Source organism: Carcharhinus amblyrhynchos, chromosome 13 (genome assembly GCF_965287045.1).
Source record: "Carcharhinus amblyrhynchos chromosome 13, sCarAmb.v2.hapA, whole genome shotgun sequence".
Taxonomy (NCBI): domain Eukaryota; kingdom Metazoa; phylum Chordata; class Chondrichthyes; order Carcharhiniformes; family Carcharhinidae; genus Carcharhinus; species Carcharhinus amblyrhynchos.
Window position 1 is genome coordinate 21961514 of NC_137336.1, and position 144179 is coordinate 22105692.

The 144179-nt window shown below is 41.9% G+C and overlaps 2 protein-coding genes, 1 non-coding gene and 1 pseudogene across 4 annotated transcripts; 3 read left to right on the plus strand and 1 right to left on the minus strand.

Annotated features, from left to right (window-relative positions):
- The first annotated feature begins 475 nt into the window (after positions 1 to 475).
- LOC145352051 (U2 spliceosomal RNA) lies at positions 476 to 675 on the plus strand. Its single transcript, XR_013888505.1, has one exon. It is a non-coding gene; the product is annotated as a U2 spliceosomal RNA (small nuclear RNA).
- Positions 676 to 15247: 14572 nt separating this feature from the next.
- Positions 15248 to 76284, plus strand: LOC145351760 (septin-8-A-like). The gene is made up of 10 exons (XM_080201377.1): positions 15248 to 15361; positions 51900 to 52014; positions 53797 to 53992; positions 55798 to 55984; positions 58862 to 59023; positions 59659 to 59755; positions 60288 to 60456; positions 62925 to 63057; positions 63856 to 64046; positions 71213 to 76284. Exons 1-10 carry the CDS (start codon positions 15332 to 15334, stop codon positions 71214 to 71216), a joined length of 1284 nt encoding a protein of 427 aa, XP_080057503.1. The 5' UTR covers positions 15248 to 15331; the 3' UTR covers positions 71217 to 76284.
- Positions 31299 to 31807, plus strand: LOC145351616 (small nuclear ribonucleoprotein Sm D2 pseudogene; annotated as a pseudogene).
- Positions 76285 to 91698: 15414 nt separating the features above from the next.
- Positions 91699 to 125338, minus strand: ccni2 (cyclin I family, member 2). 2 transcript variants are annotated; one of them, XM_080201379.1, is made up of 7 exons: positions 125009 to 125338; positions 115634 to 115790; positions 107935 to 108069; positions 106097 to 106171; positions 101766 to 101906; positions 100530 to 100760; positions 91699 to 96634 (listed from the first exon to the last, which is right to left on the minus strand). In XM_080201379.1, exons 2-7 carry the CDS (start codon positions 115745 to 115747, stop codon positions 96251 to 96253), a joined length of 1080 nt encoding a protein of 359 aa, XP_080057505.1. In that variant the 5' UTR covers positions 115748 to 115790; positions 125009 to 125338; the 3' UTR covers positions 91699 to 96250. The 2 variants fall into 2 exon arrangements, with proteins under 2 accessions (XP_080057505.1, XP_080057504.1); XM_080201378.1 differs by having other exon boundaries at positions 107935 to 108072.
- Between the last annotated feature and the right edge of the window lie 18841 nt (positions 125339 to 144179).

Consider the following 144179-nt stretch of genomic DNA (forward strand, 5'->3'; position numbering starts at 1 on the left):
GGTATCCTTGTGCAGGAATCTCAGAAGGTAAATGGAATTTTGTCCTTCATTGCTAGACAGATGGAGTTTAAAAACAGTGAGATTATGTTGCAGCTGTATGAGGTGCTGCTGAGGCCACATCTGGCGTACTGGGTACAGTTTTGGTCTCTGAGAAAGGATATACTGGCACTGGAAGGGGTGCAGAGGAGATTCACTAGGTTGATTCCAGAGTTGAGAGGGTTGGCATATGAGGAGAGACTGAGTAGACTGGAGCTATACTCACTGGAATTCAGAAGAATGAGAGGAGATCTTATAGAAAGATATAACATTATGAAGGGAATAGAAAAGATAGAAGCAGGGAAGTTGTTTCCACTGGTGGGTAAAACTAGAACAAGAAGGTGTAGCCTCAAAATAGGGGAAGCAGATTTAAGACTGAATTGAGGAGGAACTTCTTCACACAAAGGGTTGTGAATCTGTGGAATTCTTAGGGATCATTTTCGCTTCTCGGCCTTTTGGCTAAGATCAAGTGTAATATCCGACATGCTGCGCTTGGTTGAAGTCATTGGGTTGCAATTCAGCTTCATTTGAAGCAATTTTTTAAAGTGGCATCTCGGCCTTTTGGCTAAGATGCAAATTAGATCAAGCCTCAGAGGAGGAGCTACACCTACTCCAATCAGCTTGGATCATGTAGGTCAAGCCTAAGACAGGAGGTGAGAGCCCTGTCTTGTCAGCTTGGATCAGGAATGTCCCAACTTGTTGGGACTCTGAATTGACTTTAATTTGACTTGATTGGTTTGAAATGAAGTAAACAAAAAAATTCCCTGCCCAGTGAAGCAGTTGAAGCTACCTCATTGAATGTTTTTAAGGCAAGGATAGATAAATTTTTGACCAGTAAAAGAATTAAGGGTTATGGTGAGCGGGCGGGTAAGTGGAGCTGAATTCACGAAAAGATCAGTCATGATCTTATTGATTGACGGAGCAGGCTTGAGGGGCCAGAAGACTTACTCCTGCTCCTAGTTCTTATGCTCACCCTATTGTCAAAATCAAATGTAAAAATGAGGGTCAAGGCTAACTTCATAAAATGCCTTGGAGTTCTTATCTGGTCCTTAACAATAGGAAAATGAGAGTGAGATGTTTAAATTGAAGTGTTGGGGGACTGATAGCCATAATAGTTCACTGAGAACAGTACTGGTGAGTGTGCTCACTTGGGACATTTTTTTGATCTGAACTGTGATTTAATTAAAAATCAATCAGGAGTCACTTGACACAGCTCTCCGTTTTGTGCTAGGATTGGACATTTGAACCCAAAAAGGTTTTAGGACTTGACTACATATGGAAAGATTTGTGTTGAGTATCTATTTTGAAACAACTGACACAGCAGGGGGCAGTAATTCCCTATCAGTACATGATCACTGATCATGCTAGCAATAATTGACCATTTTTTAAAAAATTGATGAAAAATATTGGTTAGATGTTCTTTTATCGATATTAAATTTCAAAGAGGATGAGGGTTTTTCATCCTGCTGTTAAAGAATTGTAAGAAGTCTCACAACACCAGATTAAAGTCCAACTTTAACCATTCGCTAACTTTAACCTGGTGTTGTGAGACGTCTTACTGTGTTTACCCCAGTCCAATGCCGGCATCTTCACGTCAAAGAATTGCCCAGCACAGCATCCCACAGGGAATTCCAGAAGAGTGGAGCGGAGTCAGAGGAAGACAGGACGTATCTCCTTTTTTATAGCACTCGCTGCTGTGTGATAAGTTTGAAGGTCCGGTCTTTGAATGTTAGTGAATGGATGAGTGGGTAGGTGAGTGAGATGGGTGACTTGTTGAGTCAGTGGGTTAATCAGGAGTTTGGGTAGTCAGGAGGTAGTTAGGTCACGTCAGAGAGAGTCAGGATGATCTGTGGATAGTCAGGTTGGGTGAGGGAGGGTAGTCAAGTTGGGTTAGAGGTATAGTCGAATTGCATCTGGGGTGGTTACTGGAGTAGTCAGCTAGTTGGGAGGGTATTCAGATGGTCAGGGGGCTGATTGGGGGTGGGGGAGGGGGAGGGGGTGCATTGTGTCGTCACCCAGGCGTTAGATTAGATTTCAGTCTGTCTAACATTTCCTGTATAACAATTGAGGTAAGCACCTCAGAACTGTCCAAAGTCTAGCACAGAGTTGGTGACTTTCGCAGAGGGTCATGGACAGCAGACAATTAGCCTTGGAAGTTTAAACTTTCTGGACAATTCCCACGTAGATCAGTGTGTCAAGACATCCACAGGGTCCCGGCATGCATCTTCAGACATACATCCACCTCTGGTGATCTGAAACCTGAAAGATTTGACCATTAACTTGTCTTGTCTCTCCTCAGATGTTATGCCTAACCTGCTTAGTGCTTTCTTGAAAACTAAAATAAACTTGTCTTTTATTAAAATCAACATATTCCTCAAGATTTCTTCTAGTACTTGATTGGCTTTGTGCATAATTGGCTGGAAAATTCTCAGTGAAAAGCTCTTGCCCCTTTGCCTGTTGATATCCCTCCACTGTATACATGTTTCATATTTCCAACACCACTCATAACATTTCTCTCCAGCTTTTCTCCAGAGGAGGTCACTGTTCTTTAACACTGCTCATCCATCAATAAAACATTGGTTTTGATATTGCCTCAAGCCCTATTTACCCCTGTGCTCACCGACCAACATTGGCTTCTGGTGCAACAATACCTCAATGTTCAAATTTTCATCCTTGTTTTCAAATCTTTCCATGGTCAAACCCATATCTATCTCTACTATCCTCCTCCAGCCGGTAATCCTGCAAGATATCTGTGTTTCTCCGACCTCTGATGTATCATCAATTTTCATTGCTCCACCATTGCCTGCTCTGACTTCAGTTGCCCAGGTCTTAAACTGTGGGATAGCCTCGTCTCTCTTTCTTTAAGATGCTTCTTAAGTCCATCCTTTTGGCCAAATCCTGATCACCTCTCCAATATCTTCTGAAATGTTTTGGTGTCAAATTTTGTTATGTTTCTATGAAGTGCACTGAGGTGTTTCATGACATTAAAGGCACTATATAGATGCAAATTGTTGTTGTCCATATTTTGCAACTGACAACTGATCTATTTTGCATACTTACCTGTGGCAATATGTACAGCCTGAAATATTGTCTGCAAAAACATATTCTATTTTTTTCTTACTTTGTTCATACATTATTTAGTGCCTGGGTTAATATGCCCAGTGCCTTTTTAGTGCAGTATGTTATTTTAAAAATGTATTCCTTTTTCAGAGTTACAAAGCCAATGGACAGGGCAAGCCCTTAATCCATCTCTTTGCTGACTCACAAAAACCAATTCAAATTGAATCCAATTCACGGTCCCTGCAAAAGATGTAGAAGAGTCCATGCTGACATGAACAGGCATTATGCCTGATCTCATGCTTCATCCTGTGCTTGATCTTTGCCAAAAAATATATGATGACTTTTTAATGTTCTGTCAAGGTAGGGAGATCATATAGAATGTTGTGTTCACATTGTACACCAGTGTCAGCATCAACCACATCCAAGTCTGTTCCACAACAGATTAGGTTAAATTTAAATTTCCTTCTGCCCTGATTTGATATTATGCCCAATGAAAACTCTTACCAAAAAAAAAATTCCACATGGAACGAGTGTGAAAATGGGAGAGAATTGCACTCATTTTTTCAGTGAGTTTTCAGATGTGATCTGATGGCATATCGTGTACAAAGAAAGGCAAAATGCAATTCATGCCAGTAGGGAGAATGGACAGACTCTATTCTCACCAAAAAGCCAACTGCGCACACCATTTATACCATTGCGTACGTGCAGATCTCTCTGTTCTGTATCACAGCTGGGGGTTGTGAGGGTGACCAGCCAGGGAGAGCAGCAATTAGAGGGTGAGGGGGATCCAGGGGATGAGGAGTGACAGATCCCTCTGTTCTGTCCTGTGTGGGTATCATTGCCCTGATACCCACCCCACCCCACCCCCTGGTCGATTGCTGCCCTAGAGTTCACAGCTTCTCCCGTCTCCCCTCCGGCTCTGCACCATCATGGCCCCACCCTTCCACTTAGGCCCTGCCCCCAACATGGCCATATCCCTTGGCACTACCTAGTAGTTGGTGGGCAGTGCCATTTTGCTAGGCTGGCATTTCCCAAGGGGCACTGCCCCCTGTCCCTGATCACCCGGCAGGCCTCAATAGTCTCGGCTCTCACTGGCGAGGCCACCACGTCAGGTCAGGTCTCAGTCTCGGGTTCACTAATAATGTTTAAAATTAGATTTAAATATTTAATTTAATCTCACGCCCTTCCCACCAGCAATCCAGGTCTGGTAAGATGGCAAGAGGTATGAAACCGGACATAAACCCAGTTTATAGCCTCTCCCACCAGCTTACTGGCCTGCTACACTAACCGACCAGTGTGACCAGCCAGTAAGATCACCTTCACAGTATAATACATTTCACTGTACCACTTTAGCCATCCACCTGGCATCCCAGAAAATTGTTTATTGCTGATTGAAATTACATTTTGGAGAGTTTCTCATTTGTATTGGCTCTGCCTTAAGTTGATATCAAGTACTTACCTGTCACATAGATGGAACATAGAAGGAAATACATATTGTTTCAATTTGACGCTAATGCCACATAGTTTTATATAGAATCGGGAGGTTAGCAGACGCAATGTGAGTAGTCCCGCACCTATATCCAAAATTGTCCTGTTCTTCACTAATAATATCATTTAAACAGCAATTAGATGCTACTGGACATAGTTTTTAAAGAAAGAATAGAATAAAATCCAGAAATGAGAAATACATTAATTAATAATCAGTGTGTATTTCAAAAGAGAAAATCTTGTTTAACCAAACTTATTTTGAATTTTTTTTGAGAAAATAACAGAAAGAGTAGACCATAAGTGCAGTAAATGTAACTTATCTGGATTTTCTGAGCAAGTGTTTCCCAGGAATCATAGAATCCCTACAGTGCAGAAGCAGGCCATTTGGCCCATCGAGCCTGCATTGACAACATTCCCAGCCAGGCCCTATCCCCGGTACCTCACATATTTATGCTACTAATCCCCCTGACACTAAGGGGCAATTTAGCATGGCCAATCCACCTAACTTGCACATCTTTGGACTGTGGGAGGAAACCGGAGCACCCAGAGGAAACCCACACAGGGGAGCACGTGCAAACTCCACACAGGCAGTCACCCGAGGACAGAATTGAATCCGAGTCTCTGGCATTATGAGGCAGCAGTGCTAGCCATTGTGGACCATGCCTTTCAAAAGGCCTTTGATATGTTGCCCTGTAATAAACTCATGAATAAGGTCAGAGAATGTGGAGTTAGGGTACAAATGGCAGAATGGACTGCTAGCTGGTTCCAACAGAGAAAGCAGAGGGTAGCAATAAAGAAAATCAAAGGAAATCAAAAGAACAAACAGATTATTCTCAAGCCACAACTGAGTGACATTTCTTCTGATAAAGAGAGAAAATAGGAAGATAATCTCTGGCAGCTGTGTCGTGAAGGAAGTGTCTCATCAATCACATCTGTAAAAGATTAAATCAGAAGGGATCACTGTCCTAAAGATGCTGAAGAAGTTTTATTGTGTGCATTATAACACAATTGCATTTCCAGTGTCTGGGCAGAAGATTTCTTCTTCACATTTTGAGGGGATTGATGAAGGAGATTCACGAAGGCGACATTTATGATGCCAGCAAAGAGAGTGAACAAATAAATACACTGCCTTAAGTTGATATCAAGTACTTACCGGTCACATAGATGGAACATAGAAGGGGAAATATTCCTTGGCCAACCTTACTGAATTTTCTGAGGAGGTAACAGAATGAGTTAGGTGGTGGTAATGCAGTTTATCTGGATTTTAAAAAGACTTTTGATAAATCCCCAGAATAGTCTAATGAATAATGTCAGAGAATGTGGAGTCAGCATAGAAGTGGCAGGATTGATAACTAGCTAGCTTTAAGGCAGAAAGCAGAGAATGGGAGTAAAGGATAAGATTCCATAGGAGGTTTCGAAAGAGAGCTGGATACATTTTTGAAAGTGGTGAATTTAGAGAGCTACAGAGATAAGTCCAGAGAATGGGACTAGCTATGCAGCTGTTTTGGGAGACAGTGCAGACACAATGGGCCAAATGGCCTCCTTCTGAGCTGTATAATTCTATGATTCTAAGTTATTCAGAGTGGCAGAAGGTGGAAAGTTGTGTCCCACAAATATCAGTACCTGGACCATTGCTGTTTATAATCTCCATTAACAATTGGGATGGGGTTTTACAGCCCTTTCTGCTGACATCAAGCCCTGCCGCAGGTTCCTCAGCGGCAGGATCAGCAAGCCACACAAACTGCCATTGAGTTCAGCAGGACCGGAAGATCCTGATGATAACCAATGGTGAGCCACCTCGGCCGTTGGAAAATTCCTGCTTTGGACTGTGGAACCAAAAATACAATTTCTTCATTTGTGGATGACACCAATTTTGGGGCTGGGGCGTAGGAATAGTCAATGCTGAAGACGACTACAACAAATTACAGGAATATATTAATAAATTTGCAGAGTGGGCAAATAACTGGTAATTGAAGTTTAATAGATAAGTGTGAGGTAGTACATTTTGGGAGGAAGAATTGGGAGGTCTCTTATCATTTGAAGGTGGAAGTCTAGGTTGGGTAGAGGTACAAAGAAATCTCAGAGTACAAATATATCATTTGGCAAGGTCAATAAAGAAGTAAACCAAGCACTGGGTTTTATTTCTAGAAAGATCGAATTGAAAAGTAAGGAAGTTATGCTAAACCCTGAATCAAATCTTGGCGAGACCACACTTTGAGTACTGTGTGCAGTTCTGGTCACCATATTATACAAACGATACAGGGGCACTGGAGAGGGTGCTGCATAGATTTATGAGATTGATACCAGAAATGTATGGAATTAAATGTCAGAATAGGATTGACAGGCTGGCTCTCTTCCTCTTCTTTGAAAAAAAAGGCTATTAGAGATTTTCAAACTTATGAAATGTTTCACCAGAACTTCAATAGGGAATTGAGTAGGAACTTCACCCAAAATGTGGGGAAGTGTGCAACCCTCTACAACAGGGAATGGTTGAAGCGAATAGTATAGTTGCATTTAAGGAGAAACTGGACAAGCATATGAAGGAGAAGGGAAGAAAGGGTTATAATGATAGATTTGGATGAGAAAAGACTAGAGGAAGCTTGAGTGAGCATAAACACTGGCATTGAGCGGTTGGACAGAATGGCCCGTTTCTGAATCATATATCCTATATGAAAAGAAGTTCAAGGCTCGTCTCATCTCACTTGGCCAGTGAATAATGCAGACTTGACCACAATTCACATCAGCAATTTATAATTAGTTACAGATGTCAAGCCCTTATCTACCGTATAGCAATATCACAAAATACTATTTGTATATTGTTTATGTCTGTAAAAGTTTTAAAGAAAATATGTAGCTCATTGAAAATAAGAGGTAAAATGTAACTGCACCAATGCCTTGTCTAACTTTCTGAAGTATACTTTACAACAAAAATTGACAGTAGCATTCCTAGACCGGTGAGAGTAATTGAAACGTTCAAAAGGTATTGAAGGTTACGGAGCATGCTAACAGAATTGAACATATCATGGTGGGATACAAAAGAAATCCAGAACCTTACGAAATGATTGAAGATATGAACACATTGTGAAATGATTGTTTTACTAGTTGGAATACATGACATGAAGGATGAGGGTACTTCAAAAGTTCACTAAATTGGTCCCTGGGATGAAAGGTTATTCTATAATCAGAGGCTGAGTAAATTGGGCCTTTATACTCTGGAATTTAGAAGAATAAGAGGTGATGTTGTTGACATGTACAAGATTCTGAGGGGGCTTGATGGAGTAAATGTTGAGAGATTGTTTCCGCTGGTCGAGGAACATAAAACTCAGTTTCAGCATAAGGAGCTGATTAGTTCAGACAGGGATAAGAAGAAATTACTTCACTTAAAGGATAGTGAATCTTTAAAATTCTCTACCTCTGAGGATTGTGGATGCTTCATCACTGTATATATTTAAGAGTGGGATGGACAAATTTTTTGTCTCTTAGGAAATCAAAGGGCAGGGGGAGTGAATGGGAGAATGGAGTTTAAGCCCAAGATTATAGTGAATGGGAGAGCAGCCTTGACCATCAACTCCTGCCCTATTTCTTCTGTTCTAGAGGAGATGATACATTCTAAACATAGGACCAGTATTAAAGATCTCAGTAGATGGGGCAAAGGAATCTTGATACTGTGGAAAGGTGGGGGTGGAAGGAAAGAATAGGTGGAATTTTCCCATTTATTGTCAGGGTGGGGGGAGCATGGAGTGTTTCCTGTTGCAGTGGCATACGGAAAAACATGTTAAATTTTCCAGCCCGCACCTCATTAAATATGTTTTCCACCATATTCTGTGGTAGGGCAGGCCTGATGGTGAATAGTCTCCATCCTATCAAGGTGCCATATTGGAAAGGCACCCAGCATCACTGATGCACTATTGTAGAAAGAAGGTGAACATCCTGAAAATGAAACTAGATCTTGGGAGAAATCTGAGACTGGACAATGGACCTCCTGAGAAAGAAAATGGATTTCCAAAAACATTCCAAGACTGGAGGATGGGTCCCTCCAGGACAATGAATCTTGGAAGGTCCACCTGTAGCTGCTTCACTGCATCCATTGCCATGGTGTTCTAAAGTGCAGAGTTGCTGATGGCCTCCATCTTGGACTCCAGATGCAGCCCAGGCATATTTCAGGTATGTCCCAACATCCGCATGTTATTCCAGAGGACTTCCCCACAAACGTGTTTTCCCACTGGTGCTGTGGAAAATCAAGCATGGTTAGTTGCATCTCTATCTCCAGCCCATCAATGAGATGCAAATGAGTGTCATGCCAGCCTCCAGTGGGGTTCCCGATCTGCCATGGTGGGCACCAGCAGAAGATCCCGCTGTAAATCCGTACCATCATAAAACCAGTTTTTGGACCTCCCACCAAATTTTTCCCCTGCCCACCATTGAAGCTGCTGGTGGGGGCTTGGAGAATTCTGCCCAACGATTTAGCCTCTCAAGTATCAATCATTTTCAAACTTGCAAGTAGTTGTAGTTGTTCCTTAGGAATTAGTTCAGGTCTCAGTTTAATGAGATATTTTGAATGGACTTGCCTCGCATTAAGTTGATCTTTCTCTACACCATACATATGACTGTAACACTACATTCTGCACTCTCTCGTTCCTTCTCTATCAGTGGTATGCTTTGACTGCATAGTGCACAAGAAACAATACTTTTCACTGCATGTTAATACATGTGACAATAATAAATCAAATTAAATCAAAGAAAAAATAATACTGGTGGCCCAGCAGCATTGACACAATTCAGGTTCTTACTTTTTTCATCAATTAGCCATTTTGTATTGCACTATTTTATTTTTGTGATTTGATTTTTAAATCATTGTAAGCCAATATATTTCACTATAAATGGAAAGACCTATTTGTAAAATTCAGTGACATCTTCCTGATGTATTCTCAGATTAGTAATAAATGGATTGGGTTGCAGATTAAAACTCTTGTTACAAATATGGGTGTCAGTACCGCACATGCCTTCTTAGGTACAGTGCTTCCCTTATTGTGTGGGAGTTGACTCATACAATCTGATACCTGCTTTATGATGAGATCACTCAAAGCTTGCAAAACCAGTATTTCATTCATACCCAAAAGTGACCTTTGGACATTTTGCACAGGTACTCAATTACTCTTAAAGTAGACTGAGCAGGCAATTAGTGAGATGACGTTGGCTAGGAATCATTGAGCTTATTTAATTCATGGTGTCAGTTTCATGAATAGCTGTTATGTTTGGGCTTACTTATTCAATCCAGCTGATCAATCTTTGCCAAATAATACAATACAGGGAATTTTGGCTATGTTAGCCAGCTACGTTGGTCATATCAGTTTATCACAGACTGCAGCAAGCACGAGAAGTATCAACAATAATGCCCTCACAAGATCCTCCAAGCCTAGTGACAAGAAAGGTAGTCCAACAGCAGCATCCCCTGAATTAGATATATGAATTAGGAAAGGAGTGGGCCATTTGGCCCCTCAAGTCAGCTCCTCCGCTCAATAAGACCATGGCTAATCTGATTGTGACCTCAATGCCACATTCCACCTAACTTTTTACTCCCTTGTTAGTCAAGAATTTATCTACCTCTGCCTTAAAAATGCTTACTGCTCCTGCCTCCACCATTCCCTGGGGAAAAATTCCAAAGATTCACAACCCGAGGAGAAGAAACATTTCTTCTCATCTCCGTCTTATATGGGAAACCTTTTATTCTTAAACTGTGTCTCCTTGTTTTATTCTCTCTCACAAAGGGAAACATCCTTCTAGCACCCACCCTGTCAAGTCCCCTCAGGAACTTATTTTTCAATAAGATCACCTCTCATTCTCCTAATCACCAATGGATACAGGCCCAGCCTGTCCAATCTTTCTTCATAAGATAACCACCCCCCCCACCCCATCTTCCCCCCCGCCCCCTCATTCCAGATATCAGTTGAGTGAACGTTCTCTGCACTGCTTCTAACAGATTTATATCTTTTCTCAAATAAGGAGACCAAAACTCTGCACAGTGCTCCAGATCTGATCTCACCAATGCTCTGTACAACTGTAACGAAACATCCCTACTTTTGTATCCCATTTCCCTTGCAGTAGAGAAATAAATTCCATTTGCCTTCCTAATCACTTGCTGTACTGCATACTAACTTTTCCTGATTCATGTACTAAGACACCCAGATCCCTCTGTACCTCAAGAGTTCTGTAATTTCTCTCCATTTAAATAATATGCTGCTTCTTTATTATTCCTGCCATAATGAACAAGTTCACATTTTCCCACATTATATCTGCCATTTTTCCTCCACTCACTTAAACTATCCATATCCCTTTGCAGACTCCATGGGTGGGATTTTCCTGCTGAGTTCACCTCAAAACTGGAAAATCGTGCCTGAGGTCATCGGACCTTTGTGTGGTGTATTCCCTGCCCACTACAATTCCTGTGGTGGGTGGCGTAAGAAACATCCCCTGTTGTGTCCTCTTCACAATTTACTTTCTTACCCATCATTGTGTCATCAGCAACTTTAGCAATCATACATTTGATCCCTTCATCAAAGTCATTGACATAAATTGTAAGTAGTTGAGGTCCCAACATTGAACCCCATGGCATTCCACTCATCACATTTTGCCAACCTGAAGATGACCCATTTATGCCTCCCTCTGTTTCCTGTTAGCTAACCAATCCTCTATCTGCACTAATATGTTACCCCCAACAACGTTTGACGTGGCACCTTGTCAAATGCCTTCTGGAAAACTCTCACATTCTTCAGTTGCAATACATCACCTATCCTGCTATCTTTATTATATGATCATTTCTTTATTTTTAATAAATTTATAATTTATATACATTGCTACTTCCAATAACCTTTACTATTGCTAGTAAACCTTACTACAACTAATAAAACCTTACAATTCCTAATAAGTTGCACACATTTTAAAGATAAAGGAGCAGAATATTCACTAACCAGTTGCTTACCTGTTTTTCTGATAGTCACACTTTGATTTCTCTTTGAACTTTGCCCTGGCCTTTTTTTCCAAAAACATACTTCATTCATAAATCGGTGAGAACATTACAATCATTCCAAAATGACCATCACACAAAATGCCTTAATATTCACGCTCTTTAAATACATCAAGTAAGATTCTGAGATGGACAATTGTACAATACAATACAATTGTAGCAAAGTTATTTTAAAAGTTATCTGCAGAGAAAAAGTTGCACATCAAGGTGCTAAAGTACAAGTGAGATATATGTAATATTCATTGTATACATGTAATATTGACTGTATACATGTAATATTCACCGTATACATGCTCCTCTTGGTTCACTGTGGTTGAAAAATCTTAAGACAGTGACCTTCCCCATTGCGCCTCTGCGGTGGCTGCCCCAAACTTTAATGCGTCCCTTAGAACATGGTCCTGGGCTATGGAATGTGCCAGTCTGAAACACTCAATCAGGGCCAATTTCTTGTACTGGAAGACCAACAAGTTTTGGGCACACCAAAGAGCATCTTTCACTGTGTTGACGATCCTCCAGCAATATCTGATGTTTATCTCAGCGTGCATCCCTAGGAACTGGCTGTAGAGCACAGAGTCCCACATCATGGAGCTGCTCGGGATGAACATCAATAAAAACCATCTCATTTCTGAACTTGGCCATGGCACTCTGGAGCCACAGACTGGACTGGATTAGATAGCTCTTCTAGGTGGTGCTACTCAGTCAAATGCTGCCTTGATGTTAAGGGTAGTCACTCTCACTTCATCTCTGGAGTTCAACTCTTTTGTACATGGTTGAACCAAGGCTGTAATGAGGTCAGGAGCTGAGCTGCCCTAGAGAAACCCAAACTGAGAACCAGTGAGCAGGTTATTGCTAAGCAGGTGCTACCTACCCCCATTGTTGATGACACCTTCCATTACTTTATTGAGAATCAGGAATAGATTGTTAGCATGGCAATTGGCATGGTTGGATTGGTCCTCCTTTTTTCAGGACAGTGCTAGGTAGATTTAAGCATTGTAGCTGTACTGGAATAGCTTGGCTATGGGTGTGGTAAGTTCTGGAGCACAGGTTTCAAATATATTGCCAGAATATGGTCAGTGTCCATAGCTTTTCCAGAATTAAGTGCCTTCAGCCATTTTTTGATATCATGTGGAATGAGTCAAATTGGCTGAAAACTGGCAGCTATTATGCTGGGGACCACTGGAGTAAACTAAGATGGATCATCCAATCAGTATTTCTGGTTGAAGATTGTAGCAAGTACTGCAGCCTAATCTTTTGCATTGAGCTGGGCTCCCCCATCATTGCAGATGGGGATATTTGTGGAGCATTCTCTGTGAGTGAATTGTTGAATTTACAGCACCATTCACGGCTGGATGCAACAGGAGTGCAAAGCTTAGATCTGATCCATTGGTTGTGGAATCACTTAGCTCTATCTTGGTGCCTATGCTGTTTGGCACACAAGTAGTCCTGTGTTGTAGCTTCCCCAGATTGACACCTCATTTTTATGCACGCCTGATGCTGCCCCTAGCATATCCCCCTGTACTTTTCACTGAACCCTGGCTTGGTGGTAGCGGGGGAAATGCAGGACCATTAAGTTACAGATTGTGGTTGAGTACAATTCTACTCTTGATGGCCCACAGCACCTCATGGTTGCCCAATCTTTAGTTGCTAGATCTGTTTGAAATCTATCCTATTTAGCCTGGTGGTAGTGCCACATAATACAATGGAGGGTATCCTCAATATAAAGATGAGGCTTTGTCTCCACAAGGATTACGTGGTGGTCATGCCTATCAATACTGTCATGGACAGATGCATCTTTAATATGCAGGTCAGTAAGATTGAGGTCAAGTATCTTTTTCCCTCACCAGCTGCTTTAGACCCAGTCTAGCAGCCATGTCCTTTAGGTGCTGGTGTTACTAAGCCATTCTTGGTGATGCAAAGTCCCCCACCCTTAATACAATCTGTACTCTTGTCACCCTCAGTGCTGCCGCTAAGTGGTGCATAACATGGATGTGTATTGATTGATCAGTTGGGGAAGGGGGTTATGTAGCTATCAGCAGGAGCTTCCCTAATCTATATTTGACCTGATGCTTCCGACTGTATACCATTGTGCCGCCACCTCTGCAGGGTGTGTCCTACCAGTGGGGCCAGATATACACACGGTTTGGTAATAGTGGTGTCTGGGACATTATCTGTAAGATTTGATTCTGTATGTATGATTATATCATACATACATGCTTGACTTGCCTGTGAGACAGCTCTCCCAATTGAACTATGTTCCACCTAGGTGCTTCTTTAACTTGTGTTTAACAATTTGTTTAAAAATCCAACATTAAAAGTAACGCTTTTTCAAATCCCTTCTGAGAGAAAAATGGTCAAAAATCCTGGAATGTGGCACCCCCTGCACTGGAGTGATTTCTTTTTCCACAGCAAATTATTTGCCCTTTCTTACTGAGAATAATACTTGCATGATACTCATAAATGGTGTGTCGTATAAGGAAATGACACACAGAGGGTTAAAGTGAGACTATGTATAGTCCTGCCTACACAGTGATGTAAGAGAACACATGATCGGCACTGAGGGGCCAATCTAATGTTGGACAGAGACCTGTGTACAAGCAAGCATGAAGGCAGTTCCTTGTACTGTATATATTTGCATAGTTCTTGTGGTTAATGAATACATACAGTTAATCTATATAAGATTAAGAAGACATCATTATAGGGCTGGTTAGCACTACTGCCTCACAGCGTCTGGGAACCAGGTCCGCTTCCTGGCTTGGGTCACTGTATGTGCAGAATCAGCATGTTCTCCCCATGTCTGTGTGGGTTTCCTCTGGGTGCTCCGGTTTCCTCCTGAAGTCTGAAAGGCATGATAGTTAGGTGCATTGGTGTGCTAAATTCTCTCTCAATGTACCCAACCTGAGTGTGGGACTCGGGGATTTTCACAGTAACTTCATTGCAGTGTTAATGTAAGCCTATTCGTGGCACTAATAAATAAACTTTCAAACGGTATCCAACATCCTAAAACATGGTGCAGTAATGAACAACGAAGACTCCCGTTGGATTTCCCTCCTCCTCCATTGTTTGATAGATGTAACAAATGTTAGCCATCTGAGTCGAGTTGAAAGCCAGAACTACAAGGTGTGCTGCTGTACTGGCTGCAGTGCCTAATCCTCCAAGACCGTCTCAAACTTGCCTTTGAAATTAAATCCATCGGTATAGAAAATACAGCAGTGAAAACACCTCGATGCTCATTCACGAAAGCCTCAGCAAACATACTGTAGCATTTCTCTGTCAGCGCACTTGTACCGCAAGCCATTAGGTTCACTTCGCATTGCCACTGGCTGCTCCCATAGAGATCTGAGATGGAAACTCCCCCCCCTCGCTAAACTACAAGTTCCAGCGCCTTCTGCGGCGCTGGAAGAGACCATTATATCGGGGTGACCCCTTGTAAAATCAGTCCGTGCGAAAAAGATGAACATCGAGCTCTTGCAATAGTTGGCAACTTAATGTTTGCAGTCTGAAAAGAAATGTTTGGTGCCTGGGATTCACGCACCGGTCTTAAAGGTAGTGTTTAGTCCTTGATTACCTCTTTACTTCACCCTCCCCCCCACTCTTTTGGAGTGTGTGTGCTGGGGAACTTTGGCGGGGGGGAAGAGGGCTGGCCGTGTTGACCAAGCTGAGAAGGCGGTAGCCGGCGGAGACACGCACTGGAAGCTTCGCATTGCTGTTCATTCACTGAAAGCAATGGAGGCGAACGAAACAGAGCAGCGGCCTGTGAGTAAACCGGGGTTTGGAATTAGTGCCCTATTGTACTGGTCTTTGACTGATTTTAATTTCTTGCGGGGGGCGGGGGACTTTTCTGGGTTGCATTTGGAGAGCGGGGGGGAAGGTGGCTGTCCCGATTGCCAGCTTGTTATGAAGCTGTCACTCAGCGGCCGCCCTTTGTTGTGACTGCCGGAGCCCGCCGATACATTGTTACAAACATCAAGTGTGCGGCGGATACAAATTGTTCCATACGCCCGCTCCATTCTTAAAGAAAAAATACATCTCCTCCTCCCCACCCCCTCTACACCAAAATCCGCTGAATTAACCCTCTGAAGAAACTCCTTGGCAATCCATCTCCCTCACCACCCGTCTCCATCCACATCCACCGTCCTTTCCTTCTCTCCAAAAGTCACTCTGTGCTTGGCAGTCCATTGTGGACACGGCGCTGCCACAATCTCTGTGACAGCCAGGGAGTGTTCCTGTGCCTTTGACAGGATGCTGCTTATCTCCTTCCCAGCAGGTGTTCACTCATTCAAAAGATTGATGCTTTTCCACTGGGGAGAGGTGGGGGAGAGGTGGATTTGGAAATTCTGCAATGAGTGTTCGGTTCCGAGTGTATTCTTGCCTTGCTCACCATTTCTGCAGAAAGATCTTTTCCCTCCCTTCCCCCTCTACAGCCGCAATTTAAACCTCTCTCCATCTTGAATCAGATTATCCTTCATAAACACAATTCCACTTGTTTATGTGCAGTCGGAGCCAGCAAGCGCCCGACTTTCAAACTTTCTTCGGTAAATAGCGGTAAGACCCAAAAAACAAATTATCCCGTTCCGGTTAACACTGCCTGGCTGGGAGTGCGCAGCTACTTTAGTTCTCTGGGCAATCCACATGGGATCCTTCAGAAATCGAATGTCGAGCCACAGACCGTGCCTCCTAATGCTCTCTCCTGATTAAATGACAATTTAATTTACTGCTATTGATGATAAATAATTGTGATGGCTCCCCTTTTGACCCACTGAGTCCCACGGCCCATCTCTGTACTGCGTCTGTGACGGGCGTGATTTGTGAATGATCTAAAAAGACTGATTGTATTTATATAGCGCCTTTGACCTCATGAAACCCATGAAGATGCTTCACAGGAGTATAGATTACGTTTGACACCCAGCCACAGGAGACTTTAGGACAGATGACGCAAAGCTTTAAAAAGGATATAGTTTTAAGGAGCTTCTCTTTAAAGAGAGATAGGCGGAGAGGAATGGGAAGTTTTTAACGTCAGGGGTCATATCCATGCTGGGCTCTGATATAGTTAGGTAGGCGCTATCCTCATCCTTAGCTTGAAGGATCTATACAAACTCATAACCATACCACACACGACCTTAACCTAAATCTTTCTCTGTACCATGATATCATCCAAAATGTGGAACTACAGTCCTTTTTTTTTCAAAATAAGTTAGTCTTATTTCATTATTAAGTAATGACCATCTATCAGCACCTGGGAAAACTGAACCATAACCCTTCTTGCTGAGTTTCAATTCCTGTCCCCGAAACAGGTTAAATTTAAAACTCCTCCATTAGCCCTGGCTAATTGCTGCAGTTTCCTCCAGCCCTATCTAATCTCCTGTCTCATCTCTGTCTCTCTCTCTGCTCCACTCAGAAAGCTTTATTTCTCAGACTTCAGTGCTTTTTTTCAAGTGGCTATTCCCCCAAGCCCGTCATTCCATTATTGGCAGCCATGTCATTCTGCTGTCAAGGCCCGACACTTTGAAACATTTCCCTAAACTGCACCACTGTTCTTGCCTCCTGGAAGCATCTTTAACCAAGTTCGCCTATCCCAATGTCTTCTGCAGATCTGGTTTTGTTAAATTATGTCTCTGTCAAGTACCTTGGGAATTGCTACACTAAAAGTGCTATATAAATGCGAGTTGTTTTTGTTTTAACTCCTCTAACAACAAAGCTTTTCATCAACTTGAATCATACTCTCTGGACTTCCTTCCCTAAACCTCTTCTCCTCCATCTTCTTTAAAAAATCTCACTGTGCCCCTGCTAAACTCTCCCTTCCTGGCTCAGGAGATGTTTTCTTAGTCTGTAAAGCAGCTTAGAGAATTTTTTTTTATCTGGAAGGTGCTTTTCAAAAATGCAATATCTATTGAGCAGCAGCCTGAGGGATTCAAAGTGCAATTCGACTAACATGTTGCCACAATAGAAAGTTTGGGTGGGTATCAATGTAAAAGTGGCTGTAACTCATATTACTGAACATATTGGAGCCCTGAGGTATGATATGCCTCTTAAGGAGAGGGGTTTGAATTGTAAAATAACGTAGTATGATGTCAGCCTCAAAAAAGACTACATGTAGAATATTGCATACCTGGGAGTGAATTGCAGAATGTAATATCATGTTGGCTTGTATGTAAACTGATGCTTACTCAGAAGTTAATGAATGGATATTATTGCCATTGAGGAGGTGCAGAGTCATGCATCAACTCAATTCTGGATTAAGGACAGTTACAAAGAAAGTTTAGGGAATTTGTTGTTTCTTTGAAAGCTGAATTTAGGTTATTCACAACTTACTACTTTTTTCTTTTCAATAATTTGAGGGAAAAGTAATTCAAAACTGTTCAGCAATTTAAAAAAGAAACTGGCTAGATTATAAGGAAAAGGAAAGTTCCGGATTTGATTCCTTGCTCGTTAGCAAATCTACTGGGAGCAAGGTTAGAGGTACCACAATCGATCTCAGTGTCCTGTTTTAGGGAGGAATTAGTCTCTGTCTCGCCTGATCTCTATCCAGGGACCTCTGCAAGTTATGTATGCCAGATGAGCATGGGTTGAGCTTGTCTGTGATGCTACTCCCTTGGCTTGTGGTGACCTTCCATCTGTCAGCTGAGGCTGAACTCTGAGAAGTGGCCCTTTGAGAGAGGTCTTGAAGGCTGTGCTGGGCCCATGGAACCATAACTCCCAATGGAAGGTTTTCTTTCATGAAAGACTGAAACTGGCAAAGTACCCTGTACAAAACAAGTAGGGTAAAAATAGAAGTGGCACAGAACAGTTTTATGCAAAAGGTAATGAACTTGTCAGGATCTGTTACCAAGGAAGGCTATTTGAAATGTATGGTACAAGATGCATTCTTGGGAAAGAAGGGATTGATGAATGTGTGAGGAGGAGGTAGGTATGGTTTAAATGTATTTGATATTGGCATGAGGGGGGAACGCATTTGTGCTGTGATTTCCCAAAGCACTGATCTTGTGAAGCCAGCAGTAACCCCAGTATAAGCCTGCTGGATTCATGGCCAGTGTCTAAGCAGATCATGTTTTATTGCAACCTCTTATTTTCATTAGCAGTGGGGAGGTTTACTTTGGGAATGTATATGCCTTTTGAACCAGTTCTGCAAACACCCTACCCTTTGATATAAAAGAAAGTAAAGAGAGATATTTCTGCATCCTTTCCAATTTGTCAACAAAATCAGTTGAGATATAATATGGTAGAATGCTGACCTTTACCGTTGATAAGCTAAATACAATACCTGTGGTATTTGACTTGACATCAAGCACAGACACTGTGGATGAAGGTCTCTTGCTGTATGTAGCAAATCACCAGTAAATTTTTGCCTTGCCAACCAGTTGTGATTATGTTTGCACGTGCCCTTGCCTTTCATTTGCTGTTATACCTTTTCAGTCAGTGTTTGAGCCCCTAATTCAAGGGGATATTCTGTGATCGCACATGTGCGTTTGGTTTGCAGACTTACATCTCAAAATGTGAATTACTCCAGTGCTGAAACTGTCTAATTTAAAGACTGTGAATATTTTAATTACAACCTGGTCTCTTTCTCCATGTTTTTCCCCCACAACTTTGGATAGTAACACTTAATTGCTGTCTCTACCCCCCCATTGCTGTATTGTGCATGATCAATAGACAAATAATATGGACAATCAGATCATTGGTTAATGAAGTATTGAAGTGTTTCTAGTTAGAGTGTAGCTCTGACTAAAGTAACATGGTCAAGTCCGTGCATAATTCACTGTGCAATTCAAATTATCACATATTATCAATGTTACTTGTTGTGGAAAGACATGTGGTCGTTTGCATAGGCCAGTAAGCTTATGGGTCATTCTACCATTCTGTATTTATATCCATTTGGTTGTATTTCAGCCTATTTTTGTAGGTAATTTTTCTTTAGCCTCTTTATAGGGGAACGTTGGGTTTGGAGAGTGCTGCATTCCTCCTGAATATTGAAGAAATTAATATACGCATCAAACTTTACTATTTTAGTAAAAGTTCACAGTAACTTCATTGCACTGTGAATGTAAGCCTGCTTGTGACTAATAAGTAAACATTATCGTCACTAACAAGGAGAGTGTTAAGTCTGATACTTCCTTGATCTCACCATTGAGGAGAATCTCTGTTAATCCTGGAATTGTTCCATGTGGGAGCTGCAACTTCAGATGGCTGAGAGCTGCTAGATTCTAGGAAACCACACTGCAGGCTGGCCGGTCACCATTGCCAGCTGCTTGTATGGTTTTCTGGATCTTGTAGCTCTTAGGCCTGTTTGAATTTATGACCCTTGTGTCTTCCTAAGAAGCTGCTTTGGTGAACGTCCATCTTTTTGTCACTGGTCTTTCAAGAAACAATATCCAAATCAAGGCACTAAATAGTGGCAATTAAATTGTTTTTATTGGATGAAATATTAAATAATTTGTTTTACTATAAAATGAGTGCTTTTATTTTTAATAGAAAGTATTCTCTGCGCTTTCGAAATATATTTACAGGAGAGAAAGGTCATTTGGCCCATCTTAGTTCATTCACCTAGAAATATTCTGCCTTCTCCTTTCTCTCTTAACTTTTCCATTGCTATACCTAATTGTGCTGCACCTAATTGCTGATGACTTTTCTTCCATGTTAAGTTCACCTTCTACCTACGCACCCCCCCCCCTCCGCCCACCTTCAGAATTATGCACCATTCCTCAACCAAGAGGCAGTTTATTCCTGAATTTCTTACTGTATTACATGTTTTGTTGCTTCCTTTGAGAAGTGTCACTCGGATGTTGTGTGGCCGTTCCACAATGACTGAAATTTCTGAGCGACAAAATTGCAACATCCATGAATGAGCATTCTACTTTCCTGCTGTGGGATATGCCACACTGGTCTCAAATTTTAACTTTTTTATTGTAAGGAGAAGTGACTGGCTTTCTAATAATGAGTCTTGCAAATAAACTTTCTTAGTAATTCAAATTTGACCTTCTCTGCTCTCCAGTATTCTAACTTGGCGACATCAAATTGTGCGTAATGTGTGTCTGTCTCTTCTTAGCATGCCCCAGTGAATCATTCTTTAGCTGTATAAAGAGCAGGTTAAACAGATGGTGTTTCCAAAGTTAAAATGGATAAAGCATTTCTGTGATGTCAGATGAAGGCTGTATTTAATATTTAATAAGTTTATTGTATGTATTGAATGTTCTGACACTAACTTTTACATAATCATAAAATATAGCTTATTGAAAATACAGATTAAAGAATGATGGATACTTGGGTATAATAACGCGGGCAGTCTTGTTCAGGTGATCGTGTAGTGTTTTAGTAACCCCATAATCCACGATATTCATTTCTAATCAGGGGTGGAGTGATTTGACCATTGCTGTGTTGGGTTCTAACTGTCATCAAAAACAACTTATTACATTAGAGGAGCTACATAAATAAACACTCAAAGGCACTTTGAAGGAGCAATATGAAGTGAAATATGAACCACACGAAGTGTTAATTCATTTGCCCAAAAGCTTGATCAAAGGAAAGGCAGTGGCATAGTGGTACGGTCATAGAACTAGTAATCCAGAGACCTAGGGTAATGTTCTGGGGACGTTGGTTCAAATCTTACCATGGCAGGTGGTGAAATTTGAATTCAATAGAAATCTGGAATTAAAAGTCTAATGATGACCATGAAACCATCATTGTAAAAAGCCATCTGGTTCACAAATGTCCTCTAGGGAAGGAAATCCAAACCTGATTTGGCATACATGTGACTCTAGAGCCATAGCAATGTGGTTGACTCTTAAATGCCCTCAGAGATGGGCCGGCCAGGGATATTCACACCCCAAGTTTGAGTATTAAAGAAAGATTTTAAGGAGTGTTTTCACCAGAGCCTGGTGACTGTGTGAAATTCAATGACATAGAAGGCCAGGTCATTGAGTGTATTTAAGACAGAGATAGATAGGTTCTTGATGGATAAGGGGATCAGACAGTACGGGGAAAAGGCGGGAGAATGGGTCTGAGAAACATATCAGCCATGATCGAATGACGGAGCAGATTCGATGGATCGAATAGCCTAATTCTGCTCCTGTACCTTATGGCCTTAAAGGATGAAAGGGAGGTAGAGAAATGGTGAGATGTGTGGAGGGTATTTCAGGCCTTAGGAGCTCAGCAGTTGAAGACCCGGCTACCAATGGTGGGACGATTAAAATCAGAGAGGCACAGAGGGCTAAAATTAGAGGAGTGTAGATATCTTGGAAAGTTGTGGATTTGAAGGAGATACAGTAAGTCTCACAACACCACGCTATAGTCCTACAAGTTTATTTGGTAGCACGAGCTTTCGGAGTGCCTCTCCTTTATCAACTCCATTTGAAGGAGATAGAACATAGAACATTACAGCGCAGTACAGGCCCTTCGGCCCTCTGTTGTGCCAGCCAGTGGAACCAATCTAATGACCCTCTAACCTAAACTATTCCATATGTTAATGGCCTCACTCCCTCCATGTCTGTGCTCCCTGTTAACCACGTTGTTGTTCTCAACTCCAAATGCAAATAAATTGTCAGTAAAGGATGTTCCCACCTGGTAGTAGCAACCTGTACAATACATATCAGTCATTGGATGGCACAGTGGTTAGCATTGCTACTTCACAGCACCAGGAACTCGGGGTCAATTCTGACCTCAGGTCACTGTCTGTGTGAAGTTTGCACATTCTCCCTGTGTCTGTGAGGATTTCCTCCAGGTGCTCTAGTTTTCTCCCACAGTCCAAAGATGTGTGGATTAGATAGATTTGTCATGCTAAATTAACCCTAGCATCAGGGGGATTAGCAGGATAGATATGAGTAGTTATGGGAATAGGGCCTGTGTGGACTGCAGTCAGTATAAACTCAATGGGCCAAATGGCCTCCATCTACCCTGTAGGTTCTATGATTTTGCATAAATGATTAAGTTGTTAGGCAGCCACAATACCTTTTGACATGCACAATACACCATTTAACAATAACATTCAAAACCCAATCTGTTACAATTGTCTCCCCCCACCCCCCAACCATCTCGTCCTTGCCCCTTTTCAGCATCGGCCATCAATTGTTTGGGAAGAATGTTGATCATTCAAACTTTGTTCTCAATGTTTTATCATTTATCCTTTTCACGTTAATACCTCCCAACACTGTGTCAGTGGGATATTTTATGAGGAGGCAATGGCATAGTGATAATGTCTGTTACTAGTCCAGTGACCCAAGGTAATACTCTGGTTCCCAGAGTTCAAATCCCACCATTGCAGATGGTGAAATTTGAACTCAGTAAAAAATCTGAAATTAAAAGTCGGTAACAATGACCATAAAACCACTGTTGATTTTTGTAAAAACTCATCTGGTTCACGAATGTCCTTCAGGGAAGGGAATCTGCCATTCTTATCTATTCTGACCTACAACACACACCAATGTGATTGACTCTTAAATCCCCTCCAAATTGGTCTGGCAAGCTACTCGGGGCAATTAAGGACAGGCAACAAATGCTGGCCCAGCTAGCGATGCCCATATCCCCTGAACAAATAAAAAAAATCAGAGGTAAAACATGTTTAATTTAAGAGCTTTTTAAAAGTGATTCTTTTTAGGCGCATTTCCTTTTACAAAACCAAGCATTGTGTTTTGTTTCACTGAAGGACGACTCCACATCTGAGATTCGAACTGCATTAGATGTTTTTATCTAACAAATTCAAATCTTAAATAACATTCCAATGATTCAAGTGACGTTTATCTTGAATGTGATCTGATAGCTGGTGGGATTCCATGCAAAGTTATGAAGCTATAGGTAAAAGAATGCAGCAAAATATAAATTAGTTTCTTTATTCAGATCAGATGTGCTTGTAAGTGGCCATATCTGCTTATGAAACTGACACTGCTTGCAGGGAAGACTGTAAAACCATCAAACAGCAAAAACATTACTTGCAATTTAGTCCAAACCACTGATCTCGGTTAGATAAAATTGAGATTATTTGACAGTTTTGGAGTACTTTTTCTTGTGCTTCTTGTAGCTGAAAGGCTAAATTGCCTGAATGGTAAAATGAGCATGTTGGAATCCTTGTTTCTCTCACGTTTAAGCAGTTGCTTTTTAAAAACAAGATGGCTTCAACTCTCGTCCCATCGACCGTCCCAACTTGGGTGGTGCTGGAGTATTGGTAATTTTGGGGTACAGGCAATTTTGAAATGGCCAAACTTTGTCCTCATAATTAATGTTTGTAGGTGTCATCAAGAAAGGTTTGTTTCCAGGTATCCACAAGCATTGCTCCTGTAACTACTGACGAGGCACATTCTTTGGTTAGTAGTTACAGGAGCAATGCTTGTAGATACCTGGAAACAAACCTTTCTTGATGACACCTACAAACATTAATTATGAGGACAAAGTTTGGCCATTTCAAAATTGCCTGTACCCCAAAATTAACAATACTCCAACACCACCCAAGTTTTTAAGCATCTTTCTACCTACGTTATGTATCATATTTCCAACTTTCTTCTTTATTCTCTGCTTCAGTTCCCTTTTTCGAAGAAGTTTTGTGAACTAAAGCCAAGCACTGTTAAATAAACTTGTAACAATAATCAAGACCACTGACTTATTTTTATGAAAGTACATACATAACTGTATAATTTAAGCTTAAAATTATTACTTGCATTTATACATCCTGTCAAAGATGCAATTTGATATGACCAGTCATTACGTCAGTGGCCATAATAAGTTGTAAGTTATTTAACATAAAACAACACATCCCCGAACACACTGCAAACAATGACAGAGTGCATGCGATTATCTGTGAAATGTAACACAAAAGGCCAGAATTTTACACCCCTCTCGTCAATGGGTTCTGAGAGGAAGGAGTGTAAAATAGCATGGGCGCGATTCCCTCACGGATCCCACCTACCCTGACATGGTGCGATTTTACGGTGGGGCAGACTGGGGCCTCAGCAGGGAAGCCCACCCTTGCCCCTATTAAGGCCATTAAGTGATTCCTCAATTTTTAGGCTGGCGGGTGTCCGATGACTGGGAGTGAAAAACAAGAAAAACTCTCTTTTGATCTCAGACAGGAAGCAGGAGTTAGGAAGTAGGGCCTCCATTAGAAAGCCCCTTCAGAGTCAGGCCACCCTTCCCTCATGGACCTAGGAATTCTAGCCCTCTTCCCACCTGTTCTCCAACCTACATCAGCCCTCCACCAACAGTGAGGTTGCCCCCCACCCCTCCCATTTTTTCCTCTTCCCTTCCCGATTTTCCCCCCTACCCTGGGCAGTTCCTCTTGGTTTGTGGTTTCTGCCACTCTTCTACTTTATGGTCCTCACAAAAATAGCAACTTCCCTGTTCTTTGTTTTGCAGGATCCTGCCAAACTGCTGCCTTCACCCTGCCCATGTCCTTTCCCGCAAGGTCCAGCTTTACCCATACCAACCTGCCTTATCGTTGACTCAATGTGTCCTGTCCTATTTGGTCCTTCTGAAAGACCCTGCTACTGCGATTCCCAGGACTTTGTCTCCGGCAAGGCAGTGCAGTACCTCTTCCAGCCACTGCAGCTGTCCAAAGTGGAACTTCCTTCCAAATACAGGTGGAAGTCCCATCTGCTGCAAATCAGTTCTCATTAGAGCATGAAATGGCAATGGGTCTGTCGAATTCAGCAGAGATGGATTTCCTGCCAACTCTCCGGATGCCGAGTGCTCACCATCCTGAAAATTCAGGCCATTGGTTATAAAACCTGCAGGGTTCACACCTAAATCAGCCACTGATTACAATTGAATAGAAGGCACTGTGACAATCAAATTTGATTTATAATTATTAAAATGCATAACTAAACATTCCTGTGGGAAAAACTACTGAGGACTTATGAGAAACAATTTAGTGATTAAATTATTGGAATTTTGCTATTCAAATTACTCAACTACATTTTTGAAAATGATTTTATTTGTCCTCTGTCTCGTCCTCTTTAGCAAGTCTAAAGATACAGTTTGAAAAACACCACCTGCCCAATACAAGTATTTGAAAAATGCAAAATAAATTAACAGATCACTGCTGCATTCCCCATGGCAACACCTCTACCAATCAGAGTCCACTTACCAACCAAACCACACTTAGTTCTCATACAATATAAACTGTTGTCTTATTGCTGTTGGTTTATCTTGTGTAGCTGTCCAGATGAATGCAAGATGAGAAACTTCGATAGTACGTCTCTTTGGCAATTCTCAAGTTCTGAACTACCAAATGATCTTAACTCTTGTTCAAGGTCTAATCTCTGCCAGGGGCTTAGGCCTCTAACTTGGTTTCTGCCATTCTTTATTTCACTAAAATAACAGCTTTCCTGTGCTTTGCCTTGCAGGATCCTGCCAGGCTGCTGTCTTCACCGTGTCCTTCTCAGCAAGATCTAGCTTTACCCATATCAATCTGTCTTATTCTTGGCTCAGTGTGCCCTGTCCTTGGGCAGTTGTGGCTCTGACACATTACTGATTTGTCAGGGTCACTCTTTGACCCATTGCTAGTTGTTTTACCTGACAAGTGCTCCCATTTGGTCTTTCAGAAGCCATTCTTGTCAGAAGTTGATTTTCAGTATTATGCATTGTTCATGTTCATGAATATGTTTATGTTAATCAAGTCATTGATGGATGTGTGTGTACATACGCAATGAAAAGCTGAGGCCCAGTTTAAATTCCTAGGGAAAAGCACACTATATTCAATCTCACCTCTTTCCATTTCCCCATTCCCCAACCCTTCACCCCTTGTGCTGATTACCTCCAACCTAGCACATTTTTGTATGTGCTCATTAAATGATCCTATTGTTATAAGACTGGCAGTTTACTGTTTTTATGGTAAAACTGACACTTTTGGAATTTGACCCCAAGAGAACATTCAGTAAAATTGAAATTTGATTTATTCAGTCAAAGGAACTCTGCTTTTAATAATGCATTGGGCGGCACATTGCTTGGCACCCTTTTTAATTAAAACAAGGCATCATTCAATCTACCATGGGAAATACCCCAGGGGATCTGCAGAATTTTGATAATTACCCAGAAATTATTCTAATTCTTTTTTTTTAAATGAATTCTTTCATGGGATATGCACGTTGCTAGACCAGCATTTATTGCCCATCCCTCATTACCCTTGAGAAGATGATAGTGAGCCACCTTCTGAACCTTTGCAGTCTGCGTGTGTTGGGGGGTGTGGGGAGGGTGGGGGGTGGTGGTGGGGTGCGAGTTCCAGGATTTTGATCCAGTGACAATGAAGGGTCAATCAAATTCATTGTTCACTCTCAGAACAGACTTATCTTGCATCCCATTATATGTAATTTTTTTTGGAGGTTGGCAAAAGACAGAACCCTTCACCAGGACCATGTATTGGGTGGTAGTCTCATCCCTCTGTTTCATATATGTAGAAAACGTAGCAACCAATTAGTGCACAGGAAGCTTCCACAAATAGCAATGTGATAACGTGACGTATCACTTTACTTGATTTTCTGTATAGTGACATTAGTTGAGGGATAAATATTGATCAGGACACCCAGAATGAAATTCGCTGCATGTCAAATAGTGCCATGACGTATTTTGTGTCTTCCTGGGACGGCAGATGGGTTGTCATTCTAATGTCCCATTCACATGACAGCACCTCCGACAATGCAGAACTTCCATGGTACTGCATGGAGTGTCAACCTAGATAATGTGCTTAAATGTCTGGAATGGATTTTGAACCCACAGCCTTCTCACTTGGAGAAATTGGGACTGAGGAATCCATGATTATCCTTTGCCTGAGCACTGTAGTCATTGTCATCATGATTATTTTCCCAGCAGCACTGCTGTTGCAAAGTCTGGTATATTTCTTGTTTCACGGGAAGGGAGTTTATTAAATGACATTTTTGCTAAATGCCTCTGAGTCAGTTACTTGTGATAGTTACCACATATCCGGTCCTGGGATCTTCCTGTGCAGTCAACACACAATCAACCGATTTATGGCACAGAAGTTGGTCAATTAGTCCTTCACATCTGTACTGACAGAGAGAGTTACCCGGTCTACTCCCCCTTTCTGGCTAATGATCTATAGCCATGTAGGTTATGGCACTTCAATGGCATATCTGAGTTTTAAATGCAAGAGGCTGTCTTTAAGGCAGTGAATTTCAGACCCACACCAGAATGATGCAGATGATATTTCTCCTGAACTCCCTTAACTAATTACTTTAAATCCATGCCTGGTAGTTATTGACCACTCTGCTAAGGAAAATATGAATGAACAATGAATTTATCCTTCCTATCCACTCTATCTAGGGCCCCTCATAATTTTATACAGTCCCTATAAGACTTACCCCAGGTTTCTCTGTTGCAAAGAAAACAGCCTATCAAATCTTTAGCAAAAGTTAAAGTTCTCCAATCCGAGCAATAGCCTCCATAAATCTCCTCTGTATCCTCTCTACTGTGACTGCATTCTTCCTGTAATTTGATGACTCGGACTGTATGTGGTACTCCAGCTATGGCCAAACTAGTGTTTTATATAATTCTAGCGTAACATCCCTGCTCTTATAATTTAAGTCTCGGCTAATAAAGGAACGTACCCCATTGTCTTCTCAGTTACTTACTAATACTCCTGGACGTGCACTCCAAGACCTCTCTGATTCTGTTAGCATTATACCGTTTCTTGTGTATTTTCTTGTCTTGTTTGACCTCACCAAATGAATTACCCCTAATTTTTCTGGACTGAAATCCACTTGCTACTTCTCTGCCAGCCCATCTATAGCTCCTAAATTAACCTCAATCGCCAGAGGCTTCAATTGTATGGATCCTTGTTTAGACTGCACCTGGAGTACTGTGTGGTTTTTTTTTATGGTCCTCTTACCTAAGGAAGGACATATTTGCCATAGAGGGAATGCAATGGAGGTTTTAATTCCTGGGATAGTGAGACTGTCCCATGATTAGAGGTTGAAGATCTGGGACTTTACAGTTTAGAAGAATGCTTCAACATTTTTAGGGGCTAGACAGGGTAGATGCAGAAAAGATGTTTCTCTGGGTGGGTGTCTAGGACCAGGGGACACAGTTGCTTAATAAAGAGCAAGCTGTTTAGGACTGAGATGAGAAAGAATTTTTTCACTCTGGGGTGGCACAGTGGCTTTACTCATATCCCATTTAATTTCACCCCTGCACATTCTAAACTCCTCTAGACTTTCTGAAGTATTGAACTCTCAGTACCTGATATAAACTCTTCTCTCCCCTGCCCCCTCCTCCGCTCTCTCTGTACCCCTCCCCCCCTTCTATTATCCTATTCGGTATGGTCCTTGACATCCAAACCCTCTATATTTGGGTTGTTCGTCTCTTTTATTTACAGGTTTGTTCTGAACTATATTTCCTTCTTGAGTGCCTTCCTCTGCTCAGCTACTGATTCACCTTCAAGTAGCTGTTTCCAGTCCACTTTTAGTAAGTCATTTTTTTCCCCCCTTTAGTAAAGTTGATCTTTCGACCATGGAGGATATTTACTCCTGAACTACCTTTGTCCTTTTACTTAACTACACAATACTAAATCTAATTAAATTTTGATCACAATCGCCAAATGCTGTCCCACTGATACCTCTTCCAGCTGCCCAGCTTCATTCCCTGAAGCTAAAAGCACAACTGATATGCTTGCTGAATGAAGGCCTGAATGCTTTGAAGATTTTTGTGTCTTCTGCATTTTATACTGATGCTATTCTAATTAAATTTAGCATGTTTGAAATCCGCTACTATTATTGCTCTTGCACTTTTCAAAATCCTGCCTACATATTTGCTCTTCTGTCTCCCTCTGACTATGCGTGTATCAAGTTCTGCATCAAGAGGCAGGTTGTTTGTCAGTATGGACCCAAGATAGCAGAACTTGCTAACCGCTTGCAGAGGGGTGTTATTCAGTGTGATCAGGATAGAGATGTGACTGACACCTTGCCCCATGACCATGGTTTGCTTAATGCTTATAGTAAAGAAGGACAAGTTATAAGGCATGAGAGTCTCCTGTTGGTTTTTTTCTGCAAGCATAAGCTCCCCACTATAAAGGTTTAAGAGCAGTGTTATGAATAAAGTCTTAGATTTATTACCTAATGTCACAAAGTGCTTTACAGGACATCTAGCTGCCAATTATATCACTTCACAAGTCTTTGAACGACTAGCACAACATCATCAGCATAAAGGAGTTCTCTGATCAAGATGTTATTATTGTCCTAGTTTTCAGTCTGGACAGATTGTAAAGCTTGCTGTCTAACAATATGCAGGTAACCTCCCTTCATTTCTGCAAAGAGGATAAAGAAGCATGGAAAATAAATTTTCAAAGTAGGGAGATAGGACTGAATCCTATCTGGCTCCATTCTTCACACAAAAACACATAGGGAAAGGATACTGCCATTGGCCAACTCCAGAAACGTGCATGGAATAACACCAAGCTGACTCTCAAGGTCTGCATGAAAAGTTTCTAAAAGGCTTATATACATCTGTCTTCAGTGCTGAAGAAAGGATTTTTTTTTGGTGTAATTTAATCAGATGCAGCAAAGTTTAAGTGTGAAGTTTTGTTCTTTCAAATCAGCCACTTTCCGGTCAATTTTATCTAAACTTGGTATAAGGCTGCTCTTTGGTAATCAGTATGAATATGAGATCAGCCACACTGAGATCTTACTCAGTGAATCTATTTCATTTCATTCATTTGTCTGGCAGCGATGAGGCATAATAAGAGTTTTTTGTTGTTTTTTTCTGCAAGCATCAGCTCCCCATGAGAGAGCTTTAAGAGCAGTGTTATAAATGAAGTCTTAGATTATCTAATATCATAAAATACTTTTACAGGACACCTAGCTGCCAATTATATCACTGGTGCATAATTACCACCGTTTAATCATTCTGCAGCAGTTTGGAATCAATAAAGAGTGGCAGATGTTACACTGGGTCCGTGCTTAATGTTGCCTGTGATTTATAGGGGTAAACTTCTGGTCACGGTGATGATAGGTAACGTTATATTTGAGTTAAGACTTGACTAATGTAGGTTCATTCCTTCTTGACAATCATTGAAATATATGACCAAAGGTAGGCCATTCAGCCTGGCGAGCCTGTTCCACCCACTCAATTATATCCTAGCTAGAATCTGTCTCAACTTCATTTATGCATCGCTACCCCATATGCCTTGATATCCTAACCCAAGAAAAACTTGTTAATCTCAGTCTTCAATTTAATTTAACCTGGCATCCACAACCTTCTGGGAATGAGAATTCTTGATTTTCTCATCTTTTGAATGCAAAAAATGCCCGGCTGTTTGTTTCATTTTTGAATGGTCTAACTCTCTTTATGATTATGCTTTCAAATTAGTTTGCCAAGGCTACTGGTTCTCTCTCCAAGGTCAGCCAGAGACTTTAGTGACGGACTCCTTTTTTAATTCAAGTGACGCTATTTATTCAGCAGTGTTACAAATAAGCTTACAATTAACATTGCAATGAAGTCACTGTGAAAATCCCCTACTTGCCACACTCCGGCGCCTGTTCGGGTACACTGAGGGAGAATTTAGCATGGCCAATACAGCTAATCAGCGTGTTTTTCGAACTGTGGAAGGAAACCGGAGCACCCAGAGGAAATCCATGCTGACTCTGCACAGGCAGTGACCCAAACCAGGAATCGAACGTGGGTCCCTGGCGTTGAGGTAGCATTGCTAACCACTGTGCCACCGTGCGGATGTTGCTGGCTGGGTCTTTGAACAGAAAATCATTTTTAACTGTTATAAATTGAAAGAATATAGGCTGTAATGTGCATATTAAATGAAATCTAGGCCCAAACCGCCAGTTGGGGCTGAAGGCAACGAACGGACATCAGGCAACATGAGTCTACTGACAAACTCGAGTGAGATAACTCCGGAGCAACTTCAGAAGCATGAAGAGGAAGAGTTTAACACTGGACCTCTCTCCGTTCTGACGCAGTCTGCCAGAAACAACACAAAGGTCCTCATCAGCTGTCGCAACAACAAGAAGCTGCTCAGCACCACCAAAGCTTTCTACGGACATTACAACATGGTGTTAGAAATGTGGACTGAAAGTGCTCAAGAGTGGGAAAGACAAGAAGAAATCAAAACTGGTTAACAAGGAACAATACATCGCAAAAATGTTCCTCCAAGGTGACTCTGCGATTGTTATACTCGGAAACCCATTCATTTACTTCCAAATAAAATGCCCATTTCTGAGAGGGACTGCAACTTACAGTATCGAAAAGAAAACTTGGAACTAAAGTCCAGCTTAAATCTTTTCTATTTCTGACATAACTTTGCAAGTAATACATTTTTTTTGATAATCTGTTGATTTACTTTGTAATAAGATTTAAAAAACAGTTTTATTTAATTAGGAAAAGATTGTGAAATCCTTGGGAGTAGAGGAGTTATCCATTTTTCTGTTGATTTTTACCTGAAATGTTTCATTTTTTTTCAAACTGTTTTCTTCTAAAATAAATTCTGCTCTTTATTATCTCTGACTAGCTGTGCTCTATATTTAGCCACAGGATGCTGCAGAAATTACAGCCTGGGGTGACTGAATCAGAATTCTCTTCTCCCTCCCTTTTCAAGCAATTTGGCTGTGGATTGTGTTGGTGTATAGAATTCTGTTCCATTAACTTGTGACAACATAAACTGGAACTCCAGGGTGTTTTCTGTTATCTGCTTACATACCTAGAGAATATACTTCTTTTAGCTTTGTTCTTCCTTTATTTTGTAAGTTAACTCTCACAGTTCACTGTTGTCAGAATCAGACGTGATACCTTGCTTGCTTCACTCTGATACTTCTCAGCAAACCAATGCATATGTCGTCAAAATGGTGGTGTGACCAGTCAGTAGCCAAGCATGAAAGCCAACATCCCCCCACTTCCCCCTCGCCACAAAAACCAGCCTCCCATCCACTGACTCTGTCTACACTTCCTGCTGCCTCGGCAAAGCAGCCAGCATAATTAAGGACTTCACACCCCGGACATTCTCTCTTCCACCTTCTTCCGTTGGGGGGAAAAATGATACAAAAGTCTGAGGTCACGTTCCAACCGACTCAAGAACAGCTTCTTCCCTGCTGTCACTTTTGAATGGACTTACCTCGCATTAAGTTAATTTTTCTCTACACCCTAGCTATAACTGTAACACTACGTTCTGCACCCTCCTTTCCTTGTCTATGAACGGTATGCTTTGTCTATGTAACACTCAAGAAACAATACTTTTCACTTGTATGTTAAAACATGTGACAATAATAAATCAAATCAAAACTTGCCTCTCTACCTGAGAAACTAGTAGACAATCTGTTAAGAGGTCACTATTAATTCCTCAGGGAGGTGTGAGTGCAGAGCACGGGTTGAATGCCTTTTGGCACAAATCAACAAAAAAAATTCTTCTGTTAAAATTTATTGATTTGGCTGTCAGGGACATTCATCCCTAGAGAATTCTATCTCTGCTTTGCAAGGAGACAGTGGAAATTGGCATGTTTTCCTAATGTTGCAAAATTACATTAATCTTAGTGGTCTATTTTACGGCTCAATAGCTGCCCGACTCATTCGTCACTAGTGTTGTGTCCTATTTGGGCCTCTTAGCTGATTTGTCTGATATTGGAGGCTGATGTGATGAGGGGTTGGGGAGGGGGGGTTAATTCCTTAAATTAGCTCAGGCAACTTCTCCTCGCTGGTGAGATTTTTATATTCCGTCTCTGGTTATAGGTGATTATTTTGTCAATCCCAGCAGATGCTTCTATTTAGCAGGGATATGAAATGATACGCTCACTATAAACTATTATTAGTTGTGCAATATTTAATAATATTATTTTGTGCATTGCATCATTTCCACATATGCATTTGATTTTATCAATAGAACAATAAAACCAGCAGAATATTACATGTTATCCTGGACTCTTCATGCAGAAAATACTGTCGCAGGCCCCTCCCATCATCTTTACTTTGACCACCTTCTGTTACCTGTTACTATATCAAGGTTTTTTTTTATGATTTTGGATTTAAAGTGCATTCTTTTGAAAGCCTATAAATTCATAGCATTTCACAGCACAGAGGAGGCCCTTGGCCTTTGTGCCGCTGCTGGTTCACTGAAGGAACTATTTAGTCTTTTTTTCTATTTTTAAAAAAAGAAACATTTTTCAAATGTTTTATCAACTTCCTGTCTAAAACTTTCCACTGCTGTTACTAGTTGAGCATTCAATGTCCTAACAATCTCTCTTTCTTTTGGTCTCTTAGAAGTAATCTTACATTTTTGTCATGCAGTTACAACTCTCTCAGCAGTTGACTTTTGTTTCTTATACTTATTTTGGAGTCAAAAATTATTGACAATTAGGGAGCGCAGACATCAAGATAAATGGCCCCAAATCCCAACTCAATAATATATACTCTGCATTCAGCCCCAGGCTCCGCCATGTGAGTAAACCTTTGCAAGACAGACATTTACCAGGGATTTATGTACTGTGTTGGCAATTCTGCACGGGAATGAGTTTCATACTTGTGACGTTCTTTTCAGTGTTTTTACATAACTATGTACAGATCGAAATCATGGTGGCCAAAACTATATTGTAAAATTTCTTCTCTTCTCCTACTTGCATGTTCAGAATTGGTAGTTTTGGTGGGGGAGAAACAAAGTGATCTAATACTTAGCTTTCTGATTGTTCTTCATTGATGCTGACCTGAATCAAACCCTCAGGTTTTTTCCCTCATTTCAACTAAACAAGCTTTACCTTGTTAAAATGATGGCTGAACTATGACACCTCAAAAGATTTAACAATTCAGACATGTGCTTAATACATGAAAGAGTTTGCAATTAATAGTATGATTTTCTGAAGTGATTCAATGTGTTGAAATCCCAAGGGACTGATCTGTTTAGAAGATTAGAATTCCCAGTTACCAACAAAGAAGTTACAATCAGCTTAGACTGGATATATTTTAGTAGGCAACTAGTACTCCAAACTACAGAAAAGGGTAACTCTTAAGTCATGCTTTAACAGCATTGAAAACCTACACTGGATTTATACTTCATAGCACTCTCTCTAAGTGTGGCACAGTGGTTAGCATCACAGCGCAAGGGACCCAGGTTCGATTCTCGGCTTGGGTCACTGTCTGTGGGGAGTCTGCATGTTCTCCCTGTCTGTGTCGGTTTCCTTCAGATGCTCTGGTTTCCTCCTGCAATTTGAAAGAGGTGCAGGTTAGGTGCATTGGCCATGCTACATTCTCCCTCAATGTACCAAACACGCACCGGAGTGTGGGGACTGGGGGATTTTCACAGTTACTTCATTGCAGTGTGAGTGTAAGCCTACTTGTGACACTAATAAATAAAATTTAACTTTAAAACTCTGCCGAATTATAGTCTTTTCTGTGACCCAATCCAAGGTTACGCTTTGCTCTCAATGGACTCATTCCTTCCAGTTTTGCCAAGTTGTAACGACCAGCATTCATCAAACCTGTTTCCCACAAGTCTTCCAGAAATCCTGAATCCTGAACTTTCACAGTAGAACGCACCAAAGTGATTTTTTTTCTCCTGGCCTCGCTGGGGCAAACCTTCCTGTGTTCTTAAAGTGCTGCACGTTCCCATGAGTTGTCAAACTTTCTCCATGGTAACTAATAAGAAAAAACAGTCCTTTCTCTCCGTGGACTGCAGCAACTACTCTCTCTCTCCTCTCTCTCTCTTTCTGTTCGTGTTCAAAGCCTCTGAAACACTGGGAACGATTTCAAGCCCACACTCTCCATCTGTGGGAATGAGAGCATGTGCTCAAAATCCAGTGCGCTCAATTTGCACTAGTGAGGTTGAGTTTTGATCTTACCAGCCCCTTACCAGTGGAGTGGCGTGAAACATGCCGCAGGACCACAGAAAGCCCATTTTAATACATTGGCATGCCATTAGCGAGCACTCTGCCCGGGACTCCTCTCCCCAGCCCTTAACAGATATTCAGCAGCCGCAGATGTGAACCTGCCATGGGGGCCTTCCCAAGGTCGTAAAGGTAAGTATATCCCCTGGGGAAATGGACATGCCAGGCAGCTGCCTGGCAATGTCCCCGGCATGACATCTTGGTGCAGGTTGGCACCATACCAATTTGTCTGTGCCAAGGGGCCGGCCCCAGTGCGCGCTTAATGGGAGTGGGTGGGGAGGGAATTCACTTAGATGTATTAGTGGCCAGGGAGGGGGGCAATGCCCTTTAAAGATGGCTCCCCAATCTCGGAGCAGCTGGGCTTTGCCAGCGTGTTGAGACCCTATCTCCTGAACAACAGCATGAAAGACACAACCTTGGTTTTGTTTTTTGGCAGTGTTGTAAAATATAGAGAGAAATCTGACCGGTTTGTCTGGAGAGAAACATGCCAGTTCTCTCACTGGAAACAACACTCTGCCGTTTGTTTGGGAAAATTCTGCTCGGAAAGTCTGCAATAACAGGAACATCCCCTCAGCCTTTGTATTCATGTGTTAGACCTGGCACATGGATTTCAATTCAATCTGACCTGAGCCACACCCGCAATGGCAACCAGGCCACAGAGGTTGAGAGTGGTAAAGAACTTGTAGAAGATCACTGGACTGACTTCACGTTCCAGTTTACCTTAAGACTAGGGTAGAGAGAAAGAGAGAGTCAGTCCCAACACATAATTATCTTAAAACCTCAAATGGATTATGGTTAGTCTGCTAATTGGTTAAAATTTCTGTCATTACCACATTTTTATAGAGCTTGACTAATTGGAGAGGTACAGATCTCCATCTGTTAGCTGCATGCTATATAATAACTCCACAACAAGGAAACCAATGCCACCGTACTCCCACAAAAGTATGAAGTCAAGACTCCACAATTCCTCTTTAGGAGCAACTGGGTTTATACATTCTACAGCAAAAGTCCAATTTAAAGGTGAAATTGAGAAAGAATAATGGCCATTTTCTGCATGGCAAGGTCTGCAAAATATAACTGGTTACAAGATGAAGGCAGGTAAAATCACTGGCTTCAACACCCGGTGAGCCCAACGCATTCTATGCCTGTTTTAAGCAAGAGGTCAGCAAGAGCATGCCCTCCATCCTGGAAGCCTTGGATGAACCTGTATCCAAAGTCACCATTGCCGACATCAGAGCAGCCTTCTCGAAAGTTAATCCATGGAAAGCAACTGACCCAGATGGGATAGTCGGACGAGCACCAGGTCCTGCGCAAATCAGTTGGCATAGGTATTAGCAGACAACTTCAACCTCTGTTTGCACCAATGTAAGGTCCCTACCTGCGTCAAGAAAATGACCATCATCTCAGATCCAAAGAAAAGCTAGACAGTGTGCCTTAATGACTATTGTCCAGTGGCTCTGACATCCAACATTTATGAAGTGCTTTGAAAGGTTAGGTGTGGTACCAATCAATTCTTGCCTACCAGACTGCCTGGATCCATTACAGTTCTCCTATCACTGCAACAGGTCCATAGCAGAAGCCATTTCCCTGGCTCTACACAACTCTGGAACACCTATAGCTCAGTCTTTAACAACATTATTCCTACAAGACTCATCTCCAAACTTTGTGGCCTAGGACTCGGTTCTACCTCTGCAGCTGGTTCCTAGACTTGCTAACCCACAGACTGCAGTTAGTAAGGATAGGAACAGCGCCTAATCCATGATCATCCTCAACACCAGTGCTCCACAAGGCTGTTTCCTCAGCCCCTTGCTATACTCCTTATACACCCTTGACTGGCCAAATTCTTCTTCAGTTTGATTTTCAAGTTTGCTGATGACCCAGCTGTAGGTCAGATTTCAAACGATGACGAGATCCAGTACAGGAAGGAGATAGAGAACCTGGTGAACTGGTGCAACAATAATAAACTCTCCCACAATGTCAACAAAATAAAGGAGATAGTCACTGACTTCAGGAAGCGTGGTGGGCATGTCCCGTCCACATCAGTGATGACGAAATATCAATGGTTGAGAGCTTCAAGTTTTTAGGTGTCCAGATCCAACCTGTCCTGGTCCGTCCATGCAGGCACTGTAGTTAGAGCCCACCAATGCCTCTACTTCCTCAGGAGACTAAGGAAATGTGGCATGTCCACTACAAATCTCTCCAACTGCTAAAGATGCACCACAGAAAGCACTTTTTCCGGTAGTGTCACAGCTTGCTAAGGCTCCTGCTCTGCCCAAGACCACAAGAAACTACAAAGGGTCAAACCAGCCTCCCATCCATTGACACTGTCTACATATCCTGCTTGGAAAAGCATCCAGCATTATCAAGGATTCCACGCACATCGGATGTCCTTTCTTCCACCTTCTGTCAGGAAAAAGATACTGAAGTCTGAGATCACGTACCAACCGACTCAAAAATAGTTTCTTCCCTGCTGCCATCAGACGTCTGAATGGACCTACCTCGCATTAACTTGATATTTCTCCACACCCTAGCTATGACTAACGCTACATGCTGTGCTCTCCTTTTCTTCCCTATGTATGGTATACATTGTCTGTATAGCAAGCAAGAAACAATACTTTTCACTTATACACAAAGTGGGAGGAAACCAAGATTTAAAAAAAAAGCAAAGTTCTGGAAGTACTCAGCAGGTTTGGCAGCATCTGTCAGTGAGAAATCGAGTTAATATTTAATGTTTGTGACCTTTTCATCTGAACTGGGAGAAGTTAGAAAAGTAATAGGGTTTGAGCAAATGAAATGGACGGTGGGAAGAAGAAGGGGACGAGAGATTAAAGACAAAAGGTTTCCTAATGCAAGGCCAAATGGGACGAGTAAAGAAATAAGAGATATGCCTAGAAGAGGTATGAATGACAGGATAGCTGCTCTCTGTATGAGAAGTAAAGGAAATCAGGAAAAAAAGACAAAACCAAACCAAAGAAACATGAAACAAAATGGGGGTAAAAGTTATGGTCCAAAATTGTTAAACTGAATGTCAGGTTCGCAAGGCTACAAAAGTGCCCAGTCCAAATACAAGGTGCTGTTCCAGGAGCATGCATTGAGTTTCATTGGAACGCATCTCACCAAGGGCAGTAAGGAAACAAAGTGGAGAATTAAGCTTCCAGTCACCTGTCATTTTGGGGCCATTCTTTCTGGCAAACCAAATTAAACAAACTGAGGGACAAAGTGAGGACAATACAAAAATAAAGAAGAAATAAAACTTGAAACCTTAAACCAAAAGGTGATTAACTAGAATGCCCCATCAATCCCTTTAATGTGGTGCCCAACAAGCATGGAAGGCTTTGATAGTGCCCATGGATACTGCGTGCTCCCTCCTCCAGGGAGGGAGCACGCAGTCATGAATTCCCCAGTCATGAATGTGGCCGCAGTAAAGGGGCAGACAGTCAGATTGGATGGCCCCCTCGGCCTTCCGGTGCCTGGATCTGTCTATGGCAAGCTTGGCCATGCCCAGGAGCCCATGCTTGTGAACTGGAAGAGAATTAAATGAGTTGAAAGTGCTTTTAATTTTAAATTAAATTGATGACCTTAAATGATTGATGTCAATATTAGCTAAGTAATTACCAGCCCTGCAGCTGCCCCAGTTAGTGGTGTCATTGTATTGCAGATTAGGTGGGATAAATTGATGGCACTTAAATTGATGCCCTAAAACTAAAATCTCTTTCGTAAGGAACATGTATTACTTTTGTGAGTTGATTCCTATCGAAGTAGTTCGTCACTGTGGCCCAAACTCTGGAATGCAATGTGTTTGCTTAAATTCAATGTGGGCAAACTTTCAATGTGTGTACAAGTTTTCATTCATGCAATTGTTGGAGTAGCTACTGTGACTTCAGTTGCTCAACAGAGCCTTTCTCTGATGCCGAGGAAGTGTCTTTATATGCAAGCTGCATTGCTGGCTCATGTTGTTGGAGTGACAGTACTTTTTGCTTAGCTATCTTGTGGGAAAATGTGCAGTTAATTTCAATATGATTTGTCATCCCTCCCAAAATATGGTTAGAAAACATTTCAACTGACGGGCAGGAGGCATGACAGTTTTTAATCTTCCCCACCTGCCTCTTTTAAAGACCTGTCATGTCAGCTCTGAATGTTAAGTGCTGCTGAAATGGAATTGTTAATGAGTGGGACTGATGAGATTTCTTTCACACTGCGACATGTTACTAGTGCTGAAGTTCATTATCCAGCCACCTGTGCGCAAAGACTGACAGGTAAAGGTTTGTGTCTCTTTTTGTTAACAGACAGTTGCTTATCCGTTGCCCTGATCATGATGCAAAGATCAATGTTATTGCAATCAAATCAACAATGATCAGATAAATACCTTTTTAAAACTTTTTTCCCAAGCGTATGCATCTTCCCAGACAAAATGCTTGAAAATAGATTTAAGAATAAATCTGAGGAAGTGGGAACCTTCTGAACTGTTCCCCGTGTTGTGGAATGATAAACAGGCAGCATCCAGCTGGCAGTTATCTGAAATAGATAATGTTGAGCAGAGGATGGCGGGAGTGTCTTCTATTAAAAGCTGCCTCATAACAAGCCAACACAGAAACTGGCTAGAAGGCAATTTTGCAAGAAATTATGAGACATCCACTGGTGACTATCAGTGGGATGGAGGCAGATGTTGGATATCCACAGCATGTGTACCCATGTGTGTCCATGTGCACATGTATACATTTTAGACCTGGATAATGTCCCTTTAAAATGTCTGAAGCTGGTATTGATTGTGCCTCAAAATAAGAGTTATTGGGGCATTTTCAGAGACTTGCTTCTCACTATCACTGAAGTGATGCTTATGACTTGTGTGATCTGCAGAGTCCAAATTCGAAGAGAATTACACACAGGTCATCTCCATTACATAGGCCAAGCCTGGCCACCTGGAGTCAAGTCATTCGCAGAGACAAAGGACCCTGCAACCATCCTTCCAACTTCTTAATGTTTGGAACACTAACCATCTCAAGAACCCAGATAAAGGGTTCCCACTTTATCATAACTAAAGTGGAAAGATGAGAATTAAATGATATGCCTCCCCCAGCTGGGAAAAACAGTTTTACTGTCTCGCTGTACTGTAAATCAATCTGCCATCAACTAAACAGCAGCACAGAAAAAGGTTTGAATGCCTGGCCCCATTGACATTTTTCTACCAAAACTTCTGATCTTCTATACGATTGCCTACAAGACTAATTCATCTCTCCACGTGCCTATGTCATTGTGGAAGTCACCTCCGCTGGAGAAGTGTATTATCCAGCATCAGTTATACCTGTTGACTTCTGAAGGAATACACCCTTGGACTTTGATTCTGGACTCGCATGAAACAATAATTCCATACTCTGTGATCTTCCCCCTATAAATTTGTTCTTTCTCTATTCCTCCTGTATTATAGAAATGCACAGGGGGCTATGCAGCAACACTCCTACATTTTGAGTGTGTGAGAATAAGCCACTAAATTTACACTATCTCGAGTTTTCTGTGTCATTATTAATAGAACTTGGATTCACTCTGTAGTGGGTAAGTTGTTAGAAGGTATTTTGAGAGATCTACAGGCATTTAGAGACACATGGACTGATTAGGGACAGCCAGCATGGTTTTGTGAGTGGAAAATTATGTCTCTCAAATTTGATTGAGTTTTTTGAAGAGGTAACCAAGAAGGTAGATGAGGGCATGCAGTTGATGTTGTTTACATAGATTTTAGCAAGGCCTTTGACAAGGTATCACATGGTAGGTTGTTGCATCAGGTTAAATCTCATGTGAACCAGGGTGAGGTAGCCAAATGGATACAAAATTGGCTTGATGACAGAAGGCAGAGAGGATGGTTGTAGAGAGTTGTTTTTCAAACTGGACGCCTGTGTCTAATGGTGTGCCTCAGGGATCAGTGCTGGGCCCACTGTTACTTGTCATTTATATTAATGATTTGGATGAGAATTTAGGAGGCATGGTTAGTAAGTTTGCAGAAGACACCAAGATTGGCAGCGTAGTGGACAGTGAAGAAGGTTATCTAGGATTGCAATGGGATCTTGATCAATGGCCAGCGGGGCTGACAAATGGCAAATGGAATTGAATTTAGACAAATGCGAGGTGATGCTTTTTTCTTTGGTCAATTGAACCAGGGCAGGACTTACTCAGTTAATGGTCGGGCATTGGGAAGAGTTATAGGACAAAGAGATCTAGGGATACAGGTTCTTAGTTCCTTAAGTGGAGTCACAGGTAAACAAGAGTGGTGAAGAAGGCATTCAGCATGCTTGGTTTCATTGGTCAGAACATTGAAAGAAGTCTCACAACACCAGGTTAAAGTCCAACAAGTTTATTTGATATTAAACCCACTAACTTTTGGGGTTTGCCCCTTCATAAGGTGAGTGGAGAGTTTTGGTCACAAACAGCATATAAAGGCACACACAGTTTACAGAGTACTGATTAGAATGCAAGTCTTTACAGCTAATCAATTCTTAAAGGTGCAGACAATGTGAGTGGAGATTGCATTAAGCATAGGTTAAAGAGATGTGTATTGTCTCCAGACAGGACAGTAAATGAGATGTTGCAAGTCCAGGCAAGTCATGGGGGTTACTCATAGTGAACCCAAGATTCCGGTTGAGGCCATCCTCGTGTGTGGAACTTGGCGATCACTTTCTGCTCAGCGACTCTGCGCTGTTGTATGTCGTGAAGGCCATCTTGGAGAACGTTTACCTGAAGATCAGAGGCCGCTGATCTTCAGGTAAATGTTCTCCAAGGTGGCCTTCACGTCATAGGATGCTACTAGGACTTGATGGTTTGCGGTATAAGGAGAGGCTGGATAGACTGGGACATTTTTTCTAGAATGTAGGAGGCTTAGGGGTGATCTTATAGTGCTCTACAAAATAATGAGGAGCGTAGATCAGCTAGATAGTCAATATCTTTCCTCTAAGGTAGGGGAGTCTAAAATTAGAGAGCGTAGATTTAAGAAATACAAAAGGGTCCAGAGGGACAATTTTTTCACACACACGGTGGTGAGCCTCTGGAACAAGCTGCCAGAGGTAGTAGTAGAGACAGGTACAGTTTTGGCTTTTAAAAAAACGTTTAGACAGTTATATGGGTAAGATGGTATAGAGGGATGTGGGCCAAATGCGGACAATCGGGATTAGTTTAGAGGTTAAAAAAGGGATGGCCTGTTTCCATGCTGTAAACTTCAATGACTCTATGGATTACACCAAAACCAGAGGGAAATATGCCATTGATTATAAAAGGGAAAATCAAAACCAAAACACCTTTCTGTTCACAAATCATTGAATCCCTACAGTATAGAAAGAGGCCATTTTGCCCATCGGGCCTGCACTGACAACAATCCCACCCGGACACTCTCCCCAAAACCCCACGTATTTACCATACTAATCCCGCCCCACGGACATCAAGGGGCAATTTAGCATGGCCAGTCAGTCTAACCTGCATATCTTTGAAGTGTGGAAGGAAACAAGAGCACCGGAAGGAACCCATGCAGACACGGGGAGAACGTGCAAACTCCACACAGGAATTAAACCTGGGTCCCTAGCACCGTGAGGCAACAATGCTAATCCCTGTGCTACTCTGGGAGGTGAGCGAATAAATCAGGCCTGTTTAATTTAAACCCCTTTCTGTCTATAACACTATAGTGCAAAGTGAGGCAGGTCAGTCCCAAGAACTACCTCAGCCAGTACGGAGATTGAACCCACACTGATGTTGTTCTGCGCTACACTCTAGCCAACTCATCAGCTGAGGTAACAGCCACCTCCTCCCTGTCTACCCTATCAGTTCCCCTTAATATCTTGCAGCGATACGCCTCATGGAATAATAATGATTTTAATTTTTAGGAAGTTATTTTCCCATTCCGCTTTGCCACATTTTAGGTCCTCCACATAGTCCACCATAGTTGGGTTTTTATGCTCTATTCCGAAATGGGGAAAAATATTTTGTAACCTTTGCCTTCCTCCTAAATGTGCAACTCACATTGGAAAGACGAGTATAACCCACAGTTTCCTCTTCCTCGCTAAAATTCAACAGAGAGTGATGCTGCACAATTACTGTCAGCAGCAAATCTTTACTTTGAGACATATAGCTAAAGTTCAAAGGGGAATGAGGGGAGCAACTAAATAATCGACAATTAAAATAGCATAGAATCTCTACGGTGCAGAAGGAGGCCTTTCGGCCCATCGAGTCTGCAACGACAACAGTCCCACCCCGGCACTATTCCTATAACCCTATGTATTTATCCTGCTAATCCCCCCTGATATTAATGGTCAATTTTAGTATGGTCAGTCAACCTAGTGTGCACATTTTTTTGGAGTGTGGAAGGAAACAGAGCATTCCAAGAGAACCCACAGTTGCGAGAAGAATGTGCAAACTTTACACAGTGATCCGAGGCCAGAATTGAACCTGGATCCCTGGCGCTGTGAGGCAGCAGTGCTAACCATAGTGCAACGGTGCCGCCCCTCACCATTAGCGGCCTTGCCTTCAGCTGCTGAAGCCCCAAGCTTCAGAATACCCTCCTCACAGCATCCCAACTCTTGCCCTCATCTTCCTCCCTAAAACACTGTGTAAAGCCTACCTCCAAGATTCACTGACAAGTCAGAAAAATGTGCTGAAACTTGGTTCGCAGGGATGAAACTGGAGTTCGTATTTTTAATTTTATCCTCTGCTGTTTGGGATCTTCTGAAGTAATTTACCAGTGAGGTGAAGTGCAGTTTGTTGTCCTATGTCTCTGATATACTTAAACGTTTCAAAAGAATAACCACCTGTATTCTAAATGAGAGGCAAAAGAGAAGCAGGAATTTTAATTCGGAGCTCTTTGCGTTGTGTCTGCCCACTGACAACACAAATTGGACCTGTGGGCTCTGGAATATTACAGCAAGGGAGGGAGCGTTACCTAAAATGTTTACTCCCAGACCACCTCCATGTAACAGTTCAAAACCATGAAGCAAGATAATAGGGGGCCAAAGGAAAATAAAAGCCTCCGTTTACGATGTTTAGGATTATAGGCCAACCCAACAGATTTTTCACATCCTCTTTAATAAAACTGCATCGCAGATGGATCCTCTCAAGTTGCAGCGTAAAAGCAGCATATATATTATTTTCAGGATTCAGCAGTCATCCAGTTGGGTTAAATTATTAGGATGAGTTCAGTACCATGACTAACTGTCTAGAATTAAGCTTTTTTGTTGCCAGTTGGGATAATTGAACTGCCTTGTAAGGAAATTGGAAAAAAATTCAACACCTGGGTACAGGCTTCCTGTGGTCCGATGCTGATGTAATGATAAAAGATCCCGTTGAGCCCTTGTCATTCTGTCTGGGAGAGTCACCGTCTCAAGATTCATTCTGTATGTTCCGAGGATTAAGGGACCAGCTGCGTCCACCCATACTACAATGAATGATGTTGCAGTGGTGCAAATACAAATAGTGTGCTAAATAATGGCCATCCTTATTTTCATCGAAGGAAAAGGGATTTTCTTCCCCTCCCCCCCTCTCTTTTTGAGGTCACTGGTCAGCGAAGAATAGCTGAAAATGAAGACTGTCAATTAGGGCTTTTGCATCGCTACTCTTGATCCTGAAGATGAAAAAGGTCAACCAGGCAACTAATGTTGAATCCAGTTCCCTCACTGGCCTTGTGTGCTATGTTTACTTCAAACTACCCACAGCCTGTAATCCCAGCCTTATTGTTGCCAGTTATATAATTGCACAGGCTACAATGAATTTCCTTTGCACCACAGCGTCAGATCTTCCATAACACAAGCCTTTACTGTAGTTGATGGAACATGGAGTACTAGGACATTTTTATGGTTGCACAAAAACAGCTTAGAATTTATTTTGGTGCATCATTCCTTCCCATTATTGACCCAACATTAAAGTTAATTGTTGAATAAAACAAAATGAAAGCTGATTTAATGTAATTAAAAGTTAGGAATTCCTGTTCGATCACTAGCTCTTCACAGAATCTTCAAGTACTTAATTGATGCCTGGCAGCACATGGATTGTAGTAGGACACGGATTCATGGTGTATGATTTCCTTGTCTTGCAACATGGGGCAGTTGGGGAAGGAATGATTACACTGAGTGAGTGTAGGGATGCTCTGCACAAAGATGTCAATAATTGAGCATCTGGGTGTGGAACAGATATGTTAAAAATTCTGGGAGTCATGTTTATTGTTTTGTATGTTTGCCAGGAGACTATTTGGGATCTAACAAAGAGGGTAACTAAAATAGAAAGGGGTGTGGTGATAAGGGAAAAAATTGCATTTTTTATTAGCAGAAGGAGCTGAGATCAATTTGGACTCAAATATTGCACCTCCCAAACACTGTTTTTTGTGTTCAAAGTAGAAATGCATGTTAATTTTATATTCTAGGCTTTTCCAATGAATTTGAATTCATCTATGCATTGGTAAGCTGATTCATAATTAGTATTGCCCCAGTCGGATCCTGTTACAGCTTGGGGAGATGCGTCTCTCTGACAGAGACATACAGACACATGCACCATTTATTCTTAGCGCAGCCTTGGCACAGAATGAAACCAGTCCTTAGCTGAAAGCTCCAGCATATTGTTGTCTGCAACAGTTCCTCGGATGTTGTGGTTAGCAGTTTGCTTTTGTGCAAAGCAGTATTTCCTTGGGGCTAATGCAAATCAAGTGAGGCTTGTTTTGAGTCAAAATAAATTGACTTTTTCTGGTTTAAGGCTTCAAGTGTAGCATAAACAGATGACTGTTATCAGTTTAAACAATCTTTGTGTTTTACCTTTGGAAGAAAATTGTTTCTTCGAAAGGTATTCCAGAACAATTTTGGGGACATGTAACTAACAAAAAACACAATCGCCTGCAATCAAACTACACCCAACTTCCCCATATAAAAATACATGGGCCATCCAAGTACCTCAAGACATTTTGATATAAGATGCTATGTATGACTGCTTGATTTGTGCTTGCTCTGCTGAAGAGTTTGAACAAAATGTTTCCTGTGGCATGCGGGTGTACTGAATTGTGATCACGAGCTGATGACAGAATGACTTGGGTATTCTGTCAAGCAGCTTAAACTCCCTTTGACCAGAAGCTATTACCAAATATGGACATTATGGTTAGCATTGCTGTCTCACAATGCCAGAAGCCCAGGTACGAGTCCAGCCTTGGGTGATTGTCTGTGTAGAGTTTGCACATTATCCCCATGTCTGCACAAGTTTCCTCTGGGTGCTCCAGTTTTCTCCCAAAGATGTGCAAGTTAGGTGGATTGGCCATGCTAAATTGCCCCTTTAGTGACCAAAGATGTGTAGGTTAGATAGATTAACCATGGTAAACGCGCGGGGTTATGAGGATTGGGCCTGGGGAAGATGCTCTTTCGGAGTGTTGGTGCAGACTCGATGGCCCGACTAGCCTCTTTCTGCACTGTAGGGATTCTGTGTAATATGTTGGCCTTAGTTGAATGGAACAATGTTCATTTCAAGCTCTAGATCTGCCTAGGTGTTCTTTAAAACTCACCCTCCTCCCTCCCACTGCGATGTTTGTATGTATCCAAGGATTAAAATAGTGTACTTGTTCTCTGAGACTTCAATATGGAATGGTAAACAAATGTGGTTGTGTAAGATTTGATATACCTTGAAATCCAGTTAGGAAAAATTAGATATTTTAAATTAGGTGACAATTATTGCCTTTTTGCAACAGGTCTGTCAATTTAAAATCATGTGATCAACTCCCTGTACATGGCATAAAGTAATATGGAGATTTATTTCTAAATATGTCTTCTGTTCCTGCCTCTTTCCGTCACTCAATTTCTTAAACCTTAGTTTAATATCTACATTTGGTTAATAACACCTGCAACTTAATGCATGAACTTGTATCTGGATACAGGTTTTAAAAATCTGTTCCAATAGAGAGCTCCCTCAACAAAGGTCACTATCATGGGTGGTATAGACTTAAATTAACAAACCAAATGATTAGAAGGAAATTGAGAATCTCTTCACCCAGAGGGTAGAACATAGGAAAACTACAGCACAAACAGGCCCTTTGGTCCACAAGTTGCGCCTATGATATCCATTCCTACTAGGCTTACCTATAAACCTCAATTCTATTAAATTCCACGTACTCATCCAGAAGTCTCTTGAAAGACCCTATCGAATTTGCCTCCACCACCACCAACGGCAGCCGATTCCACTCACCCACCACCCTCTGAGTGAAAAACTTAGCCCTGATGCCTCCTCTGTACCTACTCCCCAGCACCTTAAACCTGTGTCCTCTCATAGCAACCATTCCAGCTCTTGGAAAAAGCCTCTGAGAATCCACCCGATCTACACCTCTCAACATCTTATACACTTCTATCAGGATGTTTGGGATCTGTCAGCCTGAAGTTATGGTGGAGGCAGAAACCCTTGTCATGTTGTAAAAATACCTCGATATGCACTTGAAATTGTTTAACATACTGGGCAATGGACCAAGAGCTGGAAAGCGTATTTGGCTGGCTGGGTAGCTCTTTTATGGCTGGCATAGACACAATGGGCCAAATGGCAGGATGTAGCAAATTTTCTATGAGACACAAATTCATTCCTTCAAAGTCCTTTAACTAAACTTTCAGCAGCATGAATCCCAATTGTTTGAATCCAGTGACTCAATAAACAAGAGTGAGCTGTTGAAGATAAAAAGCAAATTACTGCAGATGCTGGAATCTGAAACAAAAACAGAAAAGGTTGGAAAACCTCAGCAGGTCTGACAGCATCTGTGGGGAGAGAATAGAGTCAACGTTTCAAGTCTGGATGAAGAGTCATCCAGGTTCAAAATGTTTGCTCCGTTCTCCTCTCCATGGATGCTGCCAGACCTGCTGAGATTTCCCAGCATTTTCTGTTTGTGTGTGAGCTGTTGAAAGATATATATCAGCACTGCAAACATGTTTTAGGCAGAGCTGCTACTACATGGTGACCAGGCTTTCTTGGTCTGTGATCCATGGCTTCCTTCTTCCTCAACTAGCAAAGTTTAGTGAGCCAGGTTCAAGTTGGGAACTAAGAGACTTTCCTCCTGTTAGAACTGTCCCACTTTGTTCTCCTGTTTATTTATGATCAGCTCAAGAGGGTTGTTTTTCAGAGTCTGATCGTGCCAGGCTGTAGAAGCTTTTGTAATATTTTACTTAATATTGAAGCAATCATTGTTTAGATTATACACGGGGCTCTGTTACAATTATTATCACCAGGCCTGGGGCGACAACATTCAATTTTAAAGGCAGAGGCTTTGCTGGTGACACCTACCCAAATCGAAACAGAGTCAGTATTCGTATTGTGTACTTATCTCCACAAGTATATTGTGGATCTGTAGACAGAGAATGTTGGGTTTCTGATACATCCATTTGTTGGTCAGATTTCTGCCTATCTCTACTTAGTTTTCTGTTGAATTTTGGTCTCTTTCAGGTTTACACCTACCCCCATGCTTTCCACTCCTTATAGCCTCCTTCTTCCTGTACGGAGTGGAGTTGATTTGTGCTGTACACGTTAGATCTACACACCATCTTAGACTAGCCAAGCTGGCCATTAATAGGTCTAAGCAGCAGGTGGTTGAGGGCGTTGTCCATCCCCACTGTCTGTCCCTCTTCCGCGACTATGTTTGCTGCTCACTGCAAAGGGAGCACATGATGTCTGCTGGCACGATCTAGACCTTGCGTGCCCAGTGGACACCGTGAGGACTCGGGTGTTCTGTCAACCCTCTGTAATCACACGTTGATGTTTTAAGTTCCCTTTGAGATGCTGTTTACTTTGATGCAAGATCCCTTCCAGGATCTGCCTTTTAATTTCTCCCTCCAATTTGTTGATTTTAGACTATTTTTCTAACCCAAAAGAAGTGCACACCATCCAATAGGTGAATCTGCCTGATAACCTTCCCCTTTAGCTTTTAACCCTGAGCATGCTGTGTGATCTCTTTAAAGATTAAACATAAATCTGCCTAACTGCCAACAGGAAATGAATAATTTAAAATGTTTGGTAAATCATTTAAGCTGGCAGCAGCACTGTGATTATGAGCAGTATCACAGCTTACTGCTGTATGTTGACTTCAACTTCCTTGTGATTCATAGTGTACCTTTATCTGAAACAGTACCTAGCTAAACGTCGTAAAACTCAAGAGGTCAAACCTAGCATCCACATAACTGCATTCAATGTTCACTTGCTTTAGGCTGAAGGGCGTACACTCCATCAGACTATAAACCAAAAGACCAGCTTATTTAGTAAATAGATTAATTCACAGTGTTTAGTACAAATAGTATTTTTATAAAAGAGACAAACATCTTTCTGTTAAAAAACAAATGCTAATTTCATAATTCCTAAGCTTAAAATTTATCCTTGAAGCACAGGCCATTCACCTATGTCATGGACTGCTACCTCTCAGTCTTTGCAAAGCCCACTAGTTCTGACTTTGACCTGAATTATATTGCTTCCTGCTCTCTGCTCCAATTAGCAGACTCCTAACCACAAAGCTGTTTGTCAAAGGGACCTGAAAAAGCCCAGAAACACCCCCTCCTCTCGACATCTTAACAATGTCATCACCCTGGATACCATGGTTAGTCAAACCCAAAAGATATTCTGGAGGGTTCTCATAGCCTGTTTGTATAATCTGTGACATCTGGAAATTCACATTATCCAGGCTGCTGTCAAAGGAGCTTTGACTCTGCATTTCACAGATTACAACATATTAAACTCATTTAATACGTGTGGGCTGCAAGCATTTATTAATGTGTTGTTTTCATCCCATACCATATGTTCCTGTAGCATGCAGAAAGCACTAGCAGTAACTAATGTCAGCAGCAATTTCAGTTGATCCCTGGTGGACTGCCTACTTGTGCTTCACATGTAACATAATCCAAGTTAAGTGCATGCTACCTACTTTAGTTTTGATTGGAACTTTACAACTTAAATTAATCCAGTTTCTCCAGAGATGCCATCAATTCTCCAATTCAAATTATCTTTCTGAATCTTTTAAATACTTAAAAATTGAAGTATTGACCTATTTTCACCATTACCGGTGCACTAATCTGTGATGCAAAGGCTTGCAGTATTGTATTGAAATGTACTGTAGCTGATACAGTAGGATGTCAATACTTACTGTGTTAATGCTATGTTTTTGTAAGCAAAGGGATGAATCTAGGTAATTGGGTTGGTCTACTTGTCAAAACGATAGTGTAAGCCACTAAAAATAAAACAAGTATTGAGTGTTGGTTACGCTTCAATTAAATTATCTTCAGGGAGCTTTAAGGAGTGTCTGGACAAATACATGAATAGGATGGGAATAGAGGGATACGGTTCCCTGGAAGGGTGGGGGTTTTAGTTAAGTTGGGCAGCATGGTTGATGCAGGCTTGGAGGGCTGAAGGCTCTGTTCCTGTGCTGTAATTTTATTCTTTCTTTGCTCTTTGAGTTAGTTACAGAGCGTACAGTGCTGTAAAATCTAATGTAAAGCTCACTAAAATCACTTTATTAAAACAATATGATGATGGATTGTAAATCGCCCTCTATTAGGTGATGTATGATTGAAATACAGGATTTGTTAGAATAAACTTTGACTTCTGGGGTTAATCCACCCTATTGCTTTTCATAATTTAATGAGCCTTTGTCATCACTTTTACATTCTAAAGATGGATCTGTGACAATTTACAGATTAACATGATCATTACCATTGTGTTTAATTGTTCAGCACTTGTTTCTCCCCCTCCCCTCACCTTGGTGAACAATTTCTGTGGAATTAGGATGAATTTTGTAATGAGCATTCTGATCTACCACAGTCTTAAAATGAGGCATTGATGAGCATTAGTGCAGCCATCTGATTAAGTCAACCACATGTTTTCTGCTGTACTGATGATCATTGAGATGAGCTCTGGAATGCGCTAAGGAATTCACTTCCAAATTAAATATTGAGATGAAAATTTAATTAAAGTTTGGAGAAGCCATGAGATGACAATCAAAATAAGAGTTGTCTTTTTTTTTATTTCTTTGGTCCCATCAGTAGGGAATGGGTATGGGGAGGAGCATGAATGATTATTACTTTTTTGGTCAAGAAGGCACCAGTTGAATTACAGCCACTGCTAGTGTTCATCCTAGACTTCCTCAGTTAGAAGGTTGCTAATCACTGCCAGTTGGGTGCAATGTACTAGGAGATGTACAGTAAGGAGGGGAGAAATATAAAGAGTAAATAACATATATTGGGATTGTAGGGGGTAGGGCTGGGTGGAATTGTGGTCGGTGCAGATTCGATGGGCCAAATGGGCTCTCTCTGCACTGTAGTGTTTCTATGGTTCTATGATTCTATGTCCAATCTTCAATTACTAGGGCAATTGATGAATATAGAAGACAATGTCTACCTCTTTCTGTTTACATGGGTATAAGGTGCAGGTGCTCTGTCAGTGCATGATGTGCTGCAGTCTCTCTTTGTTGCGCATGGACACATATCACTAATATTTGTTCCATATCTATAATGTATATCATGTTTCTCCCTTTGCTACAGGAGGTGGAGAAGCGTAACCTTAATCTTGGTGGTCATGTAGGTTTCGACAGTCTCCCCGATCAATTAGTCAGCAAATCTGTATCACAAGGCTTCTGTTTCAACATTCTTTGTGTAGGTAAGTATTGCCATTGGATAAAAACCACCAGCTTAGCATGGGCTATGATGTATAGTAACTTGATGCAAGTTGAAATGATTATCGATTATTTTGATTTTTAAAATTGTGGCATGGCAGATCATTTGGTGGGTTAATGCCCTTTGGGAGGTTGTAATGGTTTGGTCTGAGTTAATTGTTACCAGCTGAGAAGCCATGGGGGGGTGGTGGGGGTTGACAGTTGAACTGGGAGCACTCATCAAGTAGAAGAAAAAAGAATCAGTTTGGATCCCTGCTTATTGTTCTCTAATGAACCATTGCGAAAGGCCAGAAGTAAATGACCTGTGATTCCCTTAAATGTTAAATATTCTACTGTCACTCACTTCTCTCTTTAATTGCACATATCACATGAGTATTAGAGGGCTGCTGGGTGTGCATGTGAGAGATTAGAACAGAGCGTCCGCGAATGTCATCCAAAATGGAACAAAATACTGGTGCAAACATTTGTAATTTTGATGTATTATCTCTATTTTGGTTCCATGTATATTTAAATGTGTGTAGTCTGATCAACTCTTTGCAAGTCACCCCTGACAGCTCTGTTTTTAATTCATCATGATTTAAATTGTGATGGGTGTCTTTAATTTGAATTAATGTTGAATATTTGGCAAATTTGCTGGAATCTGATTCAAGGGGATTATGAAATGCCTGTAGAGATTTTAAAATAATGCAAGGTTTTAAATTTAAGTTGTACTTTTCATACTTTTCAAAGTTTCAGTCACTCTGTCTTCTAAAAGTAACTTGTGGTATTTAACTCTGATGGCTAATTTTCATGCATTGTAAAATACTTATTAGTGCCTTCCGCAGTCAATTAACTGTTATCACACAGCCCAATTATATTTGCATACATGCACTTTCAATGGGGCAATGGGGACCTAAGGTTAATTTTCCTATTGAACCCCACCCCCACCACCAACTCGGGAAACTCAGAACAATGTGAGTACCCAATCTTTATTTCATCATAGATTAGCAATCTAACTAAAGACCAAAGGACAAACCTGAGATGGGATAATTTCTTCAATTGAGCACATGTTTACATTATCCAAAACATTTGTCTGCCCTTGCCAAAAATAATCATTTGAGATATAAAAGTGAGAGAAAAACATTAACAGAGTAATAAATTTGCTCAGCGAGCTGAATAGCATTAGTCACTGGTATAAGATTTGAATAATAAAGTGGTCCTCTGTTGTTCATTGTGTAGATATATCTACCGCATTACAGAGTGATTAAATATGATTCTTGTCTGCATTATTTCTTTCATTTTTGCCAATTTACCTTGCCTCACCTCATCTTACCTGACCCAATCTCACCTTACCTCATTCCATTTCATCACGCAGCAAGTTCTGATCTGCTGTCCAATTATTGTAATACTTAGCAGTTTGCTACAACTCAGGGGTTTGCTATGTCATTTCAGAGGGCAATTAATACTCAACCATGTTGCTTTGGGTTTGAAGCTATGAGCCAGATTGGGTCATTGGGCCATTTCCTAAAAAACATGTGTAAATCAAATGGATATTTACAAGAATTTGTAGTTTCTAGGTCATCCCTGATACCAGGTTTTTTTTTATTTCAGTTTTATTTATTTAACTGAATTTAAATTCCCCAGCTGCTGTGGTGGGATTTGAACTCATTTCCCTTGATCATTGGCCAAGGTGTTTGGATTACTAGCCCTGTATCATGACCATTATGCCACCTTACCTACTGCATTATTACTTTCACATGTTTAACTTGCTTCTCTTGCTTCCTTAGGAGAAACTGGTATCGGTAAATCGACGTTAATGAACACTCTGTTCAACACAATGTTTGAAAGTGAGGAGGCTACTCACTATGAGCCAGGTGTTCGTCTAAAGCCACAAAGTTACAGTTTGAAGGAAACCAATGTAGATCTTAAATTGACTGTTGTTAATACAGTGGGATTTGGTGACCAAGTTAATAAAGAAGAAAGGTAAGATTTTGAAACAAGCGTGGAACACAATTAATCGGGAATGTTTCATTTTTCTTTTCTCCTATGTTAGCTTGCATGTTCTGTTTTTAAGTTGTTTTGGAAAATCACCTTTCCAAAACACTGCACAGCATCTTCTGATCAGGTTATTGGCTACGAAGTTTGCTCCTGTGTCTTTCTCGGTGGCATTCTGAACTCAGCACAAATATCTTTCCTCCTCATCTTTCACGCTCCCCCAACCCAGCGCTTCAACGTCTCTCTTGAACCTTGAAGTATCTGCTGCTTGCACTTTACTTAGATCACACAAATTCCTATCTAAAATGGCTTTAGCCATTTTTGTACAAGTGCCAAGTGAGCCCATCATACAAAGCTGACCATAAGAATGTAGGAAGAGCAATAATTAACTTTCCTGTATTAAGGGCTGAGGAGCTGTGCTCTGAACCAAACATGTATTTGTAAATTGCAAGATGCAAGCAGCAGCACTAAATGAAGAGTTCCATTTCCTTGAACTGGCACGCACAACCACAGCTGCTCCTTCCTCCCACTACCTTCCAAAAAGTACATTTTTAAACTCCAATGTTCCCTTTCTCAAGGCATTCTTTGTGTGATATGTTCTCCCTGACATAAGTCGACCTCCAGCACCTTGCCAAAGTGTCCATTATTCAGTTGAGATTTATTCAAGAGCGTTGACTAACTATATGACTGCAAGATATATCCCAGCTCAATCGAGTTTTATTCCCATCTAGAATTCAAATGTGCAAACTTCCAGCAAGGATCATTAGATTGCAATCCGGAAGAAGAAAGCTAGCTGCTTTTATTCCCGCTCAAATCAAATGTTGAGTCATACATAGTGCCTCTGATCACAACACTTGTTATCTCAGTACAAAATAGGGATCAAACATGGGGCTTTCCTGGTGTGTATGACTTGGCTTTTCATCAAATAGAATCAGTGATCTATGGGATGGTCCAATAATTTAATTTGTGAGAATGAATGATAATGGAAGACTTTTAAATGTACTTGCCCTGAGGTCATCTCTGAACAACTGCAATATTGAGCTTCCCATTTCCTTAGTGCTTCCAGATTACAAACTTTCAAGTTTTTTGGGTGTGGAAGCAGAGACTCTTGGAAGGTAGTAAATTCAGTAGAACACATCTTTACTTTGCATGTTAACTAGCAGATTTCTACTTAACTGTGGAGACTACTAATGTGTCAGGAAATCTTTGGCCATACTTGCGTGATGTCACAGAAAGTACAATAACTGAGAAGGAATATATATCGAAATGTAGAAAATAGATGCACGAGTAGGTCGTTTGGCTCTTTGAGCCTCCTCTGCCATTCATTTTGATCAAGGCTGATCATCAAGTTCAGTATCTTGATCCCAACTTCCCACACCCCACCCCCAATCCTGCCAATCCCTTGATCCCTTTAACCCCAAGAGTAATATCTAATTTCTTCTTGAAATGACATAACCTAACATAAATTAATTCAACTAAGAAAATGTAATGTTGTTTAAAACTTACATAATATGAACGAGATAAATGTCATAAAGTTGATCACTAATATCACTGAGTAACTATCTGAAAAATATTTCTATTGTAGTGTTGACCGTATAGTGTAAAATATTCATCCCTGGAATGATGAAAACTGGATTGTCTTGCTTTGATAGGGTAGTGCAAGGTAAGTCTTTCAGTGGATATGTTGGGACTGGAAAGAATCTTGTTTTTTTTTAAAGATCCGAATACATGAGGTACCTTAAAATTTATGAGCAACAGAACTTCCAGGAATTCATTCTGTTTTTATTCTACAGCTATAAACCTGTTGTTGACTACATTGATGCGCAGTTTGAGAATTACCTTCAGGAGGAGCTGAAGATCAAGCGTTCACTTCATGATTTTCATGACACAAGAGTTCACGTCTGTCTGTACTTCATTGCTCCCACTGGTCATTGTCTCAAATCATTGGATTTAGTCACAATGAAAAAGCTGGACAGCAAGGTATCAGTGATCGGTTATGCATAAGTAATGATTTTTTTTGTTATCACTTTGCAAGACGCACAGAAATCTGTGCAGCTTTCTTTTTTAAGTAGTCAAGATGACAAAATGTATATTGTAATAGATACTTTTATTTTACATGGTTATATGAATAACCTATGGCATTGCACACATCCAGCTGAAGGATATGTAGTTAAAGATACACACTATGCATGGTAGCTATCATGTTTTTGTATCGCCCAACATTTTATACAGTCCCACTGGACACTGTACAATCAGGTAACAGTAGCTGTCTTTCCCCCTTGCAAGTCAGTGACATTGAATATCCAGTGTTCATAATAGTATGATCGGTAAAGGAAACAAAGGAAGCATGCGCAAACACATTGTTACTCGGTGAGTGGTTAGGATCTGGGATGTGTTGACTGAGAATGTGGTGGAGGTAGATTCAACTGTGGTTTTCAAAAGAGAATTGGACAAGCATCTGAAGAAAAAAAACTTGCAGGGCTATAGTGAAAGGGCAAGGGAGTAGGACTAACTGAATCACTCTTCCAAAGAGCCAGTGCGGACTTGATGGCCAAATGGCCTCCATCTCTGCTGTATCATTCTATGATGATATGATTCTTCTATGGTACTGAGCGTCACAAATGAATACCATGTTTTTGTTTGGCTTTCTCCCCACCCAAATATTCAATCATATTTCCTGTAAAATAATCTCTTCATTCCAATACACTAATTCTCATGTCTTTGTTTATATTTCTGACATCTGTCAGGATTAGGGCAGGGAAGTTCACAAGCTGCTCCAATTGAAGCAGACCCATATTTTTCCCTTTCTGTTTATGCCTTTTTTACTTTCCCTTTTTCCTGTAAAAGGTTTGTATTCACACAAAAGTTGAATACTTTAAATTATTTCCGGTGTGGTGTTCATTTTGAAATTCCTCGCTTATTGGTTATCCTCAAATCTCATGAAATCGATCCATTTGAAGCAATCGGCAAAATATGAATTTGGCATGAGTGGGAAGATGCCCACCACCTCTGAGGTGAGAATTCAATTTCACCGCTGAGACATTCTGAATACCATACAATCAGGCAAAGGTAGCTGTCCATTCACATTGCACCATCCAGTGGTCCTAATGGTATGATTGGCAAAGGAACCAAAGGTAGCATATGCAAACTCTTTGGGCAGGATTTTCTGGCCAAGCTCGCCCCAAGATTGGAAAATCCCGCCTAAGGTTAAATGACCTTTGCATGGTCCATGTCCCACCTGTGGCAGTTGGGAAGGGAAAATTCCACCCTCTGTTACTCGGTGAGTGGTTAGGGTCTGGAATGTATTGACTCAAAATGTGGTGGAGGTAGATTCAATTGTTACATTGGGTTTATGTGAACTGCTCCAAGATAAATTCTAATTGTTGTAAATTCTAATCCTAAAGTTCTAAGTTACTTTTAATCCTGTTGTGATGCCTTCATAACTGTGTCTTCAATGCAATGAATCTCTAGAAAATTCTAAAAGGCACTTGGATCTATTTCATTTGAAATTGTGACCCTTCTGACAGGGTTTCTTTCTCCTTTCTTCCCCCACCTGAAAGAAACTGACTGACTGGCACATCCTGAGGCAATGTAAAGTTACACTGGCTTTATAAGATGCTTTCCAACTTAAATTTGCTCATTTTAATTTAAGCAATTGTTGCAATTTACAGGCATGTTACTTACTTGTGAATCAAGGAATGAAGAAACAAAATAAATAGATCTCTGAACAAGTTTTCTAACTTTTTGGAACCATGCTAGTAATTGAATCTGTAGACAAGCATCCCTTTCTTCTAAGGGGAGATGGTAAACTTAATACCTCCATCACTGTGTCACACAGTGAAAGCAGAGACACATCTCTGGTGAGCTGGGAACACAAAGCTACCATCTGATCAACAAGGAACCAGTCATCTCACAATGTGTTGTGTGTGTGTGTGGTGAAATCACAATTAACAATTTGCTTGTCAGATTGATACTTTTGTGCTGAGGAGAAATCTGGAGAAATTCCATCACCCTCTCCTTCCCCTCCACCCCTCTCCCACTCTCAGTTTTTTATTCTTTTAAATCACCGAAAAACTGGGAGAGTCACAACGTTGTTTATTACACAGGCTTTGTGGGAATGAAAGGACTTGATTTCTCAGCTGTTGTTTTCCCTCTTCATATTTTGTGTTTTGCATTGTAATTCACTTCTACAGCTGCTTCTCATCCTGCTGTGAAGGAAAATCATACAGACGCCAACTGTTTCTCCCTCCATGGATACTGCCAGACTTGAATTCTTCCAGCAACTTGTCTTTATCATGCCTCTCCTTTTGCTATAGTTAGATTATTTGCAGCAAAAATGCCCCATCAAGCCATTCAGGCTCTGATTAACAATTTGCTGTTTATCAAAGTACGCTTGAATGCCGGGAGTAGAGTGTGAAGTTAATCTGATTGATTTTCTTTTAATATCACAAGATTGAAAGCACTGTTCTATTCTGAAATATGCTGTAATAAAAGAGATTAATGTGTTATGTTTGGCAATGGCATTATTGAATGCTGCTACCACTATTTGTTTTCCTTGTTCAAGGGTTGTCTTATCAGGGGTGTTGGATGCTGTTAAAAATAATTATTGCAAGTGTTACAATTATATCCTCTCCACAATTGGAGCTGCAAACAAACGTTGAAAACAATTGCATTTTAGCAACTGTTGAACAGATATATCTGGTTGAAGTCTCTGAAATCCAGCTGGTTGTGGTGGGGGGGTGGGTGCGGCGGGAATATTGCAAAAACTTCATCTCAAAATTTGTTCAGTTATGGTTTTGCCATGCTGAATGAAAGTTGTTGACCTTTCTCAACTAGATTTTTCTTTCACAATTTTAGGTAAACATTATTCCTATTGTAGCCAAAGCTGACACAATTTCTAAAAGTGAATTACACAAATTTAAGATAAAGATAATGAGTGAACTGGTCAGCAATGGTGTTCAGATCTACCAGTTTCCAACAGACGATGATGCTGTGGCAGAGATCAACTCGACAATGAATGTAGGTATCAGAACTTCTTGCAGGTGCACCTTGTAATTCCCAGGTTTCTGTTTCCTTCTGTTGGCTGTAAAATGGGAGTTACTGGGGCCTGATGATGGCTCAGCATGCTGAAGTGCCTTCTTTTCGCCTTTGGAGTTTTAAATAGTCTCTTTCTGTTGCCTCCAAAGGTCTTTGAGTAAAATCAATTCGCGCTAGTCTAAGCATAGTTTCATTTGAGTGCAACACAGAATTTGATATTTTCCACTGCTAATCTGCAGTGTTGTTCAGAGATGCTATAGTGACAGTTCGTGGAGTGGAAATATCACACCTGTATAATAGAAACCACTCTTAAGAAATCTGGAGACGCTGTTTCTACCTACACCCAGAGTTGCAGAATGTTGCACGACTATATCCTTAAATAGCCCTGTAACATAGTTGCAGCACCATATAGGTTTCTCCATCACGGTTAGCACCTTGTCCTCTATTGATCATGTCTGAACTGCTCCCTGATGTTTTACTACTATTGTAGTCAACCACATCACCTAGCCCAACATAAATTATTTAAAGTGAATGATCTGTTGTGATGCAATACCAATAGAACAAAGAGCATAATTTAAGAGATGCCTTTTTTTTTTCTCCCCTCCTCACTCCTGCAGGCTCATCTTCCATTTGCAGTTGTTGGCAGTATGGAAGAAGTGAAGGTGGGAAATAAACTGGTGAAGGCTCGACAGTACCCATGGGGTGTTGTTCAGGGTAGGTGAAGGTTTTATCAAATTGCTATAAAGACCTGTTTCACAAGATGTAGATGATAGAGATGGGTTTCCTCAATCAGAGGTAGCAAATTACACTTGTAAAGGGACTAGTGTGCTGTTGCAATTGCTATGGTCTGAGCTAGTCTCCTGTATATTTATGTGATGCAACCTTGTTATTTGATATTTGAAAGGAAGGTTGCTCGTGTTGCTTTTTCTGTTACGTAATCTTGTCATAAAAGGCCAAAGAAAAATAAAAAAGTGATACGTTTCTCAATAATTATTTAACAATAAAGGAGTTTTGTATTTGTATTATATTTGATGATAAATTGAATGAAAGTGCCTCACTAGTTTAGTCGGAGGCATTCTTCGCTTATAAGGAGGATTGCATGCTTTACGTCATTCTATCCACTGAACGTTTAATATGCATATGTAAGACGTTTCGTTTCTTAACATTGACTTCCTTGACAAGTGCAAAAAAACGGACCACTAATTAAAATGGCTGCTCATACGTCAGTTACTTGTTCTTTTGACAGTTGAAAATGAAAATCATTGTGACTTTGTAAAGCTGCGGGAAATGCTGATTCGTGTTAATATGGAAGATCTCCGAGAACAGACGCACACCCGACACTATGAGTTGTATCGGCGATGCAAGCTAGAGGAGATGGGATTCAAAGACACAGACCCTGATAGCAAACCATTCAGGTTGGAAAATTCAGATAAATATTGGTGCAAAAAAAAATCATTAATGCAACCTTGTTCAGGCATTTAAGGTATTGGTTTGCATTTTGGAAAATGCATATTTTTAGATGGAGATGAACAGGAATTCTGTATGACTTCACAGTCGTCCTTGTCATGACAAATGAACAGGAAATTCATACAAAATAGAATAATACTGAGTGTTGCCGCTTCAATGTAAAACACAGTTAATTTCCATTCTCAAAACCTAGATGGATTATAGACAGACTGCTTTCTGTTTACCTCTAGTCAAATCACTGGTTCCTTGGCAGAGTGTCAACCTATCCAGATTCTTGTGAGGGAACATAACCCAAAGTCACTTTACTTTTATCCTGGAACAGAAAAGAGATTTCATTACATGATCCATTTGCTGAAGCAATTTGAATTTTTGCACTTACTGGGTCATGTTTATAACCTTATCCATTGCCTCACATTCCTTTCATCCTAATATGAAAATACAGTGTTTCTGTCTGAAACCAAAAGCGGCAAGAAACTCTCAATACATAAAATAGTTCTCTGTTCAATTTTAAATCCTGTTGGAAGAATTCAGTCTTTCTTAATGCTGCAGGCTAATGTAACCCTTGAAATGATAACTCTTGCATGATATCAAGTTTATGTTGCGTTAATCCTATGGCATTCTGTTTATTTAGTGGAGTAAAACTATTCAGATTCTTTCAAGACACTGGTAGGATTGTTCTATTTGCTACTGTACAAACTGCATTCTTCTAGACGCATGGTAGTGCTTCAATGTGGTGAGAGTGAGTGAAAACCAGTGACCAATAATGTAAATGCTTTCCACAACAATGAGTAATGATGGTCCCAAATTCCAGACCCATATCAACCAGATTATAGAACATGGTCGACTTAACTTTGGAACTTGTCATGGAAAAAATTGCATGTTAAACTTTCACAATTTGTTTGCAACGTAAGCCTCAATTTTAACAAAAAATACTGAGATTTTGACTCTTAACTGAAGTCAAGAAGTTGCAAACATGGCGGTGCTGTGGAATCATTGTAATAAGTATCCGGAGGCAGAAGTCCCTTCACCAAAATCCCTTTATTTACAATTCTAACAGCAGTTCACAGAGTGCTATCAATAAGCAGTCTATCTTCGGGAGTGCCAGTGGAACTGACACATCCGATTAGATACAAGGAATAGACTCCCTAATTGGCCCATCAGTTGACTAGTTAATCAGGGAGTTCATTTTCTGATGGGCCAATCTCAGTGGCCCGATTTAAAGTCATTACAATCATACTGATAGATTAGTAGATGTCTGCAATCTCAGCCATACTATGGATGTTTCGCTATATGGAAGGAAGGAGATCCAACATGACCGACTTTTTAAAGTAACATTTACATATTAGTCACAAGTAAGGCTTGCATGAATGCAATGAAGTTACTGTGAAAATCCCCTAGTCGCCACATTTCCGCGCCTGTTCGGGTCATTGCACCCGACCAGCACATCTTTCAGAATGTGGGAGGAAACCGGAGCGAGCCAGCGGAAACCCACGCAGACACTGGGAGAACATGCAAACTCCACAGAGACTGTGACCCAAGCCGGGAATCGAACCTGGGTCCCTGGTCTGTGAGATAACAGTGCTAACCACTGTGCCACTGTCTTGTGCAGCTCCCAGCAGCTACTTTGATATGGACACTGGTCAGCTGGCTACTTTTTGAGCTGCAGTTTTGTATCTGGGCTGGGAAGGTGGGCAAACTAACTTTACTTGGCCTTCACTGTTATAAAAATGTGGAAAACCAAAAAGTAGTTATTACTGAAGAACTTAATGAAGGCCTGACCCTCCTGTCTTGCCTTAGTATGTGTATTAAATATTATGATTGCTAGATTTCACCAAGCTGGATCATGTAACTTTTTTTTGTCCCTTGTCATTTTCTTAGCCGCTGAAAAGTTAGTGGCCAAGAAATTTATTTGTCCCCAAGATGAGGCAGAACCTGCTTAAGGGCACAAAGAATTAACATATGATCCTTTCTGTTGTGGGATAATTATTCTAATTCAATCCAGGAACAGGGGATCTAAGATCTCCTTTTCTTATGACTATACAGTTTTGCTATATCTGGTGGGGGTGAGACACTTTTTAGACCTACTGAAGTTCTGTAACTTAGTACAAATTAGAAATTTCTTCACAAGAACAGCGGATTAGTTAACGGAAACATGAATTGAACTAGATGGTGTTCTTTTGACATGCACTACTGGGATAATGTAATGAGAATATTGCACTGCCTGTGCTCAAGTTTTACCTGCATGCGCTTAGTGCAGACTCAATGCCAGAAGTGAGAAGTATTTCATTCCCTATCGTGGCAGTGCCTCAGAATGACACGCACACAATTCAGCAGAGGAAAACAAAAATCTGAATTAACAGCTGGTAAACTAACCTGTTTGATGTCTGTAATTTTAAATGTATTGTTTTGGGTTCAGCCTGCAGGAGACCTATGAAGCTAAGAGGAATGAATTCATGAGTGAGCTGCAAAAGAAGGAGGAGGAGATGAGACAAATGTTTGTCATGAGAGTGAAAGAGACTGAAACAGATCTGAAAGAGAAAGAGAAGGAGGTAAGCCTTACTTCCTGAAATGTGGAAAGTAGTTAGATTCTGTGAACTTGTAAACTTTATATTTATTCATTTTCCTGTTGATAATCTAGACTGTACATAACAGTAAGAAAATAAAGCCGTCAGGCTTTGCATTAATACCCAGGTTTGCTACTTGTATTGGAATCTCTGGTCTGAATCTTGTGGCATTAAAAGTTCAATTCACCATACAATTTGACATGAAACAAAAAAACACAGCAATGGTTATGAACTTAGTGCACTGTTTTAAAAACTCAGTTATACTTCATTACTTCATTAGCAAGGCGTCACTTTTTAAGGTGGCTTTGATTGCAATATCACAGCAAAAGAAAAGACATTTTCTTCAGTTCATTGATGTCTAAGGACTCTTGTCTGTGGGAATTTCAAGAGCGCACCCTAAAGAGTAGCAGGAAGTCTGGACAGCAACATGACTTCCATGTTCAACACTGCTTGTGCAGGCATCATAAGCTGCCTCCAGTTTTACCAGTACAATAGCAGACATCGATAGTTTGTTGTGATTACCTGTGCAAATCGAGTCCAATGTGTCAAAAATAGCATCTAGAGTTTAAAGTTCAGACAGAGTTCTTGCATCATGCATACATGGAAAGAACATAATAGAAGGAAATTTCACCTCGTGTTACTTGAAATTTGGATAATATAGCCCATGATAAATGAAGGCTAACAGCTGATCTCATGACAGCTTACATGTTTCCCATAAAGAAATAAATGACTTCTGCTGAATATTGAATTTTTGCTTGCATTACTCTTCTGGCTATGTTACAGCTTCACGATCAATTTGATCTACTGAAGAAAACGCACCAGGAAGAGAAGAAAAAGTTAGAGGAGAAGCGAAGAGAACTGGAAGAAGAAATGAATGCGTTTAACCGTAGGAGAATGGCAGCGCAGTCTCTGCAGGGTCAGTCCTTCCAGGCTACAGGACAACAGCCGGTCAAGAAAGACAAAGATAGAAAAAAGTAAGCTGGTTTAACTAGCTATCTGCATTAGTGGCTAAGTGCATACAATGGAAATTGTCTTCAGGGTATTTACTGAATGAAACTGTGGTCACTGATTATTGACACTTTCTCCTCCTTGTACCACACAAGTTATAATTAATCCTACCCTGTGGTGTCTGTATTGAACATTATGCTGACAAACGTGCTGTCATGTGTCAGTCACTAACAGGTATATTTTCTGGGTTTTTTTGTCTGAATAAGCTAAAGGCCCTATACTTTAGTCAGTCCCTGAACCTTTGCAGTTTCCAATACCAGGTCACCTTTACAAGGCAGAAGCGGTTGGAACACCTGCTTCTGTTGTATAAACCTGAAGTTCTCAATACTTCCATGGAGATATGTAAGCACAAAAGTGCAAGTGGCTTGGAAGTGACTAAGCACAAAATTGTGCGTGGTCTTCCGAGTGATGGAATGCACAGAGCTATAAATAGATTATGGAACAAGTTATTTCAGGCAATTTGACTAAGTTACTGTCTGTTTGAATATTTAAAGAAATGTTCCTCTGATGCACTCGAACAAGAATAGCGTGCGTGTGTGCTCAGGGACTAATTAAACTCTGCATCAACGTCTTAATGCCGGTTGAATTATCTACTGGTGCTATAGCATTAGGAATAAGTGGGGAGCAGTGCACGTCCAGGATTTAATGATCCAAACAAGAGTAACTACATTTGTCAGAAATTGTTACCGTGCTGTTGATTTTTCCAGTTGGTTTAAACAACTGACACCCAGCATTTGTTTATATCTAAATATATCCTGGTTTCTTTATTTGACTGTAATTTCTATGCAAATCAATAATGGAAGAAGCACTGCTTAAGCTTGATTATTCAAGAAGAACCAACCTCCCAAAGTGAGGATGTATTAATGGGTTTGGATTGGCCTGTAGACACTGAGTTTGCGTAGATCTCGAAATTAAGTGAACATTCGTTTTTTTTTGAGTGAGAATCAATTACAGAGCACAAGTAACCTGTATCTACTTTTGGCATAGGATCATAGCATACTGATGACAGTATTTGTCCAATGTCTAGGTGTCTTAGACAGTGGATGTTTAATGTGAGTGTCGGTTAGAAGAAAGGGAAGCACTTGCCTTGAAGGCAGAGCAATTTGGCTCAATACTATTGTAGAACTTCCAGTAGCTGACTTTTGCAGTGTGCTCAGGGATTTGAGAATCAGCCAGGTAGTAAATGTGCAAGTGGTGAAGAGAGTGATTGAAGAAAGAACAGAATCCATTACATATAAAGAGTAGGACGACTCTGGAGTTTGAAAAAAATTGAGCTACACCACTCCCTCTGCTTGAACAGTTCTACCTATGGAGAGGGTGAGAAGAAAGCTCATAAATGGGTCATTACTAGGCAGCAAGGTATCGTCATGTGCTCTCAAATTCAAGGATGAGAAAGGGGGGATCTCCTTTTTGACTCCACTCAATTGCTTTAGATGCCACAGAAAGAGAATTTTTGTTTTGGATTCATGTAGCAAAGTAATATTTTCCTGATCTGACCCAGCATCTGAAGTTTAGTGGTGTACTCACCATGACTCCGTTAAACTTCCTTTGGTACATTTTTGTGCCTTAGTATTTCCTTAAGAGAAATATTTTTGTTGCTCAAATTCAATCAAACTATCTACGTGCGAAAGTGAGCTTTTGCTTAAGGTTGGCTTTAGTCAATGCCACGAAGAGGCCGAGGATGTCCCAATAATAGAGGGAGTAGGGGGTGTGAGTATGGTTGGTGACGTTACGGCAAATAGGGTCCAGGTGAAGGCTGGGATGAAAGCGCTTTATCTGAATGCACGAAGCATTCGGAATAAAGTGGATGAGCTGGTGGCGCAGATCAACACAAATGGATACGATCTGGTGGCCATTACAGAGACGTGGCTACAAGGTGACAGGGACTGGGAACTGAATGTCCAGGGGTATCAAGTGTTTAGGAAGGATAGGCAGGAGGAAAGAGGGGGTGGCGTAGCTCTGCTGATTAAGGATAGCATTAAGGTGGTAGCAAGGGATGATATTGGAGCCAAAGAGCAGAAAGTGGAATCGTTGTGGGTGGAGATTAGGAACAGCAAAGGGAGGAAGACACTGGTGGGTGTCGTCTATAGGCCCCAAATAATGATCTGGAGGTAGGGTGGGCTGTTAACGTGCAAATAAGTGCGGCGTGCAGGAATGGGACGGCCGTAGTTATGGGGGATTTCAGTCTGCATATTGATTGGTCGACCCATGTTGGACGCGGTGGGCTGGAGGAGGAGTTCTTGGAATGCTGCCGGGATAATTTCCTTGAACAGTGTGTGTTGGAGCCGACGAGGGAGAGAGCTATCTTGGATCTGGTGCTATGTAATGAGGCGGGTAGAATTAGGGACCTTGTGGTGAAGGATCCTCTTGGAGAGAGTCATCATTGTATGGTGGAGTTTCTGGTGCAGATGGAGGAGGAGAAAGTGGGTTCCCGGACATGCGTCCTTTGTTTGAATAGAGGGGAGTACGGTAGGATGAGAGAAGAATTGGAGAATGTTGACTGGGGGAGCGCGTTGGAGGGAGGGTCTGCTGAGGAGCAGTGGCGGATCTTTAAGGAGATCTTTCTTGGTGCTCAGCAGAAATTTATTCCGATGGTCAAAAAGGACCGTAGGAGGAGAGGTAATAAGCCGTGGATAACGAAGGAGGTGAAGGAAAGTGTTAAATTAAAAGCGGAGGAATTTAGAGTAGCTAAGAGTAGTGGGCGAGAAGAGGATTGGGAGAGGTTTAAATGTCAACAAAGATTGACAAAGAAGTTGATAAAGGAGGGTAGGAGAAACTATGAAGCTGGGCTAGCGCTTAATATAAAAAAGGATAGCAAGAGTTTTTATAAATATATAAAAAGGAAGAGGCTGGCTAGGGTGAACGTTGGTCCTTTAGAGGATGAGAAAGGGGACCTAGTGGTAGGGGATGGGGATATGGCTAAGGTATTGAATAACTTTTTTGTTTCTGTCTTCACGGAGGAGGATGTGAATAATTTGCCGGGTGTTAGCGATGGAAAGGTGGTAGGACTGGAGGGTCTTAATGACATTACTGTTACTAGAGAGGCGGTGCTCGACAGACTGGAGGGGCTGATTGTGGACAAGTCGCCAGGACCGGATGGAATGCATCCGAGGGTTCTGAAAGAAATGGCGGAGGTTATAGTGGATGCCTTGGTGGTTATTTTCCAGACATCGCTAGATTCCGGGGAAGTGCCGGATGATTGGAAAACGGCTAATGTTACGCCGTTGTTTAAGAAGGGTGGCAGGCAAAAGGTGGGGAATTATAGGCCGGTGAGTTTAACGTCTGTGGTAGGTAAAATGTTAGAATCCGTCATTAAGGAGGAAATTGCAAGGCATCTTGAAGGGAATTGCTTGATAGAGCAGACGCAGCACGGTTTCATTAAAGGGAAGTCGTGTCTGACAAATTTACTGGAGTTCTATGAGGATGTGTCCAGGGCAGTGGATAGAGGAGAGCCGGTGGATGTGGTCTTTCTGGATTTTCAGAAGGCATTTGACAAAGTACCTCATAAGAGGTTATTGCAGAAGGTCAGGGGACATGGAGTTGGGGGTAGGGTGTTAGCGTGGATAGAGGATTGGTTGTCAAATAGGAGGCAGAGAGTGGGGGTCAACGGGTGCTATTCGGATTGGCAGATGGTGACTAGTGGAGTGCCCCAGGGGTCGGTGCTGGGGCCTCAGCTTTTTACCATTTATATAGATGATCTGGAGGAGGGAACCGAGTGTAGGGTGTCAAAATTTGCTGATGACACCAAGATTGGGGGAACGGCAAATTGTGCGGAGGGTGTGGAAAGTCTGCAGAAGGATCTAGATAGGTTGGGCGAATGGGCCAGGAAATGGCAAATGGAATTTAATGTTGGCAAGTGTGAGGTGGTCCACTTTGGTAGGAAGAATGGTAGGAAGGACTATTACTTACGTGGCGAAAAACTGCAGCAGGCGACGGTGCAGAGGGACCTCGGGGTCCTTGTGCATGAGTCGCAAAAACCCAGCTTGCAGGTGCAGCAGGTGGTCAGGAAGGCGAATGGGATGCTGGCCTTCATAGCGAGGGGGATTGAATATAAAAGTAGGGAGGTCTTGCTGCAGCTGTATAGGGCATTGGTGAGGCCGCAGCTGGAGTACTGTGTGCAGTTTTGGGCGCCGCACCTGCGCAAAGATATTTTGGCCTTGGAGGGAGTGCAGAGGAGGTTTACTAGGCTGATACCGGAGTTGAGGGGGTTGAGCTATGAGGAGAGGCTGAATAAACTAGGCTTGTACTCGTTGGAGTTTAGAAGAATGAGGGGAGATCTCATTGAGACGTATAAGATGATGAATGGGATGGATAGGATAGAGGTGGAGAGACTCTTCCCGCTCAAAAAAGACAGTAGGACTAGGGGGCACAGCCTCAAGATAAAGGGGGGGCGGTTTAGAACGGAGTTGAGGAGGAACTTCTTCACTCAAAGGGTGGTGAATCTCTGGAATTCTCTGCCCGTTGAAGTGGTGGAGGCTGCCTCGCTAAATATTTTTAAGAAGCGGGTTGATGGGTTTTTGATAAGAGAGGGGATTAAGGGTTATGGGGAGAGGGCGGGAAAGTGGAACTGAGCCACGACAGATCAGCCATGATCTTATTGAATGGCGGGGCAGGCTCGAAGGGCCAGATGGCCTACTCCTGCTCCTATTTCTTATGTTCTTATGTCTACAAACCGAATGTTGATTTTTCAATAATAAAAATAGAATAAGCTAGAAATACTCAACAGGTTGGCTCTGAGAAAAGGCCATTGACTTGAAACATTGGGCAGATTTTTTGAGGCCAATGGGATTCTTGCCCACTGGTCAGAGAACTGACGTGGAATCACTAGTTGGTCCCATGGGTGCAGCTCAGTAGCATCAAGTGTCCTTCAGAGCACTCAAGTGGCCACCAGTGGACCTTCGACATGATTGCCAAGCCACGTGGCAATTTGAGGTTCCCAGTGCTGGAAATCCCACTTGCTGTCAGCAGCCTGCCAATCAGAGACTGGTAGCGACTCGTCGCCATTAGCAGGAGAGGAGGCAGCTTGCTGCAATCTCTGTACGAGGGGCCCAGGAATGTAATGGGATCTCAGATCGCAGTTGAATGAGATTTAAATTTAATAGTGTCATAAGTAGCTTAATTAACACTGCAATGAAGTTACTGTGAAAATCCCCTGAGTCTCCGCCCTCTGGCATCTGTTTGGGTACGCTGAGGGAGAATTTAGCATGGCCAAATGCACCTAACCAGCACGTCTTTTGGACTATGGAAGGAAACCAGAGTACCCAGAGGAAACCCATGCACTCACAGGGAAACTCTGCATCAACAGTGACCCAAGCTGGGAATCGAACCCAGTTCCCCTGGCACTGTGAAGCAGCTGTGCCAACCACCATGAAATGGGGGTTCGCTGGGAGGGTGAGGTGTTGGGAAGTCAGAAGCAAAAGCAGAGGAATGGTTTTAACCTGCCCGTCCCCTTCCCAATGTCAGCTCCCTCAATTTGGGCACAAATTTACTGGATGGGAAAGACATGCAGCAACAGTTCACATCAAATCACTGTAAATTGCAGTGTCAGTTGCTCATTATTGAGCCTATTTGACATCCCGCAGCTAGTAACTGGGATTCCTACTGATCAGTCCCAGTCAGTGGAATATTTCCCATCAACAGGGGATTGATGCAAAGCCCTTCCCACAGTTAGGTGGGCCGGCCTTCTTTGGGCTGCATTAGATCCAGCCCTCATAACTCTGTCTCTCTCTCTCTCCAAAAATGCTACTTAATCTGTTGAGTATTTCCAGCATTTTCTGTTTTACTTCAGACTTCCAGCATCGTCAGTATTTTGCTTTTATGCTGGTTTTTCAGAACGCCAACTCAAAGAGAAGGACCACTCTTCATTTTAAATTGTAGAATCCATTCCATGTGTTTCTCACCATGTATGGGATTGGTAGTTCCGTTATCAGCTTAAATCAGATGATAGCACATGCTTTGGAGTCAGATGGTTGTGGCTTTAGGTTCTACTTTTTCTTTGTGCCTCCTTTCCTCTCTTTCAATTTCTCTCCATCTTACCTCCTCATCTCGTCTCCCCTCTACCCCTCCCTCCCTCTCTTTCTCTTTCTGCCTCCGTCTTCTCTCTATCTCACCTCCTCCACTATTTTGCCTTTCACACTGTTGCCTTTCCTTTCTTCCCCCACCCCACCTCCTTTCTCTCTTGAGTTCCTTGCATTTCCTCACTCACGTTCTGCCCACCTGCCTACAACTTTCATTAAAAGTGTTACATAGATATGATAAGAACTTCCAAAACACTTCACAGGGATATAATAAAGTAAAATTAGTCACCAAGACCCATTAAAGCAGGTGGCAAAAAGCTCACTCAAAGAAATAGGTTTGAAAACATGTCTTAAAGGAAGAGCAAGAAGGAAAGGTAGAGAGAATTCTAAAGATTTGGGTCTAATCAGCTGAAGACACAGCTACCAAAGGTGGAGCCATTGAAGTCGGATGCTGAAGAGGCCAGAATTGGGTTAATGTACATATCCCAGAGCATTATAGAGCTGTTGAAATGAGGACATAGAGGGATTTGAGAAACAAGATGAGATTGTTAAAATCAAGGTCATCGAGAGGTGGGTAGGTGAACAGGACTTGGTAAGAGTAAGGACACCTGTAGCAGAATTTTGGATGGCTTTGAGTTTATGATGGATAGAATGTGGGAGGTCAGCCAGGATTACGTTGGAATAATCAAGTTTGGAGGTAACAAGCTGCAGATAGGTTGAGGCAGATGTGGAGTTGGGCGGTGTCACTTTGACAGCAATTGGGGGTTTTTGTGAAAATGTTAAATGTCGTTAGAAACACATCTTAGGGTCAAGTATGACACCAAGGCTGCAAATAGTTTGGTTTAGTCTCAGACAGTTGCTGGGAAGAGGGAAGGCGTCTGTGACTGGAGAGTAAAGTTGGTAGTGGGAACCAAAGACAATGGTTTGAGTATTTCAAATATTGAGACAATTCCCGCTGAATGTCTGATAAGCACCTCCTCCATTTGTGCTCACCACACCTCTTCTGTAATCAGTGCTGAGTACTTGAAATATCGTCATATAGTAGCATGTAACAGCACATTTATTATTTGCTTCGTTCTATATAATTTCTAATTTTTGTTTTGTTTCTCTTTCAGTTAAAGCTTCATGCACATTTAAACCTGTCAGTATGGGATTATTTCTCGTGACCTTAATAATACATATTTACAATGCAAAAAAAAGTCTCTTTCCTCCTAACTTCCCCAGTCCTGCTCCACCACAAATGGACAACAAACGTTCCAAGTCAAAGCTCGAGCAGAAAGAGCCAACACCAACACCTGTGAAACCCTGTTTGGATGATCGTTATATGAAATTTGTTTTTTTCCATATGTTTCATTGTTGTTGTAAATTCTAATGTCCTTCCTATTCAGTCTGACACGTTTGACGGAATTTTACCGCCTCGCCAGCCCAGGACCGACGGAGAATGACATTCTGTGAGCCTCGTCCGCCCTGATTCTGTGACGGGCGAGGTGGTAAAATTTCAGCAATTGTCGCCAATGTGTTGAAATCTTCAGATGAATTGTTCAATTTTATTTTCCAAAGAGCCCTTTTTAAAGGAACATTGACATAGAGTATACATATATATAAAAAATATTTTTATAAGGCTGTAGTTTAAAAAAAGACAAGGACGTCAATGTCATATGACACACTTTATAAAATGTGTGTGCAATAGCCACAGAATTGTTTTCTCAGCTTTAAGATTTTAATCTTGCACCAAAGAATATATGCAAGTTGAAAACCAAGCCAAGTTTCATTCGTGGTGTTTTAGAGGTTTGATTTTCTTAAAAATGAAGGATGTTCTTGAACCTTAAAGTCAGCTCTTGGGGAAAGTTAAAATGTGCAACTTTGTGCCAAAGTATCCAGTCCTGATTCTTAACTTGAGTGAAAAAGTAGTTCTAGTTTTATATTCTGAAAAGGGATCTTTTAAACAAAAAATGGACAACTCTTGGATTTCCTCACCAGTTCATTGGATGCTCAATTTATCATGTCCGGTGTTTTGGAGTTACACTGAAGCTATTAAGATGTGGAGAATCGTCCGTTTATAGATGATGGGGCATGGGAGAGGATGGATGTGAGGAGAAAGGACAATACCACTTTGAATCCACAGGAGACGCCTGGCTGCGTTTAATATTAATTAATCTTTTGATGTTTAATAGCTTTGTTTCTGCAGGGTTATGTGTTGACCATGTGGAAGAGGTACTAGTCGTATGCCACTTTGACCTTTCACTCTCTAGAGCAAACTCCTATATTTTGCACTCAATATAAGGATGGGTTAAATGGGCACATCTATTATAGCAAAGAGTACTTATGTTTTATATCTGAAACAGTGAAAGAAATAATATTGTAAATACCTTGCCTTTAGACCCACTTCTTTTGAACCCCTCTATGCTTTATCAGCCGAACTGCGAATGAGTCCTCTGGGTGATGGATATGTGGTGGATGAAGTTCACCTTACATTTTTTTTTTGTGTGTGTCATTATATTTTTTAGTAAATTGGTTTGATCAGCATAGCAGTAACTGACGTTCTGCGAGAATATCACACACTCTTTCTCTGGCCTGGATTACTCTGTCTTTTTTCTCCTGATTCATTTTTGAAAGCGGAGATTTGGCAAGCCTCTACCAAAGCCACCTTTAAAAGGGATTGTTTAGGAAGCAAGAAGAGTTTACATGAGGAATGGTGTGATTTACTGACCAACATTGAAGTGTTCACTTGTAGCATCATCAAATTTTGTAGGATGGCTAAATTTTTGCACAAAGGGATTGCAGTTTTAGGTTACATCAAAATTTTGGTTATTTTTCCTGTGATAAATGGAATTTCTTTAAGTTAAAAATATTATGAAGGATTGTTTGAATTAACTTTTAAAGCAGGCACAAGAATTTCTTTTAAAATTTTGGAATCTGAAGTTTCTCTGAAGTTGCTCCAGATTGCACAGTGAAAATGTCAAGGCTGAAAGGATTGATTTGTGGTATTCAACAAATTGAGAAAAAAAAAATCTTTTTTATTAAACAGGAGTTTAATTTTGATGTCTGACTCAGAAGTTTCTAATGACTTATTTTTAAAATGGAGTGCAAATTAGCAACAAATTCTTGTCTAGTATGTCAGTTAATATGGTTCTACAGGAAATAATGCACCCTCTTTATTGCATATACCTCACAGAATCACTGAAACCCTACAGTGCAGAAAGAAGCCATCTGGCCCATCGAGTCTGCACTGATCACAATCCCACCCAGGCCCTACCCCCATATCCTACACATTTACCCAGTAATCCCTCTAACCTACTCATGTCAGGACACCAAGGGGCAATTTTTAGCATGGTCAATCAACTTAATCCGCACATCTTTGGACTGTGGGAGGAAACCGGAACACCCAGAGGAAACCCCTGCAGACACAAGGAGAATGTGCAAACTCCACACAGTGACCCAATCCAGGAATCGAACCCAGGTCGCTGGAGCTGTGAAGCAGCAGTGCTAACCAGTGTGGTACCACGTTGCCCGGTACATACAAGCATACTTGTATGCTTGGCCACATCAACAGTAGCGTATTCCCACATTGATCAAGCATTCTCATTTCTCCAGTCATTATCTGTAACTGCAATGGGTTTGCATTAGTTAATAAGATGGAGAGGGGTGGGGGTTTTACAGACCTGAATCCCATCTTTTCTCAGTTCCTTGCATTTCCAGGAACTGAATCATAGAATCCCTACAGTGCAGAATGGCCCACCGAGCCTGCACCGACAACAATCCCAGCCGGGCCCAATACCTGTAACCCCACCTATGTACCCTGCCATTCCCTGGGGCAATGTAGTATGGCCAATCATTCTACCTAACCCACACATCTTTGGATGTATAAAGACTACAAAAAGATTTCACAGTTGTGTATATAAATTTCTACTTGAGGGAAGTGTTCAGCTCACCAGCACTTGTATACTTTACATTCATGTATGTATAGACTCCAGAGATGGTGAACACTTTAGGATAAATCATGCCCAATGTTTACTACCCATAGCCTGTAGCACAGGGAGACATGGTTAATCATTTAGAAATATGTATTATATCTCAATTAGTGGACTTAGGATTTTGTGTAGAAGGAGTTCTATAATGGGTAATAAAATCACCGAGCTTTAAAGTAGAGTATTGGGTGAGTTTGCAAATCCAATATTTTATTCCAGTAGATCACATCAAAACTGAATTTGACAACTATTCTGGTTTGGGTGTGAGTAGAAGTGTCTACTTTAACTGGATAATAGCAGCAAGGATTTTGCTGTGTGTCTTTCCATTTCAGTTTGAGTTTGCAATGTTGAAAAGGCTTTGGGTTGCATACTATTTTCCAGTGGTGCTAGTCGGATCATTTAATTTCTTCAATGCAAGAGCCACAGTAATGAGGTACGTCATTAAAAGTAAAACCATTCTCTTCTACACCCAAAACTGTGAGTTCCTTTTTATTAATGCTCTATTCTTTCATGAATTCTTTTAAATCATTGGTATCATTCAGAAGGGACACGGGTTGCTGAATAATCTCTTGATTTTTTTCTTCATTGCTTTAAACGACTTGGAGATTAGTGGCGCTAAAATATTTATATTAATTTAGAAAAATGAAAAGTCAGAGTGGGCTAAAACTCCACCTTCTGGTAAAAGAAGGAAGAGTTCTGATTCACATTTGCAGTTCACCTCGTGCTAATCGCAAGAAATGCTGTTGGAGGAGGTAGAGAGTGGAGACCAGGTACATACAGAAAATGAGGGAAAAAGTCAGCAAGCAAGTCACCCAAAGCAACTAATTCAGCTCATGGTGGCTACTTGTAGAGCAGTAATAGCTGGGGACGTCTGGGTGTGCCTTGTTTGTTTATGTGACCTTTTGGACCATGAATGTGAAAGTGGTGACATCTTGTGGCTGTGAACATATGCTCTAATTCAGGCTGTGGAATGGATTTCCAATGAGATGGAAGTGTTAATGTGGTTGGAAATGCTACGATCTCTAGATGAAATTAAAGTAAAGCTCAACTTAAGTTGATCTCTTCTGCTATGGTGAACTAGCTGTTCTAGCTCACTGTTGAAGGATAGGCTCTTGCTTTGAGATATAAAGGTTGCTGGCTTTAATCCCTCTTGAATTCTACCTCAGTCTGATTTAATGTTTCCTGCAGAATTAGAGAAAATCAGACTGGAGCAGGGAGGAAGGGACATGATAAACCGGTGCTATCAAACTAGTGATATTTTAAATCTGTCAGCCATTGTGCAACTTGCACTGACTGACTTGTCTGAAATTGAACCAAATATTTTAGATCTTTGGTTTTGTTTCAGTTTTAGATCAGGATATTTCACTTCCACGTTCCATCTGGGTTTATTGAGTTTTGGGAGTCCAAATAATCTTCAGTTTGAAATTCTTGGTAAAAAGGCTATTGTAGCTTTTAATATCTGTTATATAGAAATGTACACTGTGTATTGTCTCTGCTGAAGGTGGAGAGGTATTTTTAAAGGATCAGGTTCATTTTAAGATGTCATTTCTCATTGTGTCATTGGACCAAGCTATTCTAAAACATATTGTAAAGAATTTTTTTTGCATTCTTTCTCATCAAGGGTGCTTGCTTGAAATCCACAAAATATTTATAAAATTATATATGTTTTTTTTTTATTAAGTCGACATTAAAGTTGAGCAGTGAATTGTTCTGAAACATTTTGCATACAATAGAATTGCTAATATTATCACTTGAAATTGTATCACTCCATAGTATTCCAGTTCATTGTAATTTTTTTCATTTTTGTTTTGTTTGGCGTGCTTCTGTAATTCTTTGGTTACTTTAAGCCACTGTAATTCTGTGTACCTGTTCATTTGCTCAGGCCATGTGCTTTTGTGGAACTTTCATACATTGTTTGTACTTGAACAACCCTTTTTATTGTTCATTGTGTGACAGTATTGCACTGACATCTACCATTGACTATTGTCTTTTAATTATATTCTAGCATTTCAATTAGTTATTCATTTTACTCCAGTGTATTGTGCCCATCTTTAATTTTATGACTCGGTTAAAAACTGGTCATACACCAAAATCAAACTGGTTATTTCTGTGTCAGACTAGTATACTTTGTCCTTTAAATGTGCTGGTTTTTATTTTCATTATTTGCTTCATACTGACTGTTTATCATTAAATGTTAATAAATCATTTTGTTTTTGAGATTTATTTTGCTTGTCTCCATCTCGTGTTTGGCGACCACTCTCCAGAGTTTAAAATGGAGGAGAGAGAAATTGCTTCAAGAGGGAATGAAACACAGACAGACATCTTCAGTAATCATGGTGGAGACAGCTAAGAGGAGATCATTGCCCACTATTGTGATCTTTACTATGAGTAAAAGACTATTTACTCATTGTACTTTACAGATTTTGCATCGTACTTTCTTACCCACCCACTGTAAAAGTAAACATGAAAATTGTGTGTAGGATATGAACTTCTTTTTCACAAATCTTACTTCCTGTTGTTACAATTTTAGTCATGTTTTTCAGACCATATTTTAACCACTATAAATTGTTATGTTAACATTTCCCATCCAGGCTGTTAAGCTTAGGGGGAATTTCAATCCCTCAGTATGTTTCTGGTGCGACTGTGTGTGTGTGCGAAGCTCTGCACGGAGCTTTGGTCTTCCTATGTCAAACAGGATCTGCAGTTATTCGCTGAGTAACAAGGCAGCTGTTCAAGCTTTGGAGATAATGCAAACAACCATTGGGCAAGTCCTTAATCTTGGAGGTCTGTGTGATGAGGAAACAAAATGGAGAAACACAGGTGCTCAAGATTTATGCAAGTTGTAAATGATAGGGAAAAGATAAATGTGGAAAATTACTGCAAAATCAAATTACAAGAGCTGGTAGAAAAAGTCACCAATCCAACATTAATAATGATGATCACAAGAAGCTTTTTTTTTTCCAGAGTAGTCAACGTGTAATAGGCTCCCGGATGGATTTCTGGTGCTGGAAATCATTTAAGAATCAGTTACATGCTGCGTGGTAAAATATTACGGTCGTTTTGGTTTGTAAGCTAACATGGGCCAAGTGCCCTTCCCCATCTGTAGTTATCTTAATGAATATTGTGCAAAATTGTTGCATTCTGATTGGCGTGATAAGCAGAGTGCAATATATGTGGCATGAATTACAGGACATTATTTTCCAGCGAAACAGCCCAGCCCACATGGTAGATGGGGTAAACTGCGTAGAACATATGTTCGGTTAGATGGTGTGTGATATGTGTAAACAAGATAATTGTGTACTGCAGAAATTTAACGGTAAGGTCAATAATTCTATTATTATGGTATAATGGCTCCCCTCTCCTTTCCAGCTCTCAGTTGACGATAACAGGTGGTCTTAAAATGATTTGCTTGCCACTTCAGTAAGTGTTTAACTAGTAGGTGCTCTGTGAAGTACACAAAAACAAGCTTTCTTGTAAGTTTTGAATGAAAAGGAAATAGAGTTTATGATACTTAACACCTGATCTATAAAACAAATGCTCCAACTGCCATTCACATATGTATCTAAGAGAGTCACCCGCACAAAACAGTAAGTTAAAAGGAGGTTACATTGGTTGAGTCCAAAAAGAAAGTCCATTATATACAGTTCCAGCAAATTGGTATGTTAGGTGGTTTCAAGCTCTGTTTAGCTCTTTTTTTCCCAGATTCAAGACAATGTAAAGACTTGACAGACAATCTACCTCTTCTTCTGAAGTCAGCAGATGCTTGGTTTACGTTGAACATGCTGCCTTATTTCAGTTGACTGAGTCTGGTGGGCTACTACCAGGCAGTCCACCTCCTTTCTGATGGCTGTGTAATTTGTAAGGTGTAGGTGCACAAATATTTGGCCATCTTAAGAGCTGCTGTGTGGATCATTAAGAATGCTGTTACCAATCTTTTTAAACTTATTCTGAGGTTTCAGCCTACTAAAATTGCCATTTTCAAAATAGAACGTGGTTTTGTAACTTTTCTATTTGCATCTGCTTTAATTTGTTAAGTCAGGATCTTCTGGTCCTGTCACTGTCAATGGGGCTTTCCATTGTAGCCTCCTCATGCTGCAGGGAAGCCACGATAGAGGTGTGCTGCTGGCAGGACCAGAGAATCCATCACTAGCACACAGCCAGAGTTAATATTTTGAGGCCATATGGTCCTACATACTTTCTGATCAAATCTACAGAGGAGTTAAACACTTTGCATCAATTTTTATGATAGAAGACACAATTAACATAAATCAAGTCTATAAAATAATGAGGGGCATAGACAAGGTAGATAGTTAATAACTTTTCCCAAAGGTAGGGAAGTCTAAAACTACAGGGCATAGGTTTAATGTGAGAGGGGAGAGATACAAAACTGTCCAGAGGAGCAATTTTTTTCTCACACAGGATGGTGAGTGTCTGGAACAAGCTGCCAGAGGTAGTAGTAGAGGCGGGTACAATTTTATTTTTTAAAATCTTTTAGACAGTTACGTGGATACGATGGGTTTAGAGGGATATGGGCCAAATGCGGGCAATTGGGATTAGCTTAGGGGCTTTTAAAAAAAAAGGGTGGCATAGACAAGTTGGGCCGAAGGGCCTGTCTCCATGCTGTAAGCCTCTATGACTCTAAGGGGGAAATAAATACAATGAGGGTGATCTTACCAGCTCATCATACTGGTCGATCAGTGTGATGAGCTGGTAAGATCGGGCGAAAAATGAAAGAGTCACCTCACCTGGGGGACTAATTGGAATTGAGAGTGGAGAATCACCCCTGGGGTTGAGCCTTCTTAGGAAAAGAAACTTGTAAGGAGGCTAAGCAGCCATGCAGCTGCTAAACAATTTTTATTAATAAATACCTTTTCGTGTTCACTAATGGAGTCTCTGAAAGTGTATCTTTATATCTGGTGACAAGGATAAATTTTCCTGACACTGCCTCTGGCTCTATACCTGTGAGTATCCTGTTTTAATTGAAGGTGCGGGAAATAAGTACTGGGCTGTGTGCCTCTTTTTGGGCAAATGGACTCATCTGAGCTATTTCCAGACCCTGAGTAATGTAGAATCAAAAAAGGTGGACAATTACATGATGGGTAAGCAATGGAGAGAACACAGCAAGACCCTGGGTCAGAATCCATAAGAACAGTGAGCAAACTACAGAAACATTCCTCTGCTTACATTGTAGATTAGAGAGCAGTCCTGGAGGCTCAGTGCAGTGGACAGGCAGTTGAACTGACGCAGAAAAACCTCAGTTGAATTAAAGTTTATTAGTGTCACAAGTATGCTTACATTAATACTGCAATGAAGTTACTGTGAAAATGCCCTTGTCTCCACACTCTGGCTGTTCTGGTACACTGAGGCAGAATTTTAGCATGGCCAATGCACTTAACCAGCACATCTTTTGGACCCTGGGAGGAAACTGGAGCAGCTGGAGGAAACCCACTCAGACACAGGGAGAATGTGTAGACTCCACACAGACAGTGGCCCAAGACAAGAATAGATCCTGGATCCCTGGCACTGTGAGGCAGCAAGGCTCAGTACTATGCCACTGTGCCAGTTGGCAGAATTAAAAGTTTACTAAAACATTTAGAGAAAATTACCCTGGGAAGAAGAGGTGCGGCTTTAAGTTTTAAAAAATGGAATTTAAGCCTAAAAACAATTGCTGTTGTTCAGAAGGAACAGGAACACTGTCCCTTCTTTTAAAAAAAAAGTTCAAAGGTTTAGAAAAAATGGCAAACTCCCAACGTGCAGGATTGGAGAAGAGCCTGCGGGGGTTTCATGGCAGCAATCACCACACTCAGCTTCAATTTAAAGAGGAGAAATTCTCAACCTTTTTTTAAGAAAAAAAGACAAGTTAGCAATTTTTAAAACAAATAGACAAAAACCAGCACTTCAACAAATAAGAGGACTCTCCAAAGAGACAGAAGAAAACAGAGTGCTTTCCTTGAGTAGAAGGAGAAGTTTTGGAAGCTCAAACAAAAGAGCAGCCAGGTTTGTGCCAAAACTCCAAAAGTGCAGGAAACCACACAGAGAAAGCCAATTACTGCTGACAGCAGTGGGAAAAAAAAGTTGACAGTCTTAAAGAAGTAATATCCTTAAAGAGATAATATATTTAAAGTGGCAATGCACTTAAAGCAGCAACCACAAGAAGAAGCAAACAGGTATGGACGGGAAAATATTGATCTAACATCAGTACTGGGGAAGTTATTCGAGTCAATTGTCAAGGATTTCATAACTCAGCATTTGTAAGGCAGTGGTACAGCCAAAGTCAGCATGGATTTGAAAGGGGAAATCACGTCTTACGAATCTATTGGAATTCTTTGAGGATGTAACTAGTAGAGTTGACTGAGGAGAACCAGACGATGTAGTTTAGACTTTAGAAAGCTTTCAAAAAGGTCCCACATCACAGACTACTTTGTAAAGTTAAAGCACATCCATCTTGAGATGGAAAGAAAGCTGCTTACCAGGTATGAAGCAAAGAGTTGGCATAAATGGGTATTTTTCTGATTGGCAAGGATCCCTGCGGGATTCTACAGGGATCAGTGCTCAGACCCCAACTGTTCACATGAATGTATTATTTCCAAATTTGCAGATGATACAAAGTTGGGTGGGAGGGTGAGGTGTGAGGAGGATGCAGAGATGCTTCAGCATGATTTGGACAGGCTGAGTGTGTGGGCATCTGCATGGCAGATGCAGTAGAATGTGGATAAATGTGAGGTTATGTACTTTGGTAGCAATAATAGGAAGACAAATTAGTATTGAATGGTGTGAATTGAGAGACAAGAATACTTAGTGAGACCTTGATGTCCTCATGCATCAGTCACTGAAAGTAAGCACTCAGGTACAGCAGGCAATAAAGAAGGCAAAGGTGATGTTGGTCTTCATAGCGAGAGGATTTAAGTATAGGGATGTTTTGCTGCAATTGTGTAGGACTTTAATGAGGCCACGTAGAATCATAGAATCCCTACAATGCAGAAAGAGGCCACTTGGCCCATCGAGTCAGCACCAACCACAATCCCACTAAGGCCCTGTCCCCATATCTCTACATATTTACCTGTTAACACCACTAACCTACACATCTCAGGACACTAAGGGGCAATTTTAGCATGGCCAATCAACTTAACCTGCACATCTTTGGACTATGGGAGGAAACGGAGCACCCAGAAGAAACCCATGCAGACACAAGGAGAATGTGCAAACTCCAGACAAACAGTGACCCAAGCCGGGAATCGAACCCAGGTCCCTGGAGCTGTGAAGCAGCACTTCTAACCACTGTGCTATGTGCTTGTGTACAGTTTTGATGTCCTTATCTGAGGAAGGGTGCCCTTGCTATAGAGGAAGTACAGCAAAAGTTTGCCAAGCTGATTCCTGGGATGGCAGGTCTGTCATGTGAGGACAGACTAAAGTCAGTTAGGATTATATTCACTGGAGTTTAGAAGAGTGAGAGGGAACCTCATAGAAACTTACAAAATTCTAACAGGTTACACAGGGTAAATTCAGAAAGATTATTCCCAATGATGGGGGAATCCAGAACTAGGGTCTGAGGATGAGGGGTAAATCTTTTAGAACTGAGATAAGGAGAAATTTCTTCACCCAGAGGATAGTGGATGTGTGGAATTCACTACCACGGAATGTAGTTGCAGGCAAAATGTTGTCTGATTTCAAGAAGAAATTAGATATAGCTCTTGGGATTAAAGAGATCAAGGGATATGGGGGGAAGTGGGGGTCAGGATATTGAATTTGATGAATGGCCTACTGCTTCTAGTTTCAAATGTCTGTTTTGTGTATTTCAGAAGTTGTAAAATGGAGATGTGTTTTTGAAAGTCCTAGCTCCTTGTGAGGAAGTTGTGCTTTCAAGGCTTTGCTGTGGTGTTTGATCTGTTGATTTGTTAATACAGTTTCCTGGTATTGCTAACCCGTGTGTTGAACGCATTACATTCCTTTGAGTCTGCCAGGTTGACGAAACATTGCAACTCCAGATTTGAGAAGGTTAGTGTACAAGAAATCTTGTTTTCCTAGCTGTATAGCTTTTAACACCATAACTTGCTTTTGTTTTTAAAGTGGGTAAGGATTTTATTCAGATGGATTGGTGTTTGTTCTTAAATGGTCTAAAAGAAGAGATTTCTTCACTTACTGAGTTTTCAAAGATATTGGGCGGGGTGGCGGGGGGGGAGTTGGTGGTATTCTCCGGCTATTTACACCGACGGGATTTTCCGGTCCCGCTGACAGCGCAGCCCCTCCTGCAGGTTTCGCAGTGGCATAGGGTGACAACAGTGGGGAATCCCATTGACAGTGGTTGGAACAGAGAATCTTGCCGCCATGAGTAGTGCGCCATCTCCTGCTACTGAGCAACACATGGCTGGGAGGCTGGAGAATTCCCCTTCATATTGTTGATAGAAAGGCTATATAGGTTTTTTTTTAACTGTAACAGCAGCATGGTTAGCGACAGGAAATTTTGATCAAGACTCCCCATTCACAATGTCTGGTTCTAAATCTGCCCCTGCTTAATGGATCAAAGCATAAATTGCAGGAACAAGGAAAATCTGAAGTGCAGAGACATGGATCCTTCTCATTATCACACAAATGGGGGTGAATACAACTTATTTTCACTGTGATCCAATGGAATGATAGTTGAGGGCACCCATTCATACACAGTAGAGTTTAGAGATGGCTCTTCATTTTCATTGCTCTATTGTCTAAGAATTCTGTATCTTATAATGAAACTGCTAAACTATAAACCAAAGGATGGGGAGGGTGCAACAAAAAGAAGTAATTCCACTGTATTCCAGGCATTAATAGGCAATAGGCATTATTATTGTATCATCAAGCAGTGTATACAAAAGCCAAGCTCTTTTGCAATTTTGAACTTTCTCCCACCACTGGTAAAATCCTTTTGAATGTAAATGTCTAATGAAAGTAGGTTTAACTAATCTTTCAGAGTAGGCCTCTCATTTAAGTCCTAGCCTCCCCTGTACATTAAGCCTGCCTTGAGTTTTAAATGATCTCCTCTGGAGAGGAATACTTGAAGACAGACCATCAGCACAGAGCTCAATGTAAAATAGCAATCTTCAATTGCAAATCAATTACGCACATTATTAAACAGGGGATCACAGAATCCCTACAGTGCAGAAAGAGGCCATTTGGCTCATCAGGTCTGCACTGACTCTCCAATAGAATATCTTACCCAGACCCACTCCCTGCCCTACCCCCATAACCCCATGCATTTACTGTAGCTAATCAGCTAACCTACACTTCTTGGGACATTAATGAACAATTTAGCATAACCAATCTACTTATCCTGTACCTCTTTGGACAGTGGAAGGAAACTGGATCAACCATGCAGACACAGGGAGAATGTGCAAACTCCACAAACAGTCCCTCATGGCTGAAGTTGAACCCGGGTCTCTGGCACTGTGAGGCAGCACTGTGCCACCGTGCCGCCCATGATGTGTGATGAGTAGCCTGTTGACTTGCTGGGGGCACAGATGTATATTGATTCTTTAAGAAAAGGGGAACAAAGTAGGTGATATGCTTTTATGTGGAGTGACAAGTGATGCTTTTTATGCAACTAAATCTTTTAAGATCAATCAGAGAGTTTAAGACTTTACATCCTTGTAATTAAGAAGATTAATGTTTGGACTTTGATTTTCATCCTTTTAATTGATTGAACCCTTCAAGTAGTTAGATCAATTTTTTTTTTAAAAATCTGGAATTAAGAATTTACTGATGACCGTGAAACCGTTGTCAGAAAAACCCATCTGGTTCATGTATGTCCTTTAGGAAAGGAAATCCGCTGCCCTTACCTGGTCTGGCCTACATGTGACACTAGAACCACAGCAATGTGGTTGATCCTCAACCACCCTTCAAGGGCAACTAGGGACAAGCAATAAATGCTGGCCAGCCAGCGACACCCCACGAATAAATTTTTAAAAAGTTATAATTTTCTTCCTGGGCCTGTCTCCAAACCAGCCACAGGTAGATTCCACCCTATGTCACTGTGAGTCACAGGTCGGGTGTTTTTATATTCCCAGCTGTCATTTACAAAAGCATTTTATTTTTTGATTGTGTCGAAGGCAGTGGGGTGATTCTCCCGTCCTGCCGTGCTAATTTTCTAGCACAGCAGGCTGGGAGAATTGCACGGTGGATGATTCGTGCATCGGGCAGTGCCAAGGGATGGGGCATATGGTGGGCAGGGACCTACGGGGTGGGATCTATTGGGGCAGGGTCTAGGGGACCATTGGCGAGTGTGGGGGTGGGAGTCCCGCTCTATGGAGAGTGGGAAGGAAGCCAGGAATTGGGGCAGCTGGGTGGGGGGGAGGAATCTGCCAGGGTGGTTGGTTAGGGAGAAGGGGGGTCTGCCAGGGATTGGCACTGCGGGAGGAAGGTGTGGGGTGAGGGGGGGGGGGTGGCGGGTGGGTAGCTGGGGATTGGAGCAGTCTGGGACAGGGGTTGCCCAAGAATGGTGAGGAGGACATGATTGGGCTGTCGGGGGGTTTGATGGAGCAGCATTGCGGGGATCCCAGGCTAGTCAGCAAACGGAGGCTGACAGTTCAGGGCCACTGCGCATGTGCAGAGGCCTGCTGGTTTCAGCACCCCCAGGGTGGGAATAGGCCCCACCCCCTGAAATCTAATGAGATTCACGCTGGCAGCCTTTGCATTGCACTGAGTGTGGGAGATTCTAGTGTGAACTCCCCACTGAAAAAAACATTGTGAATTGTTCCAGCTTTCCCGCGAATCCAATGCTTAGAAATTTTTGGGGAGAATTCCATCCAGTGTTTGTCTTTAGCACGCAGGTACAGCTTTCCATGGCTGCTGCGTATCTCCATAGAGTAGGAAAACTTCCTGAGCAGATTCAGAGCTGTTTGCCGATCTTACGGATCTTCTTTTAGTTTTGAGAATTGCGATGATCCATCAGCACTCCTGATCTCCCCACAGGACTGCTCCTTTCAGAACTACAGCAGTAATTTTAGTTCTGTGGGGAGGTTAAGAATTCAAATTCTTGACATCGGTTTATGCTGCTCACTTCTGCTGGGCCTAATACCTAGCGCTATTGCTTACACTGCTGTGGGCTATCACTAGAGAACATTCCCTGGATCCATCATTAATGCCATTGATATTTTGTTTCTTATTCTCCTCTGCATAAGGGATATAGTCTCCTGCTGGATATATAGTTGAAGGATTGCAGCAGCTTTCCAACTGGCATTGTCTATGCATGAGCCATCAGGCTATTTTTCCCTGATACATTACAACTGAATATTTTACTGTCCTCAGCTTAGGTTTCCAATGGATTTCCCCTTTTCTAACCCAGGGTGATTGAGGCCGGTCGTAGTTCCAGTACTGGCACCAAGTTAAAGTCAGTTAAATGCCACTCAGACAAAACTTCGATTTGTTTTGCTAGTTAATGTATCTTTTCCACTATTATTTCCACTATTCTCACTGTGACCCTTGATTAAGAGAGATTGCCCTTGCCCCTAAGTGCCTTGCTCTCACAGTTTATAATTAGAAATTGTGAGCTAACATTAGAGAGGCTGTGTATGACTAATCTTATCTTCCCAGTGCAATGGAAAGGTTAGTCATATCTCAACCTTTCTCTTGTTACCTCTCAAGTCACCAGCTAGCAAATGATGAGAGAATTCTCGGACCAGGAGAAGGGGCAATGCACAAAGCAGTTTCCTCTGCCCCTGATGTGGAGATGCCAGAGTTGCACTGGAGTATACACAGTAAGAAGTCTCACACACCAAGTTAAAGTCCAACAGGTTTACTTGGTAGCAAAAGCCATTAACTTTCGGAGCGCTGCTCCTTCGTCAAGTAAGTGGGAGTTCTGTTCACAAACAGGGCATATAAAGGCACAAATTCAATTTATAAAATAATGGTTGGAATGCGAGTCTTTACAGATAATCAAGTCTTAAAGTTACAGACAATGTGAATGGAGAGAGTGTTAAGCACAGGTTAAAGAGATGTGTATTGTCTCCTGACAGGACAGTTAGTGAGATTTTGCAAGCCCAGGCAAGTTGTGGGGGTTACAGATAGCGTGACATGAACCCAAGATCCCTGTTAAGGCCATCCTCATGTGTGCGGAACTTGGCTATCGGTCTCTGCTCAGCGACTCTGCACTGTCATGTATCGTGAAGGCTGCCTTGGAGAACGCTTATCCAAAGATCACAGGCCGAATGCCCGTGACCACTGAAGTGTTCCCCAACAGGATTGTCGAGTGATTTCCTCTGCCCGTGCCAGAGATGAAAGACTCATCACATGAGTGAATTCATTCGACTGCTCAGTCAGCCACATTTCCATCTTGCAAAAAAATTTCTTGGCAATTGTCCATTGAGAAAGAAACCCTGTCGATTGATAGTATGATGTATTTCCTCACTCCATGCACAAAAATTTGAGATCCTCGTCATTTTTTCTTGATGAGATACATAGAAACATAGAAGATAGGAGCAGGAGAGAGCCATTTGGCCCTCGAGCCTGCTTCACTTTTCATCATGATCATTGTCCAGCTCAATAGCTTAATGCTGCTTTTTCCTATAAGCTTTGATCCCATTGACATAAAGTGCTATATCTAGCCACATCTTGAATGCATTCAATGTTTTGAAATCAAGTACTTCTTGTGGTTGTGAATTCCACAAGCTCAACACTCTTTGGGTGAAGAAATGTCTCCTCACCTCTATCCTAAATAGTCTACCCTGAATCCTCAGACCGTGACCCCTGGTTCTGGACTCCCCCACCATCGGGAACATGTGCAGCAGGTGGTCAGGAAGGCGAATGGGATGCTGGCCTTCAAAGCGAAGGGGATTGAATATAAAAGTAGGGAGGTCTTGCTGCAGCTGTATAGGGCGTTGGTGAGGCCGCAGCTGGAGTACTGTGTGCAGTTTTGGGCGCCGCACCTGCGCAAAGATATTTTGGCCTTGGAGGGAGTGCAGAGGAGGTTTACTAGGCTGATACCGGAGTTGAGGGGGTTGAGCTATGAGGAGAGGCTGAATGAACTAGGCTTGTACTCGTTGGAGTTTAGAAGAATGAGGGGAGATCTCATTGAGACGTATAAGATGATGAATGGGATGGATAGGATAGAGGTGGAGAGACTCTTCCCGCTCAAAAAAGACAGTAGGACTAGGGGGCACAGCCTCAAGATAAAGGGGGGGCGTTTTAGAACGCAGTTGAGGAGGAACTTCTTCACTCAAAGGGTGGTGAATCTCTGGAATTCTCTGCCCGTTGAAGTGGTGGAGGCTACCTCGCTAAATATTTTCAAGAAGCGGGTTGATGGGTTTTTGATAAGAGAGGGGATTAAGGGTTATGGGGAGAGGGCCGGAAAGTGGAACTGAGCCACGACAGATCAGCCATGATCTTATTGAATGGCGGGGCAGGCTCGAAGGGCCAGATGGCCTACTCCTGCTCCTATTTCTTATGTTCTTATGTTCTTAACATCTTCCCTGCATCTACCTTGTCTAGTCCTGTTAGAATTTTATAAGTCTCGATGAGATCCTCCCTCATTCATTTGAACTCCAATGAAAACAATCCTAACCTAGTTGATCTTTGCTCATATATCAGTCCCACCATTCCTGGAATCAGCCTGGTAAACCTTTGTCCCACTCCCTCAAGAGCAAGAACATCCTTCCTCAGAAAAGGAGACCAAAACTGCACACAGTACTCTAGGTGTGGTCTCACCAAGTCCCTGTATATTTGCAACAACACATCCCTGCTCCTGAACTCGAAACTTCTCGCAGTGAAGGCCAACACACCATTTGCCTTCTTTACCAACTGTCGCACCTACATGCTTACCTTCAGTAATTGGTGCACAAGGACACTCAGGTTCCGCTGCACACTCCCCCTCCCAATTTACAACCATTCAGGTAATAATCTGCCTTGTTTTTGCTTCCAAAGTGAATAACCTCATCTTTATCCAAATTATACTGCATCTGCCACTGATTTGCCCATTCATGGGTTGGCATGGTGGCACTGTGGTTAGCACTGTTGCCTCACAGCACTAGGGACGTGGATTCAATTCCCAGATTAGGTCACTGTCTATGCGGAGTCTGCATATTCTCCCCTTGTCTGCGTGGGTTTCTTCCGGATGCTCTGGCTTTCTCACATTGTCTGAAAGACATGCTGGTTAGGTATATTAGCCGTGCTAAGTTCTCCCTCAGTGAAATCAAACAAGTGCCGGAGTGTGACAACTAGGGGATTTCCACGGTTACTTCATTGTAGTGTTCATTGCTAATGTAAGCCTACTTGTGGCACTAATAAATAAAATCTTGGGGGGCACCTTGGCACAGTGTTTAACATTACAGCCTCATAGCACCAGGGACCCAGGTTCGATTCCCAGCTTAGGTCACTGTCTGTGTGGAGTTTGCACTTTCTCCCAGTGTCTGCATGGATTTCCTCTAGGTGCTCTGGTTTCCTCCACAGCCTGAAAGACATGCTAGTTAGGTACATTAACACGAACAGGCGCCAGAGTGTGGCAACTAGGGAAATTTCACAGTAACTTCATTGTAGTGATAATGTAAACCCTACTCGTGACTAATAAATAAACTACTTTACTTTATTCACCCAACCTGTCCAGATCATCCTGAAGGATCTCTGCATCCTCATCACCCTCCCACCCAACTTGATTTCATCTGCAAACTTTGAAATGTTACATTTTATCCCTTCATCCAAATCTTTAATATATATTGTGTTAAAAGCTGGGGTTCCAGCGTCGATTCCTGTGGCACCCCACTAGTTACTACCTGACAATTTGAAAAGCACCGATTTAATTCCTACTCTGTTTCCTCTCTGCCAATTAGTCTTCTATCCATCTCAATACACTTCTCCCAATTCCATGTGCTTTAATCTCTTATGTGGGACTTCGTCAAATGCTTTCTGAAAGTCCAAATATATCACATCGACTGGCTCCCCCTTGTTCACTCTACTAGTTGCATCTTCAAAGAATTCCAACAGATTTGTCAAGCATCATTTCTTCTTCATAAATCCATGCTGACTCTTTTTAATCCTGCCACTGCTTTCTAACTGCTCCGCTATGAAGTCTTTAATAATGGATTTGAGAATTTTTCCTGCCACTGATGTTAATTAAGCTTACTTGTCTATATTTCCCTGTTTTCTCTCTACCTTCCTTTTTGAATATTGGAGTAACATTAGCTGCTCTCCAACCTGCAGGGACTGTTCCAGAGTTTATAGAATCCTGGAAGATGACTACTAATGCACCCACTATTTCTGGAGCCCCTTCCTCTGTCCCTCCACTTCTTCAATTCACATTAAATTGTACTTTTCAATGGGAACATCTGTTTTGTTTTTGGTCAGACTTTAGTTAGATAAACCTGTATGCAATCATATTAGCACTGGGGGAATGTAGATGTACAATATGCACATGTGTTACATGTTTATCACATTGTTTTTTGCTGTGTTGAGAAAAGATAATTCAAGAGATTTTTAAAAATATTTTATGGGAGGTGGGCATCACTGGCTAGGCCAGCATTTATTGCCCATCCCTAGTTGCCCTTCAGAAGTGGTGATGAGCTGCCTTCTTGAACAGTCTTTGAGGTGTAAATACACCCAGAGTGCTGTTAAGGAGGATGTTCCAGGATGTTGACAGTGAAGGAACAACGATATATTTCCAAGTCAGGATGGTGGGCAACTTGGAGGGGAATCTCCAGATAGTGTTGTTCCCAGCTATCTGCTGTCCTTATCCTGCTGTATGGTAAAGGTTGTGGGTTTGGAAGTTGCTGTCCAAGGAACATTTGTGATTTCTTGGAGTGTATCTTGTAGATGGTACACACTGCAGCCATTGTTCGTGGGTGGTGGAGGGATTGAAAGATTGTGCAAGAGGTACTAATCAAGCAGGCTGCTTTGTCTGGGATAATGTCAAGCTTTCTAAGTGTTGGAGCTGCACTCATCCAGGCAAGTGGAGAGTATTCCATCACAAACTTGACTTGTGCCTAGTGGGCAGGGTTGAGTACTCAGGTGAGTTACGTGCCACAAGATTCTTGTTCACTGGCCTGCTCTTGTCACCACAGGACTTGTATAGTTCCTGGTCAACTGTAACCCACAGGATGTTGATCGTGGGGGGAATTCAGCAGTGGAAATGCCATTGAATGTCAAGAGGCTAGATGGTTAGATTCTCTCCTGTTGCAAAGTTGTGAGAATTACAATCTCTATAATGCACACAACTGTTCTGGAATACATTTCCCTTGACGTGCAGCTGAAAGGAGCCGTTTAAAATTTTGACTTTCACTCAGCTCATTGGGTTTTGGTGCATGAGACCCAGATGCTTGGTGGGCCAAATAGCCTCCTTTTGCTCTGTAGGGATTCATGTCTCTTTTTTCAGCAATACTCAACTGATTAAGTACTTTCGAGGTGTGATGTAGTGAAAACAAATGGCCACGATTTTACCAGCTTGCCCGACACATTGATAGATGGAGCGAGCCATTAAAAATGGGGATCACGCCAGATTTCTTGGCTCTCGCAATCTTATTGGCACTGGATATCCAGCATGATCAGTCTCTACTGGAAATGTTATTTATTTACTTATGCAATTTATTGAAATGTTAATTTGCATGGCATTAATGAGCCTGGAACACTATCGTCTGGGCTCACTTGTCTTTCTGGCATCGCCAGCAGAGTTTCTGTCTGGTGAGGAAAACACCTGCTCCCCACGAACAGGGAATAATTATATTGCTCTTGCTGGTAAAACCAGAGGCCGTTGAGGTTCCTCCCTTTACCCCCCCCCCCCCCCAACCGAGGAGGTCAGTGCAATAGGGGTGCCCCTTGGGCAGTACCAACCTGGCACTGCCAGCCTGGCATCTTGGCATTGCCCACTGGAGCAATTTTGGGCAGGTCCAAGCCAGAGCAGCCTGATCAGGAAGGGAGGGAGCCCGCTGTGATTCTGCATTCAACTGGTGGAGCAAGGAGTAGGGGGGAACCTGCTGTTGCTCTGCATATGATCAGTGGGACGGGTGGTGGGGCTCGCGATCTGCCATGGGCCCCTGCAAAACTGGGGGGGGGGTGGAGTGGGGAGGGGAAAATGGGATGGATTGAGGCCAGCTGGAAATGCAGAGGCCTGACAGCTGTCTTTCTCTATCAGGCCTCTGCTGTTGCAATTGCTCATATGCAGCCATAAAAGGTCTGTGCATGTGCAATAGCTCCCTCTGCTGCTTCACCAAGCTGGCTGGCGAGTTAAGTCCTGCCCAATGCCTCTAGTGGCTGGAAACCTTCCAGCCCACTTTTTCATGCACTCTGTATAAGATTGGGTGTGAAGAATTGCCCAAAAATTGGATCTGAAACTCTCCCATTTTCAAGCTGGCTGGACGCTTGGAATTTTTCTCATAAAATTGCCCCTAACAAATGCATGCTGCATTTTCTAAATAAACCAGAAAGAATTGAATTCTGAAACTACTGCTCAACAATTTTCACAGTATGGTCACTATTGGTCATTCAATGGCAAGGAAAATTCCATCAGCAATAGGAAGAGATCAAAATGCTTCAGATAGGGAAGAACTGCAAGAGCCACATTGTCTTTGTATAGAAAGGAATTGACACCAGGATTATTTACAATTTGTATAGCCACTAATAAAGTGTTACTGATGTATGGACCTACATACAAGTCATAAAACAAACAGGATTGAAAACATGGATGTTTCTCAAAATATTACAATTTTATTTTTTTGCTTTGTTAAGCCTCCCCATGTCTTGTACAAATTGAACAGAAGAGCTCCACCAGGAATAGTCCTGGGTTCAAAAATGAGGCAGCTGGGCTTCCAGTATTTTGCTCGGTATCAACGTTTACATAATTTAGAAAATACATACGTAAATAGAATGTTATATCAACTAACACAGAAAGGATTGAGTCTTGTACCCCTAAATGATACAACGAATGAAGGATCTTTTCTTCAAGAATACAAAATATTGTTCTGCTTAAATAGCACCAATAATATCACAGTATTTAAAGCATGCCAAGCTGATTTCTTTAAGAATAACATTTGAGCCCACCACACAGAAAAATATGTTTTCCAATTAAATATATTGCATTTAATTCCAGCTAAATTTGGGGATTTCTTTTCACTTCAGACTGGTTTACCATTATATCCCTTCAACCCAAGATGTCTCATTTCCAAAAATAGTTACAATTAACTAGAAAAATGTCTTTTTCTGTGGTGGGAATTTTTATTAGCTGCCTTTTAAACAAGTTACTATTCTTCCACACATCCTGAATATTGCACACACTCCCCAACTCCTCCCATCCCTCCACACACACACACACACACACACACACTTCATTCACTAATCAAGCAACCATATAATTCACATGTATGCACAACATTTAAAAAAAATCGGCTACTTGAGATACTTCAACCGCTCAATGTTGGGCTATTCAGTAATTTCGCTGTGAAAGGTTTTAAAGGACTAAATGTTTTTAATGTCAGGTTAGTGCTCTTTCTTCCTAAAGCACTTGCAGCATTTTTGAACATTTTCAATAAGCTTGTAATTGTTACATTTTAGCACAAAAAAAATACTAGTTGATCTCTCCTGTTGCTCTGTACAACACGTAGTCTCTTCAGGTGAATAATTGGGACAGGGCACATAATACAGTGGCTTTTCTGAAGATATCTATTCTTCCATATCTCCTTTAATCTTGCTTTTCAATTTAATGATAAATGAGTTTCTCCTGCAGGAGGCTATTGTGCTCAGAGATTTTGTGGGATGTTATACTCAGTGACAGTTTAACCAAGCATTATAGACACTCCATTATCGATATGGGCATTGGATTTCCAAAATGGTAAAGGCCATACGTGCAGACGCAAACTTTATAATATTTTATATAAATATTACTCCCACATTATATTTGGAGTGAATGTTCAGCTATTAGCGGAAACTATTCCAAAACAGCTGAAAGGAATAGAACCAGTAAGTTTTATAAGATGAATATTGTGAGTCAATTACTCCAAACCATCACTAAACAAAAGTAGCATTTTAGTTGTTTTAATAACGGCACGTGACTCCTTTAATAAACTACTGGGAAAACTGTGCTTGCTAAATCCCAGATTCTTCTGAACTTCGGAGAGATGCATTGCAATTGTAAGAATTGCATCTTTTTGTTTCTTAAATCCTGTTTTCATTTTCGATATGATCATATTTTAACTTTTTTCCCATTCCAGTGAATTGAGATCTTAATTTAAAGGGAACTTTTTAGAGCATCCTGGATCAATGATAATTTATCTTCACAGTTTATAATGTAGTTTGAGTAACTTGTATCTGTTTAATTTCCTCCCCTACCTTTTCTCAAAAAAAGCTTCTTAAAACATGTTTAAAGTTCACAGTTTTTGCATTGCATGGATTTAGTTTTACAGTCCTTACGTCACTACAGAAAAATAAAAAAAAGTGTCTTTGGTTAATTTCATCACAAATTTAAGCTTGCAATTTCACAAGTTTCTGGGAATGCCTTAATAAGTACAGGAACACAACTGACCTATGAGCTACTCACTACACAGAGAATTAAAATGTACCTCTATGTAATGTGATGTTTATATTGGAGACATCACTTCAGAAAGCATCTGAATTTAAAAGTGGCATATACTCCACTAAAAGTATAGTATAAAAGTATATTCCAGTAACAGTGTTGAAATAGCCTAAGGTGAAGTTGAATGAAACCTAGGAGTCCAACAAGGTAAACAGTATGCTGAACTGTATAACCAGAACAATGGAATGTAGGTGAGAGAAGGTCATGGTCAAATTGCATGGTGCTCCAGTCACACTATATCTTGAATGCCGTGAATAGTTCTGGCCACTTGGACAGGAAGCAGATAGTCATGCACTAGAGGAATAGATAGATGATCCATGAGTTTGAGTGTTGGAGGACCAAGCCATGTGAACAAGAACAGTAGAAACTTGGGCTTTTTCAATTGTTTGTGGGATGTGGGCATCACAGGCTTGGCCAGCATTTATTGCCCATCCCTAAGTGCATTTAAGAGTCAACCGCACTGCTGTTGCTCTGGAGTTACATGTAGGCCAGACCAGGTAAGGATGACAGATTTCCTTCCCTAAAGGATATAAGTGAACCAGATGGCATTTTGTGACAATGGTTTCACGGCCATCATTGGATTTTTGGTTGCAGTATTTTATTGAAATCCAAATGCACCATCTGCCATGGTGGGATTTGAACTCAGGTCCTTACAGCATTCCCTAGAGTGCCTGGGTTACTGATCCAGTGACAAAACTACTGCACCACTGCCTCCCCATTAAAATATGTGGCAACAGTCACATTATTTTTCCAAGGTTAGCTGAGTGATTGGAGCAAAGTGAAACCTACAGAAAGGAAAAGTAAACCAAATGTCAAGAGGCTGTTTAAAGATTGATCAATACATGGAATGAAGACCCTAAGGGGATGATAGAATAGAAAATCCTGCAATTGTTTCAGAATCAATGGATGATGGATGGATAAACTGAGAGTGGTCAAATGGTGCCTGTTTTTCCTGTGAATTTAAGATGCTGTTGCCAAAAGAAAAAAAATCAATAGTGCAGGAAACAAAGCATGTTCTATGCCCAGTGGCCACCAGATGGAAATAGTACACCGTATTCCTTTAAAACAGTGGCCAGGAGTTTCCACTAGGTTGTGCTAATTTTCAGTGCCGTTCATTCACAAATCGACCAAACAACACAAAAGGCGATAGAATTTTTAAATGCAAATTACATTTAGCGAAGGTATAGTTCCTGCAATCGTTGCATTAATTTAAACACCATTGAGCTGGGAGCCGGTTCTGCCCAGGAAACTTGCCACAAGCAGAGATCTAGTTAATTACCATGGCAAGCTTTACCTATTTCACTCGTTTGCAGACCTTCAAGGCTCCTAACGTTACAGGTTTTTTCCTGCCATAAGAACACTAACAGAAAAGATATTAAAATATTTTATTTTTCAGTTTACTAAGAAATTGACACCACTGAAATTAGGTAAAAGGTTCTGCACAGTTTTTAAAAAGTCAATTCCAGCTTTTTTAAAAATTGAGTTACAGAAAGTTGGTGGACTAGAGACATTCTTATTAAAAATGTCTTTTTGTGATAAACCCATTTTCAGATGTATGAATAAAAACTGCTCGAGGTAATATCAAAGAATATTTTTTTTGCACCATTACTTAAAAGGACATTATAAAATGTTGGCAGAATTACATTCAGCAATAGATAAATGAGTTTGAGTGGAAACTTGAGGCCGGGGGAGTAGCGGGGGGGGAGAAATCATGTCTCAAATTAGCACAATTTTTTGTCTGGGTCATTGATTCTTGCACAATGTGGAAACCCTTGCTCAATATATTAAAGAGCATATATTGAGTAATTGCAAATAGTAGAAACCATATTGCTTGCAATTGTGAGAGACATAGAACACTCATGAATCCATTAGACCCCAATGTTGCATGACAGCAATAGAATCCCTCCCCTCTCCTCGTGTATGCCCCCTCCAACATAAAATGCTTGCGAAGAGGGAGGAGTGAAAAAACTTGGGGGGAGTGGCGGGGGAAGAGCTGGTAGGAGGGTGTTTGAAATATTCTAAATGTGATCAAAGTTGTCGACAGCTTATAACATGCGAACGACAATGGCTGGAATTTTCCAGCCATGCACACCCCGGTGCCACTGCCAGAGAGGATGGAGAATTTGGCGCTCAGCCAAATCTTCATTCACTGCAGCGTGATAGAAGAATTCCGCCGGTGTGAACAGCTAGAAGTTTCTGGCCAATGATTTCCCACTAATCACTATGTGGCTTTAAACACAGTGGCCACAACATTGAAAGAAACGTGTTTGACCTATGGTTGTCTATATTCCTGGCCCGAGGATTAAAGTGTAACTTAAGTGTAAATCGCTGCAAGTGAAATTACTCAGGGTAAGAAATACAAACATTGCCTAGTTTTGATGGAAGAAGTAAAGATACAATTGTAATCTTTCCTTATAGGAGGATAGTCTATTATTGTAGAACAGTGGTGACTAACTTCCACATCAGCTAAAGGCATCAGAGTTGTAATGCTCCTATCGAGCGTAGCTTAATCACTGGCAGTATTCAATTTACTCTTGTATTTAAAGATGAAATACAAATTAGGAGCTTAATTCTGTTTAACTTATTCACGTATATCTGGTTGTAATGAAACCTCTCCTTTTTAAAAATGAATCTGCAATTTGTTTAACTCCTCCTACTTTGGGTGCTTCTTACACCTTGTCCACAGGCTGTAGTGGGGGGCAAGGAGGAAGGTTTTCAGCTAGCTGTGGTGCCACTGTGCTGCTGATCCCCACTGCAGCTGCAGTGAGGCCACTGTAAATACCATCGGCTTCTGCTTCACTTGCTTTCTCTGGCGCTCCACTGTTGCTTATCGGAGCTGGTTGGCTAGACCACAACACTCCCCTGGTGGGCGATTGAGACTGCGGATCATATTCCCTGGAATGAGTATGAAGCATTCTTCCGTTCTGGTGCCTCACAAGACCTGAATTTGCAGGATCAAAGATGTAAACTGTATTGAAGGCGGAGGCCATTGCTGGAGGCAATAAATGTTGTGCCACAATGTTCTTACAGTAGACAAAGTCCAAGTTGTGAACCTAGAAGAAATAGATGATTAAGTACGTTTAAATCTATCTTTATGCATAGACAGATGAGCTACTTATAATAATACAAACCTGTGTGCTTACTGGAGGGAGGGAGGGAGGGGAGGGCGATCTTACCAAAAAAAGTTTGAAGTGAACAAGTGTGAAAGAGTTTCAGATCCATTTTTTTTAAAAAACAAGGTCACAAATGAAATCTTATGGCACTTTGTGCATCATCCAGGAGAGAGTGGGATCCTTAAATCGTCAGAAAGCCAGCTGTTCATACTAAAGGGCACAATTGTGCTTGTGCAGATCTCTGTTCAGAGAGATCTGTCAGTCAATTCCCAGCACGTTGGCTATCACCCCTCCCAGATTACACCAAATATCTGGGGCCAGTAAGATCACAAGAGGTGAGAAACCAGACAGGAAACCAATTTTCTGCCTTATTGTCTCACCCCACCCATTGACCAGTGTCATGCAGCTGATAAGATCATCCCCTGAGTTTTTCAGAATTACAAAAAATTACATGGCACCAGTAATCTTATTATTCATTATCCCATCCTCTTCAAAGGTTTATCACCATTTATTAATAAAAAGACATTCAAAAATCCAGAAAAATTTAACCATGAGATTACGACAAATAGTCATTTGGTAGTACAGAGCTTGAGTATTGCTGGAACGTGAGACATGCTGTCGAAGTTTTCTATCTCACATTCATCAGGGCGGACACAAGAACTCCAAATTTATATTGCCTGAGAAAACAATGCTAATTAGTTAGCAAGGAAACTCTGATTAGTCGAGGTGTTGGCATGAAGAATGCACCAGTGGACAGTTATCTCCCAAGCTTTTAAGTTTAAAAAAAACCATTTCAACTCTGATTGGCCAAAGCATTGTAAGAAGTCTGACAACACCAGGTCTGAGTCCAATCGATTTATTTGATAGTGTTACGGTGTTTACTGTATGATGTTCTTGCTGTGTTTACCCCAGTCCAACGCCGACATGTCCACACCATGGCCAAAGCATTGCCATAGGAATGCACCAGGGAACAGCTGTTTTCCAGGCTCTTGTTTAATTGGAAAAAGCTTGGACATAATCTGTTTGCAGATGACATGGCCTTAAGTATGACTATTTGCAGCTTCTAGTGAGCCTAAGTGAACCACATTGCCAGGCCAATTAATAATATAAAGTTGCTTGCTAGTGTGCAGTCAGGTTCAGTAAGTGTTGTCCAACCAGAGAATCACATCTAATATTAGACACAACGTTCCTGAATTTTGCCAGCATAGGTTGCACATAGTCAGTACTTTGCCGGTTGTTAACAACTGATGTGATACTCTGTTTGATAAGACACACCAGTTGCTGAGACATAAAGCTCAACAAACCTGGCAGCACACTGGTCCTGAAAAGTACCCAGTCTACCTCAAATTTGGGAGGGAGAGGGGGGTGGTTAAATGTTCTCTGATACATTTTTCATGGCACCGGAGTTCACTTACCAACCAATCAGCATCCTTTTCTCATGCAGTTAAGTTGCCCTTTCATGTTAGGGGGATTAGCACAGTAAATGTGTGGGTTACGGAGATAGGGCCTTGGTGGGGTGGGGGGGGGGGGGTGGTGGGAATCGTTGTCGGTGCAAGCTTGATGAGTCAAATGGCTTCCTTCTGCTCTGTAGTGATTCTATGATTCTAGTGTAAATTATGCCCTTTGAAATTTGGTATTCTTGCATTTGTTCTGATGAATGTAAGACAAAAAGCTTCGACGGCATGTGTCTTTTTTATCAACAGTATTCAAATAATACAAAATTGAGCTTTCAGTATCGTGGGAACAAACAGCTAAGATCTCCAATTTAGCATGGGTGCACTTGCTGGACTTGGAATTTTATTGATTTTATTGATCAGAAGGCCTCTATTTGAACCTGTACAAAGATGCTCTTAAAATCATTCCTTAGAATTGCATGATCATTGGGAGAGACTCTAGCTTCAAACCAGACTTTATATTAGAAGTTCAAACAAATGCATAGGATACAGCTGACTGATCATCAGTATTTAATCACCTTAACATCAGCAATATGCATGCACAGATAAATGATGCAAGATGAAGAGTTCATTGTTTGCTGTTCACAATGTGATTCCAGCTGCATTTTTGTTGAATGTTGCATTGCATATGAGAAAGCACAAAGGAATTGGAAACTAAAATTGGAAAATGTAGGGCTGTTTTTTAACGTGCCTGCAATAGGCATGATTTAGATGGGATGGGGGGGGGGGGGGGGGGGGGGCAGAGGGGGGAGGTGTGGGCAGGTACCCTTTTTTCCCACCTCCCGCCTCACCTCCACAATATATGCCCAAGCGCCTAAATCGGCTGCCTACCAATGATATTTAAATAAGCAGTCAAGGGTTGATTAGGATTGTTACCAATCTAATTAACCCTGATAATATACTTCCCACATTATAAAAGGTGCGGGCAGAAATCCCAATCTCATCTTTTTAATAAAGTGCTTCAAAAGGTTGGGGGGGGTGGGGTTGGGTCTATTTCAGCCACCCCCCCCCCCCACACTAAATCCCACCTTCATTCCCATCCAGCCTTATACTCAGCCCCTCCTAGGCCTCCTGCCCACCACCACCACTGCCATTTTGTCTTCCAAAACCCATCCTGCCTGAGCCCAGGTTTATCTGCACTGGGGAGTCCACGGACCTTGCTTCTTTCTCCGACAGTCCGAGCAGCAGCCACTGACACGTTCTCTTCACTGCCAAGACTGATGGAGCTGCGGACTTCAGATCGTCCAGTAGCTCCAGACAGTGGGACATCCTCCTTCCCAGCGAGGGGCAGAAGTCCCTTTTAGCGCCCGTTTAACCACCTTGCATCGCTTTGTGGCTCCACGCTGACTTTGTTACTGTGTGATGGCCAGGTGAGAGAGCGGGTTGCCGTGCACTCATTTTGCATTGTTCAGGCCATGGCTCTCAATCCGTTTAGATCCATCAAATTCAGGTTAAAATGATTTCTCCATCTAGAATGTCTTCAGACAGCTTATATTCCCGGCAGCATTGGAGAAGGTGGTGTATGCATTAATATTAATACAAAGCTATCAGCCCACATTTTACCTGTCAGTGTGGACACCCGTCAATGGAGTTAACGGGGGGGGGGACGGTTTGGTGGTGGAGTAAGAATTTGTTTGTTGGCCTGAATTGTGTAGAAGCATCAGTCTCAAGGAGAGTGTTTGTTTACATGGTCATTTATAGAGAGACGTCATGATGCCAGGAACAGGGAGTCCACCACCAATATGCAGTGAGATAGCAACATGTGATGGGGCAGTTAGTCATTGTGAGAACTAAACGATCAGAATCATAAAATCCCTATAGTACAAAAGGAAACCATTCAGCTCACTGAGTCTGCACTGACCACAATCTCACCCAGGGCCCTATTCCCGTAACCCCACGTATTTACGCCACTAATGCCCTGACACTAGGATCAATTTAGCATGGCCAATCCACCTAACCCGCACATCTTTGGACTGTGGGAGGAAACCGGAGCACCCGGATGAAACCCATGCAGACATGTGGAGAATGTGCAAACTCCACACAGATAGTGAACCAAGGTCCAAATTGAACCAGGGTCCCTGGCGCTGTGAGGCAGCAGTGCTAACCAGTGTGCCACCCCTTCAGCCTTTCAACTCCCACCACATGCGCTTGTGTGTATGTACTGTTTATGTTAAGACGACAAATACTGTTGATCAAGTTAAACGTATCCTATATTTGAACTTCTAATAAAATGTTTGCTTAACAGCATTTGCTAGTCACAGATCAAATTAAAATGGTTCAGAGCTTAAGGTGACAGTGCTGAAAGATAAATCTTGTCTGGATGTCTCCTGTTGGATGTTAATGTAAACGTGCAGACTGTTAATGTGAAGACTTGCTCCTACCTGTGCTTTTTTTAGCAGATCAGTTGTAACAACGAACCAGTCAGGAATCAGTCTCTCTACCTCCAAGCTGATGATTGCTAAGGCGAGCGTGGAGCCTCTGAACTGTAATAACTGGTGGCAAGCCATGCAGTGCTGCAACTGCCTGGTCAAAAGCACGGCGTGGAGAGAGGGCTTCATCTGAGGCCATTGCTCAAGGAGATGGGGTCGGCTGGACATCACCATGGCGTGGAACTGGACAATGGAAATAATGTTTAGGTTAGCCGCTGGACGCAAACCAACAGCCCGAATCATCTTTCCCTGGTGTCTGTAATACCAATCTAATCAATTTGCTCCCAGACTACCCTGCTATGTGTCTAAAGGACATGAATACAACAGCTGTCATTGTGTCCAAGAGGGGGAAAACACAGCTGAGACAGTAAACTGCTAAGATCTGGGAATTAAAGATACCCTGGAACCTCCAATATCCACCTTAACAAAAGGAGATTCCCAATGAGTAATGGCAGGTGAAGGATAATTAAGAGTCCTCAAATTTTGGCCGTACATGTTACGGCATAGCAATAATCCAGATGTGGGACTGAAGAGAAGCAAAAAAAAAATCTTTATGTAGTTTTATTTGCGAAGACAAGTCATGCAAGAAACTGAGGAATGAAGTAACATCTGATGCAAGATTTTGCCCTGCAATAAAAAATGCTGGCAGATAGTAGTTACCATGGATAATAGGGATGTGGATAATGGAGGTTCCACCCTAATAAGATTCCATCTAATCATTAAAAATGACCTGATAGGATATTCAAAACATGCTACATTCGAAATGGGTAAAAATTGGCTTGGGGACGTGAGTAAACTGGAAGACATTCCAATTTTTGATTTTCTTTACAACCTGTCTTTATTTTAGGGGTCTGTTCTCACTATTTGACATCGCCCAGTGCATGTGAAGAATCAGTTATGTCCTGCCTCCCTTCACAGTGCCTCTTCAGTGTTTTAAAACAGCAGCATGAAGTGCAGCTTTGAAACCTATCAACAACTCTGTTGCTGACGGTGAATTGTAATCATTCTTATTGCTAGTGGCCTGTTAGAAACCAGTATCCATGTAGATAACGCTTCTGCTTCATATGTGTCAACAATGCAAGAAAAAGAAACCATAAGGTTTGGTCAAAGGCTGATGCTAGTGAACCAATCTGAATATCTATCATGTTTAAACATGCTACTTCACAACCTGAAACTCTAAATGCTTACTATGTTCACAAAGTCGGCGGGTGTGGCAGTGTATAGATCCCACTGCAGCTTATCCAGTATGATTTTCTCCATCCTCAGAACTTCACTCGAAGAACAGCCGCTGGCACTCTTTGCTGCAAGATCTTTTACCAGAAGTGTGACCTACGGAGTAATTAACAAATCATTGTGCCGTTTCTGCACAGAATGTCATTTTTGTAAACTTTCTCAAGTTCAGTAAATCATTTCCAAAATGCAGCAGTTGTGAGATTCTTGCTTTAAATCCAATATGCTTGAATAAAGGGAGGGAAAATATTACTTCAATGGAAGAAAGTCTCAGGGTGCCACTCTGTGTTGCAGTGGCAACATGCCAACTTACTGCTTGACCAATCGCATATTGAGATGAAAACACCTACCAGAAAATTAATGCTTAGCAAATTGAGATGAAATAGGAATCACACTCTCCTCTGGGGATTGCCTTGTAGCCACTAGTGCATCAACCTAGTAGCTTCTAGCAGGAAAGGCTATTCACACACAACCTAATTGCTAGCAAATGGTATTTAGAGCAGCACAGTGACACAGTGGTTAGCATTGCTGCCTCACAGCACCTGGGACCCAGGTTCAATTCTGGACCAGGGTTACTGTCCAGTAACTGTGTGGACTTTGCACATTCTCCCTGTGTCTGCGTGCATTTCCTCCAAGTGCTCAGGTTTCCTTCCAAAGATGTGCAGAGTTGGGTTGATTGGGCATGCTAATTTACCCCTTAGTGTCAGGGAGATTAGCAAGATAAATACCTGGGGTTACAGGGATAGGGCCTGGGTGGGATTGTTGTCGGTGCAGAATCAATGGCCCACTGGCCTCTTTCTGCACTGTAGTGATTCTATGATGTACTCAATAAAAACCTGTGCACTGATGCTCCTTTTGGATGCTGTCAAATTCAATCCTGGTTACGTCCTTTTGTCTACATTTGGACTTCAGAGGTGAGGTGAGGGTGACTGATAGCATTTTACTGAATGTGACACTCATTTGACTGGAGTCCCAGTCAATCTAAAATGGATGATTGCGGTAAACTCTCCAGTGCCTGGAGTCTTATCAGGCAAAAAGGAAAATGGTTTTGGCTCTTGGAGACCAGTTATCTCAGCAAGTTGCTGCACAAATTCACCAGGACAGCCTCCTAGGCCAAATTATCTTCAGATGGTTAACCAACGACCTCCCTTCCATCATAAGGTCAGAAATGGAACTATTTGCTAATGTTTGCACAGTGCCAGGTTCCATTCAGAACTCCTCGGATAAATTAAGCAATCTATGTTTGCATCTATCAAGACCCGGACAATATCCAGGTTCAGGCTGACAATACACTAAGGCCAGACAATCAACGTTCCCAACAGATGCCTAACCTTTTGACATTCAGTGGCATAACCATTGTTGAATCCACCACCATCAGCAGCATGTAGGTTAACACTGATCAGAGTTGGATCAGTGACATTAATGCCATGGTTAAAGGTTGGGCAATTTTCAGTGAGTAACTCACTTCCTGCCTCCCCAAATTCTGTTCATCATCTACAAGTCAGGAGTCAGATGGAATACTCTCCACTTGCCTGGATGAGTGTAGCTCCCAGAGCACTCAAGAAGCTCGGCACCATCATGCATTTGGTGTGATTGACAGCCACACTACGCTCAATATCTACTTCCCCCTCTCCCTCCACCATTGGCACCATCACTGGATTAAGACTGCCATTATGTACTATCTACAGGATGCATTGCAACAATTCACGAAGGTTCCTTTGGTAGCAGCCCACCTCCAAACCACCTAGAAGGTCAACGATAACAAATGAATGCAAACAGCATTATCTCTAATATCACCTCTTCCATCTGCAACTGGTGGCTTCTCTTTGTTGGGCTCACATTGTCAGAATCTGTGGTCATGTAGTAGGATGCCAATGTTTAATTTTTATTTTTATATCTGAATTTAGAAATATACACACAACTGACCAGCAATAACATCAGTAAGATTCTTGAGTATAGACTGAATGCAGTTCACGCTAAACTTAAATCTAAGTTTATTTATCAGTGTCACAAGTAGGCTTACATTAACACTGCAATGAAGTTACTGTGAAAAAATGTATCTAACCTTAAATGTGCTTGGTTAGTCGAAGGAGAGGGGAGCCAACACAAACAGTAATCACCAAGAGCATAGTCTCCAGAACACCAAGTCTTGACTGAAACTCGTCAATGTCAAAGTAATGATGGAATAATAGTCAGCTGACTATTGCTGTCTAAGCAAACACATGAATCATGGATGACAGATATGCAATGCCTGAGGAATTTTACATGTAATTTAGTCAAGTGTTATCTACAGGCAAAATAATGTCTTACGACAGCACAGTGGTTAACACTGCTGCCTCACAGTGCCAAGGATCCAGGTTCGATTCCTGGCTAGGTTCACTGTCTGAGCGGAGTGTCTGCATGGGTTTCCTCTCTGGGTACTCTCGTTTCCTCCCACAGTCTGAAAGACATGCAGGTTAGATGAATTGGCCATACTAAATTCTCCCTCAGTGTGCCTGAACAGGCGCCAGAGGGGATTTTCACAGTAACTTCATTGCAGTGTTACTGTAAGCCTACTTGTGGCACTAATAATCAAACCTTAAAACTTATTATAAAGTGCAAAGACCCACTAGAGAGTATGCAGGTTAAATATTTTCATTCAATGTTACAAAGGGAGTCATACAAAGAAACACACTGTTGAAGAGTGTGAACAGGAATAGAAACAGAAACAGGAGTAGGCCATTCAGCCCTTCTAGCCTGCTCTGTCATTCATTCATTTTGATCATGGCTGATCATCAAATTCAATATCCTAATCCTCCTTCCCCCCCCATTTCTCTTGGTCCCTTTAGCCCCGATATCTAATTCCTTCTTGAAATGAGATAAAATAGTTGAAGCCAAAATGTTCTGTGGTAGCAAATTCCACACATTCACCCCCCTCTGGGTGAAGAAATTTCTCCTCACCTCAGTTCTAAAAGGTTTACCCCTTCTCCTCAAATTATGTCCTCTAGTTTTGGACTCCCCCAGCATTGGGAACATTCTTTCCAAATTTACTCTATCTAATCCTATTAGAATTTTATAAATTTCTACGAGATCCCCTCTCACTCTAAACTCCAGTGAATACAGTCCTCATATGACAGATCTGCCATCCCTGGAATCAGCATGGTAAGCCTTTGCTGTACTCCCTCTGTAGCAAGGAATGTTATACTAATTAATATAAACAATTCTACACTGCATGCAGGCATATTGTGCTTTATAAAGAATATCTATGGCTCCATAGATTATAGAACCATTGGACCTTCCAGCACAGAAGGAGGCCAGTCAGTCCATCCAGCCAGTGCCAACAGCCTAGAAAATATTTCCTCACCAGCTAAGTACCCAATTCCCTTCTGAAGGCCAGTAAATACCATATTTGGTGACCAATCCCGAGAGCTCACGAATCCACAGTCCTTGTTGAGTTAGTTGATTTTAGCTAGAGTTAGGCTGGGGGCCTACTAATTGGTTTCAGTGCCCTTGGGACCGGGGTAAATTTTAACTGGGATTCCCATTTCTAATTTATTAAAATGAGTCTTGCTGTGAGGAATGGATCAGGCTGGGCAGTGCTGGCCCTACGGTTGAACAGCAAAGCAACACCCATGACTTAGAAATACTTAGCAAATCACACAAATTAATGGAAGGAAGCAAGTGTCCATGGAATGTGATCCTGGTACCAGTTATTAACCTTGAACTTTAAAAAAAAATCATAAGATTTGTGTTGCTGGCTAGACCAGTTTTATTTCCCATCCCCAATTACCCTTGAGAAAATAGTGGTGAGCAGTCTCCTTGAGCCACTGCAGTCCTTGTGGTACAGGTACACCCACAGTGCTGTTAAGGAGGGGGCTCCAGAATTTTGACCCAGCGACAGTGATGAACAGCATTACAGTTCCAAGTCAGGGTGATGTGTTTGACAATTGACATTACGAATGGGTGAATACTTACGAATTCATGCAACATTGCTCCATCCACTACGTTAGCAAAGCCATTTACCCATTTAAAATAATCATACATACAAATAGCAGAAAAAAGAATTGACGTATATATTTGTTTAAGTGTTCATCATTTTTGGATTTCTTTGTTCGAGACAGCAAGGGATGGAATTGAAGGAAAACAATCAGACGAGGTATTTCTGTAATTATTATACTCAAACGAAACACTGGAGTATTGCATAGTGTATACACACTTCATGCAAAGCTGCTTAAACTAAATCATTTGAATTGATTCATTTTTTTGGACACTAACCCTCTACAGGCTATAAGACAATAAGAAAAACAAACCTCATCTTCTTCATTGATTTTGGCTGCGATGAATAAGCTGGAAATGGCAATGCAACGTAGGTACTTTGGTTGTGCCTAAACGAATGATACATTTAAAGATAGGGTGAGGTAACATGCACAAATGCCATTCTTGATCCACTTAATGTTTACCAATGAATGTAACATAAGTACAAGGAAACTCTTAATGTGCAGGAACATATTGATGAAAGAGATTAATTATAAACTTGAATCTAGCTTGTTAACATTAAAGAGATATTCACCAACAATTAAAGCAATGTTCCAATGTAGAGATGGATATTAAACTCCAATTTACAACACTGAATTCCGACACTTCTCCATTAGCCTGAAATGTTTTTCTTTGAGAGATTTAACAGATGTGCTTTACCTTCCAGAACTTTGAAGTTAAACACAGCCAGCACTAAGCTTTTTACTATCCTTTAAGGCAAATAAAAGATTTTGCATTCATATTACAACCTTCAAGAAGTCCCTAGGCACTTAATGTTTAATTAATTTCCAATGCAAGGTGATAAAAAGGGGAGGAACAATTAATAATCTATTCAGGGAGGGCACAGGGATGACTGACTCAGGAGTTAAAATAAGAACCATTGGAATAGGAGTGAGAGTAGACTATGTGGCCCCTTTAGCCTGCTCTGTAATTCCACAAGATCGTGGAAGAGATTTTATCTCACCTTGTCTTTCCTGCTATGCTCCATATCTCTAGATTTCCTTAGTGCCCAAAAATCTATCGATCTCCATCCTGATCACAGCGACTATTTATAATCCTCTGGGATAGAGAAATCCAAAGATGCAAAATGTAACTGTGCTGCAGTATAGTTTCTCACCTTAGACCCCTGTCGCCTGGATTCAATTCCACCCTGTGTAACTTTGCTAAAACCTCTCTAATAATCTTAACCCTAACCCTCTCCCAATCTTGCGTATCCACTCTTTTCTAAACCCTACTTTAGAGATTTCTGAGCTAACATTTGTGTCTCATCAATTTCTGTATCATTTTTATTATTGAAGCATACAATAAGTTCCACTGGGAAAAAATATTCTGCATATACAAATTTTGATGTGTTGTGATCATGGAATAAGTTGCTTTTTCTCTCCTCACATACAACTCCTCAAAAGAAGATTAAATTCCTACCAACTGTCTGCTAATGTGTTCAGAAATTAAGAAATGCTTGAGTGAAATGAAGACGGAACAAGTTTTGTCCCTTTTTTTCTTGGCAACTAGTTTAAGTTTATTTATTTGTGTCACAAGTAGGCTGACATTAACACTGCAATAAAGTTACAGTAGAATTCCCCTACTTGCCACACTTCAGCACCTGTCTGGGTACACTGAAGGAGAATTTAGCATGGCCAATCCACCTAACCGGCACATCTTTCGGACTGTGAGAGGAAACCAGGTCACCCGGATCATGCTGGCGAATGTGTAGACCCTTCACAGACAGTGACCCAAGCTGGGAATCGAAAATGGGTCCCTGGCAGCAGTGCTAGCTACTGTCCCACCGTGTTAGCCATACTACATACTCCCTGGCAGCCAGGTAGTAAATTTCTTTTTACAAACATACTAACAGTGGTGGGGAGGGGTCTCATTTTACATTGAAGATCGTCCCTTGAACCAGTGATCATCAAACAGCAAATGGAAAGCAAATTAACAATGCATTGTCGGGTAACAAATTTACACACAAGTACTTCACATTTTAACCCCTACATCAAAGTTTTCCTCCAAGCCTATAGCTATTATCAGTTGTGAAGTTGCTTTCACACTAGCCGTTCAGGAAAGAAAGCAATTTGTAAAGTCAAACTGTAAATGTCAGGCAAATAAATCTCACCTTGACAGTGGCCAAGAGTCGATCGAGAATACTAACGGCAAGAAAAAATGTTTCCGGGTAATAACCAAACTTTGAGCACAAATCCCTGAGCCACAGAACCACATTTTCACGCTGCTTTGGAGTGATAGTTGCACCCTGCTGAAAGAAAAATGGGTAAGTACCAATTTGGAATTCCCAAGACAGCAAACATAAAGGATGGGATTCACCCACCCACCACCCCCACTCCTCCACACACCAAATCACAGCATGTTCCGTGGCAGCAAGATCTTCCATCTCCGTCGCGGTCAACGGATCTGTTTGCACCCTCCGCCAATCGGGGAAGTCATGTCAGAGAGGGAGGATCGTCATCGCAGAGCAAGAAGATCCCACCAGCAGGAACAGCAAGAAAATGTCAGCTAATAGGGTTTGCTTGAGTAATATTCTCCCTCTCTCTCAAAAAAGCACGAATGATTTCTTTTTCTAAAAATATGGCTCCATAAGATTGTCAGATATAGGAACAGAATTAGGCCATTCAGCCCATTGCATCTGCTCCACCATTCAATTATGGCTGATAAGTTTCTCAGCCCATTCTCCTGCTTTTTCTCCATGACCTTTGAACCCGTTACCAATCAAGAACCTATTTATCTCTGTCTTAAATATACTAAATGAGCTGCCTGCCACAGCCTTCTGTAGCAATGAATTCCATAGATTCATCGTTCTCTGGCTGAAGAAATTCCTCCTCATCTCAGTTTAAAGGATCGTCCCTTTATTCTGAGGCTGTGTCCTTGGATCCTAGTCTCTCCTACTAATGGAAACATCTTCCCCATCATCCACTCTATCCAGACCTTTCAGTATTCTGTAAGTTTCAATGAGATCCCCCATTATCCTTCTAAACTCCATTGAGTAGGGTTGTACTTTGATAGGGTTGTATTATAGACCCGCAAATAGTCAGCGGGAAATTGAGGAGCAAATATGTAAGGAGATTATAGATAGCTCCAAGAAAAATAGGGTGGTAATAGTCGGAGATTTTAATTTTCCCAATGTTGACTGGGACAGCCATAGTATTAGAGGGTTGGATGGAGAGAAATTTGTTGAGTGTATTCAGAAAGAATTTCTCATTCAGTATGTGGATGGCCCAACTAGACAGAGGGGCAAAACTTGACCTACTCTTGGGAAATGAGGAAGGGCAGGTGACAGAAGTGTTAGTGAGGGATCACTTTGGGACCAGTGACCATAATTCTATTAGTTTTAAGATAGCTATGGGGAATGATAAGTTTGTCCCAAAAGTTAATATTCTAAATTGTGGCAAGGCCAATTTTGATTGTATCAGGCAGGAACTTTCAAAAGTTAATTGGGGGAGTCTGTGGGAAGGAAAAGAGATGTCTGGTAAGTGGCATGCTTTCAAAAGTGTGTTAACCTGGGTTCAGGGTAAACATATTCCTCTTAGAGTAAAGGGCAAGGTTGGCAGAAGTCAGGAACCCTGGATGACTCAGGATATTGAGGCCCTGGTCAAGAAGAAGAAAGAGGCACATGACGTGCATAGGCAGCTGGGATCGAGCGAATTTCCTGAAGAGCATAGGGGGTGCAGGAGTAAAGAGAGAAATGTGGAGGGCAAAAAGGGGACGCAAAATTATTTTGGCAGATAAGGCAAAGAAGAATCCAAAGAGCTTGTACAAATACATAAAGGGCAAAAGAGTAACAAGAGAGCAAGTAGGGCCTCTTAAGGATCAACAAGGTAATCTATGTGCGGATCCACAAGAGATGGGTGAGATCCTAAATGAATATTTCTCATCAGTATTTACTGTTGAGAAAAGCATGAATGTTAGGAAACTTGGGGAATTAAATATTGACGTCTTGACGAGTGTACATATTACAGAGAAGGAGGTGCTGGAAGTCTTAAGGCACATAAAGGTAGATTAAACTGCAGGACCTGATAAGGTATATCCCGGGATGTTGTGGGAGGCTAGGGAGGAAATTATGGGTCCCCTAGCCGAGATATTTGAATCATCGATAGTCACAGGTGATGTGCTTAAAGATTGGAGAGTGGCAAATGTTGTGCCTTTGTTTAAAAAGGGCTGCAGGGAAAAGCCTGGGTACTACAGGCCAGTAAGCCTCACATCTGTGATGAGTAAATTGTTGGAAGGTATTTTGAGAGACAGGATCTACAGGCATTTAGAGATGCAGGGACAGATTAAGGACAGTCAGCATGGCTTTGTGAGTGGAAAATCATGTCTCATAAATTTAATCAAGTTTTTTGAATGGTACCAAGAAGGTAGATAAGGGCAGTGCAGTTGATGTTGTCTACTTGGACTTTAGCAAGGCCTTTGACAAGATTTCACATGGTAGGTTGTTGCATAAAGTTAAATCTCACGGGATCCAGGGTGAGATATCTAAATGGATACGAAATTGGCTTCTTGACAGAAGCCAGAGAGTGGTTGTAGAGAGTTATTGTTTTCAAACTGGAGGCCTGTGACCAGCGGTGTGGCTCAGGGATCAGTACTGGGCCCACTGTTATTTGTCATTTATATTAACAATTGTTGAGAGTATAGGGTACATGGTTAGTAAGTTTGCAAATGACACCAAGATTGGTGGCAAGGTGGACAGTGAAGAAGGTTATCTCCAATTGCAGCGGGATCTTGATCAATTGGGCCAGTGGGCTGACGAATGGCAGATGGAGTTTAATTTAGAAAAATGCGAGGTAATGTATTTTGGTAGATTGAACCAGGGCAGGACTTAACTCAGTTAATAGAAAGGCGTTGGGGAGAGTTACAGAACAAACAGATCTCGGGGTACATGTTCATAGCTTCTTGAACGTGGAGTCACAGGTGGACAGAGTGGTGAAGAAGGCATTTGGTACACCTGGTTTCATTGATCAGAACATTGAATACAGGAGTTGGGACATCTTGTTGAAGTTGTACAAGACATTGGTAAGGCCACACTTGGAGCATTGTGTGCAACTCTGGTCACCCTATTATAGAAAGGATATTATTAAACTAGAAAGATGCAGAAAAGATTTACTAGGATGCTAGTGGGAATTGATGGATTGAGTTATAAGGAGAGGCTGAATAGACTGGGACATTTTTCTCTGGAGCGTAGGAGGCTGAGGGGTGGCCTTATAGCGGTCTACAAAATAGTGAGGGGCATAGATCAGCTAGATAGTCAATATCTTTTCCCAAAGGGAGGGGAGTCTTAAACTAGAGGGCATAGGTTTAAGGTGAGAGGGGAAAGATACAGAAGTGTCCAGAGGGGCAATTTTTTCCACACAGATGGTGGCGAGTATCTGGAACAAGCTGCCAGAGATAGCAGTAGAGGCGGGTATAATTATATCTTTTAAAAAGCATTTAGATAGTTACATGGGTACTAGAGGTATAGAGGGAAATGGGCCAAATGCAGGCAATTGGGATTAGTTTAGAGGTTTTCAAAAACAAAAGGGAGACGTGGACAAGTTGGGCCGAAGGGCCTGCTTCCATGCTGTAAATCTCTATGATGTCTATGAGTACAGACCCGAGTCCTCAGACACTCCTCATACATCAAGCTTTTCATTCCTGGGATCATTCTTGTGAACGTCCTCTGAAGTCTCTTCAAGGTCAGAATCTTCTTTCTTAGATACGGGGCCCAAAATTGCTCACGATATTCCAAATGTGACCTGACCAAATCTAGGCTCCAGGAATGACTTGCTGTTCTCTACAGGCTATAGCTAAAGTTGGCTTTTTACTCAAGGAACATGTGCATATTTAAAGCTGCCAAGTATAAACAACAAATAATGTGTGAGAGGACTTGGCTGAATGTGTGTCAGTCTGCAGCCAGGATTGCAAATCATTCTGATACGGGTTGAGGCCTGCCAACTTATAGAACAGCCAGCTTTGCTGGAGACTGCTGCCAGAAACAAAGCCTCCCATCTCAAGTCAGCTAGCTATTACGAACCCTGCTCTCCACAAGACAAACCTTCACGCAACCATCCTTTAGAAGTTGGAAGTATAAACCTCCACAAAACTGGAACTATGAATTGGATAAACTCGGTTTGTGCTCACTGGAACAACAGAGGTTGAGGGGCGACCTGATAGAGGTTTACAAGATCATGAGTGGAACAGACAGAGTGGATAGTCAAATGCTCTTTCCTAAGGTAGAAAAGTCAAGTACTAGGGGACATAGGTGTAGGGTGCCTGGGGAAAAGTTTAGAGATGTGTGAGGCAAGTTTTTTCGTTTACACAGAGAGTGATGAATGTCTGGAATGCGCTACCTGGGGGAGGTTCTGGGAGCAAGTATGACAGTGGCTTTTAAGAGACAAATACGTGAATAGGATGGGAATGAAAGGATATAGACACTAAGTGCATACGGTTTTAATTTAGGCAGGCACCATGATCGGCACAGGCTTGGAGGGCTGAAGGGCCTGTTTCTGTTCTTCTTTCTTCTTCCTTTATAGAACTAACTTTTCTTTTGACTGTTGCTTTTAATTTTCAATTATAATAAACATGAATTTTAGTTATTATCTAATCACGTGCCTGCCATCAGCGGATGCACATTTGGAAATGATCAAAATCATTTTATCTCCTGATAACAGAAGTGGGGCACGGCTCCAGTCCATCTCCAAACACACAACTCTTTTGTTCAACGCTTAATAATGCAACAAGTTGGTAGAAAAGCCTTAGAAGTAAAATGTGGTTTCATTGGTAGTACAAAAATATTCAACCAAATAGTCTTCCCTATGGGGAGGTAACATTGGACAAATTGAAAGTTAAATCTTTGTTTAAAGAGGCACTTCCAAAAGCAAAACTCTCAAAAGTATTCAAGAATTATGACTGTCATGGTCTGGGGCCTCCAGTTCATTCCTTGGCCACTTTCTCGTTGCACAAATTTTCAGTTTTATTGCTGTTTTCTATTTTCTGTCCAAATTGCAGGTGTCAAAAAAAAAAGTGATTTCTTGCTTCAGTTCATTTCTAATGAAGTGAACACATTAGCCCAGGTTGTGCTGCAAACACAGTGTCACTAGCTGGACTTGTCCCTGCAACCTTCAGCTCAAAAACAATTTTGCCCAATAAGTTGCTGAAAGTAGGAGCTGATAACATTAGAAGAAAGGAGACATGGTGTCTTGGACCCAAGTGAACAGGGCAATCAACAGGGCTGGCTAGCTAACAGAAAGCATTGAGAAATCAAAGGCATACAGACATAGAAGCAAATGCAAATTAGAGTGGTAAATTTAACATCAAAGCAGTTACAGAATAAGAATAAAAAAGAGAGATTATAAAAAATAAAAAAGTAAAATTTCAAATTTGATTTTTTTTTAAATCTCCAATAACAATTAATGCTTTAAGAAATTAAACTTATACCTAAATAGTTCATTTTAAGTATCAAACAAATTGGAGTACAGTTTTCGCATCTTTAAAAGGGTACTTGTGGCTGTAATGGCAAGACTTTACCTTCTGCAATGAGATTCTATAAGCTTTACTGAAGCTTAGTCAGGCCACACTTGGAATATAGTGTTCAATTCTGGTCGCCACATTTCTAGAAGGATGTGGGGGCTTTGGAGAGGGTACAGAGAAGATTTACCAGGATGTTGCCTGGTATGGAGGGCATTAGCTAGGAGGAGAGGTTGGAGAAACTTGGTTTGTTCTCACTGGAGCGAAAGAGGTTGAGGGGAGACCTGATAGAAGTCTACAAGATTATGAGAGGCATGATTAGAGTGGATAGCCAGAAGCTTTTTCCCCAGGGTGGAAGAGTCAATTACTAGGGGGCACAGGTTTAAGCTGCAATGGGCAAGGTTTAAAACAGATGTACGAGGCAGATTTTCTGCACAGTGTAGTGGGTGCTTGGAATTCATTGCCGGAGGAGATAGTGGAAGCGGATACAGTAGTACTTTTTAAGGGGCGTCTTGACAAGTACATGAATAGGATTGAATAGAGGAATATGGTCCCCAGAAGGGTAGGGGATTTTAGTTAAGTCAGGCAGCATGGTAGGTGCAGGCTTGGATGGTCGAAGGGCCTGTTCCTGTGCTGTAATTTTCTTTGTTCTTTGAGATTAGTTACTACTCATTGCACAAATGGCAGATCTGTCATATGAGGAAAGACTAAGTCAGTTAGGATTATATTAACTGGAGTTTAGAAGACTGAGGGAGATTATAGAAACTTTTAAAATTCTAATAGGATTAGATAGGGTAGATTCAGAAAGAATGTTCCCAACAGTGAGGGAGTCCAGAACTAAGGGTCATAGTTTGAGGATAATGAGTAAACCTTTTAGAAGTGAGATGAGGAGAAATTTCTTCACCCAGAGGACGCTGAATGTCTGAAATTTACTACTACTGAATGTAGTTGAGGTCAAAAACATTGTCTGATTTCAAGGAGAGATTAGATATAGCTCTTGGGGTTAAAGGGATATGGGAGAAATCGGGATTTTGAATTCAATGATTAGCCATGATCAAGGTGAAAGGCAGAGCAGGCTTGAAGGGCTGAATGGCCTATTCCTGCTTCTAGTTCCTAAATACACATCCTCATGCCATCTACTGTTGTCGATGGTGAGGCAGACAGTCAGATGCTGTTTACACAAAGCTAACACAGAGATGTGCAACGCAGATAACATCTTCTGAATTTGACATTCAACCGCACATCTGCCCCGCGCCTGTACCATTTACATCTAATTATCAGAACCTTCATTTTGACCACACAATATGGCCTATACTCTATACCATTAATTTAAAAATACACTATTATCACAAGTTTAGCAGCCTGTCCAAGTGTGTGGGGACAGATGGAATTGACAAGAATGCCTTGGGAAAGAGCACAATGGAGGACCAGCTTACGTCACAGCTCTGCCTAAGGAAACTGGAATGCCGACTTTAGGGAACAAACCTTTCGAAAGAAAGATAATTTATGAGCACCAGCAATTGGTGAATACACCAGCCTGCCTGTGAGGGAGCTTCCACAACTTACTGGACATTGAGAAAAAGTAAACATCAAATGCCAACCTTCCTGGGGAGGTCAGTGTAACCCACAGCAACGTGATGTAAAGAACAGAGTGGGACCCCTTGCTCAGTTTCTCTAAAAGCCCCACTGACATCTCACCAAGGCACAAGGCTGAAGAAAATCCTAAAGCTTTTTTTTTGGCAATGTGTAATGTCAACGGGACTGTGCTCTCTCTCAACAAAGGAAGCACTGTCCTTTTAAACATAGGAAAATTAAAGAATGTGTGGAAATTGTACTGCTTGATCTGATCAAGTTTCACTCAGCTGCAGGGAGCAGGATGGTGATGGTGATGCAATAACACAACCCTCAGCAATATCTAGGATCCTCCAATTCTGGCCTCTTCAACATTTCCAATTTTAATCATTCCACCACTGGCAGCCTTGGTTCTAATCTCAGAACTCCTTCCCCCACCACCCCATTCTCTTCACCTTGCTGTCTCCCTTTCCTCTCTTATGATGCTCGTTAAAGATGCATAAAAGCAAATCATTGCAGATGCTGGAATCTGAAACCGAAAGGGAAAATGCTGGAAAATCGCAACAGGTCTGGCAGTATCTGTAAGGAGAGAAAAGAGCTAATGTTTCAAGTCCAGGGGTCTTTTGACCTCTTTGATGAAGCTTTTGGATCCTCTGACCTAATAACTCCTCAGGTAGTTCAGCATCAAAGTGTATTTCACACTCCTGTAACAAGCCTTGGGATTTTTATTAGGTTAAAGATACTAAATAATTGCACTGTGTTGTTGTTGCTGGTAAAACACTGCATTTTACCTGGTTGCTGCAAGTCTTGAAAAGAGGTACTTTCCATAATCTGGCCTCCTTAGAAAGTGCATCAGCGAGCAGGAAGGCAAGCCTCTGGTCATCTAAGGACCCAGGACATTTCATGGCACCTCCAAGGAAGGCCAGTTTGCCAGGCAGGCGCAGCTACCTAGGAACAGAAGCAAGATAAGTTTATACATCAGGAAGGCCAACTGCTACAGAGAGATATCACTTTTTCAAAGAATCTTTGCAGTGCAGAAGGAGACCATTAATTGAGCATGGCCAATCAACCTAACCTACACATCTTTAAAGTGTGGGAGGAAACCAGAGCAACCGGAGGAAACCCATCCAGACATAGGGAGAATGTGCAAACTCCATACAGACAGCGACCCGAGGCCAGAATTGAACCCAGGTCCATGGTGCTGTGAGGCAGCAGCGTAAACCACTGTGCCACCATGCTGGGCACAGATCTAGCAGATTACTAATGATTAAGCGATCTCACATATCAGAGAAGTCTGACTGCAGCAGGAGAGGAGTTCCTGTTGTCATTCAGAATTATTGTTCATTTGCCTTTCAGACACAATTAATGTTTCACAATTCTGCAGCATGTAAGAAGATTTTGAAAACATATTTAGCTGAAGCATCAATTTATTTTCATTTATTGTTATCGGGATATTTATTTATTTATCTGGGTATAGCCACAATAGCCTATGTGTTGACTATCATTCACATATCCTACTTTGGCATCTAAAACCATTTTTGCTTTTTTTAATTTTTAAATTCTATATTTTTAACCAACAAGACGCTTCAGAAAATATGCTTGTTGATATGTGAACTTGCAAAGGCACCAGTTCCACGTGTGAGAGATAAGAATCTGTAGAATCCCTACAGTGCAGAAGGATGCACTGACTCTGAAAGAGATTCTTGCCTCAGGCCCACCCCACCCCTGTAACCCTGTACATTTATCATGGCTACATCTAACCTTTGGACACTAAGGGGCAATTTAGCATGGCCAATCCACCTAACCTGTGCACCTTTGGATAGTGGGAGGAAACCAGAGCACCCGGAGGAAACCCACACAGTGAGAACATGTACACTCCACACAGAAAATGACCCAAGGCTGGAATTGAACCCAGGTCTCTGGATCCTGAGGTGCAGTGATTCATTAACCATCCAGGTGGCAGTGTTCCAGAGTGATAAATATAACTTCTCAGCCACTGACACGCAACGTCCTTTTTGACATATTGAATTATCGAGATTCAATTCATGTTCCCAGACTTTGAGTTGGGAAAGACTGTGCCAAATTATCTCAGTCAATCTCAAACATAATTTGGAGGTGGTGAATTCAATTGGCTTATGGCGAGGAATGCATTATTGGCTTCATTCCTGAATCCTGCAAGCTTGAATACATGACACTCATTCCAATCTCATGGGTTTTTAAAAAGTATACACAAATTGTCTTTTAAGGAATTTCTACGATGGGGATCCTCTCTAACTATTTGAGACTTGCACGCAGTCTAGCTGGATGTCATAGCATTCATTCTGCCTAATGGGTAGGTGAATTTAATCAACAGGCTAAATAAATTAACTTGTTGGACTATAGAAATGCATTAATAGAAATCAGTTCTAAGTAAGTCATTCCATATCAAATAAACGTCCTGTTTATTGATGTTCCATGCAACAGTCTTGTACGAGGCCTTAAAGGGCCTTCTGCATGAAACAGGATTCAGCAGATCCAACAAGCTTTCAAGGGGTAGTTTGATTTTTTTAGCATGTGCAGTAATCACCAAGCCAGGCAATAACTTCCACAATGGTTAAATGGGTCTCTCTGAGCCCACTGCTGAATTTTGTCAAGAGGGCCAGTCTTCAAAGATGTGACTCATTGATTGGGGTGCACCACAATCTGGGTTCCCTGCAAAACATCACTTGCTGCAGAAAGGCTTTAACCATTTGGGCAAGCAGGCTGTGTGATCAGGAAGTAGTCTTTAATGGTGACATGTTGGTTCCATTCCTCCTGCCATAGAGTCTCTGCTGTTATTCCTTGGCACAGTTTTATTCGCTCATGGGCTGGGCCAGCATTTATTGCCTTCCCTAATTGCCTTTGCCCTCGAACTGAGTAATTTGCTATGATTAGCTGGGCCATTTCCAAGGGCATACAGGAGTCAACTACGTTGCTGTAGATTGGGAGTCACATGTAGACCAGACCAGGTAAGGATGGAAGATTTCCTTCTCTGAAGGACATGAGAGAAACCAGATGGGTTTTCACAACAATTGGCAATGGCTTGAAGCATCTGCATCTGCTGTGGTGAGATTCGAAACCGGGTCCCCACAGCACTGCACTGGTCTCTGGATTACTAGTCCAGTGAAAATACCAATGTGCCATTGCCTCCCACTGGTCTTAGCCATACAGACTGGCGTAATGGGAGGCAAGCAGTAGGATGGATTGGTAAGGTCCTTGTGTAGCAGCAGGTTTGGGTTGGTATAAATCTTTTCCAGGGACTTTGTTGAAATCTCCCTCCTTACGTGAGGAAGTGGGATGCAGCCCAAGACTCAGAGCCAGGGGAATTGAGTTGATCAGAGGGTACCCAAGGTACCCATTGTTAAGTTTGATTGTTAAAAATACAATTTAATTTCTGATGAAATAATAAGTAACATTAACCTGTTTTACAATTTCTTTTATCAGCCCACACCCTTAACACAATCACCTACTGTATTCATGACCACACTACCTCTCTCAGCTTCTGAAGAATATTGCATCATACAGGCCATCATCAGTTGTGGTGAAGAAATTTGCAGAGTAATTTCACATCAGTAAATCCACATCAGATAACAATGAATCATGGCTGAAGTGAAAAGGAAGTTGTGAAGGAAGCAAAGTCTTAACCTCACATAAGACTGAAGCGGGGATATGTGACCACTTGAGTGTTTTCCAACTCACGTTCTGTTATTATGAGAATCATAACATCCAAATACTGCACGTACGTTCATAAGTGGGAAAGCATATTTTCTGTCCTGACAGTTATCTATACATTCTCCAGTTTTGTTTGCAGATTCTTTGCAGCTCACTGAGTCTTGAGTCTCTTCCTGACTGCAACTTATCAAATACTCAAAATATTCAAACAGACTTGGAGACATTTCACAGCATATTAAAAGACAAGAAAATCTCACTGTTGACTAACAAGGCCATTGTTTGTTGTCTTCAGAAGAACCACACAATGGAACCCCCACCCCAAAAAAAAATCCAGAATACCATGTAACAAGGATGGAATTTGATTTACTCAATCATCATAAACCAGCAGTTCTAATTACACAACAGTCTACTTTTAGACAAAAGTAACCATCATAATAGCTCTGGTAGTAGAGAACGTAGACCAATTATCAAGATCCGCAGCTCACATAAATCCTTGCCGATTCACAGTGACATCTTACCTCACCCTCGTGTTAAACCAGGTATAAAGTTTAAATTTTTAAAGTTTATTTATTAGTGTCACAAGTAGGCTTACATTTACTCTACAATTAAATTGTTGTGGAAATCCCCTAGTCACCACACTCCAGGTGGCACAACGAGGGAGAATTTAGCATGGCCAATGCACCTAACCAGCATGTCTTTCAGACTGTGGAAGGAAACCTGAGCACCTGGAGGAAACCCACAAAGGCACGGAGAGAAACGTGCAAACTCCACACAGACAGTGACCCAAGCCAGGAATCGTACCCAGACCCCTGGTGCTGTGAGGCAGCTGTGCTAGCCATTGTGCCAACTTGCTACTGTGATATAGCTACTGGCAATGTAGCAGTTAGTCAATCTGAGAGCATTCACTGAAGATTGCTCACAAATTTGGCGCAATTGGCCGCCAAATGAAGCTCCAATTTTCTCACTGCTAGCAATATGGCATGACAGCTGGAAGGTTTTGGGCTCCCCTCAATGCCTACCACACCCACCCCTCCTCCCTCCCTCACTTTCTCCCATCTGCCAGTTCACTGGGGAGGCAGGGCCATAGTGGTATTGTCACTGGCCTAGTAATCCAGAGGCCCAGGGTAATGCTTTAGGGACACAGGTTAGAATCCCACCACGGCAGATGGTGAAATTTGAATGCAGTAAAAATCTGGAATTAGAAGTCTAATAATGACCATGAAATCACTGTTGATTGTCATAAAAAGCCATCTGGTACACTAATGTCCTTTGGGGAAGGAAACCTGCTGTCCTTCCCTGGTCTGGCATTCATGTGACTCCCAACCCACATTAAATATTGACCCAGCCAGAAATGTCCACGTTCCATGAATTAATTTTAATAAAGAGTTGAGAAAAATCAGCCCAGAAAATCTGTAACATGTTTAAATTGAGTCTTACGCAGGGGAGGTGAACATCTTCCCTCCGTCTTGAGGATATTGCCTCCTTCCCATAGAACACAGAAGGAAGTCCTTTGACCCTCATGTACTTATCCATTGTTTGAAAGGGACTGTCCACTTAGTTTGTTCTTGGGATGTAGTGGCTCAAGTCAAAAACTCTGCAATAGCCTCAGAGAAACTGCTGTGTGACCCATATTAACACAGTGACAATATTCTTACAGCCTGGATTGGGGCAGTTAATGGTGGGAACTGCACAGAAGCTTAGTTCTGGTCCACTAGTCCCTACTTACAGTCGGTAGAACTGACAACTATTACAACCTCGTGAAGGTGTGAAGGCATTGGGTGGGGTGCAGACAAGATTCACAAGAATGGTTCCAGGGATGAGGAACTTCAGTTACGAAGGCAGATTGGAGAAATTAGGACTGATTTCCTTGGAGGAAAAAAAAAGGCAAAAGGGCTAAGAGGAGATCTGGTGGAGGTATTCAAAAGAATGAAGGATCTGGACAGAATAGAAGGGAGAAACTGTTCCCATTTGTGAAGGGATCAAGAATAAGAGGACACAGATTTAAAATAATTGGTAGATGAAGCAAAATCAATGTGAGATAAAGCTCCTGCACGCTGAATGGTTAAAGCCTAGAATGCATTGCCTGACAGTGGGGGCATCCAACAAAGCATTCCTTATGGGATTAAGACTGCTATCTGAAAGGAAGAATGCACAGGGTTATGGGGTGAAGGTGAGAGAACGGTACAGAAACAACGAGCCAAATGGCCTCCTTCTGCGATGTAACAATTCTGTGATTCGGTGATTGTGAAGGAGGAGAATTTTGCTTCAATGTTTTTTTTGGGGGTAATCTTATGGCAGTAAGATCCCATCACCCGATTCTGCTACTTATCACCAAGCACCATCTGAAACAGGTGGTTTAAAAGGAGGGACATCCAATTCACCAGAACCCTTTGGCCATTTCCTTCCAGTTATGTTTACTGCAAATGATTATGAATTCCCCTAAGCTTTGAATGCTTGGTTTACCCCTGCCTCTGGGGATTTCCCAGAGTTCTAGTGTCTGCTCCACTGTGTATTTATTGAAACCTTGTACAGAACAACACTGCAGGTTTTTTATTCCATTTTCGAAATAATGGTACAACCAGCTCTGTTACTGTCACAGCGACCTTATGTTTTAGTTGCAAGTAACAGTAATGGAAGGAAATAAATATAAACAGGAAATACTCAGCAGGTCTGGAAGCAGACCTGGAAGAGAGTCAACAGTTTGAGTTGAATATGACTCCTTCAAAAGGGGGAGGCAGTGGCATTGTGTTAATGTCACTGGACTAATAAACCAAGGCCAAGGTTTTGAGGTTGTAGGTTCAAATCACACCACGGCAGCTGGTGGAACCTGAACCTGGCATATTGCTGTTAAAGTGTCCCCAGTGGGGCAGAGCCTCCCATTGCACAAGACCGCGAACATTTGTCAGTAGTTGGAGCACTGCCTGTATACTCTAGCTGCTGGTAGTGGTATCTCTGGCAGGCCCTCCTGCTTTAGCCTCGCTCCTGGACCTGCAACAACTGAGCCTCTGCCTCTTTGTCTCAAAGATCTCCCTCCGGGACACTTCCCACACTCACTTAGCCTCCTCTGCCTTTTGCCTCTATCTTCCTCTTCAGTGGAGGTCCCACCAGCTGAGTACACCATCCCCATTAGATCACAGGCATAAGGAACTGCACCTTCCAAATAAGTGTGCACTGTGCTGTAATTCTCAAGCAAAGCTTCTGGGAAGGATGAGATCCTCATATAAAACTAGGTAGTCTTGAAAAGCGAGAAAAATTGAGGAGAAATCTGGCACAACTCTGAACTGAGACAGCCACAAACTCGCAAGTGACTGAATGTGCCTTTCGTCGCACTCTTGGATGAGAAGTTGATGAAATTGTGTTTGCTGTCCACCCGCTTTTCCCATGGGCAATGCAAAACTGTAGTCAGTAGGCTCATCAATGGCCTTAACTTGCTCTTTACCTATTGCCAGACATGGATTCAGCTCCAACAGGTTTATTTGGAATCACGAGCTTTCGGAGTGGATACTCCTTCATCGGGTGAGCCAGCCCTCCGAAAGCTCGTGATTCCAAATAAACCTGAAGTTGTGAGACTTCTTAATCTTCCCACCCCAGTCCAGCATCTCCACATCATGGATCCAGCTCATTCATGTCCAGCAACCTCAACACTGCACGCATGCGTGACAACATCAGGACACAGACGCCCAGTGAGAGTTGGCGCTATTTTACATTGGTTCGGGTCAAGCTCAGAGCGGTAAATTCAGGCCTTGGAGAAGGTGAGGCCTTTTTAATTACTGTCTTTAATAACAGTTTGATAACAAGCTCTGCATCAGGCTGCTGCCCACTCCATTACTCACAGTGAAATCATGAAATAAAACACTAGAATTGTGCTTACACAGCACTGACTGAAAATGTATTCTAAAGGAAGAGTTTGGATAGGAGGAAGAAGAAAAGGAAAGTCTGAGATTGGGTGGAGATACTGAATCACTCAGATATCATGGAACAAAAGCATAGGGAGTGGTAATAGTTGTAACAAAGAATCACAGTGCAAATGGCAGGAAAGTGAACTGCTCTGATGGTAGAAACTAGGAAAACCTGCTGCAGACTGGCACATGGCAAAATAACAGAATCAAGATGGAGGCCAGAGCTCATGTTGGGAGACGGTTGAACTCAATGAAGAAGGTGCTGTTCCTCAGGCTTGTGTTGAGCTTCACTGGAACATTACAGGAGGCTGAGGACAGAAATGTGAGTGTGACAGCTAGATAGTGAGTTAAAATGGTAAACAGCCAGAAACTCGGAGTTGTGCATGCAGACTGAGTGAAGGTGTTCCACAAAGCAGTCGTTAAACGCATTGCGAGCAACAAATACAGCAAATTCAAGTGAAGGACATCCAAGTAAATCACTGTTTCACCTGGAAGGTGCATCTGGACCCTTGAATGGTGAGGAGAGGAGGTAAAGGGGCAGGGAAGGAGGTGAGGTGATTGAGGAGTCACAGGAGGAATGATCCCTTCAAAAGGCTGCCGGGAGAAGGGGAGACGTGTTTGATGCAGCAACACGCTGGAGGTGGTGGAAATGACAGGGAATGATCCTTTGAATGTGGAAGCTGGTGAGATGGAAAGTGAGGACAATGGGGATCCTAACATGATTCTGGGAGGGAAGAGGCAGGAGCAGCTGTGCAGGAAAAGGGTTGGACACAGCGAAGGCCCGATTAAGGGGAAGCTCTGGGTGTAGAAGGCCACATCAGAGCGGATGTGACAGAATAAATGGGAGAATGAAACAGAGAGTTCTTACCAGAAGCAGGGTGTGAGGAAGTGCAATCAACTTAGCTGTGCTTTTGGACAGAGCTGTTCATTATTCTGCCATTCACTCAGGAAAGTGGGGTTGAGGCCACAGTTAGATCGGCCATAATCTTAATGAAAGGCGTAACAGACTCGAAGGGTTGAATGACCTAGTCTACTCGTTACAATCTTATGTTTACCACAACCATTAAAGTTCCCTTAGCCTGTTGTTGTAGGACATCTTTGTCATTTAAGCTCTCCTGCCCTGTACCCTCTCCCAGACCTTCCACTTGGTTCTCCCTACCCTTCCCCACATTCAATTGCATAAAACGCATCTCGCTGCTACCTTCCTGCATCCCTGAAGAACAATCACGTTCGAATCAAAACGTTGGCCACAATTTTCTGGCCTCCTTCCACCGGCAGGGTCTTCCAGTCCCGCCAATGATAACCCCTCACAGCACATTCTCCAGCGATGAAGAGTGCGGGGCACGCAAAATCCTGTAGACATTGATGGGACCAGAAGATCCCACTGCTAACTGACAGTGGGCCACCTCCGCTGCCGGAACATTCCGCCTGTTAACTGTGTTTTTTCTCTCTTCACAGCTGCTGCCGGACCTGCTGCGTATTTCCAGCACTTTCTGTTTTTATTTCAGATTTCCAGCATCCGCAGTATTTTGCTTTCATTTTGAATATGAACAGTGTTAAGCTGCGGCCCATGCAATAACGCAACCCCTTCCTCATTTAACTGGGCCTGGACCAAGCAAACTGTGTGAGTGAGAGAGAGGTTTTGTTGTGTACAGTGTGGATCTGGCCTTGATAAAGTTTGTTTCATTAGTCACAAGTAGGCTTTCATTAACACTGAAATGAAGTTACTGTGAAAATTCCCGAGTCCCCCACACTCCAGCAGCTGTTCAGGTCAATGCACCTCACCAGCAAGTCTTCTGGACTGTGGGAGGAACACCCAGAGGAAACCCACGCAGACACAGCGAGAATGTGCTGACTCCGCACAGACAGTGACCCAAGCCAGGAATCAAACCCAAGTCCCTGGTGCTGTGAGACAGCAGTGCTAACCACTGTGCTGTCGCCATGAAATGGGACCAGGAAAATAATTGAGCAGATCCATATAACGGGAGGGGGGTGGGGAGAGTTTTATTTGTGGTACTGTTCGACCACAACTGCTTTGTTATAAATTGGTATTCGGAGACAAACTAAAGGATGTAAACTGAAGGGTCCACTGCCTTGAAACAGGAAGCAGGAACAATTAGAACAACAAAATTAACTTTAAAGCTGGAGAAAGCAGACAAGAGAACACTTGGGCGTTCAAGCATGAAGGTTTTGAGCAGAGGCTCCAAGTTTTTCCAGCCCCCTCCCTCCGCCCAACATCTGAACAAAAGATCCCAACTAAACTTGACACCCTGACTTACAGCAAAACCTGATGAACTATTAGATCCACAAAGTCCCATGTATTTGGCACTGTACTTTAAAATAATTCTATTTTAGCAGTTTAAATATAGGCAGTAATAAAGTAGAAGTGCTATATAAAATATATTCTTGCAAACTGTATTAAAGACATCGGTATCAAGCGCTTGATTTGTGATCTGTACATAGAAATAGCCCCAGAAAAAGGCGCCCAGGTCCTTTGTGTCTTTGGTGACTTTTATCTCTCTCCTTTGTGTGAAGTCCTTGGACAGACACAAGAAAGAAAGCTTCAGTCACTCTTACCTCTTCCCCAGAACAAAGCGGAATGTGCCTTCTGTTTCTCTTCTCTCTCGAACCCCATTTCAGTTCGGCATCTTCGCCCTTCCGTTTTCAGCTCTTCCGAGAAAACAAAAGGAACAAACCGAACCCCCTCCCGGCGTCTGAAAACTTGGGCTTACAGAAAGCGGATAAAGAGGCGACCATCGTCCGGGTGTGTTCAGGAGTCACAGCCCAAGAAGCGAGGATTCCATACATACACACACACTCGTACTCAGACAGAACAGAGCCACAGGGTAGTGTAGAATCGCTGGGAGAAAGGGCTGATTGTACCCAGCAGCCGCCCTCTGTTGTGACATAAACTGGATCTGGACTCTGTTTAAAACCTTCAGCTCCTCCTCGTTTCCTGGCGTAAGCAATTACGTGCTGACAGTCACGGCAAGAACTCCGAACTCCGGTCCATTTTGTGAGATGTAGGAACTAGAAACAGAAGTAGACCGTTCGGCCCTTGGAGCCTGCTCCACTATTCATTTGGATCATAGCTGATCATCAAATTCAATATCCTGATCCTATCCCCCCCCACCCACTTCATATCCCTTTAGCCCAAGAGCTGATTTCTTCTTGAGTCAACTGTGCCCACTTTCCATAGAAAGGAGGTCATTCAGCCCATGGAGTCTTCACTAACCACAATCCCACCCAGGCCCTATCCCCATAACCCCATGCATTTACCCTAGCTAGTCCCCCAACTCTGAGACAATTTAACATGACCAATCTAGCCAGCACATCTTTGAACTGTGGGAGGAAACCGGAGTACCTGCAGGAAACCCATGCAGACATGGGGAGAACGTTCAAACTCCACACAGACAGTGAGCTGAGAATCGAACCCGGGTCCCTGGCGCTATGAGGCAGTAGTCCTAATCATTGTGCCACTGTGCCACCCAATTTCATTTCAGTTCTTTTGGCTGGATAAATCCCAGCCATCAGAAAATAATGAATTGTAAGAGTGTTGAATAATAAATTACAATTCAAGACAATAATATTATTAAATTCAATAGATTCAAGATAAGTGGCAGTAGGTTTAGAGTGAACATGAGGAAGAACAGAAGGTGGTGGGTGTTTGAAATTTGCTGCCTGAATTGGTGGTGGAGACAGAGACCCTAAACTCTTCTATAAAGTAATTGGATCTACACTTTAAGGGCTGTAAGCTACACAACTATGGGCCGGGTGCAGGACTAAAAAGGGTATAAAAAGGGATTAAAAAGGGCATGTGGGTGCCCTTGGGCTGACATGGACAAGATGGGCCAAATGGCCTCCTCCTGTGCTATAAATTTTCTATGGTTCTAATTGGCGTGTGATTGCCACATGAATACATTGCTCCCTTAACTTACAGACCTCAAAATTGTTTTTGTGAGCCTCACTGAATTTGGGTCAGTGAAATCTTTTTCCATCATGCCAGATGGAAGACATCAATAAATCGATTTGCAGATTGTCTGTAACTGTAAACAATACAACCCTATTTATTCACAGCTATAATCGAATAAATATACCTATGGTCATTTTGTCATGGTCTCTGTAGAGATTGACCACTTTTAAAGAGAAATTCAAACTTCCAGTTAACAGCTGAAAGGATAACAAATCAAGATTTCCACATTTGAAAACTTTTACTGTGACAAATGACTACAAAAAATGAAGACTATTTTATGTTTCATTATCCATCATTAAGCAGGAAATTGCGAGGCATCTTGAAGGGAATTGCTTGATAGGGCGGACGCAACACGGTTTCATTAAAGGGAAGTCGTGTCTGACAAATTTACTGGAGTTCTATGAGGATGTGTCTAGGGCAGTGGATAGAGGAGAGCCGGTGGATGTGGTCTTTCTGGATTTTCAGAAGGCGTTTGACAAGGTACCTCACAAGAGGTTATTGCAGAAGGTCAGGGGACATGGAGTTGGGGGTAGGGTGTTAGCGTGGATAGAGGATTGGTTGTCAAATAGGAGGCAGAGAGTGGGGGTCAATGGGTGCTATTCGGATTGGCGGATGGTGACTAGTGGGGTGCCCCAGGGGTCGGTGCTGGGGCCTCAGCTTTTTACCATTTATATAGATGATCTGGAGGAGGGAACCGAGTGCAGGGTGTCGAAATTTGCTGATGACACCAAGATTGGGGGAACGGCAAATTGTGCGGAGGGTGTGGAGAGTCTGCAGAAGGATCTAGATAGGCTGGGCGAATGGGCCAGGAAATGGCAAATGGAATTTAATGTTGGCAAGTGTGAGGTGGTCCACTTTGGTAGGAAGAATGGTAGGAATGACTATTACTTACGTGGCGAAAAACTGCAGCAGGCGACGGTGCAGAGGGACCTCGGGGTCCTTGTGCATGAATCGCAAAAACCCAGCTTGCAGGTGCAGCAGGTGGTCAGGAAGGCGAATGGGATGCTGGCCTTCATAGCGAGGGGGATTGAATATAAAAGTAGGGAGGTCTTGCTGCAGCTGTATAGGGCATTGGTGAGGCCGCAGCTGGAGTACTGTGTGCAGTTTTGGTCGCCGCACCTGCGCAAGGATATTTTGGCCCTGGAGGGAGTGCAGAGGAGGTTTACTAGGCTGATACCGGAGTTGAGGGGATTGAGCTATGAGGAGAGGCTGAATAAACTAGGCTTGTACTCGTTAGAGTTTAGAAGAATGAGGGGAGATCTCATTGAGACGTATAAGATGATGAATGGGATGGATAGGATAGAGGTGGAGAGACTCTTCCCGCTCAAAAAAGACAGTAGGACTAGGGGGCACAGCCTCAAGATAAAGGGGAGGCGGTTTAGAACGGAGTTGAGGAGGAACTTCTTCACTCAAAGGGTGGTGAATCTCTGGAATTCTCTGCCCGTTGAAGTGGTGGAGGCTGCCTCGCTAAATATTTTTAAGAAGCGGGTTGATGGGTTTTTGATAAGAGAAGGGATTAAGGGTTATGGGGAGAGGGCGGGAAAGTGGAACTGAGCCACGACAGATCAGCCATGATCTTATTGAATGGCGGGGCAGGCTCGAAGGGCTAGATGGCCTACTCCTGCTCCTATTTCTTATGTTCTTATGTTCTTATGTTCTTATGTTTGGTGGCAACTTATACTTTAAACTAAGAAAATAAATTCTCTGTTTAACTTTCAGCATGACCAAAAATGTCCCACCATGGTCATACATTATAATGTCCCTTCATCCTCCAAGAACCAGTGTAAAATTATTCCCAGTTGGGTAACTTCTGATCCCAGAACTGACTTCCACTTTGGGGGCGGGGGGTAGTAAATTATGTCTTTCTAACCCAAGCGGCACAGGGGTACAGTGGTTAGCACTGCTGCCTTTACAGCGCCAGGGACCCAGGTTTGATTCCTGGATGAGTCACTGTCTGTGTGAAGTTTGCACGTTCTCTCCATGTCTGCGTGGCTTTCTTCCAGGTGCTCTGGTTTCCTCCCACAGTCCAAAAATGTGCTGGTTAGGTGCATTGGAAAAAGTCTGACAACACCAGGTTTAAGTCCAACCGATTTATTTGATAGTAAACTCACTAGCTTTCGAGGTTTCCCTCTTTGTCAGGTGAATGGAGAGTTCTGGCCTCAGACAGAGCATATAAAGCACAGACAGTTTACAGATTACTGATTAGAATGCAGATCTTTACACCTAACCTGCTGTTGCAGTCCTAAAGTGGCCAACAATGTGAGCGGAAGGAGCAGTGATCACAGTGTAAAGAGATATGTATTGTCTCCAGACAGTACAGTGAGTGAGGTTTTGCAAACCCAGGCAAGTCACGGGGGTTACAGATAGTGCGACATGAACCCAAGATCCCTGTTGAGACCGTCCTCAAGTGTGCGGAACTTGGCTATCAGTCTCTGCTCAGCGACTCTGCGCTGTCGTGTGTCATGAAGGCCGCCTTGGAGAACACTTACCCGAAGGTCAGAGGCTGAATGCCCGTGACCACTGAAGTGTTCGCCAACAGGAAGGGAACAGTCTTGCCTGGTGATTGTCGAGCGATGTTCATTCATCCGTTGTTGTAGCGTCTGCATGGTCTCCCCAATGTACCGTGCTTCGGGACATCCTTTCTTGCAACATATCAGGAAGACAACGTTGGCCCAGTTGCAAGAGTATTTACCGTGTACCTGGTGGATGATATTCTCACATGTGATGATGGTATCCATGTCGATGATCCGGCATGTCTTGCAGAGGTTGCTGTGGCAAGGTTGTGTGGTATTGTGGTCACTGTTCTCCTGAAGGCTGGGTAGTTTGCTGCGAACAATGGTCTGTTTGAGGTTGCGTGGTTGTCTGAAGGCAAGAAGTGGGGGTGTGGGGATGGCCACCCCCACAGATTCGCATTCTAATCAGTAATCTGTAAACTGTCTGTGCTTTAAATGCTCTGTCTGAGGCCAGAACTCTCCATTCACCTGAAGAAGAGGGAAACCTCAAAAGCTAGTGAGTTTACTATCAAATAAATCGGTTGGACTTAAACCTGGTGTTGTCAGACTTTTTACTGTGTTTACCCCAGTCCAACGCCGGCATATCCACATCATAGGTGCATTGGACCAAACAGCTGCCGGAGTGTGGCGACTAGGGGATTTTCACAGTAACTTCATTGTGAATGTAAGCCTACTTCTGACTAATATAAAAATAAGCTAGGCGAATCTGCCAGCTTCTTTTAAATTCTTATGAACTCAGTCTTTACAAGTTGGGTGCAAACTCCCACCCTCATTCTGCATGATCAATAGAGTCAGCATTTTCTCTGCTGCAGCTGCAAGACTTGCTGCATCTAATTCCTGTTCTTTGCCTCTGAGATGCCTGCAGATCACAAAAAGCAAAACTGCCTTCTATCTGTGATATTACTGGGGAGGGAAGCGTGTAACCCGATCTCAAAAATGGCTTCCCCTGCAACCTTACCCATGGCAACGTGAAACACACTTGCTTTGTATCAAGGTAGAAATAGTATTTAACTATTTTTGATCCCAACTTCCTTTCATCTTAGAAGTAAATGGATTGTTTATAACAAAACTGTTTACAACCCGATACCTATAACAACTTTTTGGGACCTTGGGAGACTTAGAATTTAGTCGTGGTTTACTCAGAAATTGCTGCTATTGTCTCCGAGTGTAAATATTTTGCACCTTGTTATCTGCAAAACAATCTGAGTCCTCATTTGATCTACAGCAATCAAACCAGCCAGGCTTACTAAAATAAAGGCAAAATGTGGATCCTGGAATCTGAAACAAAAACAGAAAATGCTGGAGAAACTCAGCAGGTCTGACAGCATCTGTGGAGACAGAATAGAGCCGGTGTTTCAAGTCTGGATCACTCTTTGTCAGAGCTACCCAGCTCTGATGAAGGGTCATCCAGACTCTAAAGTTTATTTATTTACTGGTCACAAGTAGGCTTACATTAACACTGCAATGAAGTTATTGTGAAAATCCCCTAGTTGCTATATTCCGGCACCTGTTCGGGTACACTGAGGGAGAATTTAGCATGGGCAATGCACCTAACCAGCGTATCTTTTGGACTGTGGGAAGAAACCAGAGCACCAGGAGGAAACCCATGCAGACACAAGGAGAACATGCAGACTCTGCACAAACAGTAACCCAAGCCGGGAATCAAACCCAGGCCCCTGGTGCACACCCAAAACTGTTGTCTCTTCACAACGCTGCCAGACCTGCTGAGTTACTCCAGTATTTTCTGTTTTTGTTGTAGCCAGGCTTACGATCAGGCAGAATGCAGAGCAAATCACATGACCGCCTTCATTTACCCTAAATTTAAAGATTCAGCCCCAAATATAGTAATCTTATTATATCAAAAGATACAGTTCCAAAACTTAACAGAATTGTAACAATTTTACTGGATTAGTTAAAGTGGTATGAATTAATATGAACAGTTTCCAATTTTCCCGTCTCAGATATATCCTCAGCATTTCTTGACAAGACATGGCCACCAACTCTGAGGTTGTGGAGCATGCCAGTTGCCAGTTCTTTCAACGTACATTCATTGCAAAGCCAACAACATCTGCTCAGGCCCAGTCACATTCATTGGATAGATGATGACCATATACCCAAAGATTTACTGGATGGTGACTTGGCCACTGGGTCATGACTTACTGGGTGTTGATACCTCTTCTACAAGGAAACCTTCAGGCGAGATATGAAGATGATGGATATTGGTACTGATAACTGGGAGACAGTCACTGATGACAGTGGTGTCTTTTGGGTGGGGGTTAACAATCTAGAAGAGCATTAGAAGAGGAAAGCTGAAATAAAATGCTCAGCGGGCCAGGAAGGGAGCACAGGGAAACAGAGGCAAGTGAATCGTGTACACTTTCAGCCCAGAAAATGCAGCCAAGACTGCTATGCCATAGTGAGGTTTCTGAGCCACATGAGGCAATGCTGAACACAGAGTTACCCATTACACCACAAGTCATCATCTTATAAAACAGAAGGTTGCCACAGAAATTTAATATGAGTTACTGTTATTTCTTCTTCAGTCGAGCGATTGTGGGCATTGTTGACAAGGTCTGTACTTATTGCACATTCCTAATTGTTCCTGGAAGGTGGTGGCTAGGCACCTTTTCGAATTGCTCACAGTCTGTGTGCTGAAGGTATAACGTGTTGCTAGGTAGACGTTCAAGGATTTTAACCAAGTGATCATGTGGCAATGGTGATTCATACCCAAGAAAGGATGATGCGTGATTTGAAGGAGACCTTTGGTGGTGTTCCTGTGGATGAACTTGCCCTTTTAGATGTAGAGGTTAGGCGTTAGTCTTAGCGAGGTCCTGGTATCCATCTTATACCTGGTACAATCTCTGCCACTGTGCGCCGGTTATAGAGGTAGTGGTTGTTTAAGGTGGTGAATGTGGTGTCAATCAGGGACTGTTTTGTCCCAGATGGCTTGATTTGATTTGATTGATTTGATTTATTATTGTCATATGTATTGGTACACAGTGAAAAGCATTGTTTCTTGCACACTATACAGACAAAGCATACTGTACATAGGGAAGGAAAGGGGAAGGTGCAAAATGTAGTGTTACAGTCATTGCTAGGGTGTAGAGAAAGATCAACTTAATATTAGGTTGGTCCATTCAAAAATCCGATGGCAGCTGGGAAGAAGCTGATCTTGAGTCAGTTGGTACATGACCTCAGACTTTTGTATCTTTTTCTCAATGGAAGAAGATGGAAGAGTGTATGTCTGGGTGCATGGGCTCCTTGATTATAATGGTTGCATTTCCGCGAGAGAGTGGGCCCAGTGAGTGGGGGCCGGGAGAGTGAGGGCCCCAGTCCCGAAGGTGGAATCTGGGTTGGTGGGGACCAGGGGAGCGAAGGCTCCGGCTCTAGAGATGGTTTCCTGGACGATATCAATGGTGTCAAGGTTCTTGAATGTTATGGGAGGTGCACTCATCAGACAACACATTCCTGACTTCTGTCTCATAGATGGTGGACAGACTTTGGGGATTCAGAAGATCATTGAATAGGGTCACAGAATCCCGACTTGGCAAAAAGAGGCCATTTGGCCCTTCATGTCTGCACCAGCTTCCTGTCAGAGCATCCCACTCAGGCCCTATCCTCGTAACCCCATGTATATGCCCTACAGATCCCCTAACCTATATATCCTGGGACACTAAGCTTGACCAATCCACCTAACCTGCATATCTTTGGATTGTGGGGGGAAACCAGAGCACCCAGAGGAAACCCACGCAGACATGGGGAGAATGTGCAAACTCCACACAGACAGTCACCCAAGGCTGGAACTGAATCCGGGTGCCTGGTGCCGTGAGGCAATAGTGCGAACCAATGTGCCACTGTGTTGCCCACTGTGCCACCATGCCACCCAGAATTCCCAGCTCAGACCTGCTCTTGTATTTGAATGCCTGATTAATAATGATCACATCCTTCCTCTTCAGGATGTTAATGCTGGGGGATGTGATGTTGGTAGTGTTGATGAACGTCAAGGGAATGTGGTTAGATTCTCTATTGTTGGAAATGGTCTTTTGCCTGACACTTACGTGGCATTTGCCACATTTATGCAGCATTAACTATTTTGATAGGGCTACAATCCATTTCACTAATCAACCCAAACATTTCCTTTGCATTCAGGTTTGTAACCTGCCTCACCAGAACAAGTCAGGTTGCAATCACATAGATTGTCCTACACATTTATGAGATTGTAACAGTCTCAGACTTCCAAGGTTGTGTTGCAATGTTTTAAAGTTTATTTATTAGTCACAAATAAGGCTTACATTGACACTGCAATGAAGTTACTGTGAAATTCCCCTAGTCACCGCAACCCAGCCCCTGTTTGGGGGTCAATGCGCCTAACCCACACATCTTTCAGAATGTGGGAGGAAACTGGAACACCCGGAGAAAACCCTCACAGACATGGGGAGAATGTGCAAACTCCACACAAATAGTGACCCAAGCCAGGAATCGAACCTGGGACCCTGGCACTGTGAAGCAGCAGTGCTAACCGTTGTGCCACCATGCCACCCAATGTCTCACTCTAATAAACAACGTGAATGTATTTCAATGCTTTCTCTCTTTGTTATTGCGCCCCCAAATTCTATCCTGGTTTGGATGGAATGGATCCGCATCATTGATTCTGTTTGTTATTTTAAAAATCTGAGTTACCTCCCCATGATACTTTGTTTTCCTGAGAAAAAAATTAGTTTCCTCGGCCTTCCTTCATAGCTTCATTAATCAACTGTGAGTTATCTTTGCTATCCTTGTCTGAATTATCTCTGCTGCCTTCATATCTTTCAGAGTTGGCACTTCATTTCAGTGGAATAAGCCAGCTTTGTCCATCTTGAAAGGGTTGAAAACCCATTGCAACCTCGTAAATACTTCTTTGTTCATTTAATTGTTTAATTCAGGCTCATTATGATGAACACAGCTCTATTCATTTTGACACACTTCCAATATGTTTCACTATAATGAACTTCACTCACAGTGTTAATTCCCCTTCAGCTGTCTCCATTCCTGCCTGTTGAGCATTAAACAGTGGACCATCAGCATTAGTTGCTGTCTTGCACCTTGCTCAAGTAGCTGTTCATCATATTTGAGTACTTCAAATGGAGTTTCCTGTATTTTAGCAGGTCCGCAGAGGATGTCAAGAGCGCATGAGATTATCAGATATCTCGCTGTCATCAGAATTCTGCATTTTGCTGTAAGTTGGCCAACCACATTCCATTTCTGTGCTGCGTATTTATAAAACGATTGGTGCAATGATAACACTGCTTTTTTTGTGTAGCTGACAATGTCTTCTCACAATTCTATCAGGAAGTCCTTGGGATTGTATCAATATTTACAGGGAATCCCCTGCACAGAAACTTTAATAGGTTTGTTGCTGGAGAAAGGGTTGATTACTTCCCTCCTCCTTATGATGTGGGACTCCAAATGATTGTTTTACGCTTCGTTAGGCCAGCTATGCTGAGATCAAATCACCAGGCTTGGGATCTGTATTTTGGGTCGATGGCAGGATTAAATTCAACCCAGTTTATAAGACAATATCGTTTTTATAATGCCAAAAATCCTGTTTAGACCTATACTCAGCGTATAAATCAAACTCCTTTTCAGCTGTGAAATGCTATATTCACAGTAACAGTTGGCCTCAATTTTTCACCTCAGTCATGCAAATATTGCTCACTTGATAAGTCACGCATGGGACCAAACAGGTGTTTCGAGCTGTGTTGCAGAGAAGATGTGCAGGGGTTTGAGACATGCCGCAAAGTGCAGATCGTGCATGGTAAACAATGAAACGAAATGGGTCCCCCAGAAGAAAGAATGAAGTACGGAGCTGGTTCCAAGCTAAACATCGTAACAGTCGCTAGCTCACCAAATAACCAGGCGGTAGCAACTGAAAAACTGCAAAAAGTGACTGAGACCAAATTCACAATGAAGTCAGGGCCTGTGACTGACCTGATCTTGTATCCTTCCAGAAATGTGCGTCAATATGTTCCACCAAAGCCATTAGAGGCATCTGTTCAGTCATGAGAGGTGATGGCTTAGTGGTGTTATTGCTAGACTATTAATCCAGAAACTCAGCTAATGCTCTGGGGACCTGGGTTCAAATCCCGCCACAGTAGATGGTGGAATTTGAATTCAATAATAAAATGTCTGGAATTAAGAATCTACTGATGACAAAGAAACCACTGTCGATTGTCGTAAAAACCCATCTGGTTCAGTAATGTTCTTTAAAGAAAGAAATCTGCCATCCTTACCCGTTCTGGCCTACATGTGACTCCAGAGCCACGGCAATGTGGTTGATTCTCAACTGCCCTCGGGAAACTAGGGATGGGTAATGAATGCTGACCAGCCAGTGACACCCATGTCTCACAAATGAATGAAAGAAAAGTCTGTGACCCAAACTTGGAAACTAACTGCAAGGCATCAGGTAGCCAGAATATGTAAACTGTACTACTTTTCACAGGTCACCTCCGAACCAACCTCCTAGTTGTTCAACTGCGGGAAACCTCATAACCAGCTGTGAACCCTTCATCTTATAAAACCTCACCCCAACTTTAAATCATCAGAATTATTCAAAGGACCACAGGCCTGCCACATAGGAGCAGGAATAGGCCATTCAGACCATCATAGATACTCCAAGGTTCAATATGATCATCCACTTAGGTGCATTTTTCCCATGCGATCCCCATATCCTTTTACAAAGTTGGAATTTAGAAACCTGTCAATCTCTGCTTTAAATATACTCAATGATTGAGCTTCCACAGCACTCTGAGTTAGAGAATTCCAAAGATATGCAACTCTCTCTGTAAGAAGAATTCTCCTAATTTCGGTCCTAAGTGGCTTCCCCCTTATTTTGAAATTGTGCTCCCTGATTCTAGACTATAAACAACGGGATCACCTCTCAACATTCAAAACCCTATAGAATACAGGCTAGGTTTCCTCCTATCTCTCTTCATAGGATGGTCCTGCCATCCTGGGAATAAGTCTGGTGAACCCTCGTTGCACTCCCACTGTGGCGATAATAGGGGACCAAACTGCACACAGTACTCAAGGGTATGGTCTAACCAAGGTTCTATACAATTGAAGCAAGGCTTTGCTACTCATACTCAAATCCTGTTGTGATAAAGCCTAACGTTAGCCTTCCGAATTGCCGCTGCACTTAGCTGTTAACCTTCAGTTACTTATTGATGAGGATACCCAGTTACCTTTGTATAGCTAAACTTTCTAATCTCTTACCATTTAAAAAATACTCTGCACATCTGTACCTTCTACCAAAGTGGATGACCTCTCATTTTTCCACTTGTATTCCATCTGTGACGTTCTCACCCACCCACTAAACCTGTCCAAATCCTCTTGAGGCTGCTTTGCATTTTCCTCATAGCACACATTCCCACCTAGCTTTGTGTTTGGAAAGATTACATTTGGACTCCAGATCCAAATCATCAATATATTTGTGAACAGTTGGGGCCCAAATGATGAACCTTGGGGTACCCCACTAACCACAAACTGCCAACATGTGAATGACTCATTTATTCCTACTCTCTGTCTGTTAGCCAATCCTTAATCCACGCCAGTATATTTCCTCCTATCCCATATGCTCTTATTTTGCTAATCAATCTCCTGTGAGGGATTTTATCAAAAGCCTGCCACTATACTACCCATCAACTTCCCATTATCAATTCTGAGAGTAACATCCTCAAAAAACTCCAACAAGTTTATCAAACGTGATTTCCCATTTATACATCCATGTTGACAATGCCCAGTTAGATCATTGTTATCCAAATATCCATTTATCGTATCCTTTGTAATACATTCCAGCATTTTCCCTACTGATGATGTAAGGCTAACAGGTCTATAGTTCCCTGTTTTTTCTCTCCTGCCCTTCTTAAATAATAGGGTGACATTTGCTACTTCCTAATCTGCAGGAACCATTCCAGAATTTGTAGAATTTTGGAAGACAATCACCAATGCATCAATTATCTCCATGGCAAATTCTTTAAAAACCCTAGGGTGTAGAATATCAGGTCTTGGAGAGAATCAACATCAGTCCCATTATTTCTTCCAGTACAACCTTCTTAGCAATATTAGATTCCTTCAATCCCTCATTCTCCCTTGTTACCTGAATCTCTAATTCGAGGAAACTCCTTGAATCTTTGTCAGTGAACACAGACACAATGACTGGAATTTTACTATCCTACACGCCTTGGGAATCGAAGCAGGCGAAGGGCAGACAATGGGAAGGTCCGTTGATCTCAAGTGGGATTTTACAATTTCAGGACGGGTGAGATTAGCGCTCATCCCAAGACTGGAAAATCTTTCTTTATTGGTTTCATGGCCTTCCTTTGCTCTGTTCCAAAATCTTCCCAATCCTCAGATTTACTCCTATTTCTACCAAATGTATCAGCCTTTTCTTTTAATCATATACAATCTTTAACTTCCCTTGTTAGCCATGGTTGATTGATTTTTCTTTTTGGGTTTTTGTGCCTCGAAAGAATGCATAGTTGTTGTAAATTGTGTAATAATTCTTTAAAGATTATCCATTGCCTCTGCACCATCTGACCTTTTAATGTATTTTTCCAATCCACCTCAGTCAACTTGTCCCTCATACCTTCGTGATTTCCTTTATTCAAAGCTTAACAGCCAGGCTTCAGATTGAATTTTCTCAATTCAAACAGAGTGTAAAATGCTATCAAATTGTGCTCACTCATCCCCAAAGGTTCTTTACAGCAAGATTATTAATTAGCCTTTTTTTGTTACTTAACACTAGATCTAAAATAATCCGTTCTCTAGTCGGTTCCTCCACACATTGCTCTAGAATAGCATTTCTATCACACTCCAGAAGCTCAGCCTCCCACCGCATTCGTGCTTATCCAGTTTACCCAGTCTATATCCAGATTGAAGTCACGCATGATTACTGTATTATTCATAATTCCTGACTCTCTAATCTCCAGATTAATACCATCCCCCGCATTACCACAATTCTCTGGTGTCTTCTCAACAACATCAATGTTTGCTGTCCCTTGCTGTTCCTTAGCTCCACCCAAACAGATTCCACATTTTGTTCTCCCGATCTGAGATTCTTCATTATTTATGTATTGATCCCAGCCCTTATTATCAAAGCAACATCATCTCTTTTCCTTTTTGCCTGTCACTGTATAGTCTACTCGGCTGAGTTGACCTACCACACTGTAAGTTTAAAAACTCTTTATCACAATTAGAATAAGTTGAATAGCTTACGGTAGAACAGTTATCCATCAATCACCTACTTCCCCTGAAGTGAAGTAATAGCCAGTCTCTCAGCATAAACCAAGGATCATGAATCTGATGCTGAGATATCGGTTCTCCGCAAAAGTACACGATCGTTATCTAATTTTGTGTGCATGGGTGCATGAGTGAGATTGAGTGTGTGTGAAATTGAATTTAATTCAGATGTATAAGAATAAATAACCTTCTTTATTTAAACTCACCCAAGCTTGCTGCGAAATTATTTAATTGAAATATACACTCCGAAGGTGAGAAAGGACACTTTTTTTTCATACAAAACAGTGATTATGGGCAGTAAGAAAGCAAGTACATTCTTCCATGACAAAGGCATCAAATTCATAATCTTCCGCATCCAACACACAGTGAGGTAAATTTTCACGTCCCCCTAGCCACAGGAATCGATTCGGGGGCGGAATGTCCGATTTCGGGGCAGACATGTTGGTATAATTGTGGCCAGACATTGAGACAGAGAAAACATTGTCAGGTGAGGGATGGACCATGAAATGGCGTATTGAGCTCAGATAGCATTTTCTAGTCTTGGAGTGAACATGGCCAGAAAATCCCACCCAAAGAGTTTACCAAATCTGTTCTGAGTCACTTTGCATCATCATGAGCATGTATCAGAGTGGGTCCTCGAAAGTTAGCAGGATGGTTACATCATCACCAGAAATGCAACATACACGTAAATGGACTGAATCAAACCTTGAGTCCAGCATTAATTTCAGAAAAACAGCTGGTTGGTGTAGCCTCCTTATGGAACATAAATGTCTAGTATAAAGGCAAAATACTGCAGATGCTGGAATCTGAAACAAAATCAGAAAATGCTGGAAATCTCAGCAGGTCTGGCAGCATCTTTGGAGACAGAATAGAGGCAAAGTTTTGAGACTGGATGACCCTTCGTCAAAGATCAACATCGCTCATAGAATCTGATAAAAGATCTTAACGTCAAAATGACCAGTTTCGTCATCAGCCAGCACCAAAAACACAAATATCCATTATATCATGCTGGCAACATAGACGACATTTTAACATGCCTAGTAGGAACATAATCCTTCAATGCTTTGCTCAGGCATACATTCAACTGAATTACAAAATTTCCTGGGGCCACTACCTTTCAGATTTTTTTTCTCAGATGCCTCTTGATCTCAACCATTAGATGGAATGTGAACATGGCCCATATTAAGACTTCAGACCTTGAGTGTGTTTCACCAGAAGTAACTCTTCAAATGTAGGCAATAAAAAAAGAATAAAACTTAATCCAACATATAAATGAAAGAAATGTTTTAATGAGGAAACATCAATACTCCAAACTTGGAGCCTCGCCCTGGGCCAATCCAAGTTCCCCACAATTCCAAACAAGTTCTTATTTATAGTGCGTCAGCTGATCAGCTGATAATTACATCATTCCGTAATTGGTTCCATGGTTTACTGGGTCAGCTGACTCTTACAGCTTGTTACCATTGGTCACATTACATCCAATATAAAGTTGTCACCGGTTATATTCTAACAGAGTAGGCCACCAGGAAGCAAATGCCAACATGATCAATCCACATTGTCACTCCATCCTCATTTATCCAACTGTTGTCATGAATGTGCATAAAAATCCCCACTGTGAAGTAACTATATTAGAAAACAGTTCCATTGAACAAGAGAACATGGTGATGCATGTTTCAAATTTCAAAGTTCATTTATTTATGTGACAAATAGGTTTACACTAACACTGCAATGAAAATCCTCCAGTTGCCACACTCTGGCACCTGTTCAGGTACACTGAGGGAGAATTTAGCATGGCCAATGCACCTAACCAGACTGTGGGAGGAAACCAGAGCACCTGGAAGAAACCCACGGAGACACAGGGAGAATGTGCCCACAGAATGATATTGAGGTCTATGGTAATTTTCAAACATAAAGCTATGCTGACAGTTTAGTTTCTTGAAGGGATTTTTGTGCATATCCATGACAACAGTTGGACGGACGAGGGTGGAGTGATGTTGTGGACCGATAAGGTGTAGAACACGCTTCCTGGTGGCCTCCTCAAGGTCCAAAGTTTTAGTGTCGGGCATGTTCACATTCCAACTAACGGTTGAGATCAAGAAGCATCTAAGAAAAAAAAATCCAAATTGCAGCGGCCCCAGGAAATTCTGCAGCTCAGTTGGATGTATACCTGAGCAAGCCACTGAAGGATTATGTTAATGCCAACTGGAATAGACGGATTCAGAGGCAGAGACGACATTGCTCAGGCGAGGCTGGTAAAATCCCGCCCAAGGCCAAAGGATGACTCGTTCTGCGAGCCGTGCCCACTCCCGATTCTGGGGCAGACATGTCGGTATAATTTTGGCCAGACATTGAGACAGAGAAAACATTGTCAAAAATTGAGTGGAGATATGTGTACTGCCTGCTTGATGCTTTGTGTGGTTTTGTCCTCAAATTGTGGGACGCTATTAATGCACAAACTGTCATTTATAAAATGCGGAATATGCAATGAATGCATAGAAAGCAAATGATTTTTTTTTTGTAGAGGGATGATTCTGAAACCAAAAGTGACAAACCTGATCCAGAGTGGGATCCTCACGATGATGCCAAAGCCATAGTAACTCAGAATGAACTCTTTGCATTGGACGCCGAAGATATTGCATCTGTTGGATGCAGTTAAAGGAATTCTTGTAAAAGTAACTCATTCAGTAAAATGAATCACAATGATTTCTGTTGAATTACTGGTTTTTTTTTCCTAATGTTTCAAAACAGCGACCATCCACATCAACAACAGCGGCTCACATCTTATACTTAGCGTACAAGTCAACCCGTACTTTAGGAAGGAGATTTTGGGGTTTCAAAGGTCAATTTCTCTGCTGCAATTTATTTACAATTATTTTCAATGGCAAAACGTATTCAAATTAAAATAGTGCAAATGGGAATAGATAAAAATGTTCAAAATAGAAACATGGAAGCATTGAAAACGGGAGCAAGAGTTGGCCATTAAGCCCTTCAAGCCTACCCCATTATTCAATATGATCATGCCTGATCCTTTGTCTCAAAGTCAAACTCTCGCATTTTCCCCATACCCCTTGATGCCTTGAGAATCTCGAAATCTATCTATTTCTTTCTTAAATGTATTTAATGACTTGGCCTCCACAGCCTTTTGTGGTAGAGAATTCCACAGGCTCACCACTGTCTGACTGAAGAGGTTTCCCCTCATCTCAGTCCTAAATGGCCTACCCTGTATCCTGAGACTGTGACCCCTTGTTCTAGACAACCTCAGCCAGAGGAAACAACATGCCTTCATTCAGTCTGCCCAGCCTTTTCAGAATTTTATACTTTTCAATGAGATCACCTCTCAATCCTCTAAATTTCAGTGAATACAGACCCAGACAACCCAATCTCTCTGCATACAACAATCCTGCCACCCCAAAAATCCATCTCATGAATCTTTGTTGCACTCCCTCAATGGCAAGAATATATTTCATCTTAGATAAGGAGACCAAAACTGCACACAATACTTCAGGAGTGATCTCATCAAGATCCAGCACAACTGCAGTAAGTCATCTTTGCTCCTGTACTCAAGTCCTCTTGCAATAAAAGCCAACATACCATTTGCATTCCTAACTGCTCGCTGCACTAGCATGCTTGCTTTCACTGACTGGTGTACAAGGACATCGAGGTCCCCTTTAAATAAAACTCTATCATTCTGTCTCTCCTTGCAAAGTGGATAATTTCACATCTTTCTGTGTTATCCTCCATCTGCCACGTATTTGCCCACTCATCCAATTTGCTTAAATCGTCTTGAAGCCTCTTAGCATCCTCCTCACCATTCACTTTCCTCAAGTTTTGTGTTGTCAGCAAACTCGAAAATATTACATTTTGTTCCCTCATCCAAATCATTGATGTATTTTGTGAATAGCTGAGGCCCAAGCACTGATGCACTGGGACCCCACTAGTCACTGCCACTCTGACAAAGACCCTCTTATTCCTACTCACTGTTTCCTGTCTGCTAACCAATTCTCAATCCATACCAATACATTACCCCAAATCCCATGTGCTTTAATTTTGCACGCTAACCTCTTTATCAAAAGCTTGCTGAAAATCCATATACACAACATTGACTGATTCTCCTTTACCTATTCTGCGAGCTGCATCCTCAAAATCTCCAGTAGGGTTTGTCAAACATGATTTTCCTCTCATAAATCCATTTTGACTTTGTCTAATCCTGTTGATATTTTCTAAGTGGTTTTGATTAAAGCATTTATGCTCCAACTGAAAAATATGTTATCTGATTTGGATCAGCAAGTTTACCATCCACTGAGTCATTAACTATTATTTTTGTCGTGGAACATGGTCCTATAATACTCTACAGTCCATTAATAAAGTAAAATATGTTTGCAATAGTACAAAATTAAGCTGCCACCTGTCTGACGGTTTACCATCCATCTATATCTGTCTCACGCTCTCATACAAGATGGTGCTTCCCTTCCTTGAACAGAACACAAAGTAAAATATATTTTTATTTTAAAATTCTGCATGTGTAGATGTGTGTGTTGGATAAGTACTGGACTGAAATCATGGCACTTTGCATCCACAATCTTTTGAAATTAGGATTAAGTTTCTCATGTCATCATCCCAATTGATTCTTCCCTGAAATTCTCAAAACTGTAGAACTTCTTAAGTACCTCAGTACGGTTCTATCCTTCTACAATCTGTAGGCTGCTTGTCCTACCCTGGCAATGAACTGAATATTGATTTTGTCATTTGCTCACAATGAGGGGCAGCATGATGGCACAGTGGTTAGCACTGCTGGCACACAATTCACGAACCTGGGTTCAATTCCTGGCTTGGGTCACTGGCTATGCGGAGTTTGCACATTCTCCTTGTGTCAGCATGGCTTTCCTCTGGACGCTCTGGTTTCCTCCCACACTCCAAAGATGTACGGGTTACGTTGATTGGCTGTGCTAAAATGCTCTTAGTCTCCCAGGATGTGTAGGTTAGAGGGTGGCTTAGTTATGGCCTGGGTGGGATTGTTGTTGGTATGAATTTGATGGGCAAAGTGGCCTCCTTCGGCACAGTAAGATTTCTATAAATGCTTGTAAATACACTGCATAAAATAAGTGGACTACAATGGGATACCTTTGAAATTGTATAATATTTTGAAATTATGCTTGAAACCTGTACATCTAAGTGTAATTTTACCAAGGTGTAAATTTTATATTTAAATTTTCCAACCTTAGCGGTGTGCTGCAATGTAGTTTTTATCTAGGTTTTGAATTAGCTAAAATTTTCCTACCTCCCCACTGGTGGTCTGTTTCCCATGGCAGAGGCAGAAGTCTTATCAACAATAGAATTGTGTATTGTTATAGAGACTTTAATGAAATAAGTTATCTCGAATCATTTCATTGGTGTGTATATCAGCCAAATTTGGCAATAGATACTTCAGGAAAATAAAGGCAAATGGCTAAAGCTTGTTCAAGGATGTAGATTTTGGGAATGTTTTAAAAGAGGAAAGAGAAGGAGAGTCCAGAGCCTAAGGCCTAAGCAGCTGAAGGAACAGTCACCAATGGACAGCAATTAAAATTGAGGATAGTCAAAAGGCCAGAGTTAGTGGAGGAGAGATATCTTTGAGTTTTGTGGGGGTGAAGGACATTACAGAGATAGGGAGGGACAAAGCCAGAGAGAGATTGAAAAACAAGGATGAAAATGTAAAAATTCAAGGCTTTTCTTAACTAAGATCACGACCATAGGGGTGATGTGTGAAGAGGAATTGGTGCAAGTAATGTTCTTTCGGAAAGGAAATCTGCCATCCTTCCTTGGTCTGGCCTACGTGTGGCTCCAAAGGCACTCTCAATTGCCATCTGGTTGACTCTCAATTGCCATCTGAAATGGCCTTGCACGCCACTCAGTTGCATCAGTGTTTCAAGAAAGCAGCTCACCACAAACTTCTCAAGGGCAAATAGGGATGGTCAATAAATGCTGACCAGCCAGTGACCCCTGAATG

What these genes read in the sequence shown, in the direction of transcription:
- LOC145351760 (XM_080201377.1), top strand. Translation starts at nt 15,332, where the DNA reads ATGGAGGCGAACGAAACAGAGCAGCGGCCT. An exon ending in TGAAAAAGCTGGACAGCAAG is followed by an intron (nt 55,985 to 58,861) that starts GTATCAGTGATC and finishes TCACAATTTTAG; the next exon opens with GTAAACATTATTCCTATTGT. An exon ending in CCTGATAGCAAACCATTCAG is followed by an intron (nt 60,457 to 62,924) that starts GTTGGAAAATTC and finishes TTTTGGGTTCAG; the next exon opens with CCTGCAGGAGACCTATGAAG.
- ccni2 (XM_080201378.1), bottom strand. Translation starts at nt 115,747, where the DNA reads ATGAAATGTCCTGGGTCCTTAGATGACCAGAGGCTTGCCTTCCTGCTC. An exon ending in TCAAGACTTGCAGCAACCAG is followed by an intron (nt 108,073 to 115,633) that starts GTAAAATGCAGT and finishes TTTTTCTTTCAG; the next exon opens with CAGGGTGCAACTATCACTCC. An exon ending in AAATCAATGAAGAAGATGAG is followed by an intron (nt 101,907 to 106,096) that starts GTTTGTTTTTCT and finishes ATTACTCCGTAG; the next exon opens with GTCACACTTCTGGTAAAAGA.